The sequence below is a fragment of the Micropterus salmoides genome, unplaced genomic scaffold (assembly GCF_014851395.1).
Source record: "Micropterus salmoides isolate LMB-PRFRI ecotype aquatic unplaced genomic scaffold, ASM1485139v1 Ms_hic_scaffold_6, whole genome shotgun sequence".
Lineage (NCBI taxonomy): Eukaryota > Metazoa > Chordata > Actinopteri > Centrarchiformes > Centrarchidae > Micropterus > Micropterus salmoides.
The window spans coordinates 12,617,886-12,739,781 of record NW_024044348.1 but is presented as its reverse complement, the minus strand read 5'-3'; the positions used below and the strand labels follow the sequence as shown (position 1 = coordinate 12,739,781).

Genomic DNA, 121,896 nt, shown 5'->3' with positions numbered 1-121,896 from the left:
GTGCTGTGTAGAAAGTACTGTCAACACCAATCACAGACATATAGAGCATATCAAAATCGTTTTACAAAAATTGAAAAAGCAACCCTTTTTATAGCAGACTTTTTAAACATGTTATATATGTTTAAAAGCAACTCTAATAAAATTAGTAAAAGTCTAAAAGTATCATGGTTATAAAATAAGCCTGTTTGTGCCCTCAAAGGAGAACAAGTTTATTAATGGCTAATTAAATAGATATTTCATAACTACCTGAAATTCTTAAGTTGAAATTGAGCATGGTTGTCTGCTCCTTTGAAATCTTATCCATATGTCAACAAATGGACACACCACCGGTCCAGGGGTTGGTGTACCATTGTACAAAAGTGTGATATTGTAAAAGAATTTGAATGAACATGGGGTGATGGCGCAATGGATAAGACACATGCCTTTGGTGTGGTAGACCCGGCGATCTCTGACATGTTTAGCAATTGTAAGTCGCTTTGGATAAAAGCATCAGCTAAATGAATAAATGTAAATGTAATGTAACATCATCAGGGTTAAATAGCAAAGTCGTAAAATGCTCCTCTGTCGGGATGTCCTGATGAGATACTTGTAGGCTGGTTTTCATGACTGTTCCCTGTCCACACACCTCCAGGTTTTACCTCAGTCTTCTCTGTCATTCAGCCTGCACAATGTTCAGGCCGAAGAGCCAGGCTGCATCAATTCCACCAAAAGTGACCGCAAAAGGGCCGGAAATTCACGGATTGGCTTAAAAATAAATGCGTAATGTGTGCAGAAACAATATTTGTGTATTTAAAAAAGGGGACTTTTCAAGATATGCTGTATGGTGTTGGTGTGTGTTTTGTCAGCTCAGTAATGATGTGTATTTTATATACATTTTGCAGACCTCTCCTCCATCATTGCTTATAATTGTACCTGACACCTGGTACTTATTTTGAAAGTTTTGAACAGTATTTCCTTTTCCTTCTGGTTAGCTTGACGCTGCACGGATGCAACCCATGATCGCAGACTCAACACGCATCCTCACACCACTGACCCGAGCTTAGCTGTGTCCTGCATGTGTGTGCATGTGTGTGCGTGTGTGAGCGGGAGTGTGAGTGATCCCCAGAAACCAGCAGCAGGATGGAGGATCTCAAGGAGAATCTGGGAACTTTGGATTGACGCCCGGGGATAACGCGCGGTCGGCCTGAACCTCATCGGGTTTCTCGTGGATTTCTATATTTGGATGTTGTCTGTTTCCCCCTTTTCTCGTTTTCTTCTTGGCAGTGGGGATTTACACTTGGCTTACAACTCCTATTATTTCTGGCGTGCAAAATGCCATTCGCCAAAAGGATTGTGGAACCGCAGCTTCTGTGCAGGCACCAGATCCCCAACGATGAAGGTCTGCTTTTCGAGGACCTGTGTGCCATCAGTAACGTGGTTCTGTCCCGGACCTTGCGACAGCTGTCCGACCTGGCCCGGCACGCCTGCTCCTTATTTCAGGAGCTGGAAAACGACATCATTAGCACCAACAAGCGGGTCTGGGTCCTCCAGAACAAAATAGGCCACATACAGCAGACTGCCAGTGCCCTAGACCCTAAAAAGGAGGCAGTGCGTAAGTATACCACCACAAGTGTATATACCCCCTCTCAAAATGAAATCCTCTCTTGATTTGCACCTGGGCAATGTGCGATTTTATTCATTCATATCCTACATGTGTGTCTTCATGCTTAGAAGGGCGCCCACCTCTAAATTATTTTTACCCATCTGCTCGCATGCCCGCAGCCGCGCTTTCATCCCCCCATTGAAATGTGCCATACAATTGCATTTGCACATTTGACCATCCAGTAACGTCGAGATGTGTTTTCACAGCGCAGGATGTGTTGACTGCTCATTCATTTGGCGGTCCAGACTCGGATGAGTGTGCCCGTCGACGAGGGGAGAGGGTGGGTGGGGGGTGTCGGTGTGTGTGTGTGCTCACAGACATTCAGAGCGAAGCGGAGCGGAGGGGCGTGTGTTGCCGCTGCATTGGCCCAGCATCGCAGTCTCGTTACTGCGGCGGGTAGCGCACACCTGAAGCATGTTCAGGCGGTGTTTTCGGAGGCACAAAAAGGGCCGCCTCGTTCATTCGTGATGTGTATGTGTGAAGTTCAGGGTCGGGTAGACTATCTTAAAAGGATTTTGAGGTGTGTGTGTGTGTGTGTGTTGGGGTTTTCACTGGCGACTCCCCGTGCGCCAAACCCACCCTTTCCACATGCAGCGGTACCAACACAGCATCAATAATGAATCCAGTTGCAGGGTAAAAATGAACTAATCATGACTGGATATTCAAGTGTAGCTTTAGTTGCTGTGGACGGATCACATAAAAAAAGCCTGATTGGCATCAATGAGAGACCCTGCAAGTCGATGTAACAGCGCGTTCTGCACAGCAGCTACATATTATTTATGTCCTCTGCAGTCCCTTCAGTATAAGACTTGATTTTAGACGATCTGTGCAGTGGTATTAGTCCAGTTTTGTGCAGTGGGATTTATCACTGCTGTAGGTTATCATAATCTGGGACAATCAAAGAGTATTTTGGGGCCTAAAGCTACTATAGGCTCATGAACTCTCTCTTTAGATTAACCCCCCCCCCCACCACAGACACACACACACACATCCCAGCATATGTGTCAGGGAGGATGTCTTTATTGCATAAAACAGTCTTACTGTATTGCCCTGTTAGCTCTTGTTTGCAGTGGATCTGATTGAATGAGGGTCTGATGTCAAAAACTATACAAACTGTATTAGAAGTAAATTGTGTCAGAAAGATTGTTTTCATTTTGTCCAGCAGAAAGGGATGGGCATTTCTATTTCTATGTTGAAGTCATTGTACAGTACAACACTCCACACACAACAGCACACTCACGTCTCACTATTCTAAACTCCTTAAACCTGTCCACAACGCTAAACCCAGAAACCTGTCTGTCTGTTACACCTGTTGTGCTCAGAAAACCCTGAAATATTGATTTGTTGAGTGGATTGTGCTTCTATATACCTACAGCCAGTCAAGGCATACAAGATAAGCGTCATGTTGCATATGCTTTTCCAAATGTTTTGTGACTCTCAAATTTGAGAATGCCATAATGAGCTCTTGCAGTCAATTAAGAGTGGACTCTTTACTCTAGATCATGAGATAAATCTTCTTCTTTCCCAGATAGAAAATTAGAAAAAAATGAATTCTGTTAGATGCTCTCTTCTCTGAAATGCTGTAGTTTTTAAATGTTCAGGCCTCTATATATTATTCCAATCAAACAATCATCCTTTACACTTTTGGGCAAATGTTGACACGCCTGAAAGAAATGTGGTGAAATCTTTTGTTTTCAATCAAAAAGGTGGTCTTATCATGACACTCCACCACTTTAAAGCTTTGTCGACCTGCATTAAAACTCAGGCACTGTCAGAAATGTATCCACGTCTACAAACCTACCAATCAGAATACAGTTTAAAATTATGCAGAATACACAGGCAAGCTAGCTGCTGCTAAAAATTTAACTCCCATGCCGTCTTCTCCAAAGCTGAAAATTGCTTCACAATCTTCTCCTCTTTCTCTTTTGAGTTTTTTTGTATGCATAGCGCCAGTGCTACGTGGGAAAAGCTTGGAAAAGCCATAGACTGTCTAACAGAAGTGGACGTTTTCACTGTGACGTCATCCATTGGTTTGTGGACTGCCCTTTGGAAGCCTTGAGTTTGGCAGCTTGGCCATGTTGAAATTTTGCAACCAGGCACTGGACGTGACCATATTCGGATGAGACAATGACTAGAGCAAGCTTGATTTGTTGGGTGCATCTGTGATTCACGTTAACTGTGATTTTACCCAATTTGCTCATTTTGGCTAGCTAAAATCAGGCTTTAAACAAAAGTACTTAACGGAAAAAAATTAACAGCTAACTCCTAGTTAGTTTGTTTAACGGCGCTGGTTAAATTTACCCAGTGCAGTGAATCTGACTCACTCTAGCCTGATTGACAGGTTGCTGCTATCGACATGTCAATCACAAGGTAGTCCCGCTCAAAAGCATACTCTGCCTTTTTCATCTATTTTCCCCGAAATGGGAATGATTTACTAAATGATCATCATGCTGTATTTAAAAAGACTTGAAAATAATGATTGAGACCATAAGCTCATTAGGAAAGTGTTTACTGAGGTAATAAATCAGGTGAGAAATGGGGTCATTTTACCATTATTTCTAATGGAACCGAACTTCTTTTTGCAACCAGTGGAGTCGCCCCCTGCTGGCCATTAGAAAGAATGCAGGCTTAAGTTACTTCCGCATTGGCTTCACTTGTGAGAGCCAGATGTTGCCGTTTGGGCAAAGCAGATTGACTGTGCAATGACATGTCTCTGCTTGCATCCATTTTTTGTTCTATTTAGATCATAACAATACAATTCACCAAATATCGATAACACAATCTGACTTTCTAAATATTGATCACGTAGTCTGACACCATCCGCCTTTATAGACATGCTACTATTGTTTGGATGTGTTGTGTATTGTTTTATTTAAAGTGAATCTAGGCACTTCACATCTGGGATCTTTATTCATCCTCCATCTCAATTTTGATCATTAGATTAGATATTTCATTCATGCAAAATGATTGAGGAATTTGAGAATAAACTTTTGACGTTTGGCTGTATGGGACTTCCGCTTGGTTGAAGGGAGAGCTTGTGTCCTCTGCAGACCAATGCTCATACTTGGATGTCCACCAAAGTTTTGCTATTTTTATGCAGCTTTAAAAAGGCCTAATATTTTCTCACTTGCTCTCAAATGGCAGCAACAGCCCTTAGGAGCTGAATATCTCTGTATGTACACACAGACTGAGACTGAATGTCAGTGACAACATAGTTTCCTCACTTCATTGTAGACTGTATCAAGATTCAAGCAGTCAATATGGAGCTAACTTGGATTGATCCTGAACATGGCAGTGGGCAGTGTTCAGATGGTGTTGAGGCAGTCTGTGTCTGTCACATTCATGGAAAACAATGTGTCGTGTTAGACATGTACCAAGACTTCTTCAAACAGTCTTTTCTATTAGACATCTGTTAGCACTAGCATTGGTAGCAATACAATAGTAGCTCTCCATTGATACATTGTGTTAAATGTGGAAAAGGTCAACTTTAGTCAACTTTCAGCTTGTTTGATGATTTGTTTTAAAATATTTCTTGTATTTTGCCCTGTGATTCCATTATGTCTGTCTTAACTGAAACAAATGCTGATATACCCGGTTTTCATTTCTCAGAGCTCAGGGCACCATCTTTGGGTGTCCAAGGCCCAAATATATAAATTTATCTTAAAACCTAAAAGACAAGTGAGTATTTATATTGGGGGGCTGAAGTCAGAAAAAATCTGGCATTTTTGCTTTTAAAGCTGAATGCAATGACAATCAATTGCCTATCAAAATAGTTGCAGAATGACTAATAGTTTCAGCTCTAATTTCTTGTAGTACTGTGTATATCACAACTGACTAATGCTGGATAATTGATGCTGTCATGTAGGACTAAAAGTGAATGCTGATATGAATACTGCACAGCAAAAAACAAACAAACAAAAACTGAAGTAAATGTGTTTTGAGGTCTAGAAGCCTATGTTTTCCTATTTAATGTTTCAGAAAAAAGGCAATGCTTATATGTTATGATTCTCCCCACCTCGCACACAGTGAAATCTTGTAAGGATGTTTAAAATTATTATCTGGATCCTTGTGGTGAAATAATTGATAGTTTTTCTAATCAGCCACACCATAATAAGACATGTAAACAGACAGTTATAATACAACAAATACATAAAAATCTATTGTTGAATTAGTAGCCTAACCTAAGGAAAATGGGTTGTGCTGAGTAACCCAGAAGGAATTGGCAACACATTGTGGATTGTTTGCTTTTCATCTTGTAAGCAGTTACATAAATTTATAAAGTAAAAGCATCAGTCCATGTTCTGATTTTAAGAGCACTCTTCAAAAGGTGTCAACATTTTACCCCTTTAATATAAGCCCTGCTTCCTGTCTGTATACTAATCCACAGCGACTACAAAAAGTAGCTTATGGTCAAGCTTGGAGGCATGTTTAGGGGACAGAGGTTGCACTTTTCTACAGTCTGAGAAGAAGACTCGAGTTGTAGGGAAAATTTCACATCTTCAAAGCTTCACCAATCAATATGTTTTACATCAACAAGGAATCAAGTGAAGTGATGTGTAATGTGAGAGGGCGTCGCTTGCAGCTTACATGAACCCACAGGGAATTATCAGCTGGCAGCAGCATCAAAAAGCTCAGATAAACCACTTTGTAGAAAAGTTGTTAGGCACGAAGTAAATGTGTAACTTCTCCTAAAAGTGCCAATAAAACCAACAGCAAATGTGTTTTGTTAAGCCCCTTTTCCACTGCACAGTACCAGCTCGCCTCAACTCGACTCGACTCGCCTTTGTCTGTTTTTGCATTGTGGAAAAGTTGTACCTGTACCTGCTTCCAGATACTTTTTTTCGTATCACCTCCGTCAAGGTTCCAAGCGAGCTGAGGCGATACTAAAATGGGACGTGAAAACACGGCAGACTACTGATTGGTCAGAGAGAATCGTCACTGTTAACTGCATCATCATTGCACGCGCCTGACAGAGGCGAGAAATCTTGTCCTACTTCTTCTTCTTCTCTGGGTTTTATGGCGTTTCGCAACCAACTTGTTCAGGTGCATACCGTACAGTTGTGTGTCGTGTCGCTATGACGAACGGCTACATGCGGACTGGTTCCAGCCAAGTGGGAAGCTTCCGGTCTACAATACCGGGTACAGCACCGGGTGCGTCTCCATGAGACTGTCTGAAAGCGTCAGTTATGATGCATTGAGATGAGAACGTGTTGGGTCCCAATATGCTTCAGCAGCTTCATATTTTTTTCATTGAATGCTAAATTAATACAAGTGCAGAATGAGTAATCAAAATTGTAAAATGGTTTTCCAAATGGCAAACTTAAATACCATCAAGAATACCTACAAAACAATGTTTTTGTCATTGATGAGTGAGATACTGCCATAGTGGTGACATAGTGCAAAGCATATATATATATAAAAACATTTAAATATGGATTATGGGAATAGGAGATTTTGTTATTCTATGTTTCTCTAAAAATACACTAGAAAACACACCATTGATACTTCTCTTGTCTTCATTTGCCTATTTGCCATTGAAGTAATCCAAAAGTAACTAAAAGTAATCAGATCACATTACTTTTATTTTGTAGTACTTGGATTACGTTACTGATTACATTTTTAAACAAGTAATTAGTAATTGTACCAGATTACATTTTTAAAGTAACCCTCCCAACCCTGTTGGTATCATACAAGTAGCGCAGTTAAAGTTTCAAGAAGCCACTAAGGTGTGTCCAAACTGAACATGAAGCATCTTTGTGCTATTAACCCAAAATTTGACCAGTGGTGGTTTGTAATGTGTATTTGTCCCAAACAGCTAATAAACAGATTGTACACATATTAACCAGCCATTTCATAAGGACAAGACTTCTGAGATGCTGCAGTCATTGGACCCACTTGCTGTCGGTCAAGTCCGAAAATCTCCATGAAAATCCAAATGGCGGCTGGCTGGACTGGGTTTTCAACGCCAGTCAAAAAGCAATCTACTGTACATGCACTAAACATAGCATTTTTGCTATTAATAAGACAGTGGATGATGCCAATCTGTCACTCAGATCGAGACTAGGAAATAGAGACGTGTCTTTCTTAGGTCCCACCCATGAGATTTCAGCTCAACATTTTGGATTTGCAAACAAAACTTTTGGATGACATTTTTAATAAAACATTTCTGAGTGTGGATAGTTCTTCTATCAAACCTATTTTTTGATAGCATAATAAAGACACATTACATTTAGCTGACGCCAAAGCAACTTACAATTGCTATGTATGTCATCGCACGCCTCTGGAGCCAAGCAGTTAAATGTTTTGCTCAGGGATACATTGGTGGATGTATTTTGTATTTCATACATAAGGCTACTATTAATTACTTATGTATAAAACTCTGCTAACACGTTAAAGGTGACAGGTTTGGGATTAGGCGCAGAATCAGTAGCAACACACAGCATACACCAACTTTCCTGGCGCTGAACACACACTCACACACGTGGTTGAAGAGGTTTTAATGTGAAAATATTGGTCTGTAGTATTGTACTGCTCTGGCAACACTGGTTTCTTCCTGGCATGCCATTATAGCAAATTTGACTTTGAATTTGAATTTGAGAGAGTATGGCCTGCGGCAGCTGGGGACTGTTTTCGCTAGTCTGCATAGTAACAGGAGAGAGAGGGAGGCCTGCTTTAACCTTTCAGCTGAGTCAGTCTCTCTCTCTCTCTCTCTCTCTCTCTCTCTCTCTCTCTCTCTCTCTCTCTTATCATAGTCACTATTTTTTTGTAGTAGAAATTGCATTAAATATGTAGTACACATCTTAGGGTACTACATACTTTTGAAACAGTTTGTAATAGACAAAATGAAATGAGAGAAGGATAGGCAGACTGAGAGCTAACAGTAGAGTACAGTGTGTGAGCCTCAGTGGTCTGGAAATAAATGTGTTTTTTTCTGTCTCACTCGCAAACACACACAAAAACTCAGAAATGGAGACATATTTACCAACTTTATATTGTGCAACTGGTCAACAAGCTTAATCTTTTCAGTGTGTGTATCTGTGTGTGTATTGTGTGGTTGAGGGATCTGATTTCAATCACACAAGGCAGGTCAAGATGCCCAGGCACATCTTTTCTGTCTCACACATAACCACAGATACACCTCACATCAAGGGCATCAATTCAGATGTTTTCAGAATTCAATATGTGTGATGATTTACGGGCTTGTGTCTCTCACGGCATCTTCAATGTATCTTCCTCCTGTATTTACCTCCATCTTTGCATATCTGTGTCCATTCTCCTCCTCCTCCTCCTCTCCATCCATACCTCTTCCCTCACTGCCCTACTTTCCCCATCATCATCAGCATGGAGAGACTTCTGCCTCTTGACAGCATATTTAATGTTTAATGCACTTTGATTTCCACCCAGACACAAGCCAGAGAGGAGAGGAGAGGAGAGGAGAGGAGAGGAGAGGAGGATGAAAAAGTTTGATAAGAGAGTGGAGATAAGGGAGAGAGAATGAAAAAGATGGACAGCCATTAAGATGGACAGCCATGTTAACACAGGGCGTCTGATTTGAAAGGAGAGAAAAAAATTTAATTCTTGGTTTAAAATATCAAGAAAGATGGCAGTAGAAAATGCTAACAAGAACATTAAAGAGCAACACCCACTTTTAGTTTGAACATTGCCACCTCACCTATTCAAACAACACAGAGTCTATATCTGTAGACAGCAGTTCTGTGAGGCTAGTACCTTTAGCTAACTGCTAAAATCAGCATGCTAACATGTTGCTGTTTAACAGGTCATGTTTACCATATTCAGGGGCATTGCACAAAAATCTGGGCCCTGTACATAAGCATTCTTTTGGGCCCCTCCCCTGCATCCACAACTATTCGTTCTACTATCTTTGGTCGCTACAGGGACCTTTGATTCTTACCAATAGTGGGACTAAAACATTATGTTCACAAAGGATTATCCCCATGAGAGCATTATTATTCTGTACAACTTTCATGGCAATATGATCATTAGATTTTGAGATATTATTTGGCATTTATTATTTTTGCATTTTGTAGTTTGATGTAGTGGTCATGTGATGTACAGAGGTTTCACAATTAGAACCACAAGGACACATATATATTTAAAAGAAACCATTCAGTCATATGGGCAGTCAGCCAGTGTTACCGATATACACTATACGTCTTTGTTAGCGGCTTTAACTGAAATAAACAGCTCATCTTGTTTAATAGTTAATAAATGCATGGGAGGATCTTAAGTGAACATGGCTCATCCTTTGGTGAGAATGATGTCCTCATTTAAAGGAATTAAATTATAACACAGTTGTGTTGATCATTATTTGTGCACAAGGGTAAATGTTGAGACAAAGATCCCAGAATAACATTTCCATGTGAGGATGGTAGGTCAAAAACAGAGGGTGAAGGCAGTAGTGGAAAGGCTGATGGAAAGGGACAACTTAAATCAAATAATTATTATTTTTATATGTTCTATTATAAGAAGAATAGAGTTGAGGCAATCTCCCCTTTTATCTCCATATGTCTCTTTTTGTTGTGTTTATTTTTGTGTCTGAAAGAGTAAGAAAGAAAATAAGAGATACACAAAACAACTCCCACATAACTAAACCAAAGCATATGGTCAGCATATGTCCACTTATGTTACCACAGAAACATGTGGGCATGACATGTGGGGAGGTCACGAGAGAGGGATGTGATGACATTGCATGTGCAGGGATGTAAACTTAAACTGTCACACACTTTATCATTATGAGCACAAGACAACAGAGCACCCAACCGCAGCTCTGCTTGACTCACACAAACACACAGTTTATTTCATTCAGCTCCTCAGAGTCTCTTATGTCATGGAGAGTAAAAATCATCACTGCACATTTTCTGTTCTCATGGCCCAGTTACCTCTAGACTAATTTCGGTTTAAATGATTCCACTGCCTCATATATAGCAACACACACATATCCAACGAAGGTTAAAGTCAAGGGCAACTGGACTTGGTTGAAGATACTGGAAGACGTTTCATCCCTCATCCAATGGACTTCTTCAGTTCTGACTGACTGGTAGGGAAACTCTGCTATTTAACCTCAGTGGGGTCGTTTGCCAGGATCGTTGATACTGCTGGTTTGTTAGTGTTCCTGGTTGCTGTAACGACAGTCGTTACAGTTGTTAGGACTACCGGAGGCCAAGACTGAACGACCATCGTTGGTATCTTCACCTGATGCCAATGGGTTACGTTTGTTGAGTTTCCTGGGAAGTGATGAAAGGACCACATTGTAAGTGGGGGATAAGTGGTGGCGTAGACCCCCTCCTCTGTTCAATGACGGCTTCTCAACCCGGGTGTAGATGGCTTCCTTGACACCTCTTTCAAACCATCCATCTTCTCTGTCTAAAATGTGCACCTGGTGGTCATCAAACGTGTGTCTTCTGTCCTTCAGATGTAAGTAGACTGCAGAGTCTTGACCTGAGGAGTTGGCCATTCTGTGTTGAGCCATGTGTTTGTGTAGTGGTTGTTTAGTCTCCCCAATATACAGGTCTGTGCATTCCTCACTGCATTGGACCGCATACACTAGATTGCTTTTCTTGTGTTTGGGTGTGCGGTCTTTGGGGTGTACCAGTATCTGTCTTAGTGTGTTCTTGGGTTTAAAAAACACAGGGATGTTGTATTTGTTGAAAATCCTCCTGAGTGTCTCTGATACTCCAGACACGTATGGAATCACAATGTTGTTGCGTTTGACCTTCTTTTCTTCATCCCCTGTAGTAGTCCCCGGTGGCACAGCCATGCTTCTGTCTGTAGAATCCTCCGTTGTACTGGAAATACGTGGTGTTTAGACAGAGGTTGAGTAATTTACAGATCTTGTCAGGGCTGAGGCTAGTTCTGTTGTCCAGGGTGTTGTCTTGTGTTAGCCGTTTCATTACAGTTTCTACCGCTTCTATGATGGGGATGCACATGAACGAGTAGTCCTAACGACTGTAACGACTGTTGTTACACCAACCAGGAACACTAACGAACCAGCAGTATCGACGATCCTGGCAAACGACCCCACTGAAGTTAAATAGTTGAGTTACCCTACCAGTCAGTCAGAACTGAAGAAGTCCCTTGGATGAGGGATAAAACGTCTTCCAGTATCTTCAACCAAGTCCAGTTGCCCTTGACTTTAACCTTCGTTGGATAACTATGACCTGGATGACTGAGAATCTTCACAGACATACACACACATAGAAAGTAGACATGCTTTCAGATCAGCCTTCCCAGTACCAGCAGGTAAACACTCACATACCCCCTCACACAAACATAAACACACTTGCCCATGGTGATATATACCCCCCCACCACCACCACCACCACATACACACACACACACACACACACACACACACACACACACACAACCCACTGAATCATATTGAGCCTCTTCTTTCTCATGTTGTCATTTCAAATTCTGCTTTAAGTGCCCCTGTCTTTTGCAGCCTGCAATAAAACATGCATGCAGAACTTCTCGGTCTGTACATCACAGTGCTCGGCCGGCTGGACATGCACTGAGGAGTTGTGTGTACAGACTATAGGACAAGAAACACTTTCTACCGAGTTTTGGATCCCACAGAGAGACTGGACTCCTAATATAAAAAGTCAAAAATGCAAAAAATCACAATTAAATGTTTGTGATTTCTGCACATGAATTTGCTTTAACAAATATAACTACAACACTAACAGAATTATGTTCTTTGGTTTAGAAAAGGTAAAAGGATCAGATCACACAAATAACAAAAAATATAAAATTTACTGTCATGGTTTTGAAAAATCTGCCACTGAGACTATTGCAATGTCCCCAACACAATGGATGTGATTTTTTGCTTTTGCAGTGCTAAACAGACAGAGCGAGCTTCCCCTTTTTTCCAGTGTTTATGCTAAGCTAAGCTAATTGTCTCCTGGATATACAGTAGCTTCATATTTAACAGGCAGATACGAAAGTGGCATCGATCTTCTCATCTAATTCTCTGCAAAAAAAAAAGCATTTCCCAAAATGTCAAAATACTCCTTTAACTTTTGCTTTGGTGATAAATAGTAGATGCATGTTGCAAATTCAAACACTGTGAATGGTTTTGTGAAATAGAGCACTGGATATAGCATGCAGGGGCTTTCAGGGGAACTGCAAATATAATACTTGATTACATGATTAGTACAAGTAATAGCCAAATTGTACTCATAATCTTGAGATAATGATAACAAATGTAATTTGAAATGACAGAACCATGTGCTGGTTATAAACGACCTGTATATACTGTACAGCAGATACACTATAATACACAGTGACACCCTTGGTGCTTTATAAGTTTTTTTCTTGGTAAAACGTGACTCTGCAGCTCAGTGTGTTGCTCCTTTTTGTGTCAGTGTGTATCCAAATACCTCTGTGATGTGTGTGTGTGTGTCTGCATACATTTGTGTGTTAGCCTCCTGTGACATGCTAAACTGAACTGTCCTGAACTGCTGTCATCTATGTCTGGAGACCCCATCAGCATCACCATTCCCCCCAAAACCTTTGACAGATGGCAGGAGACCAGAATAATGCACATACTCAGCAATCTCTCTGGGTCAGTTTGTGTGTGTGTGTGTGTGTTTGTGAATGTGTGTGTCCATCAGTGTCTGCACACTGAGTAGATGATCTAGAGACTCCAGCATGTAGCATAAAGTTTAGTGCAGTAATTCCACAAGCACCAATGAGTAACGTTTTACCTTGTGTAGTACGTAACAATAGACTTCAATAGAAGCATAGAGGCTGTCGGAAGGATATAGATGCTGTTGGTTCTTCAGAAAATGTTACATTGACAGTCACTAATTGTTTGCAGCAAGAGACGGTGCAAAGGAAACAAAGTATTTCGTATGAAAACTATGTAAATAGGTATTTTATTGGCTAAAACCGTTGTTCCATGTTTGCAAATGAGTTAAACCCCTTGTGATGATAACAACTTCTAAGTTGGCAGATTTGAAGCATAGCTTTACGTGAACTGTAAACAAAGTTTACACAAGTCTCAAAATGAAAAGTAGTATTCAGTAGAGCTGAAACAATTAGTTGATTAGTCAAACAACAAGTTTTTTTTTTACCATTTAAACAACATCTTTGGGTTTTGGACTGTTAATTTGGATAATACATTGGCTCTATGAATTCCAGGTGACTGTCACACACGGAGAGATAGTGAAACACTGGACCGAGCATTTGACCGAGCTGTGAGGGGCTGGGAGTCTCAGCAATGGTGGTGTACAAACTATAAAATCATGGACATTGAATATTTTAGATAACTTATAATTCATAGGCACCTGAGCAATGGAGCAAGTGGAGCAAATGCATCCCCATTCATTTACGCATCCCTTACCCCATTCAATTAGGGGGAGCAAAGTCTATTTAAAAACACACAAAATCATACAGTCCTCTGAAATTGGATGATTATATTTCATCATGCTTAAATATAATATATTCTATTAAACTTGTTGTTGTCTTACTATTTTTAGCAAATTACATTTTTGGACCACCCTTTCAGTTGGTTTAGTCGAGCCCATTGCCACAGCATGTTTTGGCTGTCAATCACAGTCCACAAGGTGTCTGACTATTTCCAATGGTGAGAAACATGCAGTGTAGCCTAACTGCGATCATAGTCTGAAACTAGAACAAGATAGGCTAGAGTATGTTGAATGAACCTGCTTGCCCCACTGACCCAATCCAAACTTAAAATTAGTTAACTGTAGGATTGTATTGTTGCTGAAATGACGAATCAATTTGCAAGTAGATAGGATCCAGCTGTGAAGAAGGGATTTTTGCAAAGGAGCCAAACCAAAAAGAGTTTGCACTTTTAAGTGTAACGTGGCTAATAATGTTTTGTATTATCTTGATTTTATTATTTGGGATTATTTATCCAACTGTAAGACTCAGTAGGGCCTATACAAAATTATAAATTGTCATTTTTTAAGGTTTGGAGATTATTCTTAAAAAAAATAAATGACGGCGGGGTTATGATTTGTACGTTGTTTTTTAAATTAAAATGGAAGTCAGTAATGGCTAATCACTTTGATGTGACTATTAAAGACACAAAACATCTGTACAAGCGGTGACAGTTTGTTGCAGGTGTAGCTTAAAACCAAATTCCATACAGCAGAAAGATGATTGAACTGTGAATTTGTATAATTAACTTTAATTGAAATAATCATAATTCATTCTGCATATTTCTTTGAGTTATGTATTAAAAATACATCCTGTGTGAAGTAAGATTTATAACAGTAGTAGATATGATAGACACAATTTTTCTTTCATTCTCTTTCTCTCTATCCCTTACTCAGTGATTTCCTCTTAGCATCACAAGAAAGTCCCACGCAGAGGCTCTCACAGACAGTTGTTTTTGTACTTCGCAGGGGTGCTGTTGGCAAAGGGAAATCATGTAAAAACAGAGATTAAAAAAAGATGCAGAAGAGACTGAAGAAAATAAGAATAAGTGGAAATGGAGTTATTGATGAGTGAGCAAAAAACTGTTCATCTAAACGTAGGACACTAATTTTGCCGATATTCTAATGAGAGTTTTTAAACAAAGTCATTTCTAACTACTCTGTGAACTTAAACCTGATTATCTCTGGTTCTTTATGCCAGATGAATTACATTCAGTTATACTGGAACTTGTACCTACAGGTTTCGGAGATGTGGTTATTTCTCCCTTGGCTCAGCTGGACTGTTAATACTACCCTATAGCTGGAATGACCTGAGCTGTCAGTTGTTGTAGTCTGGTATTAGCAGATGACAAAAATAGGATGGGAAGCCAATTATATCAATATTGTAGTGAACATGTGCTTGAGCAGGTTACAGAATATGGACAGCAGATATTATGAGTATCAACTGGGGATTTAGAAGCAAAGCATGGAAAGTGGAAATTATTTTCAATGGAAGATCTTCTGGATGGACAAGTAAACTATCAGAATAAGATGGAAACAGATGGAGTCAGAATAAGCTTAGGAGAGGTTGTCTACTGCTTGTTTTAAGGACTGAGCTGCTCTTAAGGAGTTCCTTAGAAACAGATTGTCTTCGTAAGAACCTTAGCACAGGGCACAGAAGAGTCCTCCTAATTGGGCTACTAGTAACCCCTGCCTTGAATAACATGCTTACCACACTGTGCAGGCGTGTGTGTGAAAGAGAGAGCACATAGAATGGTACAGTTTTCAACAACATTAAAGTGTGTGAACATACATTTTGATTCAATAACATTTTAAACACACTTCTTCCCAAATTAGAAACAAATCATTAAAGAAATTTTCTATTGGTTGAATTCTGAGGCTGATACAGTGTATTAAGGCGAGGTAAATTAATCCAATTTCACAGCGGGCTGGTGAGAGGTGAGGACAGCCGAGCCAAGGCTGCACTAATTAGCCATATATCTGTCACTATGAATTGTATCAGTGAGCCTAGAAAAGCCAACCACTTTCTTCTGCATCACACACAAACACATGCATATATATGTACATATACACACATGCACACACACACACACACACACACACACACACTTATCCCAAATACAAACTATTTTCCTTTACAAACAAGGACTCCCTTTTTTAGGAACCTCACATACCAGGATGTCCACACCTGAGCCACACAAACGCTGCAGTGAGAAGTGACACTATAAGCAATATAGTGAGAGTATGTATTGTGTGTAGCCTATGCATGCGTGTTGTATGTACTGTGTCCTGCTTGATGAGTGCACTAATGTACCTCTGGATGACAGGCCAGAGATGTGTTAGCTAAACGCTGCAGGCAACCACAGCTGTTATAGAGGAGAGGAGAGGAGAGGAGAGGAGAGGAGAGGAAAAATTATTGACTGGATGAAAATGTTGAGCTTTACAGTAACAAGGTGAAGAGTCTACAGCCAGGCTAGCGGCTTTGTGAGGTTGTACATAGGCACAAGGATGCTTTGAGCTAAATGCTAACTTGCTTACAATGACAACGTTAACATGCTGATGTTTAGCAGGTGTTTACAGTGTTAGCATGCTAACTTTAGCTAAGTAGCACTGAATACAAAGTACAGCTGAGTTTGAACCACATTTAATGACAATTAATCGAATAGTTTCATTTTTGGACCACTCAAAACCCCAATGTCAACCTGGTGGTGGCACTAGAGGTAAAGTTGAGGGCTCAGCAAAATCAGTAGGATTCATCGACTGGGAACCATAAATGTGTGTACAAAATTAGGTGCCAAATTTCATTCAGTAAAAAGTGAAATGCAAGGGGAACACCAAAATCTTTAGGATTCATCCTCTGGACAATGTAAACATCTGTACCAAATATCATGACAATCCATCCAATAGTTGCTAAGGTATTTGAATCTGGACCAAAGTGGTGGACCAACCATCAGTCCAACTGCTGCCGCTGCTAAACAATTGTGGGAATTATATACAAGGTGAGAACAGCAGAAAAGAGTTGTTTATCCAAAATTATACAGTACTAATACTCCAGATACAACATGTGTAAAATAATTATAGTATTCCTGACAGATTCTGCTCCCATTCTATGATCAAGTAATTATCACCACACAGTTGAATAATTACAGTGGCAAGAAATTACAATTAACCGATTATGTGACTTACTGGGGACTTCCCAACACTATTATATGTGTGTGTGTGTGTGTGTGTGTGTGTGTGTGTGTGTGTGTGCGTGTGCGTGTGCGTGTGTATGTGTGTGTGCTTGTGCCTTAACCGGCAGATTACTCCACTGAGGCCAAGTCCCTGCAGATGACATGTGATAGCAGATTAATAGCCTAACATTAAAGTCACAATCCCTATTATTTCCCCTTGTATCAGTGCTTAATCAGTTAAAAACTAACAGCTGAGGACTTTTTCACCAATCTGAGCTCCTCTGTGTCACCTTGTGTTAATCACAGTAAATTGGCATATGATCCATTTTTATGTATGGCTGTTTTCCAGTCATGGGCATTTTGTAACTAAATATGATTTAAAACTGTTTCACAGTTTTATTATGACTCTTGCTCATTAGGAAATAGGGTCAAACACATCAGGCTTTGACATCGGAGATTGCTGTTTGCTTACTATTTCCTGACAACAGCTCATGTTTCTTTTAACCATCTTAACCAAGTTGTTTAGTACCTAAAATTACATAATCAAACACTGACCATAGCAGTATAAAATCAGAAAACATTTTTTTAGTGGTGACAATTTAGGAGGGTACTGTCAAATGGTGTAGTTGGCCAGCAGGGGGCATCAGATCCGAAAATGCTTATCTAATCGTGGAGGGCAGTTACAAAAAGTGTTGCCAGATGAGGCAGTTATCCTCCAGTTGGGATACTTTATATCTGATTGGGTGGGTCCTAATAAATTGAGCAACTTTTTGTGCCATTTGGGGCGGTTTCCCAAATAAAAGTTGTAAGCTATATTCCAAATTAACCGACACCTCCTCACTGCCAACTAGTATAGAGATTGACAGGGCACTGAGCTCAACCACTCGATACACAGTAACAAGCACTGATGACAAAACCAAATGTCATTTGTTATTTACAAATAGGCTGAAAATTTCTTCTTTAAATCATGTTCAGTTTCAAAGTCATAATTTTAAAACATGATTTTTACTGTTTAATGCAATGTTATCCAAAAGACTTGGGTGAGGTTTTCAAAAGTAATCATGGCTTTTGGTTCACCTAAACTACTGTATTAACAATTTTATACAAAATAGACTACTAATAAATCAGACCTGAACACTTTATTTTTCTTCTTGTACATGAATCCACTGAATATGTCAGGGAGGCTTTGAGGGGCCAAATTCCTTCCCAGCGCCAGACAAACACAGTCATGGCCATTATTGATAAGTGTTAGGGCTGGACAATTAATTGAAAAGTAATCGAAACCGAAATTCAGAGCCTCTAACCGACATAATTTTACCTAACCGCCTGCACTTCGATGTACTTTGATGAATGAGGAGAGTAAGCTAGCAAAGCGTGTGCTGCTGTGCTCACGCAGTGTGCGGGTGAAAGTCAGTAGTTCAGAATTGACATTAATAATTGAGTGAAATTTTAGTAGCAGCAGTGGCGATGCACCAAATACAGGGGAACCGTGTCTCCATAATGTGGACACCAACATTACCTTAACAATTAGCTAAAATTTAAATCATCATTTTTTAAAATCTGTTAATTAAAAAAATAAATAAACCCAGCACCAATAATTGAGCATATAGTATAAACCTTCTCAGTGAACTATGAGGGCAAAAAAACAACAACAAAAACAAAATAATCGTTCAATAATCATAATCGAGGTAAAATGTTCAATTAATCGTGATTTTGATTTTCGGTGAAATCGTCCAGCCCCAATAAGTATGTTGTCTAGATGCAGGTATAGTTGCGACAAAGCTGTGCATTTGTGTGTGTGTGTGTGTGTGTGTGTGTGTGTGCGCACGCGTGTGTGTGCAGCGGAGCCATATGGTTTGCAGTGGATCAGAAGCAGTGATCCTGAGAATTATACGGCCCCAGCTGAACCTCTGTGCAGCGCATTTACACCATCTGATGTTTATCGTTGCAGCGTGGTCACAGCCCCGATAGCACTGATCTCACACAATCACATCACTCATTATCACATATGGTAAACGGCTTACTCATGTTAATGTACTAAGCACACTGCTGAGGCTCTAAGAGAAACATAGCAGCATTTCAGTATCAAGAAAACAAAAATGATGTCCAGATGATTGATGTTCTGTTTATTTATTTACCGGTTTCATAGGTAAGTCTCTTTTTCTTTCTGCTGTCTCCTGTTTCACAAGGTGAGAATCGCTCACAGGAGGCCAGATGCTTTGTTCTCTGCACACAGATGTTCAAAAGATTTCATACACTAACAAATCTACACACATGTACGTACACAAAATCGCTCGTACGACACACTCAGACAAACACACAAATGCACAAATCCATGACCATCGCTTGGATGTCCCACAGAAACTGGCCCTCCTCTCATCTTCGGGATAAAAGGGGAAATAATGCATTATACATTTTCTCCTCTCTTCAACTGCTCATTATAGTACAGTCAGTGCCTCTGCCTAAAAACACATCATTTCTAATGAGACCAAGCTTGCTACATAACATCATTTTCATTCAAGTGTAACTTTGAAATTATTTTCTGGGTGTGTGCCACTGATGTTCAGTCACAATGACCAAATGGTTTATTGCAGTTGTTTGAGTGTATTTTTTTGTAATGTAATTACGCTCACATTACACATTACAGCTGAGTCTATAGGCTGTCAGGATCTCTTTCTCATTCCATGAAATGCAGTGATGAGGTGAATCCAGGTAAAAGCCATTAATCCTTACTGATGTATTTCAGTTAAGTCTATACCCATCACAGACAGATAAAGAGAAGTTGATGAATTAGGGGTCCGTGTGTGAAGTATAATTCATCTGCAATTGTTAACATTGTATGATGAAAAATGCCAGTTTAGGGGGTATTTCCTAATTTCATTGTCTTGCGCTAATGTGTTGACCAATGTGAGTCTCATGTCATGGCTGTTAAAGCGGGGGCAACGTTGGAGAAACTAGCAAAATAAAACAATCCCTCCCTTCAAGCCTCCATCCAAAGCCACTCCCCTGGCACATTTTCATTGACAATGAGTGCACGGGCAGAGTGGGTACAGGTCAGTAGGCAGACAGGCATGTAGGATAGCCAATCATATCATTCGGACAAAATAAAATTATTTGCTGTGTTTATTACAGCTACAGATACTGAATTTCTTTCATATTTTTGTGTCAGACCATCGGATTTATTGATTGCTGAGAATTTCAACAATTATAACAAAAAATGCTTATGAAACATATTACCTACAATAGCTTTAGGGAGGGGCAAAGAGAGTCTGACTATCATACATTAAAACTTAAACTTGTCTATTCCAGCTGTTGTTCAGAACTTGATCCTGATTGATGGTTTTGAAAAGTTATGACACAACCTGAAATCAACTTCTGACACTTGCAGACTGTCAGAACAACACTTCTTGTTAAATAATACTGGAACTTAAAGGGGCCATGTGTAGTTTTCAGTGGCCTCTAGCAGTGTGGTTACAGATTGAAACTACTACATTCCCAAGCATGTGCTCATGCACAAGCTCAAACTCATGAGTGAGCCAAAACTGACAACAGAGACAGCATCACACAAAATGCTGGATGTTCTGCATTTAGCCGACATGATACGGTATGTCGGTGTTAGTTAGCCTGCAAATAACTATTTGTATATCTTTCACCGGAGGCTCAGCAATGTCAGCAGAGCAAAATGTATTGGATGATAACAAAAAAAGTTAGTGAGCTATACTGAATGTTACAAATGAGACTGTTGTCACACTTTATAACAGACTGCAGTAAGTAACGTTACTGTAATGAATGGGTCTTCCACTGTGTTGGTGTCCTTTGCTCTTAAGTTGCATTATTGTATTTTATGTGGGTCACTTTAAGTTTCAGTGACTGAGACCAGTGGAGAATCTGTGTAGCTGTGTATCCCTGAGTATGGGTAAAACAACAATATCTCTAAATTGAATGCTATGAAGCACAACAGTGGCAGATCCGTGCTAATTTAGCTGGTTGCCCCTGCCTTGCATCACTATAGGCTAGTAAAAATAAATTGCTCCATATTTGCTTTGTACCGTAACATAATTTCTTGCAGGCTAAAATCTACACTTTGACATAATACTGTTGGTACACAGGAAAGTAACACGGATCGCTTTAAGCTGGATGAAGTAATGTGGCAAGCTATACAACTGTAGTATTTTGCAACAGATAACGTTTATCCGGCAAGCTAATGTTATCTAAAATGAGCCAACTCAAAACACAACATATGTCACATGCTTTGCAGTAATGTCAGTTAACCTGTCCAAAAAAATGAAAGACAACTTAGGGACGGTTTTTATATCCAAAACACAGTGGAAGTCTCTCTGTGTCTCAAGCCTTTCCGATGTCGTTTGACCTGATGGGCTTTTTGTTTCCTTTTTTTTTTCTCTTATGCTTGTGTTGGAGTCTATGTTTTGCAGGGAGCTGGTCGTTTTGGTGTTAGCAGACTCTATTTTATTAGCTGCTGTGTTGTCGCCGTGTGTAAGGTTCAGAATCAGTAGGCAAGCAGTTCAGGAACTTGCATGAACGTCATATCTCACAGGCGACCAAGAAAGCCCATGAATGGCTAATTTTTAGGTGAGGTTATAACCCCTTCACACACAGGCAATTAAAAAGTGATTTATTTAATTAAAAAACTACATATAGCCCCTTTAATTTTTCTGTACATGCAAAAGTTATCTGAAAACTACGGTATTTCTCCTGATTATGATTTGCTTTTATTTACTCTATGTGATCCCATAGTGGGCCTTCCTTAAAAGTAAAAGAAGCATTTCAGCTGTCCACACTAAACGTACGTTTGTACATTTTTGTAAATGCTGAGACCAATAAAGTTTTTGTCTCCATATGTTTGTATGGCTAGACTCCATGTGGTTGGAGTATATGTTCTTAAAGCCACGGTGATATGTAATCAGGGCCGTGGTTTCAAAGCCTTTTAACAGATTTAGACAGTAAATACCTTGCTTAACTCCACAGTAAACAGATAAATTGGATAGGACTGACACTGATCCCATTATGTTGAGTCCTTTTTAGAAGAAGCAGGATTGAGAGCAGGATTGCGTTCAGAGCTTGTTAATATAGCTGCATGAAAGCCTACTGTGGGAGGGTGAACTGTTGTTTCTTTTTCGTTACTTTCCAGTCACATAATTCAATATTTTATACTTTTATGTTTTAACTGAAACTAGTGGTCATTTCCTTTTGATAAAATTAATGTTTGTTGAGACTCAGGTCATAGAAGATGCAGAGGTGTATAGTATAACTGACTCTGGTCTGGAAGCTCAGCAGGACTGGACGGGGCAGTCACGTAATCAGCCATGAACACACACTGTAGGGCAAATATTTATAAATAACCTAAGACCATTTTATTTTCTTTATTTTCTTTTTTTAAGGTAAAGAATTCAAATGTCATTCTTAAGCACAAAGACCATTTAGTCAATACACCCTTTGTAGTGTATTTGTGTACAAACAATCACTAAGACACATCTTTCACAGCTATGTTTTTCTCTTTGAGTTCCGACAAATTAATTCCTGTTTATGCCTGTTAGCAAAGTAAACACTGCATATCTATGGAGCAGATAAAATAATTAATTCATAACCTGTAACATTACAATTTTGTCAACATTTGCACTTATGCTAGTCACTTTATGTGTCTTGGGCGAATCAGAGCTCTCTGATCTTAAAAACAGATACTGTAAATGTAAATGCATTCAAAAGCACATTGCAATCCAATGCCATTCCAAGAGAGATGTTAAAAAGGTGTAATTGCATCCATCTCTCCGAGACATACACGTAATCGTTACTCACACTGTAACTACATCAGTAAGCAGTCTTTGAAAGTCTCTGTCTAATTTTCTCTATACATCCATGATCTGTCTCCTCTGTTGGCAGATAAAGTTTCACTGGAATTACACTGAAATTGTCTCCAAGCAGATGAAGAGGGTTAGACATTCCATAGTAGTGTGTTTTGCAGTGAATACACATGATGAACAAATCACATATAATAATAAAATAATAATACATGCACATACATAATCAAAATGTAGGCAAGTAAGGAATATATTACTTCTGAACTCCTAAAGGCCATGCTGAACTCAGCTGCCTGATGCATTTTGATGCTTTAGATCTTATCACCTTAATTAAACCATCTGTCTTCAGTACATGGGAGCTACATTTGTACATACTGATTTCACATGATTATTATATTTTTTATTTTAAAATTACTTTTGGAGATTGAAAGTTTATTCTTGAACTTGGAAACAGTCGTTCACAAAACAACATCTCACCATAAGGTTCAGCCATACAACCGGGCAAACTCCATCTGCTGAAGAACATTGCGTGATACGACTGAAAGCACCAGAACTGCTACTAAATGGACCTCGTAGTAAGATTGTTGTGTCAACTACTATTGTCATGTCAATAAAAACTTTCAGTCTTAACTAAATAGTAGCATTGCACTCCTATAACACTAAAAACGATCAAAATTAATACAGCAGAACTCGATATCACTTACTTAACTCTACGAGCACAGCTCCCTCTGGAGCCACAAAAGGATTTAGGCTATAGAACATTTGGAGTTCCCCTTTAAAGCCAACACGGACAAGAAATCGTCTGAAAAATCTCCAATTCAATGATAAATGGGCAACTTCCTATTCTGAGGAAGATTCTATGGTATAATTAAAAGCTTTAGACTTTGTACTTGATGACTTTCAAAGCTATGTTATTACCACTCACAGCAGCCCGATTCATTATGACATACTGAATACTTTCACATACACACAAACACATTTTACTCTGCTGACATCTACTTGAACTCTGAGGGGATTAAATGCATGTGAAGTCCCCTGGTGGGGGTTTAGAATCTGTGTTTGTATGTTCACCTCCTTTGTAGCTGTCAGAATCGTTCAGTAGATGCGGGAGGTGATTATCCATGCGGCCATCCTCTGCCACCTCTTCCCAGACTGCTCACTTTGTTTTCATCTGAACTCAGAGGGGTTGTGTTATTATCAAAACAACAAAACTTTATTCACTAAGAATTGTCATGAATGCAACATTGATGGCACATTTATGACACATTCAAAAGGTGTTAGGTTGGTATGGTTTTCAGGCATGTGCTTTTTGTTCAGTGCACCAATCTATCCCTGTATTATACTTCTGTGGGCTACACGCACCTGCTTAAAAATACAGTTACATATCAGAGCTGCAGCAGTTCCTGTGAGCACGGCAAATGAAATTGCATTCACCTCTGTTGTATTGGGGTGGAATCAGAGTTCTCAGAGACAGAGTAGCTTGATACCGTTAAAGTCAAATAAAAAGAAAAGACAGAAAGAAAGCTGTAGGTATTTCTGCTGCTCTGCAGGTTTCCAAACATTTTAAGCAACATTTAAAGCAGCTAGCTATAAAAAAAACACTCTTATAATAACAATGTGAAAGACACTTGTGATGAACCTACAGAGAATTATACCCCAAATCTGCAGTTCCCCCCGGCTTTAAGGAGCTTTATAGTGAACGGTAGCTCATTGTTTAGCTGTCCAGCAACTTTACTGGTGTGATTCACTCTGTGGCCACAGTAGGCAGCTGTTTACAGCAAGAATGCCCTTAAAATCCCATTTATACTACCTGCTCAGCAGCAAACGACTGTCACATTTAATGACTAGTTGGTGAACATAGTGGAGCATTCAGCAGCTAAAGACCAAGATATTTCCCTCAGGAGTTGGTAAAGACCAAAAACAGAGCTAAAAGAAAGATAATATTGGACTATTGGACAAACACACCTTTAAATGAATGAACATCTTGAGTGCCCACATAAGTGGAATCCATAGGTGGAATCAGAGAACAACATTATAGTTTGAGCATGGAGATGAAAGAGGTGGTATTATGCTTTTTGGCTTTTCCCCTCTCCTTTATTGAGTTATATATCTTTTTTGTGCATGTAACAGGTTTGCAAAGTGAAAAAGCCCAAAGTCCAGCCCAAAGGGAGGTCCCATCTCCCACAGAAAGCACTTCTCTGAACCGCTTGAATACAGCTCGTTTGTAGTGCAGCCCTTCACTTCTTTTACTTGTGACGTCACAATGAAAACGCGTCATAAAGCTTACCAAGCGGCTAGCGGGGTCAGGCACGCCCTCAAACCAAGCTAGTCTGAGCGGAGGCCGTTTGGCTCAACTTGCCTTTGTTTGGTTTTCCATTGTAGAAATGTTGTACCTGTACCTGCTTCCAGGTGCTTTTTTTCATATCACCACACCTCCATCGAGGTTCCAAGCGAGTTGAAGGATACTAAAATGTAACGTGAAAACACGACCGACTGCTGATTGGTCAGAGAGAATATTCAATATTCACTGAATCATCATTGTGTGCACCAGACAGAGGCCAGCAACAGAAAGTTTTATATATTTCACAGCTTTTGTATGGAATTTCATCACTAAATCCACTTCTGAGAAGTTTTGAGGTGAGAACTCAGCTGTGTAGATTTTGAATATTGACAGAAGTGATGGCGGAACAAAAATGTGCTTGAATATTTTCGGAGTTGAGGAGCTCCGCAAGTGGCTGCGGTGGATGCCTGTGCCAACCCGCAGGAGGAGCGATGCAAGTCCGACTCTGTTTGGGCCTGGAAATTCACAATCACAACCTGTAAGTATGCTCTATTGGTTGTGAATTATATTTAAAATAGACACGACAATGTAACTTCACAGACTGTTCAAGTGCGGAGTTGTTGTAAACGTTGGCTAACACAGCTAAAGTTATAACTATAATGCTAATGTTACACCTGATGTGAAAGCTATTGAGCGACCATTCAAATTGTTTGGCCAATTTTTATGTAAATTGAGTTGAAATATGGTGATTTTTGTAGTGGTTTATGGTAAGATGTGGAACAATGATGTTGTGTGGCTGTGGACTTGTAACTTATACCATCTCCTAGGTTACTGTCGCAGTCTGAAGCGCTTTGATTTGGATCAAACTACCTTGTTTCTTACAACCCGCCGTTCTCCGCTTCTGATTGGCTAGTAGTCCTTACCTGGGAACTGCGCATGTGCAACTCCCAACAAAGATTTTGTACAAGTAAGATGCATCACTCTGTAGCTCAAGAGCGGAGCGTACAACACATAGGGTGAAAAGAGGAGCTGCAGCAATGTGCAGTATGAGAAAAATATGGTGTTTTTTGAAAATTAAACCATGTAAACCTTTTCTGGTACAACCCCTAAATAATATTTTGAACCTGAAAATGAGCATAATACCACCTCTTTAACTCTTGACCTTGGGAACACATATCTGTGTATATTCTGAATCCCAAAGGTGCTGTCTTCTAATTACTTGATTTGTCTGACCAAAAGATATTCAGTTTACTATTACAGAGACAAGACAAGTGAAAAAGCTGTGGTTGAAGTGCAGAAAGAAGTAGAAGGGGTAAAGGAATAAAGGAGAGATGATGGGAGCAAGAGATAAAGGGATGATGGCAGAAGAAGATGACAGAAGGAGATAGAGGGGAAGGAAACTGTAACCATTGTACAGTGTGTGTGTGTGTGACAGTGAGAGAAGGAGTATGTTATGGGTGTGAGGGGGCAGTGTGTAAGAGAAGCGCAATAAGGCCAGGGTTCTTCGAGGAGACTCACTCTCACTGTCACATCAATCAGACTACAGCATCACACACACTCACGCACCCAACACCCCTGCTCTTTCTGTACTCTTATTAGAGCCATTGTGGAAAATACAGCATGGAATTGAAGCAATAAGGCAGTTTTTATAGATAAGAATACATTAATTAATTAATTAATTAATTAATATCAATTAATAAATTGTTTTGGCCATGATACCACCCTTGTCTCTGTACAATAAATATAAAGCTACAGCCAGCACCCAGTTAGCTTATCTTAGCAAAAGGATTAGAAACAAGTGGAACAGCTATCTCTGTCCAAATGTAAAGAATCCAGCAGCACCTCTAGCGTACATTATTTCTTTGTTAAAAGCTTGTTTAAAGACTGCAAAAGCCACAGAAACACTCACGATTCACACAATTAAAATTCAAATCAGCAAATTGATTCGTAATGCACTGATTAAAAAAAACAAGATATAAAGTGTTGATTAGTGAGCTATTGAGGAGATTTTTGGTACCTTTGAGTGGAGCCAGACTAGCTGACTAGTTACCCTCTGTTTCCAGTCTTTATGCTAAGATAAGATATGTAGCCGCTGGCAGTAGCCTTATATTGATCAGACAAACATGAGAGTGGTGTCAACATTCTGGTCTCTCAGCAAGAGAACAAATAAGCATATTTCCCAAAATGTTGAACTACCCCTTTAAGACTATTTGGCCAATTTGGCCAACCTCGTTCCTCTTCTAACTAAAGCCCTTAAAGGCTAAATCGTCAGCTGTAGCTCGCAACTCTTCAAAATCAGAAATTCAGAAATAACACTACCAAATTTAAAGGTTTACACAGGTACACAGGCTTATGCAAATACTTCAGAGGTGCAAGTGTTATTTATAATGCAATGACAATATGGGCACAGAATATATTATGGTTGTTGTCTTTGTTCTGCATCAGCTCCTGGGAGGAGAATTAAAAAGGAGGCAGGGTAGAAGTAAAATAAAAGAGGCTGGAATTTTTTGTTAAAAGACAATATATCTTGTCTTTCAAACATGTGCACAAAATATATAAATAATCACAAGCTTAGCATACACATTCATTTTATAGTCAACACCACACACACACACACAGGGCTACAGGGTGTGCCCAGCATCAGCAAGAGCACTCTCTGTGCCTGCTCTCTTCCTCCTGGTGCCCTTATTGGTTCCTGCCCAATCCGGCCATCCAATCACATCAGGCAGAGGGAGCCTGTGCATAGACTTGCAAATAATCTGCGGTTTTACAGTAACACCCCACAACCACCACCATTATCCCAGTTTCTTTCTATGTTCTCATTCAGTTATCCTTCAAAAATGATGAATGTCATGTGGCGAATGTAAATTACCTGCCAAATTTCACATCTTAAAGCTACAAGTAACTTATATCCTTCCTGTAACCTTCCTTTTGTATACTATATATATACCCTACCATACATACAGCACATCCTGTATTATATGTTGACATTATTCCATTTTTCTTATTGTAGCTTTTCCAAATGCATCTGTAAAAACTGTTGTTGTTATCCTGAGCCTGTCATTTAGTAGAGTAGAGGCTTATAAAGCAGTAGTGAATTATTAAGCAGGGTGAATTATGGGGCTGAAGCGAAAACGAGAGACAGAGAGAGAGAAAGAGAGAGAGAGAGAGGTCTGGACAAAAATAGGTCAACCTAGCAGTGGCAACCCAGGGAAGTAGAAATGATTCTCTCTCTTAGGAGGAGCTTTGTGTGTGTGTGTGTGTGTGTGTGTGTGTGTGTGTGTGTGTGTGTGTAGCTCATGGTGTGATGATAATTCATATCCTACAACAAAGCAATTTAAGAGGAAAGGTTCCTCCTGTAAGCCATGAAACAGAGTAACATGTCAATACACAAATAGATCTTTAAAGTACTAGTACTTTATTTGAGGATTTCCTATTTTTACTACTTTATACTTTTACGCCCCTATATTTAATCTGGAAATATTCTACTTTTTACTCCTCCACATGCATACCATACAGCTATAGTTACTTTTCAAATGAAGATTTTACATTAAAAAACATGATAGGCTATGAAACAAAACACACTGTTAAAGGTTAAATCAGTTTTTCCCAATCTTTTTGGCTTGTGACTCCTTACAAAAAAGCAGTGTCTAGTTGTGGCTCCTTGTCACATTTCTGATATTTATGAATTGTTAGTTTCACCAAAGAAAGATTTCCCCTTTAAACTTCAGACTCAGATTGTTTCATTTAAATAACTGGTGAAGGCCCAAAGAGGTTCAATTATCCAATTTTTCACAAAAAAGCAAAGATTAGAGAAAAGCCCAAAAATGACAACAGATTTTCAGATTTATGTGGCTGAACACTCAATCTTCTCACAACCAAACACTGAAGTCCCTTAAACCTGCATTCTATCAAATGGCCAGCAGGGGGCAACTCTTCTGGTTGCAAAAAGAACTCCGGTTCCATTAGAAATAATGGTAAAATGACTCTACTTCTCAGCTGATTTATTACCTCAGTGCACACTTACATTATGAGTTTATGGTCTCAATCACTAGTTTCAAGTCTTCTTCAATACAACATGAGGTTCATTTAGTAAATTATGGTCCCATTTTGAGGAAAATAGACCATAAAGCAGAGTATGCTTTAGGGCAGGATTATCTGAGATTGACAAATCGTTACCATGGCCACCTGTCAATTAGGCTAGAGTGACTCGTAACCGCAGCACTATGTAAATTTAACCAGCGCCGTTGAAACTTAGTAGGAGTTGGCTGTTCACCAACCATTATCATCCCAGTTAAAATAACTGTTAACGTGAATTACAGATGCACCTAGCTAAGCAAGCTAGCTAGCTCCACACAAGGCTGTTAGCTCCACCGTCTTGTCCAAATATGGTCATGTGCGTGCTGGTTGCAAAAAATCAGCATGGCGGCATCCTAACAGCCAAACTTGAGTCTTCAAAACGGCAGTCCACAAACCAACGGGTGACGTCACAATGACTATGTCCACTTCTTATATACAGGGACACATTGATGGATGTGTCACAGTGTAGAATTGAACCCAGGTCTTTCACACCAAAGGAATGGGTCTTATCCACTGCACCATCAAATCTCCTTTTACTTTTGATATTCTAAGTATACCTGATACGTAGGACTTGTACTTCTAATGGAGTATTTTTAGATTGTTGTATTGGTATGTTTACTTACAGTGTAAGTGTCAAGTAGATTTTGCTAAACTAGAATTTGAAAGTATACACCTGAAAAAATCCCACCCCCTTCCTTTAGGCTTCCCTTTCCCTTTCCCCCTTCTCCAACACATTTTCATGCACAGTGAGCAATGAGTGCACAGAGGTAGGTAGGTAGGTATGTAGACAGGCCAGACCAAGACCAGACCAGCCAATCCTTTCATGTGGACCGTATGAAATTATTTGGCCGTGCTTACTACAGTCCTGCACATACAGATTTTTTTCATATTTGTGTCAGAGCATTGGATTTAGAGCGCGACCGATTTATCGTTTTGCAGATATTATTGGCCGATATAAGCTACTTGCAGATTTATCTGCTTTGGCGTTTATAACAACTGATATATGACTATTAAAAAAAGAAACAGAGAGTCGGATCGTTCCCTCATGTCATGATTGTTGCATAGTTTGCCCACCAGAGGGCGCTCTGCAGCTCCTCTGTTCAAAACACTGCAGCACCACAGAACAAAACATTGGCTAACCGCTGTCTACCAGTAGCTCCTGGTAGCTCTCACACTCAGTGTTCACGGTGAGTTGTTCCCTTGTCATGTCAATTACATGACTTAAATAATAATAAAAACAGTCTTCATCACTTCTCCTCTCCTGAAAACATTCATACCAGACTTGCTAACCCTCCCGTTTTTCACAGCACTCTCCCAGGTCACAGCAGGATGTTTAATGCTACAGTAGGTGAGTGGTGGAGGCTAACGTAGATTTATTTCTGAATCAGTGCAGCAATTCCAGTGAACGGTCCCCTCATTTCTCCCTAGTTCATTACTTCTAAATATTATTAAACATAAATTACAGCAGCTAACGCTGCCCGTTGCTAAATTAGCCACAAAGCCAATGCCATGTTTATAAGTGGAGGAGCGCTAACCTTAATGAGCGATTAAACTATAGTGTTTGACGTATTCTAATTATATTTGTGAGCTGCTGGTCTCTAGTTACAGTTGGCGTGTCAGAAATGATTAAACCAGAGCGGACTTGTGAACAAACGTGAGCTGTAGAAGGATCTAACACAGTTTCCTGCCTAACAAAGTTCTCTAATGTTACCTCTTCTTTTGAATGTGAAACGTTAGTGTGAAATCTCAAAGTTGCAGGTCCTTGTTGTAGACAGTCATTTATTAAACAGCAGCGTTTCCTGTGGGACACTGTATCATAGACAGCATGTTTTACAGCCAGGTGATGGTGCATTATGTCAGGGTATCTTGGTATGGTCTCAACATAACAAAATTTTAGGGATAATATTTATTTATGTCATGCGTTTCTTAAAATAAGAGGAAAAAACAATATTGGTCAATATATCGGCTATCGGATTTTAAAAAATCTCAAATATCGAAATTGGTATTGGACTTGCTGTCAGGATGTAAAGAGAATTTCAACAACTATAACAAAACATGCTTCTGAAATAAATTGCCTACCCCAGCTTTATGTAAAATATAAAAGATCTGAGTATTTCAATCACTGCCAACCCCACAAATATTTTTTATTCGGAAAAAATATAGGATTTGCTCTTGACAAAGAACATGTGATCTGAAGGTTTATACTGTCAATTAAAAACACAGAAGTTGACAGTTATCAGGTAAAATTGACTAAAAAACAGAAAGACCTTAAAAGTGAAATGATGAAGCCTACCATCAGCTCTCCTAAAGTATTTGTCAGATTTCTCCAGAAAGCTCCTATTTTGCTGCTAAATAATTGGACCGTGGGACTGAAAGTCTAGTTTGTCCTTTATTATCTCTTGTTCCTTTTTCATTTATTTAACTTTTTCTATGTTATGTATTTGGCTGCAATAACCTGAGTGGTATGGATGAAGGCAGCAGTGTTATGGGTGAGATGAGTAAATTTGGCATAAACTAATATTTTTAAAGGATTTGTACGTCATTAATTTAACTAGCTGATGAATAATATATCAACTGTCTCAAATCCTTCTCTAATTGTCCTGCACTTCTCATTGTTATCCCTCTTGGTTTAATATGAGTGAAGAAGAGTGACACTGCTGGGCAAAATCTACTTGTTTATTGTCAGTGCTATTCATTCAATTCCAACTGCTGAAACAGCATGAAATTCTCCTGGTTAAATCGTCAGTACAAACATCTGTGCTAAAAACAAATCTCTGGTTCAAAAATAATTTATGCAAAAGACTATGTTTGTAACTTTAGCAGATAATAAGTATGAGCGATAAAGAGAACTGCTAAGATATGTCAAATCACAGAGTTAAAAAATTCAGTTACCTGTTCTGCTAATGGCCGGATGTGTGTTGAGATTTACAAAACTTGTTGATATATTTAGAGGATCCGGAGGGACGTCAAGCAACGTCAGGTATTGCGAAACAGATAGGTCCACAAGATTTTAGCTTCAATGCTCACATTCAGCTACAAGTATGTGGCCATACTTGTACAGTAGCTGTATAGTGTTTAGTGTGTATTTTAGATTGAGAGAAAATATTACCAGAACTACTGCTACCTCGTTAGGTCCATAAGGTAAAAAAGCTCACCTGTATTCACTTTATCAGCGGGGCTGTAGCTACCACTTGATTTTTTAAGACCTAATTATATTTTTTTAGATTGAACTTGGCAGAAGATCATAATGTAGGAACAGAACATTCACATTAAGTATAACTGAACTGTTACATGAAAAATATGAAATTGTGTAATTTCTTTTTTAAATACTCAGTTTGGCCTTGGTTGGTAGAGAGTCAAGGATTTCTTGGTGGGGTTGCCCTGGATAAATTTGGACTCATGACCTCAGTATTGCAAACTATCCTAACAGTACATTTCTCCAATATAACATACATTCATTGGAATATTTTCAAATTCCAGTTAGAGTGCTCAGTTCAGGTCTCTGATTTATGGTCTATATATAATCAGCTGGCTCTTGTGAATGCTGTTCACATCAAAATCCTGCTTGTGTGCAGCACAGACAGAAGCGGTTCAACAAGAGTTCAGGGGAAAGCAGGAGTAGTGCTTTGGTTTCATAGACTGCAACATCTTCCCAACATCTTATGAGTTGTCTGTTCTGTGGGGAACAGATCCACCAGTTGTTACCAAACAGCTGAGAGTGTTACCACTGAGCAGTGCGCCACGCCACCCTGTGTGAGACCGAGTGTGTGTAGAGGGATGAATTCTGTGTTTGCATGAGTACACCTGTTAGTGTGTGTGTACATGCGGTAAAAATACACAATTACTTTCCTTATCTGTTTTCTGTGTGTGTGTGTGTGTGTGTGTGTGTGTGTGTGTGTGAAGGGGTGAAAAGGTTTGTGTGTGTATGTATGTCTGTAAAAGTGTGTGTGAGAGAGAGAGAGAGAGAGGAGAAGCATGACCTACATTTGGCAAAGCTCATCGTATGAGCATGAAACTGCCTAACATCACCCCAGAGCTCCTCAGCACAGAGCCACGCGATTGGCTGCTTCCAGCTCCAGCCTGACAACAGCACTGGCATCACCCAGGGGGAGGGGGAGGGGGAGAGAGAGGAGGACATGGGGAGGAGGCACATACATCCAAATCCAGAAGACGAAAGATGCAAAGAGAAAAGAGATAGAGAATGTAAGAGTGAGGTTAAAGCTCCAATTAGAGACAGTGATGCTTATGAAGGTGTATGTGTGTGTGTGTGTGCACCCGATTACATGTTTTACCTTGTCACAACCGTGTTCAACCGTTTGGGAACAAAAAGCTGGTCGCCACAAGATAAAACGTTACATTATAAGGTTAAGATTTGGCTTTAGCCATTTTAGCGGCACGGCTCAAGAAATGGCATTGCTGGTCGGACAGTCAGTCGATCGGTTGAGCCACCACTTTGGTCCAACCTGAAATATCTCAACAACTATTGGATGGATTGCCGTTCAATTTTGTACATTCATTACTCCCATCTTGTGTCATCATCATATCAAATCATTAATTTGTCCAATACTTTGGTTTGTGATTAAATACCTGCAAAGCTAATGGCATTCCCATCAGCCTCAGCTTTATTTTGTGTAATTGTGTTAATTAGCAAATGTTAGCAGCCAAACATGCTTAACTAAGATGGTGAACATTATAAGCCACATCCCTTCTAAACATCAGCATTTTAGCATTGACATTACGTGTAGCATGCTGATGTTAACATTAGCTCAACGCACTGCTGTGCCTATAAGTACAGCCTCACAGAGCAGCTAGCATGGCTGTACACTTTTAGTCTTGTTTGGTTAAGACAAGGGTGTGCTCCATTTACCTTGGAAGTTGGTGGTCGGAGCTGGGAATGACGTCACACCCTAGTTGATGGTGTTCCAGTTAACAAGTCGGAAAACCTCGCTTGTTCAGCCGTTGTCTACAACTAGCCAGGTTAGCCATTGTTACGCTGGTTGATAAAAAAAAGACACATTGTGTAGTATTTACTCATATTAAACACTGTAGCAACACGTCCACAGACAGCAGTTGGACAGTACTTTGTGTACGAAAATTTGAGACACGAGTACTCAGAAGTGCTAATAAACAGTAAAAACTACAGCTTTCACTAAGTGTTGATACTCAGAGCAGCCATCTTGGATCACAAAGTTGGGGTAGTGCGGTTCCCCCGACTTCCCAAATCAGAAATACGACTTAAGGGGGCGTTCCCTTTGAAATTTCTGACTTTGAACTCGGAAATTCCAACTTCCCATGACAAATGGAACGCCCCATTAGTTTAGGTTCATGTCCGGCTCAGGGTTCGGGGTAGGCATGTAGTGGTTATGGTGAATGTTAAGTTTCGCTGGAATGAATGTAAGTCAGTGGAATGTCCTCATAGATGCTGACTTTGGTGTCTTTGGTCATGTGAGCTGTCACAATAGAGTGGGGATTTGTAGCACCACTAGAGCTGACAAACACATACATACATAAACACACACACACACACACACACACACACACACACACACACACACACACACACACACATACAACCTCTTCTGCTTCTGTGTCATACTCTGTCTCTCTCTCTCTTTCCCTGAGATCCCCAGGCACAAGGCATTATGGGAATCACTCTGACATGGCTCTTCACAGCTTTAATCTTTAAGTTGTTTCCATAGAAACGACTACATTCATTCAGTTGAAAACTGTCTATAGAAAAATGTCCTCACCCAACATAAACCGCCGCCACAACCCAACAACAGAGGGAGATCTTAGTCACTGTAAGCTTATTGATCCATTAATTATAAATAATGAAGAGTCAGTATTGATGATGTCAAGCATGCAGGACCAAAATAACTGAATCCAGTTAATTTTTTTAATTCCTGGAGTGAGAATTATATACAATTCACTAGAAATTACATTATTGTGTCACTACAGCTATAAGTTCTTAAATGGTGGTTTCGTGTGTGAAAAGTAGATAATTCACAGTTTAAAAAAGGATAGTTCACCTGCATACAGGAGATAAGGCAGGTGACATTTGGTATGTGATGTGTTTAGTGAACTTGCAGCCAAGTGTGCGTTAAATCAGGTTGAAGTAGCAGCAGCAGACCCCCTCCTGTCCTCAGGTACAGCCCACTGGTGTGTCCTCAGTTGCCACAGAAGCCCTTTTCCTTCCCTTCTCTCCCTGTCTCTTTATCCCTGTCTGTCTGTCTCTGGCCGTCTTGCTCTCAGATGTGACATGTCTGCACACACTCACACACACACATATATATATATATATATATATATATATATATATATATATACATATACACAATATCATATACAAAAGAAACTGTAACATACTAATGTATAAATGTATGCTTTTAATTTGAAAGGCACGCAGATGTGCTGTACCTGTGAATAAACAAACAAACACACACACACCCATTTACACTATGACCAGCGGTAGGAGTCTTCCTCAACACACACACAGCAGGAGATCACCCCCTCCCTGCATATGTGCCGGTTTCCATGGAGACACACAGTTAAAAATAACATGGGCGATGGCTCGTCTCGTGCCATTCCACCAACATGACTGAAGCATTCACACGCGCACACACACACACACACACACACACACAGGCACAGAATGATGCTTGCTGAAGTCTGTTTGACAAGCACACACAGAGAACAATATGAAAACACACAGACACACACACACACACACACACACTGCCACCATCGTTGTTGGCATGATAGCGCCGTTTATTCCCACCCCCCTGCTGCTGCTCTATACAGAGATGATATCAGATGTTTTGATGACAATAACACGCCTACTGTAGTGCTGTTAACTACTATAGACGGCATACAAGTATATAGTTGTTCATTTTTTTAAAAGGCTCAGTAATTTCCTAAATCCACTTGGCACTGTAGTTTTTAGCAAACTGAGTAAATAGAGCATTTTGAGGGGACTACTTTCAGCTGCGGATTAATACATACTAGTATTTATGTCAGCAACATGGTGTATGTAGGATTGACTCTAAATAAACTGCCTGTGTTCATGGTAACGAAGGAACATGTGGGCTCATTGATGTGTTTTTAATAGTATTAATTTGGTAGTATTAAATTGGACAACAATGAAACTTGTTGCACAGAGGGGTAAGTTATCAGACTTTGGCTATAGAGACCACATTTGTTAGTAGGATCAATTATTTTGTCATGGAATTAAGTGACAAAAAAGGAAAAATATAGAATATCACCACACTAATGCTCTTTAACTGAAGCTCTGCTGGTTAAAGGGTTCTGTATCTGTGGTCTATATTATTCTACACGTTAGGAGATAATGTGCATTTGTTTCTTTCAACATGCCATATGCTTTTATTACCTTAGAATTATTCAATAGTATTCCGCTTCTGCTACCTCCTCAAATAAATTTAGGAAAATTGTGTGCGGTTGATCTATTCCCCACTCTGTGTCATGGAACTTATGTTACACAGGTATTACAGCATGAAGGTATTATGATGTTTTTAAGCAGGATGCAAACTACAGGGGAGCCAGGGGGAGCTTGTGGGGGGGGTCTAAAATATGTGGCATGTGTGCTATTCTTGTCATCACCATTGAAGCATCACGGTGCAATATCATAACCTTAAATCACTTTAACGCAAAGATCAGAAGCCTCAGCTGAGTGTGACACCTCCCCTGATAGTTTGCACAAAGGTTTTAAGGGGTCAGCGGCCATAAAAGAAGCTCTGATGCAGTAGTAGTGTCCCATTATCAAACATCAAAAAGAAGTCCCAGTGAGGACAGCATTAATAAAACCAGCTACTATACAGCGTCATTTATCTGATTTGTGATCAAGCAGTTGTGAAGGGAGCTAGAAACAGAGAGAACCAAAGGATTTGTTTGTTCTATTCTAGCCATCAGGGTTAGACCCTAGGTGACTCCTCTGGTACATCAGACATGCTGTGTGTGTGTGTGTGTGTGTGTGTGTGTGTGTAAATTCAGGCTTTTTCAGGAGTTTTCAAACTAGTAAACAAAAGATACAGGAATTACTATTGACCCAATGGATTAGAATACAAACATTGCCACTGTAGGTGAGTGCCACAACACTATTATTATCTCTATATTTCCTTCGCTGATTACTGCCTCTTTAGGAACAATACTGCAATATTAATGAGATGATGCAGAGACCTCATAAAGTCTGAGCAAGGAGAGGAGGCACTGCAACAAACTTTGATCTCCTCCTGCTGCTTTTCTCAGCAACCATGTGTCCACTGACAGAAACCTATTGTGGTGTGTTGTATGATTCTGACTTGTTCTGTGAATGCTTTTGTGACTTAAATATATAGGCTTTAAACTCCTCATTTCCAACAGCTGCAAAAAATTTCTTTATCCGAAATGAGGATCTAAGGAGATTCCATTGTGTATATCATTCCTATTATAGAGTCCTCTCAGACAAATCTGTGAATCTGGGCTATAAAAATAAATACAAAATATGTGTTAAAAACAGTGCATTGTAGTGTTATGGAAGGTTATGTGCCAGGCGTTTCTTGGTCAGACGGAGTAGATAGAGCCAGGCTACCTGTTTCCAGCCTTTGTTCTTAAGTTAAACTAGTAACTGTCCTGGCAGCATATTAACTATACAGATATGCCTTTTTTCCTAAAACGTCAAATTATTTCTTAAAAGTATGGCAGGAGGAGGCAATTAGCTTAGCTTACCATAAAGAGTGAAGGTAAGGCAGAAAGCTACTCCAAACTCCAAAGTTAAATAAATACAACATATTGATTAGTGAGATTTAAAAATGTGCTGGTACATGACATGAGAGTGATATTGTATCGTAGTCTCATCTAACCCTATTTCCCAAAATGTCAAATTATTCCTTTAGAAAATAGATGAGTGATCTACTACAATGCCAATCCAGCTATTAATTAATTTTTTATTTGTTGAATAGAATAGAATAGTAAGCTTAGTTAAGATGTTTACTACAGTATGCACACTTTGGTTGACTTGTCGAGGTCGAGGTAGTTGGCCGCCCACCCTGAGCCATGGTTCTGCTCGAGGTTTCTGCCTCTTAAAAGGAAGTTTTTCCTTGCCTCTGTCGCACTATATATATAAAAGTGAATTGAAATTGAACTTTTTTTTATTTCATGTGACTTTCAGTCCATGTATGCAGAACATTCTGCATTGTCTCTGACTCTGTGTAGTGTTCATGCTGTGCCACTAAGGGGCAGTATAGGAGCACTTTCAGTGGGGTCTGTTAATATTGGGTAACAGCAAGTGCAGAGCCAGGAAATCATCCCTTGAACATTTATCTTGCTGTTATGTTGTTGATATTTTGGTTATCTCATTGGGCTCACTGTGACCCAGTGGTTGCGATAATAAGATGTGTTAAAACATGAATGTTGTGCAGGCCAGAGGGGCAGAATAGAGGGATTGAGGCGGGAGGCTAAACAATAGTGCAGGTGTGCAGCTGGGGGAAGAGAGATGGGAAAATGGAATGGGGGTAGTATGATTTATTCATTTTGTGGGGAAGAAGAAAAGAGACAAATATAGATAAACAGAAGGGGAGATAAATAGAGGAATTTTATACATATTTATTTATCATCAGTGCTACTACCGTCATAGGTTATAAGCACCAAACCAAGAGAGACCAAATTGAAATCTACAAAATTAATGAGCATGTTCCCTACATAAAAAACAAGTCTGTAAAAGATGACACTGAAAGTGATTTGGCCTAAGCTCCTCAGGCAGGACAAGCCATAAGGGCATTATCCAAGAAGCTCAGGTTACGGTGCAGCTCACATACGGTTGAAAGGTCTGTGATCTGGCCCTGATGTTTCATTGATCAATCAATGCCATAACTGAAAAACAACTTAAGGCCTCCCAGCAGTCTTGTTTAGAGAAACTGCTGTAAACAACTGAGGCAAGCCACGAGTAACATCCGTACATTTAATATTCACGACCATGTTCTCCTCTGTTTGTGCTGATGTTGACCACTGCGGTGAAGCGTGTGCAGACACGTGGTGAGTTTGCATGTGTGTGCAGACATTTTCAGTGTGTCTGTGTTTGTCCCATGGTGCCACGGCGGGAGGCTGAAAGCTCCTCGAGCAGACTGCCAGCTCCGCCAGCTCTACTCTAAAGTCAGTGAACTGCCAGAGCTCCAGATTACAGCAGATTACCGGGTAGGGTGCACATACACTCTCTCTGTCTCTTTGTGTGTGTTTGTGTGTGTGTGTCACGCTGTTTATTTTACAACCACATGGGGATGTTGAGTTCTCACAATAAGTGCAGACAAAGACACTGAATGATATGGCTGAGAATAATTTGCTTTCAGATTTTCAAATTATGGCCTAAATGTCCAGTTTCTGCCTCATTGTTTTAATGTTTGTTGATTATTTATAAATACTATTCTTTATTCTTATTTATAAAAAATTTTATAAAAATTTATTTTTTTATGCCAACACAGAGTCAGGTGTTCTCACACACACACACACACACACTCTTTGGTGGCAGCAATAGAAGGATTGAACACGTGGTACATATTCCCAACATGTGGTGGATTAATACATTAATACTTTGTGGCTGCCCTCCCTCCATATTACAGCATCATAAAGAGATTACAGTCGGGGACAGGCCATGCCCAGGCAGGATCCTACCATCTGACACCAGCGGATGGGGGTGACTCAAAGAGACAACAGAGATGAGACAGAGAAGTGAGAGTTTGTGATGAAGCGTAGGTGCATCATTCCTCGTGGGTACGATGTAGCTCTTGGCGAGGACAAAGTGAAACGTCCACACATCATGTGGACAAAGAAGAAACATTTCTTTTCAGTGATGTGTTGGGTCAGCTAAAGGGAGGAGAGAGCAGGGACAGCAGGTGGGTGGGTGAGGAGGTGGAGGGGGAGGGTATGTGTCTGCAGATGTTGCTAGTCTGGATGTTGGACTTGCACAGGAATGTTTTAGAAAGGTCTGCAGGAGTAAATAAGTTGCCATTATTCGGAGACAGATGACAAGGAGTCGGCAGGAGGAGAAAAACAAAAAAGAGTAAAAGAAGAATAAAGAGTTGACAGCTGCTGGCCATGGCTTTGGCTTGTCTCGGTCTAGGCTGCGTCCCTGTGAGATCCAAAGGTACTGTCTTTAACATCAGTGTGTTCCTTAAAACCTGTTATTACCCATTTATTTCCTGTTTTCATTGATTATAATTTTTAAATACTTTTTTAACTAAGATAGGAATTTGACTATAGTGACACTGTTACGATGATATACCAGGAAAAACAGATTTTTATATTCTGTCTGTATTACATTGTGATAGATTTATTCAAAAGATGCTTTTTTTGCATTGTGCACACTACAGTGTTGTGGGCATGAGGTTGTTTCATGTATGTCAGGCTGAATTTAAAAAAAACTATAAAATGATGCACAAGTCATCTAGAATTTTTTCATTTGATGAAATGGTCCATCTATAAAAGAAAGTGCTGCATCTTGAGCATCTTCTTGAGCTGAAATGATTAGTCAATAAATTGTCAAGTTTATGGACAGAAAATGAATATACAAACATTTTGATAACCATTAACAGTTTCGTAATTTATGAATTGTTTCGTAAAAAAAAAAAAAAGTTATTTATTTCTCGATAATTTCATTGGCTACACTGTCTCATGAAAATATTTTCTGGTTTTCTTAGTCTTGTAATACTAAATGTAAAACAAATGTATTTGTTTTTGGACAGCTGGTTGGCCAAAAAAAGACATTTGAAGACGTCACCTTGTGTTTTTATTACTATTTTGTGCCAATGTATCGACCAAACAATTGATCGATTAATTGGGAAAATAAGTGGCATATTAATCAATCATGAAAATAATTGTTAGTTGCAGACCTATAACCATCATATAACTTCAATGAAGAGTTAAGAAGGTGATACAGAATATACAGTGCGAAAAAAGATTATACTGACAACCTCAAAAAGTGCAATGTTCACGCTTCATTCAAACTTCACAGAAACAAAATTCACTAAAACCGTCTTGGTTAGTCTTTAAAAAAAAATCACCTACTCTTGTTTGGTCCAAATAAACCCTTAATTCACAGAGTTAGATGTAAAAATATTCTGGCGCAACACACTGTCAATGTGTCTCTGGTACCTGACCTCCCACTGCTCCTCTCCCGCTTGATGCCCCTCCCGTCCCCACCAGAATTCATCGCGTCTTCCTGGAGTAAGAGTCCTGGTCAGAGCCGCTGTAAATAACCCCCGATAATGCTTTCCCTGTTGTCACACTAGCTAACTACAGTAAGCAGCAGTTATGAACTGAGATGTGATATGCTGCCCCTATGTTTATGAATTGGACTGGTAGAGAGTAGTCTCAATTCTAACACATTGTACCTTTAAAACTAGAAAAGGGTGAAAACTGTATGTTAAATGGTTAAACAGTGCAAGTAGATGTTAACTTAAAAATACATGACAAGCATTGATTATCATGTATTTTGTCAACAGTCGCATTCCAGTACGTATGTTCAGCTAATGGCGAGTTAATGTAAAACTGTTATCCCTGAAAATTAAAGTGTTTCTGCAAAAGTTGCAACATTTTGAACACTGTGGCTTAAACAAACTGCCAATATCAATATAAAAAATGTATATTACTACTGTTAATGAGATGCGTCGCATGACTGATGAGCCGTTGTAGGCTGCTAACAGTGAACAGTTTTTCCTCTGCAGAACTGGCCAGCTAGTGTGTCTTATATAACAGCTGTCTACTATGACAAGATTCTGCAGCTACTGCCATAGGGAGTGTGCTGCCTGACCCAGATACACCCTAATACATTCTCCACTAATGACTTACATTCACTCACATCTGGACCAGAGAGAGTGAGACAGAGAGAGGGATACAAAATCATATAGCTGTACCAGAAAGAGAAAAAGCAATATTAAAGCAGTAACATATGTGGAGTGTTAGTGCTGTCACTGCAAATGTCATAAATGATTGTGCATGGTTGTGATGTTTTTTATAGTTAGTTGGCAAGGCTCTTTTTTTACACTATACCATGTCCTCAGTACATACATACCTTAGCTGTTCACTGGCTTGCTGAGGTTTGCTACTGACCCTCATACCATTACATGGTGTAAGCACAAAATGATGAAATCTTCTAGTTATTGTTAGGATGTTTTTCTTTCTTATTTATTATAGTGTCTTTCTTATTTCTCTTCTTCTTCCCTAAAAGTTTGTAGATCTCAGAAACCATAACGCCCTTATCAGCCAGCCTTCAAGATATGTTTTTTAAACTCATCCACTTCTAAGTTAATGAAAATTAGACCCATTACCCAGATGAAGCTGAAGTGGCGCCATAAACAATTTTTACAATTTACAATTTAGCCAATAACTCACCAACTGTACATCACACATTTAAAACCGCTGCATTGACATTGACAGTTTTAAGTTGAGCTCTACTGACAACACACTACATACAATTTCACACATTTCAGCACATCTGTCTTTCCTGATATTGCCGTCCTTTGGCAGAATAATACTTTTGATGTGATATGTTCTGCCTTGGTTAAAGTTTATATGAAGCCCAACTGTTTCTAATAAGATATGCTTTGCTATGCTATAAAATGTTACCGCGGAATATAAACAGCTGACCACTATCACCTAACCAAATTTCAGCAGCTCATAAAGGCTGAATCGTAAATATTCTTGAAACTTTTTGTCTACAGTGAGTCCATCTGTCTATGGATTAATTAATCTATCCATCAAACTCTCAATTTTAAGTTAAGAGTGAGTGGAGAATGATAAATTATCGGGTATTATATTGTTTTTGTTTTCTATTTATAATACCTGTATTTGTTGTATTATATTTTACAAATTTAATATAGCAACTTGCTGCTGCCTATTTTGGCCAGGACCCTCTGAAAAGAAGATTTTTAATCTTAATAAGCCTTTCCTGGTTAAATAAAGGTTTAATTAAAAAAAGTTTTTTTCCATAGAAGCCTTTTTAGAGTATCCCCATGACCTCCTACTTCTTAGCTACTGTTCATGCCTCCGGTCCTCCTGCCAGTTGGGCATGCATTGAACACCTGCAATGGAGAGGGAGGGACATCCTTACCAGGTGCCAAAACCATGTCCACCAGAACCTCTTGGTGCAAAAAAGCACTGTCAGCACATTAGGTTGTTTTTCTGGCACTGATGGAAGTTTACGCCTTTAGACTTGGGCTGATGTGGGCTGAGAATCAGCTTCCATTAGCAACACAGCTAGTCTTCTTCCCAAGACTCTAGCAAAGGCTTTCCCTAATAGGCTACGTAAGGTGACATGACAGTTTCAACACACCTTCCTGCTCTTATAGTCGGGGCATGCTAGAAAAGAACCAGTTGGTACCGCATGCAGTCCAATAATGTCAGAAAGCTAAAGTGTTTGTAACTGTTCCAAATGTCCACACTCAAAGGCAGAGTGAAAAGCAGCAGTCATAGAGAGGAGTGAAACGTTAGAACAGTTTAAATATGGGTAAAAGTGCATACATTTTCAGATGGTCTCTCCTTGAAGACACTCATAGTGCGGCATTTTGGTTGTTTGTATGAAAAGTGACAGATATAGTTGTGTAAAGAATGAAAAAAGAGAGTTCAAATGCCACCCACTTTCTTACAGTGGGTATCAGTCTCAGATTGTCGGTTTCTGAAAACTACAGAACTACAGATTGTCCCAAATTCAACGTATGAAAGGTATGAGTGGAGGGGTTTCAAACGCTGAATACATCTCACCACAAGCCCCTGCCTTAAACTTTGATGATAATTCAACATATTGTAAATTCTAGCTAGTTGCTATATATAATACAATTCCTCCATTTCCTCCATCCATCCATCCATCATGTTTCTCACCATCTCTCATTTATCTTTTCTTCCTCTTTTTTTGATATATTTGAAGTATTTATCGGAACATTTTGTTTGATCCTCTGAAGACCGAAGTGTATGATTCCATGTCTATTCATCTATTGTTAATGGGAATCTAAAAAGTCGTGTTGATTAGTTCTTCTCTTTTGTTGGATCCAGCCCTTAATCAAACATTTTAAGCACAAAATGCAAATCAACAACTTAACCGCATACATTTGCATTGCTTCTGTTTAATGTGTAATAAGAATGTCTGGACCATGGGAATTGCTCCATTACTTTCTTATTGGAGTGCATTTCTTTAATAAACAGTGTTTTCTACCTTCTTTTTTATTGTACCCTCTCTCGTCTCCTCTCTTGGTGCCGTTGGCATGCAAGTCCCGATGATGACACTGCAAGTTGCTACAGCTGCACATTTCAGGATGAGGGGGAAAAAGAGATGCAGGAATACAGTAAGAAGGAGAGGAATGATGGGAGAGACAGAGTATGCATTAGATGAGTGTGTATGTGTGCTCAGCTATGTCTCGACTGGTCCTGGATGTTAGCGAAGGGTGACTCCCAGCATTAGCTTCATTACAATCAAATGCAGATGAGGAAGAAGAGGCACAGGACAGCAAGAGTGAGGCAGGAGTGGGACAATGCAGGCAGAGAAGAGAGGTGACAGATGTTAAAATACCAAAATTTAGATTTTGTTATATGCTACTGAACATTAATTTGGGTAGATTATTTGTATATCTGGTGGATTCTCTAAGATAAGTAACTTTTAAAACAGCACTGCTTTATTCATGAGTCTTTTTAGGGCTATGTGAGTCACTGCCAGAGGAAGGTTGGTGAGGTAGTAGGCTGAGTATTTTTCCATGTTTGTTTGGTGAAGTTGTTGCTGCAGCCTGGCAATGGACTATAAAATTACATCATCATCTTTACTGATGTTTTGTTAGCTATGCAGGTATTCTACCATATTTCTATACTATATAGGTATATGTTAAAGTCCCAAAATTTTGCTTTGCTTTATGCTGCTTCACTTGAATGATTGAGATTCACTGTGCAGAATGATGTATGTGAGTTTGACACTAGAAGCCTGTTTTCACATACATCTGCTGAAGGGGCAATATTTCTCTGTACTCACCTTAAATCTGACTTTACCTTTATCTACATACAAACATGATTTTGTGACATCCCAATTATTTTGGAGACAATCGATGTCATGTGGGAATATGAAACATCCAACACACACTCACCATTAAGAATGGACTTTTCAGTGAAGTATATGAGGAATTTTGTGACCTGTGGTTAAACAATATTTGCATATTTGTATATTCTGTCTGTCTGTCTGTCATATCTAACCAACTGAACTTTTTGTGGACAAAACATATAACACACATATTATTATTCAAAGAAGAAAGAAGTCTAGAGGGGATCTTTATGTAAAAAATCTTTTTTGTGGGAGTTTTTTGATGACATACAGAATAAAGCAGCAGTCTTAGCCCTACAATTTGATGATAATGACGAGAAGACACTTTCATAGCAGAGGCAAGTGAGCAAGAAAAAAAAACAGTATCAAAGAGGAAGAGAAGGAAGGGACGATGACAAGAAAGATCCGCCAAACAAGTGGGCTACCAGGCAATGAATCCACAGTAACAAATCTGCTAATTTAACTGTGTCACAACAACTAGGTCAGCACCTTCTACAGATTTTTAAAGAAACATGTTTTTTCCAGCCTGGTTCCAATAGTCTCCTTCTCTGTCCCTCTTTTTTTTACTCAACTGGTGATAATTACCACCTAGAACCAAGAATAAAACACAGTGTTCAAAGCATGGTTCTTGCAGATTTTGCACATCTGTCAGTTTAATGAGCAGACAAGCTCTATGCAACTAACACAAGGATCTCCCAGAATTTCCTTTAACATGCCATCATTTCACCTTTTAATTATAAACGCCATTATAGTCAAATTCATCTTAATTAGGTGTCCAAGCCCGAGAAGGGCATGGGAACCCAATGCAAGGCATCGCGGCTCCCAGGACCAGCAGGGAAGGGAACCCTATTGTAATTGTATTTCAGTTTGTCTTTAAATTTCTGTTGCTGTTTTTCCTCTACTACAATGCATACACTTACATCTGCCAAGAGAGTAGGCTATGTACAGCTTCAGAGTCTTTTGGTGGTATTCTATAAACATTATGTTGTATCATATGGTGTGATATGCAAAACAAGGAAATAACTTTATATGTGATAGTCTTTAGGGCTGAAAACTGTGTAATTGTTTATTTAGTGTAAATAACGCAACCTACTGTGCTTCTTTAGCCTTAAATTGGCCGAATTCTGCAGATGTGAGCTTGCTGATTTAATTGCAGGCCAATACAAGCCTTGATGAGCAATGAAAGGTTGCTTAGTTACTGATGTACATGTGGCTTTCAAGGGCACAGTTGCATTTTGAATTCTGAGTTAAAAGAGGGCAAATAGGATTCATAATAAAAGCTAAAAGGGCACTGAGAGCAGATAAGAGAGATGGATAATTAGTCCTCTCTTTCTCTCTCCTCGTCCCCTCTTAAATTAATCGTTTTCATCTTTGGAAATGAAAGTTTGAGATTCTCAGTTGGACATCATTCATGACGACAGGTTTGCTGTGTTTTCTAGTATTAATACATTGTGGTGGCAATAAACACAATATACAATGGTCTGCTGGTGTATGCAGAGTTGTAGTGGGGAGGTGTGTTTAGCTGCCATCTGCTGGCGTATTTTAATGTAAAATATGGAAAGGGAATGGACATGCCTTGCATCAAACTTCCTGAATATTTATTTTCTGTATTGTATTATTTTCCTTATTTTCCTTTGTTTTGCGTATTTTCATGTGTTGACTGGCTTTAGAGAGAGGCATGCCTATGGGTGGTAAAATGTAAAGCCTAACCTGGGTCTCAGAAAATACTCAGACATGCAGCCTACCTGGCAATAGGACCTATTCCAACACAGTATCCTACACTCATCATAGAGACTTAAAATGTTCTGTCTCTGTCCACTCTCATCTTAGCTGTGTCGAACCTGGATATAGAGAGCAAGCTGTCACTTCACTATCAGGCTCCATGGCACCAGCAACACAACGTGTTTCATCCTTGTACCCGACCACCATGTCTGGAGGAACTGCACAGAAATGCTCAGCTCAGTCTCAGAGCTCTGCACCGAGGTGAGTGCGGCTGATCTAGTCAGCACAGTTCCATTATGTTGCGTTCAAATCACATGGGAATTGAGTTTCCTTGTATGTTTTTTGGGTGTTACAGACGAACAACAGCGCCACCGCTCCACAAGTCGGGAGAGAAACAGGGTGACCATCTCGATCTCAGTGGCTCCCCCTATGCCCACCTTCCCCTCACCACACTCCATCCGCCGGCAACAGAGGAGTCGCCTGGCACGAGCGGTAGGGACGATGCACTGTGCACAAGTAAAAATCAACCAATCAAGGAGCGGTTATTCAGAAATGGTTAACTTTGAATGGCAGGAACTAAAACTATATTATGCGACTGTATTTCTTATCAAGTAGTTCACAGTGTCACCACTGAACAACTAGCCAGTTTGTCTTGTTCATGTCCAGTGAGGTATAGAGTAGTGCGGAAAGCATTAAAGACACATTCAGTAGAACATCAAAGAAACACATTTTCAGTTTTTCTTCTGCTTATTGACACCTTTTTATTAAATATGCGTTACAATAAACTGACACAATATCTCATTCTGATGTTGCCATGCAGCAAGAGAGAGCAGAGAGGGAGCGAGAGTTAGACTATCAACCCAGGAAGGTAAAACAGAAGTTTGTCTGTATTTATGTTCGTTAAATGTCTAACATGTAGATGCCTGCTGTAAGATTTGTGTTACATCCACCTGTGTGCACAGCAACTGATGTGTGTCTGGGAACTCATGTAATATTGCACTGCAGTACTACATTAGATTCCAGTATAAAAATCTCTTTCTCCTTTATAATGTGGTTGTATTGGTACCTGTTTACTATATATCAGTATACAATATAGGTTTGTTCTTTTTAGAACTTTACTAGCTTTATCTTCATTTCTTTCTTTATGAATATCTTGAAGGAGAGGACTGTGAGAGAAACAGAGATCCAGACCATACAGAGAAAAGTAAGAAATAATCTCTAATTTCTATGGTAAAAGACCAACAATTTTACATGTGTTGGCACACTCAACAACAATTGTTTGTATGTGTTTGTTTTCCTGCGGCCACAGGAAAGGTCTGGGAGAGAGGCAGATATTCAAACGATCCAAAGAAAGGTAAGAACGATGTTTGAGTGGCAAACTAGCAACTCTACCAGACTTCTACTGCCATTAGGATTAACTCAAGTTTTCCTTAATGTATCTATTGAAAGGCAGAGTAAATGAAGGCAAGATTTTAACAAAAGCACAACACACAAAAAAAAAATTTAATATGAGGTGACAAATAGGACCTGTCTGTCTCATTCATCCTTCACCTTTTGACTTTCCTTTAGTATTTTTATTTTAAATGATTTAATATTTTGGATTACTCATGTCATCTGTTCTTTTGTTTTTCTTTTGTTGTATTTTGTTTTCATAGTTTGAGTGCTTTTACTCACTTCACCCTATTGAAGGTTGCATCTTCATTCCATGGAGTAGAAAGGTATCAAGCATTTGTGTTGTTTTAACTTTCTATTTACCCTCTAGTGGTTCAATAGTTACTTCTTGATAGCCTCACATAGCACTAACTTTGGTTTGTTTTTGCCATTACATATACTGATATTAGAGAAATGGTAAAATAGTGGCTGCTTCTTACTACACACCAAATAATTCCTTTTGGTCTGTCCAAATAAGTAAATTATGTATTAAAACTGTTGGACTGTATCAGCACCTACTGTGTCTGCTGTCTGTTTCGTCCAGGCTACCTCAACAGCGGAAGGTGAAGGTGGAGAGGTCCTGGGAGTCCACAGAGCAAAGGCCTCCGCCCCCAATGCCCCCTCGATCCAGGATAAACAGACAAACTGGTCCAAGGAAAACCTCCCACCATCAGATCCGAAGACGACTGCCGATCCTCACGCCATCTCCTCCTGCATCATCCCCATCAATGTCACAGGTGAAATATAGAAGAAAAATAGGAAAATTAAGAACAAGCAAGGTTAGCCCTAGTGAGGATCAAACCAGGAACCTTCTTATTGTGAGGCAACGTTGCTAACAAGTGACGCAACAGCAACTGTTCCCAAATCAGGAATCAAACCCAGACTGCCTGCATGAAAACCAGGAAACCTAACCATATATATGGGAATAAGCAGCAAGATGATAAGATTATTAAAAAATAAACAGTGTAGCAAGCATTGTTAACCTATACTGCATTAAATAGTCTATATACTGCATATATATAGATATATATATGTATATATTACATTTAAGCTTTTGATATGGCTTACGGCTTCTGTGTTGTTATTGCAGGAGTTGGGTTTGACAGGGAAGCAAGTGTTCGTTGCTCTCTAGTCCATTCCCAGTCAGTTCTTCAGAGGAGAAGGAAGCTGAGGAGGAGGAAGACTATCACAGGAATACCCAAAAGAGTACAACACGACATGGGTATGTTATAGAGCACACCTGCTCATTGGTGGAAAATTTAGGGTTAATATACTGTATGGGAGGTTTGGCAAATTGCTGTAGGTTTGATTAATATTTTACCAATCAAATTGCTAAGATCCGGGGATGAGGTGACCTTGCTAAAACAGCCATGAGTCCATGAGGGAAAGCTACATGAGCAGCAACAATCATATGCGAATGAAAATACTAGGCAGTCCATTAAAATTGTTACCTAAACTGTACTAGCTACTTTTGAGCTACGTCCTGGTTCAACTTTGACCTATTTACCTGTATTTATGCATGCATGCAGTTCTATGTACATTCTTCCACCTTTGTTTTTCCATCCAAATAATATGATTTTAGTAAAATGGCTTAACTGTGGATTTGTTTACAATCTGATCTTGAATCAGGTAGGTCCCAATTCTTAGCAATAAGGCCAGTGCTTAAAATGTTACCATTACATATAGGACTAATGGCTAAAACTACAAAGATAACATTATGTAGTAAAAAGAAATAACAGAATTTTCCCTGTTGTTTTGTGGTTCCTGTTTGTGGAGACCATGTTTGGTTATCTTTTTCTTATATCTTCTGAACAAAAGGTTTGTACATGATATCTCAGACATTGAACATGCTTTGTCTCTTTGCATTCAGACTCAGATGAATCACCCGTAGCAAGAGAGCGCACAGTGATCATCCATGCCAACCCGCACCAACTCTCTCTCTGTCAGGAAGACCTCTCAATCAGCGGTCGCCTCCATCACACTCGTGACTCTGGCTGCCAGACAGATGATTTCCTTATAGCATGTAAGTTTCTGAGAATGGGTGGAAGTATGGAAGTATATTTGGTTCTTTATTGCACTTCCTTTTTAGTCTGTCAGGCTCCCATATCTGTGCTATGCACAAGGATGAGGAGTCATTCCTGCTATAAATGAAATTACAAAATGTTTTGCTGTGATGATTTGTAGGAGGATATTGTTCAGATCTACTCCTTCTCATAGCTGCCATTGCTAAGTTTGAACAGGACAACCATCTGAAGGCTGCCAATAATATCAAACCAGCATACTTTAATTTTCAAACTAGATCCATCAAACTGGAATTCCAATGATTTATTTATAAGAACTTGCTGTAGTCCATACGGCCGACATCCATGTGAATTAAGAAATGTCTCTGTTCCCCTTTCTCTTTTCTGTCTTTCCCTTTTCAGGTACAGCTGCTCCCTCCAGAAGGCGCATCAGAGCTCAACGTGGCCATCAGGGAATCCCTGCCTCCCTGTCCCATTCAACAGGCAACATTTCATCCCTGGGTGACCAGTCAGACTCCACATACACCAGTGCTGCAGCCCATGGTGGACGCTTAAGATCTCGTAGCCTACCGCGAGAGGGTGGACGTCTGATGGACAGTGATGAGGATGACGATGATAATTATGATGATGATGACGAAGACGAAGAGTTGTCACCATACGAAGCAGAGGACTTTATTCCACCTGGCCCTAGTCCAAGAATGAAGATGATGATGATGAAGGATGAAGAAGAGAGCACAGATGACCAGGCAGCTCCTGAGCCACTGCAACTTGGAACCCTTAAAAGGTTGCAGAGATCTGGGGAAAGAGACAGAGGGGGTGGAGGAGGAGGGAGCCCAGAGCATAGCTGGATGGAGAGGGGCCGTTCTCGCTTGCCCCGCAAGGCTGACATGGGCAGCTGTGAGATCTCATCGAGTTCAGATACTTTCAGCAGCCCTATTCACTCTGTGTCTACAACAGGAGTTCTAGGCAGCCATGTGGACCACAAAGAAGACCACCAGTCATCGAGCGGGAACTGGAGTGGTTCTAGCTCCACCTGCCCCTCTCAGACATCTGAAACCATCCCCCCACCCTCGTCTCCACCACTGACAGGCTCATCTCACTGCGACTCAGAGCTGTCACTCAACACTGTGCCCAATGCCATTGATGAGGGATTCTCCCTGGATCCCTCATACCACTCTGACCTCAGACCCCAGGGCCAGGGTCACAGGTCAAGCTCATTCACATCCTCAGCCACAGACCAGCTGGATGATGCAGGGGTCAGTACGGCCAGTGAGGGGGAGTGGACATACCCTCCAGACCAAGACCAGACTGATCCAGACCAAGACCCTGACCAGACCCAAAACCTGAGCCATAGCCATGGGTTAGCCCAGGAGTACGGCTCCAAACAAGGTCTGGAAGACCAAACCTGTTTCAGTGACAAGACCAGCAACACTGAAAAAGAGCCTGGCTCTCATTACCCATCTGATACAGAGGGTTTCTACTGTTCTTCTGTGCATTTTGGGGAGTGTAATCAGAGTTACAGAGGATACATGTATAACTATGCAGACCCAGGGCCAGACTGTGGCCAATCCAACACTGTGGCAGCACCACTATCCCATGGAGTTTATCCCCAACCCACAGCTGGCTTCAGAGCAGGCACTATGACCCTGGGGAGGACCTTTCGTCCGCTGAGGAAACCAAAAGTCAAACCTCCACCACCCAAACGGACCTCCTCGCTGAAGGAGACCAGTAGTAGTGTTGATGTTGGAACGGACACACAAGCAGATCAGGATCAACCAAAGACGGTTAGTGAACAAGAGCTTACCTTGTCTTCCACAGATATTAAGCTGGAACTGGAGCTAGAGCTTGGAGTTGCTCCAGAACCATTACAGACATCTTGTCTAGTGGCAGAGCCTTTGGGAACTTGGGGAATGGGACTGAGTGAAACTGTGGACATAGTAGAGCCCATGTCCTTCAGCTCTGCTGATACACACTCATTTAAGGATGAAGGTGCTGTGCAATCTGACTATGCAGACCTGTGGCTTCACAACACTGAGCTGAAGTCCAACAATGGTGAGTACACGTCCATGTCCAACTCAAGCACAGCCACAGGCACTACTGTCATGGAGTGTATCAAATCACCAGACAGCTCTTCCTCCTCTACAGAAACCCAAACCCAGGCCAATACCCAGGCTTCAGAGACCAGGGCCTCTAGTCCACCACTCCCACCTGGAGATTTCAAACTTGGGTCACCAGAGAAGCTGGCTGGCCTGGCCTCACCATCAAGTGGATATTCCAGCCAATCAGAGACTCCAACATCCACCTTGCCCTCATCTTCGGCAGCATTCTTCCCAGGACCTCTGTCTCCCTCAACTGGCAAGAGGAAGCCCAAAGTGCCCGAAAGGAAGTCTTCTCTCTCTTCCCTGCAGCACTTTCCCAGAGATGGAGCTTCCATTTCCTCTGGCTATAAGAGAGACCCTGACTTCCCACCTCCACCTTCTCAACTTGATCTCAATGTTCTTCATGGTGGTTATGTCAGACACACGCTATCTCACCGGACACACCACATGCACACACTCCACCACAGCAAACACAGAGTTGCAAACGTTTTAGCCATAGGACCAAAGTTGTTGGTCCCCGAGGCATCAAATACCAACCCACCGCCGAGTTCAAACTCTGCTCCAACAATTCCTAGCTCCCATCTGTTAGCGATAACTCCATCTGCTCTTCGTTCAGTGCAGCTCCATTCTATTACCCAATCTACAGATAATACTACCACTATAGACCAGGAAACAGCAAGTGTAGCAGAGACCGCTACAAGACCCAAATGTCCTCCTAGTGGTTCTACTCTGGCTCCACCACCTATAAACACTAGGCCTCTCCCTCCTCGCAGGCCACCTCCCAGACCTCCAGCACATGACCACATCTCCTCCCCTGAACATTTGCAACCACCTCCCCCTGGCCGCCACCCTGATGGGCCGCCATCCTATGAAAGCCTGCTACTCAGACAGGACCGCTATGGACCTGGAACCTTCTGGGCTATGACAGCCTTCAGAACCCGGATGGATCCATTATCAGAACTCTCCGATGACAGCTCACCCTTGCATCGGCCCGTGCCACGTGCTCCCCACCCTTCGCCTGTGGATTTACACACGCATATCCACTCGCACACAGAGTTCAGAGGGCTCACGCACTCAGCTCATGCACACTCTGAGTTTAGGGTTTTGGGAGAGCGCTCATTCTCCCAGGATGATGATGATGATGACGAGGAAGAGGAGGAAGAGGAGGAGCAGTTGAAAGAGCCACAGAGGGCTGCGTGTTCCAGAGGAGGCATGCGATCGGACCACCCTCCACCCCCAGCATATGAGTTTGCTGGGGGATCCCACTCAGACTCAGGGCCCTGGGTTAGTCCAGTCAAAGTGCCTGGTACCAAAATGGAGACATCGCATCCTTACCTAATCAGCGATGCAAGGAAAGGTAGACAAGAAGAGCAGGAAGAAGAGGAGGACGTGACATCAGGTGCTACCAGAAGTGCCCATCAGCAGCAGCTACAGGACAGCAAAGATGACTCCACCACTCCTGACACTGAGGATTACTTCAGTAAAGGTAAGCTCGTAAAATAAATTCAACTGGCAGAAGTAGACTCTTTTGTACAGAAAACAACACTGAAACATGCATTTATTTAGCTGGTTACTCATCTAGTAACCTTTAATTGTAAACAGAGAGCAAGATTTAAAGGATGGTTATTTCACCGATTGTATACTAAATGATCAGACAACCAGATGACATGTGATAGGGATGTTGTGTGCCGCAGATTCCACACCGAGTGATAATTCGCTCTCCCCTCTGACGGATGACACCAAAGTGGATGATGACATTATTCTCACATCACCCAACAAGACCCGTACAACTGAGGACCTGTTTGCCATGATACACAGGTGCTGTAATTTGCATTTATGGTTTGGCTATGTAGTATCTATGTACTGAACTTAATCTCTCTCGCGCTCTGTCGCATTCTCTCTTGCTCTGTCTTGTTTTCTTGTCGACGTTAATTAATTAATACATTAACGCGATATATATATATATATATATATATATATATATATATATATATATACTACTCAAAAAAATAAAGGGAACACTAAAATAACATATCCTAGATCTGAATGAATGAAATAATCTCATTAAATACTCCTTTCTTTAGATAGTTGAATGTGCTGACAACAAAATCACACAAAAATGATGAATGGAAATCAAATTTATCAACCCATGGAGGTCTGGATCTGGAGTCACACTCAAAATCAAAGTGGAAAACCACACTACAGGCCGATCCAACTTTGATGTAATGTCCTTAAAACAAGTCAAAATGAGGCTCAGTAGTGTGTGGCCTCCACGTGCCTGTATGACCTCCCTACAACGCCTGGGCATGCTCCTGATGAGGTGGTGGATGGTCTCCTGAGGGATCTCCTCCCAAACCTGGACTAAAGCATCCGCCAACTCCTGGACAGTCTGTGGTGCAACGTGGCGTTGGTGGATGGAGCGAGACATGATGTCCCAGATGTGCTCAATTGGATTCAGGTCTGGGGAACGGGCGGGCCAGTCCATAGCATCAATGCCTTCCTCTTGCAGGAACTGCTGACACACTCCAGCCACATGAGGTCTAGCATTGTCTTGCATTAGGAGGAACCCAGGGCCAACCGCACCAGCATATGGTCTCACAAGGGGTCTGAGGATCTCATCTCGGTACCTAATGGCAGTCAGGCTACCTCTGGCGAGCACATGGAGGGCTGTGCGGCCCCCCAAAGAAATGCCACCCCACACCATTACTGACCCACCGCCAAACCGGTCATGCTGGAGGATGTTGCAGGCAATGTTCTCCACGGCGTCTCCAGACTCTGTCACGTCTGTCACATGTGCTCAGTGTGAACCTGCTTTCATCTATGAAGAGCAAATTTGCCAATCTTGATGTTCTCTGGCAAATGTCAACCGTCCTGCACGGTGTTGGGCTGTAAGCACAACCCCCACCTGTGGATGTCGGGCCCTCATACCACCCTCATGGAGTCTGTTTCTGACCGTTTGAGCAGACACATGCACATTTGTGGCCTGCTGGAGGTCATTTTGCAGGGCTCTGGCAGTGCTCCTAAGTGGACAGTTTGATTTCACAGGAGTGTGATTGACTTGGAGTTACATTGTGTTGTTTAAGTGTTCCCTTTATTTTTTTGAGCAGTGTATATATATGTATATGTGTGTGTGTGTATGTGTCAAATTATTGTGATGATCCAGCCACTTTTTATTGAACGTGTGTTTATGTAATCTCTGCATCTATTCATCTACTGTCTAAATCTCAATTAAGACTATGTTTTGATTTCCTCATTCAGATCGAAGAGAAAGGTCCTGGGCCGTAAAGATTCAGGAGACATAAACGTGAAGTCTCGTCTCTGCCCTACAGCACCAGTAACCCCTGTCTCTGCCGTCATCATCCCACCAGCCCCTCCTCTCAACATCCCAGCCCCATTAGCCACCGTTGCTGGGTCACAACGAGCCCCTGTGCCAATCTACCGCAGCGCCAAGAAATCCAGTACGTCTAATGAGGAGTTTAAACTCCTGTTGCTAAAGAAAGGTAGCAGGTCTGATTCCAGCTACCGCATGTCAGCTACAGAGATTCTGAAGAGCCCTATCACCCCTAAAACTCCTGGGGAGTCCCTTCAGGAAGGGTCTATAAGACAGACTGAGGAACCATTCTCTACACTTCAAGAGACTCCCATTTCTGGTCTGGATCCAGTCCACATACCAGGCCTTTTTCCCAGGGCCAACTCTGAGAGTTTCACCCCCAAAACCCTGCCTATGTCAGCTGCATCTCGACAAGGACGTTCTCGGATCCCCCCTGTAGCCAACAGCAGTCGCTACAGTACACGTAGCCGTCTCTACACAGCCCCCATGCAAGCCATTTCCGAAGGTGAGACAGAGAACTCAGATGGGAGCCCCCATGATGACAGATCATCCTAAAACCATACGATGAGAGATGTCCTCTATTCTTAGCTGTGTCCTACATTTGAAATGGCCCCTTCAACTTTTCTAATTTTGGATAGGTGTGTCATCAAGGCCAATAGTGTAATTCTTCAGATCTTCTTCTTCACAAGATCTGACTGTTGCTAAACAGCACCCATTTTTGGGTCTACTATTATATTTGAGGGTGTCAAACAAAGTGTTGTGAGATGCTGAATCATAAAGGGATGATAAAGAAAACTTTGAGGATATACCTAAATACTGCATTATCAAAAGAATAGCTCCCTCACACAGTAGTTAAAGGAGCAACACATAAGACCTATTTTGAATGAACTGTCTTTTTTTAAATAAAAAAAAAAAAAACAGTCCCAAAAGTTTGGTTAATTATGATAAGAAAAGACATTTTGTGGACGTGTGTACGGACAACGTGCGTGTGCATGAACAAGCACATGCAATATCCACTAATACTTTGTACTTCTTGTGTTTTGAATGGTGTGGGTGCGTGTGTCTCGCTGAGGAACTGCTTTCTTATTAAAATTAAAAATTCTTATGAAATTTAACATTCTTTCAACTTCTGGTGCCCAAAGCATTGGCCAGACTTCCCACAGTCCATACTCAATATTCCTGCCAACAAGCAAGGGTTGTTTCATTGTGGAAGTTACTAACAACACAGCACCAACTTATCTATTATATTTCCATCTGCAGACCTGGCATAGAAAGTATATCACACAGAGCCAATCATATATTTCTTCATATTAATTATATACAAAAAGATAACATGATGCATGTATTTTTGTAAAACTGCGCCTCAGAACATGATGATAAAGTTTCACCATGTTGCATGACCCTATATGGAAACATCCCCTGGATCCTGGTTTCTGTCGACATTTTTGTGGTTCCTTTGTATTATAAGATTAGGTAATCTTTCACTGTGAAAGGTTTTAGTGACATTCGTACCACATTGCCAGTGATCTAAATTCATTTGTCTTGGATTTGAGTGTCTAACAAGAAGGAGCAAGGGCTTGCGCCTAGATGGGGCCCATCTGTCAAAAGATACAGGCTAATTTTGGACAATCGCACAGTGGCCTTTCTCTACTAGAGGTGGTTGTAAGCAGGGCATTTATAAGTCCCTGCACATACACATGGACCTGCACCATGTTCAACCAGAATTCAATCACATACTTATTTAAATCCAACCTTAAATTATAGTATGTTTAGACCGATTAAAGTTTTTCCAGCTGCTGGCCAGTCTTGCTGTGCTGACTTGAAGAGGAAAAGGTGCATTTCAAAGCAGTTTAAAAGATACCATTGAGTGCAGACGGTGAAAATGCTTTAGAGGGTCCTCAATCGGTTTGACTAGAGGTTAATTTGGAAAGTTTTCCAAGAACCAACCTCACTTTTGCACTTCATGATTCTTCAAGAATATTCCTTGAAAAGAAAATATATCTTATAATGAAATTGCATATGTATATTTGTACTGAATATAAAAAGTAATATCTATATAAAACATCAAGCAGAAATTTTATAGGGAATCAACCTGAGTGTAGCAAAGAAGAACAGGTCTCACTGACAACATTACATATGAATCTTGTACACAACAATGTACACTGTTCTCCTCTCCTTGTTGCCTCTCCTTCATTTGCACTGACCCAGTAGCATTAGACAGGTGAAAGCTCAACCCAGTGGCACGCCATTTTGTCTTACCCTCGAAACTTCATATCACAAAATCTGAAAGAGAGGAGACAAGAGGAGGAAAGGACTACATACCACCGATACTTAAAAGTCAGCAATGCATCTCTTGCATTGCTGCAGCCTTTTCTACCCGACACCGGGGTTAGAGTATGCTGTAAAATCTTTCTCATCCTTCCAATAGATGTTACGCATGTAGAGTACCCGGTGTGTTACAGAAGCAAACTATCATATATGGAAAGTTTGAACTCTCACCTGCCTACCACAGCAAATACAACACATATACATTCAGAGACCGTACTTCAATAGAAACCATTCACTGTATTCTGTGAATACCTCAGCAAGCATATTACTGTTTTATTGTAAATGCTATAGATAGATAGATAGATAGACAGACAGACAGACAGACAGACAGACAGACAGACAGATAGACAGATAGACAGATAGATAGATAGGTAGATAGGTAGATAGATAGATAGATAGATAGATAGATAGATAGATAGATAGATAGATAGATAGATAGCAAAACCACAACTGTTTGATACTCAGCGAATTTGAATTGCAGAACTGACACTGTGTAAGATGGAGAGAGTAAAAAGCTGTGAAATGATTATTAGAATTTTACATTCATCATACCCATGTTGCTGAAGCGCACTTGTTCCTGTTCATTGTTTTATTTGTTGTGTTTTCTATCGCATGCAATAAGTAAAGAAAAGGATATCACCACCATATCATTATTTTTATCTGAGGGATGTCTCTATACCACAAGAAAAGATTTTGTATTTTCTGTTCAAATGTCAAGTTCAATAGTGTGTTCTATAGATGTACAACTTGTCTGGCTAATTCTGTTCTGTATAGTCGTGATCACAAACAGGGGTTTATCTTGTACTGTATATCTACTCACTGGACAATCATACGTAAGAGACTGTAAAGAAAATGATACAGAATCTGTTGGGATGGAGAATCTGAACACTCTTGGTGCTGGGTCCTAGTCTTGCTGGAGCTGTGGAAGTTGGGAGTGAGATAAGTACTTTCCATGAGAAACTGCTGATTTAGTTTAAAGTGCATATCTGGACAAGCCACGTTACATAAAATGTACTAATAAAAATAGAAATGGAAAAAATATAGATCAGTTAATAGACATCAAAAACTAGTTTGATCTGATCAGAAAGTCACTGTCTTTACTTTTGACTCATATCAGAATTTTTTGATTCCCACAAAACATTATTAGGCTACTGGAAAATAAACAAATCTGTAGGGTTGATACAGTATTACATGAAACATGTAATTTGACTCTGTGAAACACCATTTAAAAGTTTTAAAACAAAAATACTCAAAGTATTTGAAAATTTGTTTTGTGTGGTTTTTCTGTACTATACCTGGCATTGAGGTGTTGTACCTCTTTTATTTTTAAAAGCAGTAGATATATGAATGACTGACACAATTTGATTAGGAAGACAAACTGTGAGGTTGTCATGCAGACTCTAGTTTAGCCCTCTCAAACCTCAGTCCTCAACTCAGTCCTGAATCTATAACCTTTATATTCTTTGTCCCAAGCTGTCTTGAAATGTCTGCACGCAATTTTGCCCTAAAGGGAAGTGTGACAACAAACAATGGATATTTTTTTCTCAAAAGTGTACAGTATGGAATAATACTAAACAGTCTTTGAAATATGTGACAGAGGACAGAAAAAATACAGACATTAAAGACACAGTGTAACTATCTAATTAAAAGAGGCTCCATGTTTAAAACTAGCTAGGACTTAACAGATTTGAATCACTTTTGTATTTTTGTATAAACCTGTAAATACGTTTTTAAAGAAAAAATGTTTCAAATTCTTTCTTTTGTAAAATAAATCAATAAAATAATAAAACAAAAAAGGTTTTTTTTTCAAAGTTTACATGATTATTTCCAAGCCTTTGTATATTTTGGAGCTGTGCAACACCTTCAGTCTTGTATTTATTGTTTTCTTTTTGGGGGGGGGCTACAACATTGTGAAAATTCCATTATTCTATATCTAATTCATTTTAACAGCTCATCAGCTGCTTAGTAACTGTGCATAGAAAAAAGCCAATAAATGTGACTGCATTGAAACGGAAGGCCTTTTGTGTGACACTTCATTTCCTCCCCATCTGAACCAAATGCACTGAGATGATCTGTCCACTAGATGGCAATGTTTTAATACTGTCTAGTTTCAGTCTCAACTACAGTATTTCTACTTGAACTGAAGCTAGTCAGATTATGGATCCAGCATTTAACACAATCCAAGTACAATCACAAGAAAAACACTGCATTCCGTAAAGTAAAATTAGGTTTTGTTTATAGTTACAACTTATAAACAAGCCAGTAGGCTGGACTTTAGTCTGCTCTAGAAAACTAGGGCTGTGAAGTTATGATGACAAGTGAGCTAAATACTTGACAATTCAGCAAACCCCACTAACCAAGGACGAAACGCTCCAGAAAAGCTAGTAGTAAGTGGAGTGAGTGATTATTATTACTACTATTATTACTGTTAACGTGAGACTTACTTTGGTAGGAGCCTAAAACGTGGAGATAACATGTCTTTGAAACTGTTCACCGCTCTCAGTTTAACATCAACTAATGACTTCCGTTCCTATAGCAACAACAGTCAGAATATTATCATAAAGAAGTCGAATTGTGAAACAATGTCATCCAAAGTATACGATACCAGCAGTGGAGGAAAGTAACTAAATACATTTTACTCAGGTACTGTAAGTACAAGTTTGGGGTAATTGTACTTTACATGTATTCTGCTACTTTAATACTTCTACTCCACTACATTTCAGAGGCAAATCTTGTACTGTTTACTACACTGCATTTAATTGATTACTAGGTACTTTGTAGATTCAGATTAATAATACTAATTATCAAATGTAATGTATTATTATAGCTTAACATAAGACTGTCTATCACCTGGGGAGAAATTCACAAGCTACCCACTCAGCAGTAAGTAATTAAAAGGAGTGTAAACTTTACCATCTGCAGCATTAAAACGGTTTACATATTAATGTATCAACATTCATAAAACAAATATAATAATGAAATGAGCTTTTACTGATGGTACTTTAAGTCAATTTTGGTGTATATACTTTTGTACTTTTTAGTTTTGAATGCATGACTTTTAGTTGTTTAATTACTTTGGCATTGCTACTTTTACTTAAAAGATCTGATTACTTCTCTGCCATTAGGCTCCATTTCATATCTAATTATGAAGAAACACCTCAGATTTATCATTGGTGAATGCTATTTTATCCATTTTTTCTAAGTTTAGCCTACACTTAATTTCATAGAGATGGGACCAGTACCATTTAAAGCAAAAAAGGTAAGATCTCACCTAAATATACTCATTCACAATGATTTAGGACACAAGTTATTATTAAATATATTTCTGTCTTTTTTATTTTAGAGTAAAGCGCTCTCTTTGGGCAGTCATTTCATTCTATGTAGATTGCCTACTTTTGAACCATTACTTGTTAAATTAATGCCAGATCCCCATGGCAGGAAACTGGCCCTGGTTTCCTTAAAGCAACACATACCATTTATTTACCATTGTTTATCAAAAAATAAGTGTAAGCATGTGGTGGGGTAATAGTGGTTTCAACAGGGCGCACAATGCTGTGATTATAGCTTGCTTCACAATCAGCAAACAACATATACCATTCCTCAAGAATCTGCAAGAGGAGTCATAATTAGCCTGTTTATCCTGAATGCTTCTGGTGAGGTATTTGAACTGGCTGATCTTTTGAACAATGATTCCTATTGGACTGTCACTTTCCTTAAGTAAGACATCCATGATCCTTTGACCCCCAACCCCCATACTCCAGGCACACACACACAACCCACCAAAACTAAAATGATCCTCTTCTCTGCTGTGGCTCTTGAATCTTTTTGGGTGCATTTATGTATTAATTTCTCTTACTCGTTATACCTTTCTTATCTATATTCTTTCTCTCCTTGTCCCCAAGTTGTTTTCAGTAATCAATTTGACTGACTTGGCCAGTGGTTCAAAACCTAGGGGCTGGGAACCGCAAGTGGTCACAAGACAAATCTGAGGGGTCACTAGATGATTAACAAAACAGAGGAGCAGAAAAGTGCTTTTATGTTGACCAAAATGCCATTTCTTCTATACTTTCCGTTTTCGTAGAAATTATTGAATGAAATGAAAAATATAAACTAATGAGGATGGGTTACAAGCAGACATTCCTTCATATTAAGCTGTCACAAGTCAAAAAGGTTGGGAACCATAGGACTAGGCAAATAAAAAAAAACTTGTAGTAGCTACCATGGTGGCATCGTGGTGGGGTCTCAAACACTAAAATGATGTAAACATGTCAATGTTTAATTGTGTGAATGCATATCAAACATATTTAACAAACATCTTTTGTTGAACTTGCTGTAAAAAGTCGTATATATACACACATGAAATGCTGCGGAGCGATAGATGACAAGGCATAAAAAATATACATAGTTGGTTATTGTGCAGTCCCTCTATGCTGTAGTAATGAACACAAAATGCTAATGATGTAAAACATCTTCTAAGAAACAACTACTATAACCTGAGTGTCACATTAAAGCAAGATGGTTTCAAGTATCAACTTGTTACCACTACAGGAGAGCAACAGTGTGAAATGCAGCTACAACAGATTTGGTTTGAAAATGGTTCTGAAATGTTCAGAAAATTAGTATTTCTGCCACCAAAAACAGATAAATACTTCGAGACATGTGAATAATTACTCAGACACAATATTTTCCTGTAGGAAGGTATTTGATGATGTACACTAAAACTATTTCAGGCAGAAAAAAAATTGATTACACTTACGCTTGATACAGATTGATATACTTTGTTACAGTACAAAATGATATCAAAAAACAACCTTTTGGCTTGACTTTATACAAAACATGTTTTCCATCATGTCCCCTCTCAGGAGCACTTTAAAGGTTCTGTACAGCAGTCAAACTAGACAGTTAATGGCCTTGTCTTTATTGTATTGTCAACACTTTACAGTATTCCAGTCATTGTTTGTGTATATCTTGTATGTGTGTGTGTGTGTGTGTGTGTGTGTGTGTGTGTGTGTGTTTGATAGTGTGACTCTCAAAGCATAGTAAAATCTTGCAGCATTATTAATGCTCAGGATGAAACCGTTCAGCTTGAATGTCTTCCAGCACATGAAACGGACACAAAATGAGAAATAACACTTCAGTAACTGATTTTCTACATCTACAGCCTGTGCTGCAGAAAATGGTGAAAGGTTATCTTACAAAATAAAATATCCACCATTTAAATAAAAGTGGCGCCCTGTCTGCCAAACTTATTTTTAGATCTTTGTCAAAAAATAGTGTTTGAGGACAGAAATCATGTATGTAATGATTGACTTCAGGGAAGAAAGAAAACTTATCCAACATTGTGGAGTGAAACCCTTTAACGCCACTTCTAACTAGGGCACTCCTGTTGTTCAGTATCTGTTACGAAAAATGCTCATGACTTCATACATTCACTGGCTTGCATAAACTTAATTTGACAGTCTGTAACAGACACAATCATTCAGAAACTTTATTGCATTGTCAGAAATGATGCAGTGAGATGATCACTGCCAGTACCTGAACTCTCCCAGTCTTAAGTGCAGAGCGTCCATCCTGAAATTCTGACAAGGGAAAAAATATTTTAACATATGGATCTCTGAAGAGATAAAGCTGCAAAACCTACAGCATTGTGTGTGCTTGCATGTGTGTGCGTGTGTGTGTGTGTAAAAGGCTAATTAAACGTCTGGTAACTTATGATCTCCAGTTGTTCATAATAAGGCAAAAACTCACTAACATGAACACATATGCCTATGTTCAGATATTTTACTAATTACACTTATGATGAATTCATGTACCGCGTATCTGTTTTAATGTGAAGGTAAACTGTGGTCTATAAATTAAAATAATGTATGTGTTCAGATCAGGGCCGTAGCCAGAATTTTAGAAATACTGAGGTCATTAATGCACACCGCAGCACCATCAAAAAAATTTGACCACAAACAAAAAAGAACATCTCCAATGTTTTTAACTACATGGATTTTTTCATATTTTGTTCATTCAGTTAACTGTATAATTAAATTCAGTCACTTTTATTCCCCAGCGTGATGATCTAAACGCTGTTTCTATTGTTTTACTTATGTCTTGGCCAAATAGTAGTCAATTTATAACAGCCTGATTCTAAAAATACTGGAATCAATTCATAAAACGACCATCATGTGTAAGTTGTCTTTGTAAACTCCCTACAGATTGCTAGAACCCCCAAATTCACACACAAAATCATACAGAGGACGTGACCTTAGTGTCCTCAGTGGTAGCTACGACCCTGGTTCAGGTGGATTTACACTGCACTACATCCCTGTAGAATAAATGTTTGTGTGTGTGTGTGTGTGTGTGTGTGTGTGTGTTTGATTGCCAGTGAGAAAACATAGTGGGCCTTCATCCTCTATTGTTTGGTCTGTTTCAGCTTCTCGATGTGATGACAGAGTTTGAGCGCCGGTCCCAGCTTCAGTCCCATGTACTTCATAATGACATCACTGCGCAGCAGCATCAGAGCTTTGCCATCAATCTCCTGTAGAGAGAGGAGCACGCTGTCAGCAGAGGGGCACATTACAAGCACTTCCTCTCAGATCAATTCGATTAAAATGACAAAAGTGACTTGAATGTGGAAATTCCAGTCTGATTTTCCTGGAGCATGGAGACTAAGGGAGAGTTTATTTTACCAGGCAACCGCACGATACAGCACAATGAGTGAAAACCAGTGTGGTAGGAAGCTTGTTGTCTGTTGACCTTTAAACGGGACAAAGAAGACAGAGTTCAATACTCACATGTTTCCTGAACAGCTCAACGTGCGGGCCAAGAGTTTGGGGATCAGCCTCTTGGACAAACCGTATAACATCATCAACTGACCAGGAAGAAGCATCATTCCCTGAACCCTCCTTGTCCTGTTTCACGTGGTCCGGGCCTGTTGTTGAGCTAGCTGCTGTAGAGTGTGGGGGTGAGAGAAAGAAAAGACAAATCAAACTAATACCTTTAATTAAATATTTTACCTCCTACTCATGACTTTATTGTCTGTAAGTGTTACAGTCAGATGTTAAAAAGGCCATGGCTCAAAAATGTCTGAAAGGTGTCAAATTTAGGACACGTTAAATAAATGGGAAGCAAAAAAAACATATTAATTAGGAAAAATTGACCATTTGCTAAAACCTCTTCCCTAAACAGCGAATGTCAAATCATACTTATGCGTATTACTAGGATTAACTAGCTTCACACTACAAGACAGTGACTATGCGGGGCTTAGTCAGTTGAAGGGCGATGGACTGTTTTGGGAAAAGACCACCATCCTCTTCTTGTCCACATCCAGGGTTTTGAGCAGAGGGAAAAAGTTGGGCATAAATGTCCCAACTATTAGATCATTTTGCCCCGGTTGAGTGTGTGTGTGTGTGCGTGTGTGTGCGTGTGTATGTGTGTGTGTGTGTGTGTGTGTATAAACCTACCCTCCACTCGTCTGTGTGCACACATTGGGCCAAGTTCGGTCGGGTTGGAGCTGACGCGACGTAGGGGTGGCGGTGTCTGTCCAGGGTAATATGGCCGCTCCTTCTTTGCTGTTCTGTAGTCTGATGCGTTGTGAAGGGAGCGGGTGCTGTTAGCGGGATCCTTTGTGGAATCGTCATTGGACAGGCCGTTCTCAGTGTGGGACAGTGGTTCTGTATCAAGAAAGGATGAGAGAGATACTGTTTGGAACATGTGAACACAAATAGAAAAAAGTAAAATGCTGCACTGCACTGGACTATACAAACAAAGATAAAGTGACATACCCCTTTAATGTTGCACAATTTCTAAACTTATCTTTTTAACTAAACGTTTACTCTTATCTAAATTTAGATCTAAATCTTCATCAAAATACATACAAATGTAAAGGCACCAGTAAATGAGTGGGTCTAACTTTCTGCCAAATTCTGTCTTTGATATGAAAATGTTGTGCTTTATCGGTTTTGGCTTTTCAGATACAAATTTATATTATATATTTTTTAATGAACTAAAATATGGCTTGAGCTTATTTATAATAAATTGCATTGCATTTACATTGCACTGTTAGAGGTTCTGACATTTTGAACAACGTCATTACCTACAATGATGGATTACTTACTACTGTAGTTGATGAAAACATTTACCTCAGTCGATTAAACATGAAGAATCGAAAAGACAGAATAGGATGTTAATACCGAACATTTAACTATTTGATTTTTCTGTATCTGGCCCACAAAAGTTTTGCTAGTAGAGGTGCTTTTTCTTCTTAAGTTTTAAAATAATTTAACCTATCACAACAAGACATTATCATTGCTGCTTACTCTTGCTACCTCAGCTCCCACCAGACTTTCCCCTGTTTATCAAAACAGTAAACCAAACTCCATAGTTCAACATTAAACTAGTTGGTGAGTATGGGACAGTAGTTTGTTTGGAATAAATGGAAGAATATGTAATTCAGTATTAGCAATGATGAGCCACCATGGCAGAACAAATTAAAACTAGGGTAGGACAGGACATTTATTTCAGAAGTATTTGTTATATTTGTTGAAATGCTCTTTAAATCCCAACACCAATCAATAAATCAAATGCTCTGACACCAAAATGTAGAGCCCTTCAAGACTGGAATAACCTTCCTCTTTCCTTGAGATCTATTACCACTTTTTGTTTATTCAAATCATCACAATTTTATTTTCTTGAAACTATATGTTCTTGTTATTAGGGGTACCAATAGTATTACATATAAGAATTGGTATAACCTATGTAGAATATACAGTAGTATGACTATAATTGTGACCTCCTTTATCATGATTTTCTTTGGACATTTATATGAAGATGTGACTTTATCCTGTATGTTACATTTGTCATAAAGTATATTGATAAATTTTGCATTAGTTCTTTACTGCACTCTGTTGATCATTTAGTCAATGTATTTTAATTTGTTTGCCATATTAATTGTGGAGGTAAGGGCAGGTGAGCGAGTTATTGTTTTGTATATATGTTTGTGTATTGTGTTTATGTTTATGTGTCTGTACTGTGTGGTTAACTTTTGTGTCTGTACATGCATGTATGTATGTTGCAGGACCCCCTCAAAATTGAGATGATACATCTCAAGGGGTTATCCTGAAATAAATTCAATTCAATTCAATTCAAAATGGAAAACAAAATCCAGGATCTGTTGCGGGACTGTAATGAGCACGGCCAATGAAATGATTGGCTAGTCTGCCTACCTGCCTGGCTACCTACCAACCTGTGCGCACACTCTAGCTGTCTCTTGCTAGTTCTCCAATGTTGCCTACCCTAGCTTTAAATGCCCTGCTTACAGAAACACAAACTTCAGCAACAGCAAATCCAGAGAAAATGTCTCATTCCTTCGTATAGTGTTTGAGCAACAAGTGATTACAGGAGACGTGCACAGCACACATAACCGCAGTAATGACTGTTTAGAAACAAAGATGTTGTTAACATAAAACAAAATCTTTAAAAAATATAGTATTTTGTTGTGGCAGTAGAAACGATTTACATTACATATATATTTAATTGAATTCTCTATCCTTTTTTAATAGTTCTGCTTCACTCCCTCCCGTTACAGTTACTCCATCCACACATTTGCCCACCTGACTTGGTCCTGTTGTAGAAGCGTGTGTTGTTGCTGTAGGAGCTGAACGGCTGCGAGCTGAACAGACTATCACTCTCCAGATGTTGGCACAGGTTCTCCAGGAACCGCAGTACAGAAGACGTACTGGAGACGGAGGGCAGCTTCACATAGCGGATACCATGCTCTGACCGCACTGGTGGGTTGAACACAAACAACTATTAGTCCGTATGCTATATGTAATCACACACACACAATATGCATTCACAGCTAAAGAAAAGCAGCAGATGGTTTAGGGTTAGCACCCACCCTTTATAAGCACAAACCCACATTTTCACCCCATCCCACACTGCACTACACCCTCCCACCCAAGCCAAGCCTGCACAAATCCACAAATTAACCCCCCCCCCCCTCCTCCTCCTTCAGGCTCACCAATAGTCTTCCCAATCTGGCCCCCCAAGGGAGACCCAATCCCAGCATCCCAAACCAGGTTAGACGCACATGTCATTTCTGATTACAGACACAGCGCTCACATCAGCTGCTGCCACAGGCACAGTTTTTTATTCTGCTTCTCTTCCTTCTCACACACACACACACACACACACACACACACACACACACACATGGGCCAGATTCAAGACCTATGAGCGTGTGCTTGCACCAATTTCACCTGGCTGATTGCCTATGCAGGCTTTAATGGCGTTACATTTTGGGAAATACACTTTTTCGCTTTCCTGCCAAGAGTTAGAAGAGAAGATTGACTCTCATGTCTAAACAACAAATTTGAAGCTACTGCCAGCAGTTTGTTAGCTTAGCTTAGCATAGAGACTGGAAACAGGGGAAACAGCTAGCCTGGCTCTTTCCAAAGGTAACAAAATCTGCCTACCAGCACCTCTAACGCTTCTGTAATGTGATGATTTGGTACTTTTATCTGTTTTTTATAATTTACTATTTGGGTTTTGCGCTGTTAGTTAACAAGCAATTTAATGAAGTTGCCTTGTCTGCTAACAGTTTCTTTCAGAGTGAACATCCTGTAGTGTTCACCAGATTTACCTCTGATGACTTCGCCTCCTGTGTGGGACTGGCTCTGTAGGAATGACAGCAGTACAGAGGGCTGGTACGTACAGTCCACACAGGCCTGAACAGCCTGCTGAAGTACCGCATTGACTGGAGCTGGCCCGAAGTGGTCTGGGAGCTGCTGTACTAGTTTTCGGTCAAGATGCGGGCCATAGTCACCGTGCTTGTTCACATAGACACACACTGGAATGATACAAAGAGAGACTGTCAGTCAAGCTAGAATTCACCACAACAGAGTTGCTGAAATCGAATACATTAGTACACATTCAGGCATCAGACTCAGTTGTATCTGTTATCCAATTTACCTGTGCAAACTACACTTGAGCCGTTGCTATGGTTGGTGTCTGCTAAAACGTGGCTGGAGTTCAGTCTGGTCTCAGGAGACGGACCTGTAACTGCTGGTGCCCCCAGGGATTGCACCACCCGAGGCTTCCTCTGGAGCAAAAACAAACAAACCCTCTCTCATCAACTCTCTGTACAAAGGCTGTTAGTTAATGATTTATTAAAGGTGTGTTTTAACACTTTCACTGCTACACATGTACTGCACTGCAGCACGTAAAACAGCTTCTAAAAGCAAAGCTGTTCTCCTCATTTATCGTGAATAAACATCGATAAATAGTGCTCCCTTCCTTGAACGGTTCACACCTTGTCTCCTCTTTATCAAAATTATTTTTGCCATAATACATAAACTATAAAATGTCAGGGTCACTGGACCGCAGGATAATAGATTACAACTCTTGTGACATCTCACCTTGTTCCTAGGCTTGGGCCCTCTCTTCTTGTGTGGTCTGGGGGCCAGTTGGGACTCAGAGCTAGTCCTGCCAGGGCTTTGTGATGCTCCATTTACTGCTGCTGCCGCCGCAGCCTCGGCCGCTGCCTTCAACAAAGCAATAGTCTGGGATTTGGGACGACGACCTCGGACACCTTTGCGCACAGGGAGGGGTGGCAAGGGGTTGGGTAGTCGGTATGAGGTCTGCATGGAGGAGGAGGAGTTGGAAGAGGAGCGACGTGTGGTGAGGGAGGCTGAGGTGGAAGAAACAGGAGCTAGGAGTGCACCAGGGAGGGTAACTGGAAAAAATGGGATTTGGAAGGGAGACAGACAGAAAGAATAGATAAAAAATATGTTGTATATCTTCCACATATTAGATTGTACTAAAGATCATTAGAGAGGATGATTATATGACATTCATCTGGACATTATACATATTTTAAAGTAAAACGATTCTAAATCTGCAGCACAAAAGATCATCTTGTAAGCACAAAAAACGTCTTAATTAGATTTGCCCTCTGTCCACACACAGAGGCTTTAAACAAAGACGTGCAGAGAATCAACTTTGTTGTAGGTCCTTGACATGAGGCATGGTCTACATAATTAGATTTGATGTCACATTTCAACGGACACTAATGATAGTATTCATAGTGTTTGGGAAGAAAAACAAAAGATGGGGGGATTTACATTTGGTTATTAAAGAGTTGTGACCAAGATGTATATTGACAGGAGAAAAAAATAATAGCAGGTATAGGATTAATAAGTAAGTAAGAATACAATAAAATATATTTCATTTGACATGAAATATAAGACTCAAACATAAACATTCAGCCTATAAAATGTATGACATGATAAACTATACTGAGCTATAATAAACATTAAATTAAGTCTGTATTATGAACGATTTTATGGCTAAAATAGCCTGTTGCCAAATCTTTAAGCATTGATTTATCCTTTAGTATACCAGATCTCTAATTGTTTCAATGACAGATACATGAAAGTTTTTTCCAACCACTATTTGTGTGATTTGTTAACAGATTGGACTCATTCAAAAACACCTTCTCAAAACATGACTTCGCCGCTGCTGCAATTTCTTATTACTAATCAGCTGACCTGCACAGATTGTGATACACTGGATGATACATTGACAGATGTAGTGTGAAAGTCTATCATCTTAAATTAAGTCTAATTATTAGTGTTGAAACACCATATTCTACTATTCATAAAAACGTAAACACCTATAACTAAATGTTTAAAAATAGGTGCTATGAAATAGAATATAAAATCTAGCAAACTACTTTAAGGCACTAAATGTATCACAGACACCCTCCAAATTCCAAAGAAATATTATTCCAAAATGTCAAACAGCTTAGGGGTTAAGACTGATAGAAAGTGACAATAATGTGAGAAAATAGCCATTGTCTAGCCAAAGCAATGGCACCACCACCCTCTTCTGTCTTCATTAGCCGTGAGCTTGACTCCCTGATATGATCTCATAATCATCATAGAGAATGTGTGAAGGAAAAAAACGCAAAAGTCAGAGAGAAAGAAAGAAAGGGAGGAAGAGAGAAAGATAACCATCTCCTGTTTCAATACAAATGTATTGCTTGGTGAGAGCAGGGGCTTGAGAGTGCATGTGGAAGCTCTCAAGGGGCCGTGGCTTTCATTAGTCTCCTTGACTGAGGCGATATGGAGAGACTATAGAAGGTTTACAGTATTCTCTGAGGGGCCAGCCGGGGCACCCTGAAAGCTGCTTAATTGAGAAATGAGTGAAAGTGGGCATAGAATAGAGCGGCGTTTTGTTTCAGGGGGGGCCAAAGCTCACTCGCTCACCAGGAGCACAAAGCGTACTCACAGAGGGACAGCGATACCAACCTGCACGCACAGTGGCACACTTATTCACACCGAGCTAGAAGCCGTAAGCCCTACAAAGGCAGATCAAAATTTGTTTGCAGGGTACCAGTCAGTATCAGCAGGTTTTAATTCACCATAGGAAATCTGAGTTGGGGGCCTTCTCTGATCTTTACCAATCATAAAAAAAGAAAACGTAATCCATTCACATTATGCGACAGCCACCAAAGCAGCATGTACCATTTCCACACTGGTGATTAATGTCATATTCTCCCGTATATTGGTTTATCACCACATTTGTTTAAAAAAGACTTATCACCTCTGCATATTTAACTACAACAACTCAAAGAAAATCTGCTTATAAATGCTTTCATTCCACACTATCTGACAGTATCATATATATTCTGTATCAGCTCGCTCAAGCTTGTCTTTGAAGCAATATGATGTTTACACTGAGTGAAATATTCAAACCCAAGGCTGTGCTTTTAATGGCTGCAATGTTTTATCAAATGGATGCATTCAAAATGTCTTGTGCATCCTTTCATAAACCTTTCCTGCAAAATACAGCCATGTACAGACATATTTTGGTATCTATGGAAAATTTCTGTACTTATATTTAAATATAAACCGCGTAGGGGCATGGCCTTCATAGAGTGTAGCCCTCAGCACACAGTTTCCCCTTTAGTAGACACAAGATGATTGTAAAATAAAAACCAGTGGGTTTGAACAATGTTTAGCTGTACAGACTTAATGACTGACCCACAATTGGGAGACTGCTTGTAAAAAGGGTTAAAGAACCAAACAAGTTGTGGTTTGCTGCAATTTTAGCTCCTTAACTACAAATCAAATATATTTTACATCTTTGCTGACCATTTTCGAATGATGCAACTAACTATCATCATCACTATTGCCTACTACTGCCTATCTGCCTATTAATTTCTTGATTAATTGTTGGGCCAATACAATTTTAGAAAAATGCACATAACAATTTCCTAGAGGCCAAAGTTACATTTTCAGCTTTCTTTTTTCCCCTAATCAACAGTCAAAAAAACACACAAGTATTCCATTTAAATGTATATGAAACAGAGAAAAGCAGAAAATCTTCACATTTAAGAAGCTAAAACCCGCAGATGTTTGGTATTTTTGCTAAATAAAAAATTATTATCATAATTGTTGCAAATTCATTTTCAATTGGCAAATCAATTAAGCAATGCATAGTGTCAACTCTATGCTATATATGCAGTTTTAGATTGTTGCATATAATTTTCTTCCTGTTCCTGACAGCCATTGGTTTCCATTTATTTCTGTACTGTATGATAATCAATAGTAACCAATGGCTACCCGGGATGGTAGAATGGGTGCATTCAAATTTCTAAAACACAGTAGCATGGTTTGCACAGTGGCTAGATGTGATCTAAAATGTGATTTGTAGTAAATTGGCAAAAATATGCAAAACCATTAAGGCAAACAAGTTTATAATTTTGTACAAAACTTAATTCAGATTAACTACTCAAATCTGAATAAGGTGTTCTTAGCATGCATGCAATGAAACAACAGAGACATATGGTACTGATCATATAATTCCAACTCGACCCGTTGACCTGTGTAAGCCACAGCCCGAGGAAACGTGTGCGAGTATGAGTGCACACATTAGAATGGGGTTGCTGAGAAGTGTGTCTGCTGTCTGGGGGGGAGGGGGAAGGGGCTCCACAGTGTTGCCTCTCATCTGATTACAACCCCCCCACCCTGACATGCCGAGCACCCTCACAGCAAACAGTCCGCACACACACACAAACCGGCTGTTATTTGGTGTGAATCTGAAGCAGTATGAAACTCATAAACTGCAGGTTATGTGACTGTGTGCAGATTGCAGAGAGGGGAAGTAACTTAAATAGCTGCGGGGTTCAAAGTATAAAGACAAACTATGTTTTCCTGCACAAAGTCTTCAGCATGGCACACCAGCTTTAAAAAAAACAATAGAAGAAAAAGAAAATAACTATTGTTACACTGTGACTTGTGTGGACGTTCACCTTTGAACTGATCATATAACTTCAAATATTTGATATCCACTAATCCTTCTGCAAACTAAGTCCTGATGCTTCACACACACAAAAAAACACATGATCAAAAACACATGGAGCTCCAAACTTAATTACAGCAAACAATACTGTTCAATCTGCACTTTGATTGTGTCTGACTAGAGTCGGCCTCTAGTCTCTTACAACGAATTTGAATGAATGCCAGTCAAGCCAAAAGTCTTCAAGTTAAACAAAGAAAACAGTGTGAACAGCAGCTTTAATAATTTACACCAGAGTAGGAGGCTGCTACACTTGTGAAACGACATGCAACTTTCATCTTAACAGCAGATTTAGCTTTCACTTCCCTTTTTTAGGTTTTAACAAGACAATGGCATGAAGGTACTATGGGTTTTTTAGTAAATGGTAATAGCTATTCAGGAACAGAATGAGCAAATCAAAGCAAAAATTATTTCACTTAGTCAATCAATAAGACACCACTGCTCCTTCCTAAATTGAGCTGATCATTGATTAATTTCAATGTGTGCAGTATTCATTGACGTTGATTCGTTACATTTTAGGGAAGTTTTAGTGGATATATATATATATCTCATATTACAAAAAAAGGAACACCTACTTCTACAGAAAATTTTGTCTCATGTACACAAACATGTTATTGCTACAACTCACAATATACTGCATCTGGTAGACTTAGTCATAAACGTCCTTTTTAATACAATCCCAAAACAAATAAAAAATACTAGTAATATAAACTGTGAGCCTTCCAAAAAGTTATTTTCTTTCATTTATGAAAAAGAACAAAAGAAACCACTTGGTAAACATATCAAACTCACCAGGAAATCCCCACCGAAGAAGCTGAACTTTCGTAGTAGCAGCAGTAGTAGTAACAGTGGAGGCAGTGGTAGTGATAGTAGTAGTAACGTCCGTAACAATTCTAGTCACTCATTACAGTTGCTTCCTGGTTCTCTCTTTGAAACAACTCTCTCTTTTAGCTGATTTGTTTCCCTCTCTCTTTTTTAGCTCTTCCTAACTTTCTCTAAAATACAGTCCTCATATGTACTTCATTGTCTATTTTCTGTCTCTCTATCAGCAGCTTTGTCAGTTGTCTCCATGTGTCTCTCCCCTCTCTTTTCTCTCAGCAGTAGTCCACAACAAAGCCCACGCTGCTGCTGCTGCTGCTGCTGCTGCTTGTTGAAGCCGCTGCAAAGCTTCCCTCCCAATGAATGAGTTCGGGGGGGGGTCTGTTTAGATTTGCATAGGGGTTGGGGAGGGGTAGAGTGAGGGAAGGAAGAGTGGGTGGGTGGTGGCGAGGGGGGGAGGGGGTGAGTTTAGCCCTTTATTCATGTTATCTGTAGGCCATATCGACAGTCTACATCAGTCACCTGCTTCTCAGTAAGTCGCTGGGGGAGGGGAGATGAGGGGGGAGAGGGGTTAACGGTGGGGCTGCAAGAGTGGATGGGGGATGGGGAGAGGGGTGGTAAAGGGTTAAACTGGATCAGAAGAGTCCTGATTGAAATTGGTGAAAAGGGGCAAACTCCTGGAGTTGGCGCACACATACGCAAGATTTCCCTCAACACACAGACACACACACACACACACACACACAGAAACAACCTCTCACAGCCCAGAAGGAGGTGCCCCCTCAGTGTAACCCTAGCCTATTCAGACATTCCCTGATGAAAGATGGCCAGGTCCAGCGTCAGGAAACAGTCACACAGTCGGATATCACCCCAGCTCCGGAACAATGTGGAGCAGAGCAGTCAGAGGAAGCCTTGTATGGGAAACGTCCCACTAGTCGGAGACATCTTAATCTGCTTCTGAACGAACAAACATTTGCGTTTCTTTATGAGATATGGCTTATTGATATATAATTATTTGACACTATTCAGGAATCTTTTCTAGTCAGGACACCCACTGGGAATTGTATTTGTTTAGTCTGTGAGGGCCAAATTACCCTGATGGGTGATGATTTCAAAATAAAAGAGCTAGAAAGTTACATCAAAAAGGATGCAACACATTTAGACACTTTTTTAAGAATGCAGTGATATATATAGATATTAGGATTAATAATACTAAAATCTAACTAAAATTGTGTCAAAATGCTTTACTAACAACCATGTCTCTGTCTACATTAATGAAGCACTTAGGAAGTGAAATACATGTCTACGGTAATTTTGCCCAAATACAGAATATAAGTGACAAAAGAAGGCAAAAAACTAGAAAAAAACAACTGCCATGTGCCTGTATCTGCTAAAATATGGACATGCGGTATTTTTCATGCATTATTCAGAAAGAACTATTCTGCATTCTGACCCACTTTAATACCAAGAAGCAAAGACAAAGACGTATCACACAAAATGTAAAAAAAATTTGCATGAAGATGAACGCTTACTGTACAAAAAGGAAAATAATTAGACACCCAATCTTGGCATCTTCTGTAGCTTCTTACAAAAATGTGTAGCAGGGTCGCAACAGGACAATTTTGATGTAAGCTAATTAGAAATTTTAAATGTAGTAGTAATTACAGAGTCTCTTCTCTTCTCTCACATGTACGGCTAATTATCACCTCATTAACACCTCAACCAAGCCCTACTTATTCACTTACTCGCAAGCAAACATAGCTGTCTGGTGATTTAAATGATCCTTTCTTCCTGCTTTTTTCCACTCCACACTGCACTCACACATACCATGGGTAAATCTGTGCTGAGTAGGTCTGCAGGCAGAGGGCTGATTTTACAAAGAAAGGCTTTGACTGTCCCTTAGATCTAACAAACGGTCAGACAAAGTTATCCCATAAATTCTGGGTATGTCAAAACTTTTTTCAAATTAAAAAACATGGCTGACTGAGTAACCATGTAAAACCGTTCAACTCTGTTCACTCCAGCAGAAGTTCTCCTCTGGAAGAGTTCAGTAGTTACAAGGACATTTTACTGAGAACATTCAGTGAAGAGCAAACAGACGTGTAACTACTGTCATCCATCAACAAAGTGGAGGAAAACCAAACACACACACACACACACACACTCCTCATTAATCACGAAGGTTGTTGGTCTGGGTTATTCAAAGCCACATGTTTCCTGACCAGTGGGCACTAACAACAGGGTGAATGGGGAGGAAATCGCTGGATGGGAGCTAATGTAACATAACAGCAAACATGATGATTGATATTTATTACACCTGCTAAAACCCCAATTTCAGAATCAACAGACAATCCAGAGCTATTTGTCAAAGTGATTTTGATGAATGACAAACATCTGAACATTTCCCAAACAAACAAAACAGCTAAACTTTAAACATTAAGCTTCAGCATTAGAACAAATCACATGGTGAAGTATGAGCATAATTACCATATAATTACATCCCGCGTGGTCAATGGAAAAAATTTGTAGTATATAAAAGCACACAAGGAAAGTTATCTGAAGGGGCCTCAGACAAGGTCTATAAATCTTTAGGTTAGAGAAGCACTTTTAAATATTCTCAAACCATTTGTTTTACAAACATATAAACAGCTGAAACCTGAATTTCTTGCCAAATGAGCATAGGAAGCTCCTGCAAATTAGTTAATATTTAAAAAAGAAAAAGTATTTGTGTCACAGACTACACAAATACTTTTAACATTAATAATATTAAGGGAAATGCTACATGGAAATAGGTAAACTAATAAGGTACTGCTTCACCATGTCTGTGCCATCGTAGCATGTGTTTAACAGTGTCCTCAATTGTAATTTTATGTGACTTTTATGTGACTATCTATCTCAAGTATCTACAGTATTGTTAGCTTTTGTAGTATTTTTATTTCCATTTCAATGTTGGCACAGCCTCCCTTAAACAAGAGGTTTCTAACCTCAACGGGGCTTACCTGGTTATATTAAGATTAATGAAAAAATACACACACACACACACACACACATATATATATGTTTCCAAACTTGGTCATAAAACTACAAAACCACCAGTAACAATTGCAGATGTTGCTGACATTTGTTTTCATTGCTGTTTTTTTGTTTCTTTGAAATAAAGACCAACTACATGGGTAATATACTGTAGGCTCTTATTTAAATACAATAATGAATAATGTGTAATTTACAATGTCAAAGTAGATATTTTTGCTCGAAGCATTCAATCAAAAATATATTTTTGATTTCAGAATTTCAAAACAGTCATTTAAATGTGAAAAAAGCAAAACATCACAGAATATTTGAAAATTCATTTGTTTTGCTTTCATTTGTTTGAATGACCTAAATGTAGATGTGAATTATTCTATAATTTGTTGATAACTGGTAAAGGATAGACAAGCATCTGAGGTTTCAAGCTGTTTTTCACTTATAACAATTACAGTTACAACCTGTTAAGTAGCTGTTTGTCCAAATAAAAAAGGTTGATTGTTAATGTCTATGATTAATAACAACTTTTGAAACAAGGCCTGTTAGAGCATGTTTTGTTTTGTTTTTAAGAAAGCAATGCTGGTTAATTTTTTAATGTTTTACCCTAAAATTCAGGCAATATCTTACACAAGACTGAAACAATTCTCAGTTAAATCAGATGACATTCACAGACATACACAGAGCACAAAACTTTTCAGAGGATAATAACCTGACATTTGTTGTTTCTGGGTATACATGACTAAATCTGTGTCTCTGTGGTAAAATCAGTGATTGTTGTTGTGCTCCAACTGCCAAGCTGCTTTGTCACATCTTTCAAAAGGGCAAAATGGAGCCAAAAACAGCCCAAACAATCAGTGTATGAATGGTGAATCAATGTAAAGCAGTGGATGATTAATATATGAGAAAAAAATCAGAAACTGGAATCTATTCAAGCAGGCTAGCTGAATCTTCAGGGAACTCTGCAGACTCAATGTGGAGGTCAGAACTATGGGTCACAAGCCCACCAACAAACACAGAGAACTCAACACAGAGCAGAGTTAAAACACACACACACACGCACACACACACACACAGAAGACACATAAATGAAATTCTGACTTTAACATTCACAAACTGACTTGGTTATTCCAAAGTTTTTCTACATTTCTACATTAAGAAACCTGTCTCATTGGATACTAGTGCCTTAATGGACAACAGAACACATTCAAATGTCTAAAAAGCTTACTGTATGTTGCTGCGTGCAGACTTTATAAATAGTTATGTAAATTGCTACTCTTACTGCATAATTATCTACATGATGTCATACAATGGTACGATCTGGTTAGAATAAAGCAACTGACACTTTACTAGCGGATCACACCACACATTATAAAATTATTTCATGAGACTATGTACTTATTTTACCCCTTAATTACTTAACTGTTACTGTACCCAAAAATAAATATATAAAGTCAACCAAAAATATTTTTTCTTCAGTAATTCACTCACTATTCTACTCATCATATTGCTGTTGTCTGTCTATATAAGGGTAACCTGTGTTTCACAGACATCAACTGCACATTCACACATTTTTAGGAAGCCCTGCCACTTGTTTTTAAAGTTTAATAGATATATGGCACTAGGAAATGTCCATATTTGGTCCCAAATATTGGAGGAAGAATTTAATTCAAATGGATCAGTAAAGGAGCTTTCAATGGTGAGTGGTGACTACTGTTTCCTCCATTATATTACATATAAACACATCCTGGTGGCTTAGTGAGCTGCAGGAGCAAAGAAAAAGAGTTGAGCTGCTGAAATACTCATGTACACTTTTAATAAGACTTGTCTTTGATGAATAACTTTGCTGATTAATTGATTAGAGAATCTACAGGTAACAACTGATTATTGATATTTTAAGCCATTTATGAAGCAAAACGGCCAACAGTGCTGGCTTCAGGTTCTAAAATGTGAGGATTTCCGCTTTGCTGCTCTGTTTCATATCATTGTGAATTGTATATCTCTGAAATAAGACTGTCTGTTTTCCAACATTTTAAAGATTAAATAGTCAATTTGTTAATTTAAAAAATGATTTATCAATGATAAAAAAGAACCATTAATGCTAGTTAAAATACATGTCCATGACTAGACTTTCACAAGGAACATTAACCTTTTTATTGTGCGTTTAAAGTACAACAAGCTAGATATTTATATATAGAGTTAATATTCTTCTACCAAACAATTCGGATTCAACAGACCATAATCATAATAATACAATAACACACATTTCTTCACATTTCGTCTTATTCGTTTTTTCACTCTAAGGGCCACTCTACTGCTATGCGGAGATGGCAGAGTTGCCACAACTCAGTTCACAGGCTGTAATGATGAAACAGATACATGAGAATACGTGCTCTGCTGCTCTCTAGTGGTGAAAAATGGATAATATTATTTAAAGATCTGAGATACAACACCTGTCCACCATTAAAACAAGAATGACCAAATAAATCAGCGCAATAAATTAGTTTATTTTAGTCTTAATGTCATACACAAGCATCTTATGTTAACCTTAAAGTTATCTGTGGCACTAAATAGCCATATTCTGAATCTCATGACATAAGTACTTTTCTAATCATCATGGTATGTTAAACATCTTTTTTTTTTTGCTAAATAGACAATTAATTAGACACAAAGGGCTAGTAATGTGTATAAAAATGAAATCTTTAGGCTTTAGGAATTATTGCTTGAAGAAAATTACTTTTTTCTTTATTAGGATGGTAAATGGTCTTTATGAGTATAGCACCGTTGTTGTCTTTCCGACCACTCAAAGCGCTTTTATACTACATCAAATTCACCCCATTCATACACTGAGGCAGAGGGTAAGGTGTCTCTGCCATCAGAAACAGATATACACATTCATACACATTCACACACTGATGGCACAGACGGGAGCAATTTGGGGGTTCAGTATCTTTGCCATCATCAGATGATCTACTTTGTAGTGGAAACCTGTGGTATTAATGCAAGTTCCCTCATCTACTTGAGACACAAAATTGCTTAAAACCAAGACAAGACAAGAAAAAAAGAATTAAAGCAGCACTTACAGAAGTTTCCAGGCGGCTGTAAGCTGTGTTTAGTCAGGCTACACCAGCCGACAGGGAAGATGTCCCTGGAGTCGAAGGGGCACCAATAGTCAAAAGCGCCTCGCCAGCCATCAAACATGACAAAAATCTCCTGACCTCTGACCTCTCCCACTGTGGCAGGACAAATCAGGTAGGGGTTCTTCCTGTCCACCGCCTCCAGCTTCATACCAGGCTGGAAGTAGTTTTTAACAGGGCTAGGTGGTTCCTAAACACACACACACATACGCGCACATAAAAATGCAAATTAATACTGTACATTCACAGTTACTCTGTTTTAAAGTCAAGCAAACAGCTATGCAAATCTGGTAAAGCAGGTAAATTATGTACCAAAATACACATTTCATGGTATGATTATCCGGACCGAAAAATGTTCTCATTATCAATATTACATCGGTAATTATGAAAAAATATTTGAACACGCTTACTAATGACTAAACATAATAATAAATGCTATGTATTTACTGGCATGCTGATGTATGAGAGTCCCCTTCCCCCTTGTGTCTGTGCTGATTACTGAAATAATGACAATAAAAAAAGTTATAATCACAGTATTAACATTTCCTATTGGTAAATCAAGAATTTTAGTCCATAGAGCCAATAATCAGCTTTTATTAGTTGGTTTCAAAATGTTTATAGTGTCCTTAATATTGACTGTGAAAGGATTAGGATGCCTTGTTCTCATGGCTTTATCTATCCCCATTTAAGGGCAACATTTAATGATGTATAACTCTTTTTCATGAAGCTAGGAGAAAACTAATACATTTTGTGCCATCACATCAGTCAGTTCAATTTTGACAACTTCAGAGTTTCATCAGCTTCAGAAATAAAATAAACTAATAACAGTATTAGCCCTCCGTAGCTTCTTCCAGGTGCCATTACCTTTTTAAAAGCAGAGGCAGGGGCCATCTCCGCCCCACTCAGCGTCCGTAGGAGGAACATGGGCCACGAGGAGGCATTCATCCTGAAACCTGAACACAACACAAGGTCGGATTTATAAAAATGGAGACGGGGGTAGGCATTATGATGAAATGCATATGTGACGATTTAAATTTGCCGACTGGCAGAGATTTTACAATACACTGAGGTACCTCATATTTCTGGGTATTTTAGGTTGTGTGTTAATACTGGATTTATATACTTTTTTTTGCAACAGTGTGATAAAATACTTTGATCTGTTTGGTATTTGTTGAGTGGTCTTCCTAAAAAGCTAGCTGGTCAACTTGATTTGGATTGTCGACCAAATCAGAGATGCAATTTTAGTGATTCAAAGCTCTGGAACCAGACAAGCTCTGCTCAGGCCTACATTGGGCCTCACCAAGCAGGAAATTAAACAATGTCTATGTACTATTTAAAAAGATTTTTTCATTTTTCACAGCAGGCATTTTGACTTGTCATAGTAGGAAAAGCACAAGGGTTACTAATAACATTAAAGATGATTCTGTTCTATTCAAGTAAGCCAGGACTGTGTGATACTGAGGTAGCATGAACAATACCAGAACCATAAAACTGAAGCAGCTAAATGGAATTCAGACATCATTCATTTTATTATTTACACTGGTGCAATTTTCTATTATAACATGTCAAAAAGGCCTTTGTCAGTGAAGCACAGTCTGTACTCACCGAGACAGTCATGAAAATTGGTCTACTGATAATTAGTGAAATAGGTAAAAAGAACTGTGTGAGAAGGTGTGGGTATTAGTGTGTAGGGGCTTTAAGGTTCAAATAATGGTAACATAAAGTTATATGCTTTATATTTTAATCAAGTGTGTATGCATCTGTTGTAGTGTGTATATTATTATCCTAAGTTATGAACAGAGCATTATTTTTTTTGCAGGGAGGCTTTTAATTTAAAAGGTACACGCTGCCTCTTTTAGTGTTACATTTCCCTAATTTTCATGGTTTCCTGAAGTGTATTTTTATGTTCAGTCTAAGTTTAGTGCTTGTCGTCTCTATACTTTTGCTTTACATTTTTATTTTTCTCATTGTGGACTTTTCCCTGGGAAGCACAGAGAGCTTCTACACAAGAGAGACCCTGTGAAAACTCTGTCGCTTTACAAGTACAGGGAGGTTTTTTGGTTGTTGTGTCTGATGCAGTACTTGTAATGAAGTACTGAATGACGGTCCAAGAAAATGTGGTCCTTATTCATTATGCAACATTCGGATGTTAGACCCACAACACATCTATCACAGAGTAAGATATTTGTTTGAGATATTGATCATTTTCCAAGTATTTAAATATTTCACAAACAAAGTCATGTCTTGTGAAAAAAACAAAAAAAACATCATACCAGTTTAAAGACACTCACCAAGCGGTGGCTGCAGCATGTCTCCGTTCCTCTCACAAGTTCCTATTGGTTGAATGTCTAACGAGTCCACCAGCCTCCAGAAGTCGTTGGTGTTGTCACTACCATCCAGGCGCAGGCGTAGGCGAGTACCCATCATGCCCATCACCGTTGCAATGCACACAGAGTTAGAGTTGCGAGGGTCCCGTGCCTCAAGTTTCATGCCTGCTTTAAAGTCATTGGAAGGGGGGACTCTGGACTGCAGAGGGACACACAGACAGACAGGGAGCCTCATTCATGGTCATGTACAGTGATGACACTTTGCACACTTTGCTTGCACCAATGGATTTAAAGCATCAGTTCATTTTATTTCACTTGGAAATAAATGTCTATGCTCATGTTCATCATAATGAAGAAATATGTTAATAAGTACAACTGTGGCTCACTGATTGTAGTTTTAGACGACAATGGCGCTCTGTGGCACAGAAGAATAAGATATATCAGGCTTTGGCTCCACAGACAACATTTGTTAGTTGGATCATATGTTGTTGGTTTTGGTCTTTGTTGACAATAAGAAAAATATGTAATATCATCAGACTTTAAACACCTCTAACTAAGCAACAATACATCAGAAAGAACATGTTTGTCCTGAGCCATGGCAGACTGTATTTAACAGTATTAAAAATATAAGGAAACATTTAAGGGAACTATATAAGGGAAATTAATGATGGGATATATATATATTATATATATATATGGAATAATGGGATGCTTCTTAATCATCAGCTACCTGTTTGAAGCAAGTAGGTGACGCTGCAGTGGAGGACGTTTCTCTCAGATAGTCTTCCCAACTGAACGGTTCTACAAAAACAACAGCAACAAAGTACTGACTGTTAAAGGAAAATAAAGTAGCTATAAAGTACAAGTAATAAAATGTACCACAAATAATTGACACTAACAGCGTGTTAATCCCTCAGTTGCTAAATCTGCACTGTTTAGGAAGCTTAGAAGAAATGTGCCAATAAATGTTTGTAAGAGATATGGTTGATCTTGGTTGAATTTTGATTAAGTGACCATGAAGAACTTGCTAAAAACGTGTAACATATTAGTGCAGAAGATGCTGAAAAAGGCAAATAGGTTAATGCAAGAACTGACACAGAAATGGCTGCATCAAAACTTTCATATTAAACCGGTAATGAAAGGATCAACAATAAAGAGGAACAAGCCAGAGATCAGAGCTGCCTACCATTAGATTTGTCGAGAGCAGAGCCTGCTGTGATGCTGCTTCGTCTCTCCTTCTCCTCTTTTTGATCTGAAATCAAAAGATGACTGAACTGCTCATCAGGATTTGGGAGCTACTGATACACAGAATGTAATTACTGAATGAAGGCATAAAACATGTGATTGTAATAGTTCTAGAGAATAGAATAGAGAAAAAATAAAAATTAAATAGCGTGGTAGGAGAGATTAATTCCTACCTTTGTGTGGTGTTCGGCCCATGATGACCAGTGCTACAGAGGAGGTGAAGTCAGACAGGATTTTACCTACACAGACACTGAAGAGGAAAGAGATACAGTCCAAAACATTTTAATCAGAATATTCAAAAATACCAGAATGCACAGAACTACTACTAAAACTACATCTTGGGATTATATTGAAATGACTTTGATACACATCCCAATCAAACTTAGGAGATTGTGAATTTACATGCTAAATTCATGTATCTATTTTTCAAAGATTGATTTTAAAATACTACTTTTGGTTTATAATGCACTTAATGGTTTAGGGCCAAAATAAATTTTTGATCTGTTGCTCCATTGTGAACCGTCCTGACCTCTCAGATCGTCTGCGACGGGTCTGCTTACTGTTCCCATGGTCATAAATATCACAGAGAAACGGCGTACAGTTTTTCTGCACCACATATCTGGAACAAACTCCCAGAATACATTTTTTTTTTATTTTTCTGTTTCCCACTGTCTTCAACTTAAATCAATTTAAATTTGAGACCATTTATTTATAGGATATATGTGTATATATATATATATTTATTGTTTGTGGCTGCACTGTAATTTGTATTCTATTGTTTAGTCTCTCTTATTATATTTTATCTTATCAAATCCTATTTAAATGTGTCTTTTTATCCTGTCTCTTTCTATATCCTTTTCTTAAGGCCTTTTACGTCTCATGTAAAGAACTCTGAAATGTCTTGAAAGGTGCTACACAAACACACGTGCCTTGACTTTTTTGTTATGTTGGTGGTAATATACTTTTAGTTTTAAAGGTTAAGTCTGGTGATATTCCTCTTATTGTCAAAAAATCCAATGAAAAGATGAAAACCACCAACAAGTATTATCTGTGTGGTAAAAGCCATAGCAAAAACATAATGAGCAACACATGTGTGACAATTTCCTTCATTACCATGAACACAGACACTGTAGTTTATTGAGGGTCAATCTATAAATGCTATAAATCATCAGCAGAGCACCAAATATGTTTAACCCATGGTGGAAAATAGTCCCCAACAAATGCACTATTTACTTTTATTTAAAAGTGAAACTTTATATCTGTAACACATTTTTATAGTCTTTTGGGCTTCAGACACAGTTCCGCAGACAGGTAACTAACATATTGTGGGTGTTTTTTTTCATGGGATTTGATAAGGAAAACAAGATAATAGAAATGACTATACTATAATGGAAATATCTTCCATCTAAATACTCTGTTTGGTGCAGTTTGTTTGCTTCAGATTTCATTCCGTAATTGTCACAGGTAATAGTTATTAATATTTTTTCTGCTCACATTACCATAATCCTGTGATATCTAATCTGTTACTCACATACTCATAAAGGATGATCCCAATAAAAACATCTAATCCTATTAATTGTTCATGGTAGAAAATTATCATACAGCAAAAACACTACTAACATGTGCATTCTGATGTAAGGAGGTTTAAAATTATTGGTAGGCCTATGTTTTTAGCTAGTTAGCTGCTTTGCTACTCTAACAACCTTTAATCCTAAAGCACCGTAAGTACTAAAATAAAATTGTTACCACACTGTTTATGCTGAAAATCTGGCCGAAACAATGAGGTTTACCAAAACTCTGAGCATAGTCCCTCTCCCTGCAAAGTCGGTGCATAGCTCAAAGGGAAGCAGAGAAATAATCCAAGGTACCGCCGAATCAAAAAAGTGATACTTTCCAAATTAAATCCAGAAATTCAAAGCTTAAAATATTTCCAGAAGCCAGAGAACGTCTCCTTTTGTTGTGTTTAAAACATTTTAGCATCTGCAATGTATTGCGGCTGTCCCTCCTCCCTCTGAAGACCCCTCTGTCTCTGCAGCGAATCCCATTGAGTCTGAAGGAGCCATAAAGATTCCAAGCTGCCATAAAAAGCCATTAAGAAGTGTGGATGTGGGACGTCTGCCGGCCGACATGAAAAGGATTCCAGCTCTGCTCCTCTCTCAGCTCCAGACAGGCTCAGTGTTTGCACTGGTCTGTCTGCCTCTCTCAAGAGGGTCAGACAAAAACCGTCCGTCAGACCAGGAAGCACTTAATTTTTACAGCCTCCATTTCCACTAAGGAAGCCACTTATCTGAGATTAGTGTAATGTTCACGAACCTGAACAGTGAGAAGCTCTGAAAATTGACAGAGAGAGGTTGTAACTATTCCTTGACAGGAGGAGCTGTCAATGTGTTAATGATAGAAGTTTTTCTCATGTGGAAAAAAAAATAACTATGTAAAACTTTAAACTTCATGAAACTTGAAAATAATGTAATGCATTTATTTCAACCTCAATATGAGGCATTTAACCTTTTCATATTTGATACTCACACAAATACTTACAATGTGCACGGTACCTATAAATTTCACCTAAAGTTGCATGTCCCAGAAGGTCAATTCAGTATGTTTCATTATTACTAGGGCTGTAATTAATTATTAATTTCATTACCAAATCAATTATCAATCTATTGTTTTTCCAATTAATTAATTAGGCAAGTCTAGATATCGTCAGAAATACGTGAAAAATTCCCCTCACAAGTTCCTACAGCAAAAGGTGAGAACTTAAAATTGCTGGTATTGTGACCAACAGTCCAAAATCCAAAAATATTCAATTTACAAATTAAATAAAACAGAGAAAAGCACCAAATTCTGACATTTGAGAAGCTGAAATTAGTATGATCAGTGCTTCTGCTTGATGGATAACTAAAGATTAAGAACTGATTTCAAGACTGATCACATTTGAACATTTCTTTTACATGCTTACAACATAAAAGTAATACAAGTAATGAAATGAATATGTTGTCATTTGTTATTACGCAGAATTAACACCCACAGGAGTTTTATATATTTTTGCACAACTAAAAGACATCTTTTTAAAAAGCAGAACAAAGTAGAAAAGGGCCTTAATTTCTCAGAGGTCACAAGATAATTTTTGCCCTACGTTTATGTTAAGGAGACAGATTACCCTGAGTTGACTTTGTCTCCAAAGTGCTTATTTTGTACAATCAAAAAGATCAAAATCCATATATTCAGTTTACTATTACATAACACAAAGAAAAGCAGCAAATATAGTGCTGCAACAATCAGCTGATTAACTCATATGGTTGGAGGGGTTTTAGTCTCTCCAATGTGGGGTTTTGCTGCTTTTCTTTGTTTTATAGGAGTATGAACTGAATATCTGTGGGTTTTAAATATGTCACTTTTGGCACTGAAAAAATGTGCTTTTGGAGTAATTGAGAAAGTAATTGGCAGATTAATCAATAATGAAAATAGTCTTAGTTGCAGCCCTAAGGAAATCCTCACAACCCAGAACCTGGAACTATAGGTAATCTTTGACATTTGCTTGAGAAATTACAAAAGATTTATGGATAAAGCAAATTCTCCCACCCCATTATTTCCTGCTCCATTTGATACTATATGACATGTGCTATTAATTTAAATCATAAAAGACTTTTTAAAAAGGTTGACAAAGTGAGTTTATGTGGGTTTATCCTGCAGCACATCCTTCTGTGAGATAACACTTTTTTTAATAACATTATATTATATTGGACAATAATGAGATTAACCTACAAATCCAGACAGAAAACGAGCACCCTTGCCTGGTGTTTCCTCTGTCGGGCAATGCACTTTGGAATCAGGAGAGGGGTGTGAGCCGCTGAAGGGCGTCACCTCCAGGGTGGTATTTTAGCATATGGTTTCATATCCAACAACTTTCATTTCAGAACATTTTTCATCCAAATTTGTGCCAACATTTAGCTTAAATTGCGTCACACATCTGTGGTAGCCTATTAGGTTGCACATGTGGTTGATAAATAAGATCATTTCTTTCTGTCATTTGCAGGATCGAGATTCGGGGGAGAAGTCCTGAATCAGCAGAAGATACAATTTAATCTGAAGAAAAGTCTGTGACGCATTTTCATTTGGTTTACGGTCACATTTCGTGGGCGGGACAGTGGTCATTATACAGGCTAAAGACTGCTAACGTTACGTTATAGCAACGAGCGTGATGCTACAAGGCTGTAGGACCACGCCAAACGCGGTCTTTAGTTGCAGTGTAATCCTCTGCAGGAAGCCAGAAAACAGAAGCAAAGGGATATCTGCAGAGTTCAATGTCGCTACTGTACGCAGCAAGCTGTCCGTCTGCACAGGATACAGTATAAACACCCGCTGCCATCTATCTATCGCTGCAGGGACGAACAGCAGGAAAGCCGACCGCTTTTGATCGCAGCCCCGAAAAACAAACGCGACAGAAACCCTTTATCGGCAGCACATGAGAGTAATAATGAGACATGAGCCGTACCAACCGTTTGAACAAGGTATTTTGATGGGAGATTCCTCACTTTCTATCAGATGCAAGCCGCCATATTCGCTGCAGCTCCGCGCATGTCCACCACGCAGTGCTGTAATTCATATTTTTCCACTGTAGGTTTAAAAAAAACAAAGACAGAGGTGAGGAATTGTCAATAAGTCGTTTTATTAAGACGGATATTGTTTTATGTTGGGTTTTGATAATAAACTGCATGTGGTGTGGAAACGAAAACATGAACATATAAAGTGTTGTGGTTTCCTGTTTTTCATGCAGGAGAAGGTGATGAGACTGCAGGTACTGGAAGGTCAGATTCATAACAGTAGCTGGTAATGAAGAAACATTTTTAAAAAACAGATCATTTCCAAAAGCCATTAGTTGATTAAAGCGTTGTAAGAATACCATGAACCATGCCTAATTAATGGAGATTATTGCTGGATTGACTGATTATTAATGTTATAACAAGTATCCAAATGCTTTTTATCCTTTTAAAAGTTATACCATAGTGTAAAAATACTCTACTAAAGTCCTGCATTTAAAATTAAACTGATGTAAGAGCACACAAGTATTATCAGCAAATTGTAGGCCTTCCCTGCTAAACAGAATGGTCCCTCTTGGACTGATTATATACGTTTTATATTAATTTATTAGATTATTCAAATAAACTATTAAGATAAATAAATAAAATAAAGCTAATTTCCCTGGTATTAGTAAAATTTGTCTTATTTTATGTTAAACTGCCTATGTTTTGTTTGTAACTTAATCTTAATCTGTAAAGTAACCTGTAGTATAGAAGGATAAAGAACGCAGTATTTCCCTCTGAAATAAAGTATAAGGTAGCATAATAGAAATACACAAGTACAAGTACCTCAGATTTGTCTCAAGTACAGCCATGGGACTCCCTGACAGTCAGTTAGAACTGGAAAAGCCTCTTGAATGAGAGGCGAAATACTTGAAATATCTTCTAGTGATTATTAATGATTGAAATATCTTCATGTATTTTCAATAAAGTCCAGTTGCCCTGAATCAACCCTCCTTGGAAACTATGACCTAAGAATTTTAGCAGACAGTACTAGAGTAACTGTACTTAACACAGCTGCTGATTATTACCTCAAAGATAACTAACTGGAATGTCCACCTACCTCCAAGTTTCAAGTCAAAAACTCCATATGTATATATATTTTTTTTCCAGTAGTGAAATTGTCACTGAAAAAATGTGAAATAAATTATTTCAACTTTTTTTAATTACCCAAATAAATTTCTCTCCAATAACAAAATGTGGCATCAAATAGGTGAGAAAGTTTTTCACTGGCAACAACTCTGACCAAATGTTCCACATTTTACAAGTACAGCTCTGCACTACGACTGTAGAGTTAAATATAAAATGTCACTCCATAGCTGACAATAATACCTCAGGCTACACTCTATCCCATCATATTTGCCCACTTGTGAAAACTTGGGTAGTGGTACACTTAGTACAGTATGTACTTGAATATGTTATGCTACTTTATACTTTTCTCTACTGCATTCCAGACAAAGTGACTACATTTATCTGACAGCTACTTTAGCCTATAAGATTTTGATAAACAATAAATTACAATTTTATAAATTATGATGCATTGTTGGATTTCAGTCTATTCAATAGTACATATTGATTTGTTCCATCTCAACCAGCTACAGCATTAAAAAGCTGCTTAAATGTTAATGTAATACAATCCAGCATATATTTAATAGCACTCTAAAAGGGTCAATCTACAAAATGAGAAGGCAACTTTTATTTTTCTTTATTTATTTCTGATAATTATGTACTTTAACCTTAACCCTATTGTAATGTAGTATTTTTGTACTAGACATGCCCCTCCACAACTGGCTCTTGGACAGGGGAACGAATGTATATTATGAATACATTAACCCAACATAAATTTAAACTCTAAACTAATATGATTATAATAATAGGAGTTTTTACAACTGTACAATAGCGTTGTTGCAGTGAGGAAAAGGAGCTAAAAAGATGGTGTGGAGGTCAAACACAGAACACATGGCCTTTGGAAGAAGGTGATTCGTGCAACAGCCTGTGGCTGCAGCATACCAAATATATACAAAACAACACCTTCTCATTATGAAACAGACCCAGTGTCTGTGAATCCAGTGAATTCACACTGATTTCGCCAATTAGTGCAGTCATGAGGGGAGGTGTAGGTGGGAGAGAGAGGAGACAAGCTGCAGGGAGATTTTTAATCAGTGACACAACATGGATTGACCAAAGGGGGGCAAGCAACAACACTGCAAACGCGGCAGTGTGAAATCTGTGTATAATTGGAGGATGATTAATCTCAGGTATAGGCCTATTTAAGATTTAACAAATAATGTGCTGGATTCAATGTAAATCCCAAACTTTTATTTTATTACAGCTCATATGGATGTAAAAACCACCGCTGGAACGCGCATACGTCCGTGTTTCTATTGGCTGTCAGCAGCGTCGCTCAGAGGAATGACGATTTTGCTGCTATAACCAGCTGATACTGAGGCTATGAACACGGAGCCACTGAAGAACTGTTGACGGTACATGGATACCCCGTCATCGGCGTTATGCCTGCGGATTCGGTCTCATCTCCATCCAGAGATTGAGTGAGTAGCATATTTTATCGTGTCACGACGCACAGGCCCTTGCGCTTGCCCCCCCCCGTCATTTCGCTACACATGATGTGTCTTCGTCTTCCCATATCATCATTTTCATGGAGATGATGCTCTGTGCTTCACACTTCACACAGGCGACACATCACATCACATCTGCAGGTAAAGGGGGTTCAATGGTGTAATGATGAACGGCCTGCGATGGTTTATTTTCTTATGTTCTTTGCGTGCGTGAAATTGTGTCTAATTATGGGCTTATGGGTAAACGCAATTTGTGGGTATTGTTGTGCAACACTGTCGTGAACATTGGTCCGTGAAGACCGTTATAATGTATGCACTGGTTGCTGTGTAGGCTGACAAACGCGTGGACAGCGATGGAATGGTGGTGCGCTCCGCAACGCAGCGACGATAAAGACGCAGTTTCGGTGCAGAGAGTATTAAGATACTATCCTATCCCTCTCTCTTTCCTCTTTCTCTCACCTCATATACACACACACATACTGTCGTACACGCCGACGCACGCACGAACCTACCTATTAAATTCACACTCCTAAACTCACTCACTCCTGTGGTTTTCTTTGCATGCAGACACCAACAGGCGTGTGTTGCAGGATTGATGTTTCAGTTTGTTCTTAATATTTTCAGGACTTTCTTAGTGAGATGTCCACCTTATTTCCATTTAGCTGCAAGGAGAAGCAGCAGCTTGTCAATAAACTGACTCTGTGCTGTACCCATTTTTTAGGAACATTTTCCTTGAGTAGGCTACAGGGACTAATGCACCCCAGGTTGCTCCAGTTGCAGGCTTTTAGAGTAGGCTATATTTGTCTATTGAGACAAGGTAAGGTAGCCTATGGCTCTAATCACACCCCAGTGGCAGCACCACATCCTTAAATGACTAGCCATGGATGGCCTTAAAGTCCACCTAATCACTTCTCATGAAAAGACTTGCATAGGAAAACGCCCACACAGGCACATGAGCCAAATCAACATAAAAGTGTTTGTGCACTGCTGAATAAATCAAGTGTTATACAAATGAAGTTGGACTGATACTGTGAGAATATTTGATGGTTCCAGTCCAACAGAATTCGCATCACAAAAGAGACATTTAATAACCATGGACAGTATTTGGATGTGTGACAGGAGGAGATCTAAGGAGCCTTTGGATATCATTTTTCTTCCTTAAACAAAACACTTTGTAAGTGTGTATAAATTTGGGGAGAAAGCAAAGTACGGGCTGAATATTAGTATTTAAGAATGTGAGAATGTTAAATTATCACACATTCCAGCCCATCATTTTGAATGTGGCAGCAACAGAGAGCTGTGGGTACAATACAAAGTGTAGTTGAGGTGCTAGATTAAAAGTCAGAGGATCACCAAAGTTATTACAGTTCATCGTTGTTGCCAGGCCAGCGGCTGTGTGAGGCTACTGTGCTTTGAACTAAATGCTAATGTCAGCAGGCTAACATGCTCACAATGACAGTGCCGATGCTAAGTATGTGTAGTGTTTACCATGTTCACCATCTTATTTTGGTGTGTTAGAATGCTAACATTTGCCAGTTAGCACCATAGACTGTATATAAAAGCACAAAACAAAGGACAGCTGATTGTGTTGGGAGTGTCAACATGTTTTGCATATATTTGGTCATAAATTAAAGTATTGGATCACCTAAGTTATTGACACAGCAATCCATCCAATATCCGTTGACACATCTCACTAAAAAAAAACAAAATAAGTCAGGGTAGAACTAAAGTCCCTAGGATTCATCTTCTTGGTAACATGATAGTTGCGCCAAATTGTATGGCAGTCCATCCAATTGTTGTTCAGATATTTAAAATTTCATGACAATGTATCTGATTGTTTAGATATATCAGGGAACTACAAAGTTAGACCTGTGCAAAGCAGGCAGGGCTTAATAGTGCTGCTAGCCATTATACTTTCACTCTAGACCTTTGCAGCATCCTTCATATTGAATGTGTGGCTGAGCGGACTAGATAGGAGTGTGTGGACGTCATCTGTGATTTAAATGTGTCCTCAAGGAAATGTCTTTCTGTACATCTATATGTCCTAATTAGACACCATCTGTGCCAGGAATATCACCAGCATGCTACTGCAAGGTCCTACCGCTGCAAGGATTGATTGGTGTTTGGACCTTGGAATGACCCATGTTGACAGCATATTTTAACACCTTCCTTTTTTATTTTGTTTCTGGTCTTCCAGGTACGACTGTGTGGAGATTTGGATAGACGCATGAGACGGACAACCTCAAGACATGGAATAAAGGGAGTTTGAGAGACAACTGAAACATCGTGAGTCAGATCCATAAATTAAAGAAACTGACATTTAAAAAACGTGAGGCTGGAAGAGATCTGTAGACTGAGGAAGAGACAAGCCGAAGTTGAAGAGGAGTGAAGATGGGGTGTGGTCAGGCCTCTGCTACCGTCAGCTGCCGGTCAAAGCAGGAGTCTCTTCACTAAAACCAGAGCACATCATTTTACCTGCTGGAGGACCCCCCACCCTCGGTGATGTGATGAATAAATTTGAAGTCCTTGGCATTGTAGGAGAAGGTGGGTGATTTTACACAGTAGATTTTACTGCATGTTTGTAGAACGTAAGCACTGTACATACTGTTGTTAACCTACAACTCTGAGCCTGGTGATCAGAGCTACTGAAGTCAGATCCACTGTATTTTTTAATGGGGATTTGGGTGTTTAATCAGCCTAAGATACAGTTTCCATTGTGAAGAGGGATAATAAAGGGGTTTGTGAGCCTGTAAGGTTGGAGAGGTTTCTCATAGAATAGTATGTAATCCTTTGAGACCATCCTCACAAGAAAAACGACAGCATTACTCATTTGTTTACCATGTATTCTCAAGTAGTTTTCAGTGCCTTTATTTACTTTAACTGCAGAGAGAGCCATGTCTTTATCTGAAACAGGCTTATATTAGACAGGTCTTTATTCCCATATTTCCCTGTTTTGTAAGTATATCTTATCAGATTTTTAGTAAGAAGTCCTCCCTGTTTCCTAGTCTGCTCCCATATTAAGTTGCTGTTGATATAAACTCAAAATACCCTCCATGTTTACCTGTTGTCCTGTGTCCATTTCAACAGCACTATTTTCATCAGTGCAACAACAAAATCATGTCATGCTGGCCTCCCTGTTGCTTTTCTCTCTCTCTTCTCTAACAGATTTATTCTGTAATAATTTCCAGTTGCTCCCATTTTGCCATTTTTTTTTAAGGAATGGGTAAGTTACCGTCAATGAAATTCAACACTTCCTGGTTTGGTGTTTCACATTAAAGCCTTCCAGCAGCTCAAAGGGCATGATTCATCCCCTTCCCTGTAGGCTTTTAATCTGCAGGAAGTGTCTAGTTTCATGGACTGTAACTAAACCACGCTTGGGAAAACAGCAGCGTAGAAGCAAATTGAATTAATTAGCGAATTAAAATAGTGTTAAAAAAAGAGAAATTTAGAGCAGTAGTGAGTTTGACATAAGATTGTAGTACATATGGGATTAGTGCCATATGGAAAATTTACCATGTGAGCTTCTAGAGTACAGGCAGTGGTGGAAAAAGTACTCAGGACTTTAAGTAAAAGTAGCAATACTACAGTGTAAAATTCTCTGTTACAAGTACGATGCTAATACTTTTGAAAGCACAGAAGTATCCCCATGGCCATTTCAATTATGACTTTTGTCTGTCCGGATCAAAGGCCAATATAGCTTGATGGTACAACACTGCAAAACCTCGTAGGGAGGAGGACAAGGAGGATGATTGGGCTGAAAAAGCAAGATAGCCCTGTACATTTTACATTTATGGCAAACAGCCGACCAAATATCTTTCCCTACCCATAACATAACCAAATATTTCTGTTTAAACCTAACCAAAAATTAATCAATAACAGTGGCACTTTAGAAAACATATGAATCAACTGTCTGGTGTTTTGGTTTTAGATAAACAGACATCAGATCAGAGAAGCACTCATATAGGTTGTTTTGGCGGTGGTGGTAAGTAAGAATTTACTCAAGTAGTGTATATGAGTACAATTTTGAGGTTCTTTACTCAAGTGTTTCTGTTTTCTGATACTTTATAATTATACCTCACTACAGTTCAGAGGGAAATATCATACTTTTTACTGAAATAAGTTTAATTGATAATTTAGGTTACTAGTTACTTTGTAGATTTAGATAAATAAAATGTAATACACAAATAAAATATGATGTTAATGTTACAAGTTAAGATAAGGACGGGATTCACAAGGTAGCAGTATATAAAGTAATTTAAATTAGCGCCGCACAACTATTACACAATACTGTCGACAGCTTGATGACGTAAAGGCTCTGCTATACTTGCTGCTGCGTCTTTCTCCCCCTTTCAGCTCTGGCAAACCAATCACTGCTGGTTGGCATAAAACACATCACATCGCTGCCACCGTGGTAATGTCTTCGCAGACAAAATGAGACAGTATTTTTTTAAATTGGTCCAGTATTGAGAGAGAGCTGTACCAATTTCAAAATGGGGCTGCTACATATCCTTGCGGGCAATTGTGGCCAGTCAAAGTATGGCCAGTAAATATAATAATCTGAACCTGTGGTTGCCACTGACTGAATATATATATATATATGAATAAATTAATAATGATGATAATAATAATAATTATGATGCATTACACTTATATATCAATTTATCATAGATACACAAAGTTTTTCAGGGGGAGGGAGAATCATCTCAACCACCACCAATGTGTAGTACCCACCTGGGCAATGCACAGCAGCCATTTGTGCCAGAAGGCTCACCACATATCATGTTGAGGTGGAGATGAAGGGAAACATAGAGCCAATTACACTGGGGGAATAATTAGATGGTCAGATGAAGGAAGCTAGGTCATAAGTGTCTGACAACATTATGGAAAGGATACCCATAGAGATAGACCTGTTAAAGAGTAAGATCCCGGTTGCTCTTGTCAAAGCCACCAGACCAAAAAATTTAATTTTACCTCACAGAACACGGGAGTTGCTGGTCTACTATCGCCTTGGTTGCTTAGTTAGTTTGTGTCATTCTGTGAATTTGGTGTTTTAAAAGGCTAAAAATGCCAATGTTGCATTACACAAAAAACTAACTAATTGATTCTGCGATAGTCCAGAGAGATAAAACTACGTTTGTCAAGGTAGTCTGGTAGTTTTGAAAAGAGCGATACAGCGACTGTGATTAAACACAAAGGATCTCACTCTTTAAAAGGTCTATAGTTATATATCTAAATCTATGGGGATAATTTCCATAATGTTGTCAGACACTTATAATATCAATCTGAGTCTGTCAGTGGTAAAAGCAGACTATATTTAGCCCTTTATTTATAACGGGTTATATTTAGTGGTCATACTTTGACGGGGCACAATGGCCCACAAGGATTACATTGCAGTCCTGTTTTGATTCTGCCGACTGCAGATCACTCGCTCAGTACTGGAACAATTTCAATATTGTCCCAAGTAGTCACATAGCCACAAAAACATGAGATAATGATTAACAAAATACCAATCTTAGCCTCTAAAAAAATCTGAGTACTTTTCCACTTCTGTATTTTGGTAGGCAATGACAAAAGACATAATTGTTCGTTTAGTCTGAAGGACTTTCTGGATCCTTCGGCAGTTCAGAAACCATATTTGGAGATACATGTTTTTACTAGATCACAATGACATGTTTGTTTTTTATTAGGCTTGTGCCAATCTTTTTTTAGACTCTGTATGTATCTTGTCTTTAGCCAAGGAAAAGGGATTCAATATTTCCTTACCAGAATTTTATTCCTCTCACAGTGAAACTTTTAACCTTGTAGAAAATATCTAAAAAACTGAGGTCATGAGCATAAGCCTTTATTGTGTGCATCAGTACATTTGTGTGCATGTGTGTGTGTGTGCGTGTGTGTGCGTGTGTGTGTTTTGTTGAAGAATAAAAATGCTGGTCAACTCTTGCTCCAGTGACAACATTAATGGCTGGCCAGAAAATGAAATAAATGAGGATAAAAATGTTTTTAAAGTTTAGCTGCAAGTGACCCTCAAGTATTCCACACACAGGTCCTTCACACATCAAACCATGCAGCAATTATTTCTTCCAGTCTACAGCGTCATTTGTTGCTCATTGCACTGGGTTGGACTGACATGCATCCCTGCATTCTTCACTGTAATGTGTGAAGACAGAGAAGCTGAGTGTTTATTGTACTGTTGATAATTCTCACTAGCTGTGATCAATGCTTGTCAGCATGCATTAATCAAAAAGTTAGATACGCAAACAACTGCAACTAAATGATGGACCATTGTTTTCCAAGAAATTATGTTTTTCCTATTTGTTTGGCATTGCAAATGAATGTTAATCCCATTGCAGTATGAGCAACTTGTTGCTGAATTCTTTCATTTTCTTTCATGTTAATTTTGACACATTTCAATTATTAAAACAAGCGTCCCGAGTGCCCAAGTGTGAGCTACTTACAGTACGACAAATCTATGTGCAATTTGTGAGTTTACATTATTTGTAAAATGTGGTGCTGCAACCATTTGTGATCTGCGTGTAAGCAGAGCTCACAAAATGCCTTTGTCTAAAAGAACCCTTTTTGCAACAGCAGAAACGTGTTTCTGTCCATATCCATAGATCAGTGGTTCTCAACCTTTTTTGGGCCAGCGCCCTGCTATCCAGGTCCCTTACTGCTCCCCATCAAAAAAGATGATGGCTGTTTGCCCTTTTGTTGATTATTATTCTTAATATTATTGTTGTTACTATTGTTATTTAAAAACATGAAAAAGCACACAATTGACTGGCAAATAGTAATTATATGTAATTAAAAAGTAATTGTCCTCCCAGAAACTGTGTGTGTGATCTCAGATACTGTTTTCTTGGAGGTGGAACTTAATAGCTTGGGGATCTGGGGGTCCACCCCCAGTAGATTTTGAGCCTTAAAGACTTAATTTCCTGTATTCTGGTGAAAATTTGTACTCCAATTTCTGCCTGTTTATTTCTATAAAGGGAAATACAAAATTCAGGTGGCAGGTGACAATTTAAAATATGTAAATATAATGGAATAAAATGCAGTACATTCTCAGGCATTCTTATTTGCTTTTAAAAAGTTTCTCATGTAGATCAACTTATTTCATATCATCCCTGCTGAGTCAATACACATAATTTTAGTCATCCCTCCTCTTTTGTGTCTTTTGTTTGTAGTAAACACTTTAAATGTGATTGTGGCACCTTTTCACCAAAACAAAACTAATCGACAACACCTGTGATCAGACAGAAATCTCGCCACAAATTCACACAACTTCAGCAGCTATGATAAACTGCACAGTCCCAAACAGCGAGAGGCTGCATTTTTATAGCCTATTAAAACTTTACAAGTCACGTTACCGCTTGGGCATGAACTGGCTGTGAAACACAGTGCGAGGTGGGTCCACTTCACAGCACTCGCTGGTGTCGCATCAGGTGCTGGACGCTGGACAAAGTTGCTTTCAGGGGAAGTCCGACAGCGGAACATCCCTCTTATAGATGTGTAACCACTGTGATAACAAGGCGTTCACAGTGTGTTCTTTAGATAAATTCCAGAGTTTACACAGTAACTTTGACTTCCCATTCCCATAAAGGCAGCACGGAGCTGCGCCACAAGCAGGTGACGGAAACACTGAAGAGAAGAAGACTTACGATACACAGCGTCTCTTTCAGTCACAGTGGAGTAAACTGGCAGGTTTTAATGTTGCAGACCACAGATTTTTGCAAGTAGTTGAAAGTTTAATGTCTTATTGTTGTGAATATTTTGTGTAAACTCGCCTTAAAACTTTCACCTCAACAAACGCCCCCGAAGAGTAGCTCAGCGCCCCCCTTTCCAAAATATTGCTTCCAGCGCCCTCCTTCATCTTCTGAACTCCCCCTGGGGGTCAGTACCACCCTGCTGAGAAAAACTTGCCATAGATAAAGAAAGGGTATCTTTAGCAGGTAGTCATGAAGACCATGTCCATTTAACAAACATAAAACAGTGATTCTGCCAGTTCTTACCAACCACAGCTAACACTAAGGCTTGTGGTAGGGGACTTGCACAAAAATAATTTGTTGTTTAAGTAATATGTGACTGATTTTTTTTTTTTTGTGTAAGGTGATTTCCTTTTGTAAATTAGTTACATGAGGGAGGAGCTATAGCTCAATCTGTTTGTTTGTTAATTTGTCCATCATGCAAAATATCTGTGGGGAATAATGCATTAGGGGAAAACTGTGAGTAATATTATGGAGACAGTTTTATTCATGTGGGATGATTTATTTGTTCTTGCCTCATTCCCTAGTTGAATTAAAAAAATTTAAACTGGAACAGGCACAACTGGGAGTAGACTCATAGTGTTTCATATTAGCGGCATTTATCCAACTTTATGCTGCATGTGTGATTTGAATGGCAACAAAAACAGTTTGGAAAGATATGGAAAATAATTAACCAATGCAAGTCTTGGCTGACCTGCCTAAAGAACAGATTTACAGCTGTAGACCTGACATCAATATGGATGATCCACTGAGAACATGGTGTGCTTATCAAAGACAGAAAGCTACAGGTATTGTGTGTGTGTGTGTGTGTGTGTGCGCGCGCACGCGTGTGTGGTAGTTGACAAAGGTAGAGGCATACGTGTGTTGAGTGTGTGGGAGAGTACGTATGCCTCCGCCTCACCTATTAACAGTTGTTTCTCTGGTGGTTCCCACGTACTGCACTTATTTTCTAAGAACATGTTTGTTCGAGGTTTAGGAGGCCAAAGCGTAATTAAGATGTTGAAACTTAACCACACGTCTCAGTCTCACTTTTCATTGATCTTTTGTGTCTTTCTCTCCATTTCTCTATCCAGGAGCATATGGAGTGGTGCTTAAGTGCAGGCATAAGGTAAGACAGCATTTGTCATTTCTGTAGGTGTATTTGTGTGAAAATGTTTAGGCTTGCATTGTTGTGATATGAAGTATTTGTATTGCACTGTATTCTGAGATGGTAAAATTAGACAATGATGAACAATCAAATGTAAAATTGTAGACAAAAAATTGTCATACCATTTTAATAATCGATTAATCGTTTGAGTGATTTTTCAAGCACAAATGCCAAATATGAGCCAATACCAGCTTCTCATATGTGAAAATATTTTGCCTGTTTTTGGACTGTTGGTCAGATAAAACAAGGAATTTAAAGGCATTTCTTTGTTCTTTCGGAAGTTGTCATTGGCGTTTTCCACTGCTTTTTGTTACATAAACCAAATGATAATCAAGAAAGTAATTGGCAGAATAATAGATAATGAATTAGTTTCAGCCCTAATTGAAACTGGGAATAGGATGCCTAGTATTTCTGTTTTATTGGACTTCTGCTTAATGTAAAACATAAGTACGAATAAGCTAAATAAATATCTCAATAATTTCAGAATAATCATATTAGATCACCTCTAGCCTTTCTTACTTTTACCAGTAGATTTTAATTGATAAATGTCATCAGCAATGGTAATTACTACACACAAGCTGGGATGTACATTTTTACCCTGATGTCACCAGTTGCTTATGGTGTGCAAACTCATAAACAAAACGTGGTACTACTTTTTTTCTGCACGTTTAAAAGCAGTATTCCGTATTTTTACAAAATGTAAACATCACTGGCAGTTTCTACAAGTTTAACGTTGCTTTGCTGCTTCAGCAGATGCTCAATAAATTCAATGTCGAATTGTTTGCAGTTATGGTGATACTTAATGCTGTGGAAAGAAGAAGAAAGACTTACATAACTTAACTTAACATAAATAACTTACATACATAACTTACTTATTTTAACCCAAGCCATAATCCTTTCCTTAACATAACCAAGTGGTTTTGGTGCCTAAACCTAGCAAAACTGCGCCAACTTAATAAGTCACCTGACGTAACGTGATTGACTTAACTTACATAACCATGATGATGAAGGTTTGGCACTCCTGTTGAGGGTACTCTCCAGCCGTCATATATGGTGCTTTGGGAGTGATTGGCAAAAAAACTATTCTGTCATTTAGTTCTGAGCTAAGGGTGGATATTGAATTGCAAGAGCAGATACTGCTGTCATTTAGTTCTGAGTAAGTGTTGGATATTTGCGTACGATGATAGGTTCATGGAGGCATTTTCCAGCCTGGCTTTTGATATAGTTTTTGGCATGTTGTCTATCTTGTGTGGAGTGGTGATGTTTTAGAGAGCGGGAACAATATGTTTAGAAATCTGTACAGTACATAAGTGAATGCAACAATCTCGGAGGCTAAAAACATATTTAAATCTATCAACATTGTTATGAATGAAACACCTAACAGATGAGACAGGAATGGGGTTAATAGCAGATTACTGCAACTATTATTATCACCTGCAAACAAGGCCTCATTAATAAAGTGATGTTATTTAACAGTTTAATCTGAACGAAAGAAGCATTTCATCAACAATCACCATAATTTATCATGGGATTGAGTACGACACATTTTACATGAAATTAATTGATATTGTGATTGATAAAATACAATAAATGCATTACAACATCAAAGGAAAAAATACCCATGTTTACTCCATGGTTTAGACATCCGTACCACCAACAATGTTGAACATTATTCAATATTGACAAAATAATTGCAGCACATACATATTAGTGATAGTGATAGAGGGTAGAAATCAAGGAGCCCTTTGCCTTCAACACAAATAATTCAGTTCGCCAGTGGTGAAAGGAATCCTAGATGTACATATTTTAGATAATCACAATGTATTGTAGATGAATAGATATTCCAGAACCATGCCAAAAATGTGCCATTTTATGCAGCTCTGTCTGAAAACAGAAAGAGAAGACTTATACAACAAAGACTTCTCAGTTTTCTTTATCCAACAATGTGTAAAAAAGCAAAGTTGGAAATTGTAATTAAAGATAATTTTAGGTGCCTTTTACTGGGAGGAAACCATGACAAGTCACAGAGCTACAAAAATAGCCGTGTCCACATTTACTACTGCCGAACAAAACTGTAAGTGAATAATTTATCTTGTAAATCTGCATAATAGCTATCATTGTCATTCCGTCAAGCCTGTGTCACTTTTCTTAAAATGCTAAATGCCATTTTAAGGTCTTTGGGTAACCCTGTTCTTATATACTCATTTTGTTTCACCAATTATACTTTGAAACCTTGTAACCTTTTTTGCTGTCTGCATTATGTGTCTCAGCACATTTTCCTTATGTGCTGCGTACAAGTTATAGGGTGGTCTGGGGTATGGTGCAGGACTTTAGGTTCTCCAGTGAATCCTGTGATATCAAAGGTTCAGGAAACTTTATGGTTTCAGTTAAATTGTAATAAATAGCGATGCGACAACACATGGAGCTCACAAGATGAGATGATACACAATGCACGATATTGGGTTCACGGGTACATGACGAGATGATATTTTAAGACTAGTTTTAATAAATCTTCAATGACGAAATATATGACTGGTAAAATATTCTTTTATTTGACAAAGTCACAAAATAAGCTAAGCAATGCAGCTACATTTTGCTATGCTAATTTCACCCTCACACTGCATCATGCTGATATTGTGAGACAGCGTTTCAACTTGACAACTTGACAAGAAATATCATGTTTTAATATCGTCAGACTCATAGTAATAAAGTAAACACATCTGGTTTTGTTTTTTAAGTTTAAAATAACACTTAAACCAATCTCACAAATAGCAAATTACACTGATATTTATTATTATATAACTTGTTTTTTGACTGATGTTCAGGTCCACAATCTTTTTAGGACAATTAAATTAAAATAGATTATGTGATTTCTTCTTTTTTTTAACTAACAAATGTAGTTCCAAGGAGCTTTTTTCAGCCCTGAATAGTGTTAGCACATATTAATTTCAAGCTGCATACAGCTCCAACAACCCCCAACAAGAAGGTTAGGCAGCCTGTATGTAGCCTGAGAGATGAGAGTGAGGGCAGAAAAAAGCACTCGCCATATCACTTGCTGCTGCTCCATTGCTTTGACCCCACACTAGTAATTAATGGCCTCTCAGCTTGTGTATCAGCATTTTTATCTACTCACATCTTCACTCATGCGGATTATGGTGGTGGCTGAACACTTGAGAGAACATTTTTTGGAGAGACTTCAGTAAGAAAATCAACCTGAAAAATGAGGGGGAAATGTCCACCCCATCTACGGTGAAAATTACACCCTCGGTTGCTAAGGGTGGATATTGAATTGCAAGAGCAGATACTGCAGGGAAAACAAGTCAAATACATTGTCAGTGAACATTTTGCTGACACATTCAATAACAAGATTTTGCAACTTTGCAGATGCATTAATTAAGAACATTTCTTACAAAACTTCTTTTCATTTGCAAATTTGTATATAAATGTAATGTGTAGGAGACAAGTTTGGTTTGGGCCCTGGAGTTCTGGCAGGGGTAAACAGTCTGTACTGCACTGTATTCTCTTATCAGCCAGTAATCAACAATGATTTGTCTCTTTATAAATTCTACAACTTGATCCACTTGTATCTCTTCGCTCATTTAAAGATTTTACCTATATACTTGTGGAAATACTGTGACTCTCCTAAACTGAATCAGACTGACATTACTCTGAAATGTTCTGTAGTAAAGATTTATCTGTGTGGACAAAGCAACATGTTTAGCTTTGACTGCATAGAATTACAATGTCATATATCGTTCCTTCTGTCAGCGCATTTATGAACATAATATATTTGTGAAAAACACCTAACTACACGGATGACTGACCAGTACGACTTTGTGTGTCTGAATTTAAAAAAAAGGTTGGTTGATTCATTAGTATTGTGAGGGCTTGCTTTTTGTCCTGTGGTCCCTTTTCCTGTACATGCCATTTGTGCATGTTTATTTCATTTGACAAAGAAGTTCTCTCAACGCTATGCCTCATGAAAATTTTAGATGAACCATAAATTATATACACTGAGTGAAATTATAAAAATGCAAATGCGTGCATTCTTGGACCATGAACAAAAGGACATGGTAAGCAGAATGTGATAGTGAGAGAGGAAGCTGCAACCCAACTGAGGCATATAAAAGCTAAACTTAAGGACAATCTGCATTATCAGACGTGTTGAAATTTGTTGTCACATTTCCATCATCTCATCTTCCAAATATGCCTGTCTGTAATGTGGGCAACACTTAAGTGTTTGTGCTCTGGTTAAGGTCTTTGTTCAAGTTAAATGCTACATTTGTGAGACAAATGTTTCTGTATCAACGCTAGTACACAAAGGAGCAAGTGTATATAAATAAATATTAAACTGACTTGGCTTGCTGACTGTTATTTGTATGCAAAAGCTAGCATAGGTTATTTTGGTGAGCGAGAGAGAGAGAGTGACAGCTGAGAGTTCAAGCAGGAGAGACAGAAGCCATTAGTTATTGATTATGACTTATATTCTGTGTCATGAAAGCACCACGAGATTTGTCATATTCGTCTGCTGCATGAAAAAACGTTAATAAATATGGCGAACATCTTTGCTGTATACCATAGAAAAGATACTGTGGCTGACACACAATATGTTTTCATGATTGCATAGCACAACCCTAACCCAATAACATTTTAGGTAATTACTTTTTCTTTAAAATTCAGCATTTTCTCTCAATCTCTAAATTTCCATTTCATACTAATTGAGATACCAGCTATCAAAGTGTGTTTATGTTAAACTGTGTGTCCTTTGACTTCACGGGTTACTAAGAAGTGAGATGTGACATGTGTCCCACTTACAGTGTGTAACAGTGTAGGGGATTAATTTTCACATTTAGAGCCAGAGAGTCAGACCAAGGCAATAAAAGCTTTTTAGCTTTGCTGCAAGAGAGCAGTTATTTTTACTTTTCTCTACTGGAAGCAGGGCAAAAGAGAAAAAGGTGGAAGAGGGAGAGAGAGAGAAGCAGTGTGTGTGTGTGTGTGTGTGTATGTGTGTGTGTGCGCGTGATGGAGAGGAAGAGGGAGGTATTGAATATGGAGACTATGCTGATGGTAAATGGGTCACCCTGTTAAGAATCAACAGCAGACCTGTGTATGGCTGAGGGAATCAAAGAGAATCTGAGCACTGGGCTAAAACCCAGCCAGGTGACTCAGAACAGACTCTAACTGTACTACAAAGAAATTAAATGCATTTTAAATATGTGCTCCTATATAACTGATGTATACGTTACAGTATGGTGTGTGTTTGATGGAACATTTAATTAGCAGAGCGAATGTGTGCTAGCGTTTGTGCAATGTTCTGGCACTTTATGGAAGTGTTGTATTAGCGTATGTGGGTGTGTGTATGGAGGCTTATGTGTTATCTTGAATTTGTGTTTTGAGAGCAACAATAGCACAACCTACACGCTAGCCAGTGTTTCCTGCTGCCTATACAGTATCTCTATGCTGTATTGTAGTGCTAAAGTCATATGTTAATTCATTAGCAGTAGCTGATCAACAGAAAATGGATCTGTGACTATTTGATGACAGGTTAATTGCTTAAGTCTTTTGTCAAGTAAAAACACTAAACATTGGCTGGTTACATTTACTCATTTGGCAGACGCTTTTATCCAAAGCAACTTACATTTGGGGAACAACATGCAAGCATCAATAAAGTAAGAGATCTACAAGTGACAATAGATAGTAGCAAGATATCCAACAAAGGTTAAAATGAAGGGCAACTGGACTTGGTTGAAGATACTGGAAGACGTTTCGTCCCTTATCCAAAGGACTTCTTCAGTTCTGACTGACTGGCAGGGAAACTCAGCTATTTAACCTCAGCGGGATCATTATCCCGGGTCATCGATACCGCTGGTTCGTTAGTGTTCCTTGTTGCTGTGACGACAGTCGTTACAGTCGTTAAGACTACCTGTGGCCAAGACTGAACGACCATCGTTGGTATCTTCACCTGAGGCCAATAGGTTACGTTTGTTGAGTTTCCTGGGAAGTGATGAAAGGACAGCATTGTAAGTGGGGGATAAGTGGTGGCGTAGACCCCCTCCCCTGTTCAATGACGGCTTCTCAACCCTGTAGATGGCTTCCTTGACACCTCTTTCAAACCATCCATCTTCTCTGTCTAAAATGTGCACCTGGTGGTCATCAAACGTGTGTCTTCTGTCCTTCAGATGTAAGTAGACTGCAGAGTCTTGACCTGAGGAGTTGGCCCTTCTGTGTTGAGCCATGCGTTTGTGTAGTGGTTGTTTAGTCTCCCCAATATACAGGTCTGTGCATTCCTCACTGCATTGGACCGCATACACTAGATTGCAAGAGTATGGTTACAGATTCTCACGGGTTTGTTTATTTTTTCTGTTTTAAATTTTTGCAAGCAGAATACTGTTGTGGTTTTTGACTACTAGTAAGCTATCTGAAGACACCTTCCGTTGGGCTCTAGTTACTTTTGATTTCACGACTATGAAAAAATTATTTATATTTATCAGTGTTGAAAATGATTATAGTTTTTTTTCGCTTTAAAATGAGGCTTTGTTTCAGATGCAGACTTTGACTGTTTTAGCTTGGCTACATCTCTGAAGAGCAAAACGTTCAGGCTTTACTCTTCTGTGTAATGTGACAATCAGGGCCTGCTCGTGTCGTCAGCAGAAAATGAGACTATTTTTAGTTGTGCTGGCTTAACAGTGGCTCAAAAGGTAAATCAGTGGAGGTCATGGACACTACACATGAGCACAAGCCTCATCAGCACATTACATAGTGCTGCCACCAAGCTTGAAATGTCACATGTGCTGTATGTGTGTTTCTATTTTGCCTGGTTTTTACTGCTTTTTTCCACAGTAAATCTCCCAATTTGCTATTCAGATACACACTTCCCTTCAATGGAAATTGTAACATTACTTTTAGGATTAAGTGTTGTTAGAGTTGTAAATCCATGTTGTTTATTTCAGTCATCTCTGAAGTGTAAATCTCTAAACAGACAGCTTTGGATTTAAAAACACGTTCAGTCAAACAATCAGCTTGTGTGAGCGAGAGCACTGCCAGTCGGCGTGCAGCTCCTCTCCTCGTCAGCTTATCTCGACACTGAGAGGTTGACTCTGTTGTCTGACCCTCCTTAAACAAAAGGACGATAGAGGAACATGAGCATAACAGAGGACAGAGGGAGACTAGCCTGTTTCTTGTTATTCCCTCACTGACTTTACCCACTCAAGCCTCAGGGTCCAACATAGGTCTGGACGATATGGCCAAAAATGTTACTACGATAAAAAGTTTCATCCATCCATCCATCCATCATCAACTGCTTATCCTGCGTACAAGGTCGCAGGGGGCTGGAGCCAATCCCAGCTTACATTGGGCCAAAGGCGGGGTACACCCTGGACAGGTCACCAGTCCATCGCAGGATAAAAAGTTTCATATCTTTCAATATCGATTATTATCACGATAAGTATCAAATCTTTATTTCTTTTGAGGCTTTTAAGGCTGATTTCTGCTACTGAGGAAAAGTTGAAGAAACCTGATGGTTAATTGTGGTTTAAACTCTTCTTCTTTATGGTCAACACTTGAAGCCAAACAGTGGATCACTTCACAAATCTGAGGTAGAACATTCAAAACAATTATGATAAAATGTTTTTCAACACACATGCATGAGTAAAATTAAGTAAAAGCTTTTTTTAAGTCCTTTTTCCTCAACAAAATAATCATCTTAATAAAAAATTAAGTCCTAATTGTGAATGATTCAAGTGAATAAAATCAAACATTTATTGAATATTTATTGAACATTTGTTATATTGTTATTGAAAAAAATTATATTGCGATAATTATTGTTATTGTTTTATTGTCCAGCCCTAGTCCAACATTAAGATTGTATAGGCCGGTTCCCCATTTAATCAAGGATGTGGAACAGAAATGTCATGGCAGCAAATATATAAATATTTTCAGAAATTTAGAAAAAAAACTACTTGCTGGAAAACAATACAATTTGTCCTTTTAGACGTATGTTTTTACATGGCACTCAGGTGTTTTTATGAAACAGCACATGTTTAGACAGCTTTAGTTCAAACTTGACACATGGAATTAAAGTGAGAAATAGCAGCTAGTAGCTGGTAACTTAAACTCAGACCAGAACTGTAAGTAAGTAATTATTGCAGGTGGTATAAAAGAAAGAGCAACACAGATTAGAAACACTGCGGGTCCACTCAAATATTGGAAGCATGGATAACAAGTTGTAATGCCAGTAAAGGCTCATGATGTTACATGCCTGCAGTGTATGTAGACAAAGCTTCACTCATCATGGAAAGAGACTGTGTGCACAGCACACAAGCAAGTGAACATTTTGTCCTCAAACTTTGACTTTGACAAGAGCCTAATAGTGATGGTTTGATGACTGGGGTCAGAGCATCTCCAAAACTTCAGCTGCTGTGGGGTGTTCCTGGTCTGCAGTGGTCAGTACCCATCAAAAGTGGTCCAAGGATGGAAAAGCGGTGAACAGGGCCATGTGCAGCCAAGGCTTATTGATGCACATGGGGAGAAAAGGCTGCCCCGTGTGATCCGGTCCAACAGACGAGCTACTGTGGAGCAAACTGCTGAAAATTTTCAAGCTTGTTCTGAAAGAAAAGACGTCAGAGTGATGATTTGGGCAATGTTCTCCTAGGAAACACTGAGTCCTGCCATCCATGTGGATACTGAAAACATACCACCTACCTAAGCATTGTTGCAGGCCATGTATACCCTTTCATGGAAACGGTGTTCCCTGATGGCAGTGGCCTCTTTCAGCAAGATAATGCACCTGCCATAAAACATTGCAAATCTCATTTTATAGACTGACATTTAATTATTTATTCCACTGAAAAATGGGTGATGAAAGCATGATGTCAATCTTTACCCAATATACCCAATAGTAGATATAAATACAGTAAAACCTGATAAAGAAAATTTGAAGACGTGATTATCCTGTGAGTGTCCCATTTCTTATGGTTTTTTGAAGAACAAAAGACCTGTGTTTAAGCCCTATGAAAAGCTACAACAAACGCACGTGTTTCCTAAAACTAAAAAAAGCTTTCCATAAATTTGCTGTATGATTACACTATATGATCACAAACAAAACCTACCCTTATATTGTTTTCCAGTAAAACTGTGCAACATATATGCAATGTCTAAACCTTTGCATTGCGGTTGCACTGCACGGACTTTGAAACAAAGTTATGGTAAATCTCTGAATCTGCAACCACACCAGCAAATTCAGCAAGGTCAATCAAGCAACCTACAAGAAGCTGAAGCTGCATATTAACTATGCCAAGGACGTGCTATTTTCCATGACTGCCCTGCATTGAAATAATTGAAATAAGAGGATCAGCATGGCTTTTGGGCACACATCAAAAAATTCATATTAAGAGTGGGCAGGAAATCTATTGAAATATCCTCACTTTTCTTTCCTTCTACAAATACATTCTATGTATTCTTTTTACTGTGATCTTAATGTTCTAGGTATATTTGTATCAGTCTGTCTATATATCTTGCTGAGGCATTTGTTTAACTCAATAAGTTGTTTTCTTTGGTCTTAACACAACTCACATCCTCATTTCTTCACAGGACACCAATGAGCTGGTGGCCATTAAGAAGTTCAAAGACAGCGAAGGTGAGTGAAGGAGTGAGGGAGGGAGTAAAGGAGGGAGCAACAGAGGAAGAGCCAAACAGCTGGATCATTTCTGTCTCCTTAATTTCCGCACAGAAAATGAGGAGGTCAAGGAGACGACTCTTCGGGAGCTAAAGATGCTTCGGACACTGAAGCAGGACAACATCGTCGAGCTGAAGGAGGCTTTTCGCAGGAGGGGGAAACTCTACCTTGTCTTTGAATATGTTGAGAGGGTCAGCTTAATGACTATCATTATTATTTCACTGTGTACACATTCATTTTTGCAATACATATCTGTATTTGGCTGTATCTGGACTCTTAAGTTTCAGGATGTTGAGACTGCTCAGTAAAGCATAAAAAAGCCTCACCATGGCAACAAATGAACTATGCTGTTGGTGAATAATGGTATTCCCCACTGTGCTGCCAGGGTATCCAGCCAAGTGTTGATTTCATGACAGGTTTTATTTTCATTCTGTACTCGAGTCATTTTAGCATGGTGTCCCCTGTCACTCCCCGGTCGGAGTTTTAAAAAAACCCAACAAAAATCCCCACTGTAAGAATTATTTAGGTAGGTAGGTAGGTTTATTGTCACATTGTATAACAAGTTATGGAGTGAAATTGTGTTGTGTAACTCCCTTCTGCTACATAGCAAACAATATACATTTATACAGAATAAATTATAAAAAAAATGGTAAACAGAAATAAACTATCAATGAAAACAAACTATAATCAATGGAGCAGTGCTGAGGATGAATTAGAGTTTGCATAGGCACTTCACCGATATCACTGATGCTTGGGAGGTGGTACCAATGATCTTCGGAGCAGTTTTAATCACCCGCTGCAGAGCCCTCCGGTCCTAGGCCATACACATCCCATGCCAGTTTTTGATGTTTCCAGTCAGGATGCTTTCTATTGCTCCTCTATAAAAGCTGACAAGAACTTGGCGTGGGAACTTGGCCTTCTTAAGCTTCCTCAAGAAATACAGGCGTTTCTGAGCTTTCTTCACCAGCGTGCAGATGTGAGATGACATGTCAGGTTCTCTGTGATGCTGATTCCCGCTACACAAGCATAATTTTCTACAGGTACATTTTTTTTGTTGTTTGCAGAACATGCTGGAGCTTTTAGAAGAGCTGCCCAACGGTGCACCACCTGATAAAGTCCGCAGCTACATCTACCAGCTCATCAAAGCCATCAACTGGTGTCACAAGAATGAGATAGTACACAGAGGTGAGGAGTTTATCTTTAGTTCCATATGTCTCTACCACAAAAAGTCGATGTCAGCTACTTGTGTTGAGTCTTCAAATCAAAGTTTTCTCATGTAAAACAGTGGAGAGGGGGAATCTGGCAATGATTCAAGAATTTTGTGACACTTTTGATGCTTGAAGTGATCTATAAAATGTCTCCCTTACCAACAAGAAATTGGCTATGTCACTAACTCTGATTATCCAGCCCATTCTCACTCCCCAACTCGTCACATATGGTCGCATGGTCAAGACGGCGTCAGTTTGTAGCGCACTTGGGATCCCTATAGCGTCATAGTTCAACACATTGGGGGTAGCCCTGTAGCGTCAGTTTTTGACAGTAAAGGTAGGTATATGATGTTTAACAGAAAATAATTAGTAAGGAGGTGGTTGGGGTGGATGGAGAGCCAGAACCCTGACTATGAACCAGGAAACCGGGATTCGTGTCCCATATGAAACAAAAAGTTACGTAAATTGCGTAAGTCACACAAGTGATGTAAGTTAACTTGCGTGTTAACTGACTTGTGTAGTTATTTTAACCCAAACCATGATCTTTTCCTAAATTTAACCAAGTAGTTTGTTGCCTAATTCTAACCAAGTACTTTTTGTGCCTAAACCTAACTAAATTGCAATGTTTCACGACTTTAATAACGTCCCGTTTCAAAATGACGATGTATCGAAACACTAGCGTTTTATTTGGAAAGTCTAACCGGACATTGCATATTTGTTGTTGCTAAGCGTTACTAACTTGAGTGTGGGGCCTTAAAGGTCTAAAAATGACACTTAAAGGGGTACCCAGGGCATTCAAAAGCGACGCCAAAGAGCCTTGGCTAACCGTCAATATGAGTCTGGAGTGCAACCGATTATCAGGAGTCTTAGAGGTTGATTACAATATTTTATTATCTTAGATTGAGCCATTTCAATCTACATACACTGCGGGTCCTCTTAAATGGACGTCGCCATGTTAGGTACCCCAAATGGTCAAAGAGCTCTACAGAGTGCATTTCATCACTACTTGAATACGTATGAAGAGGAAGAAGAACTAAAACAAGTAACGTAGTAGTACTACTAGTAGTAGTAGTTGTCGACTTATTTATTAGAAGTAAGAAAAGAAGATAAATTTGGCCAAATGGTGGAGCACATGTATTATTTAGCACAAGAGCCGACAGAACATGACAGCCACCATAGCTTCTCATGCTTGCTTGGAAAGAGAGGGGGTGGCGGTGCATTCAAGTTGTGTGGTATAATCAGTATCTTTTTTTTTTCTTCTTAAATCTTTATTGCAAAAAGAGAAATAAAAATGTACATGGGACATAGACTAGTATACAGAACTTTGATTCTTGCAAAATCACACACATATTTTGCAAACATGTAATTTGTAATATGGTTATAATTATTATTGTTATAATTAGTTTGCTGTGCAGTGATATAGATGTCTGTGTGTTTTTTATATGCTCTGATAATGCTAATCCATCTTTGTAGTAGCGTGTCCATGTTGATTCCACATCCCGATTTAAGAACACATGAACACACACTGAATACAGAAGAACGATTTAACAACTCGGGAAATGGGACAATCCGAGGAGCACATGAATGCACCGTGAGCCACTGATTGCAATTCGCAACCCTCACCACTAGATGCCACTAAAACCTTACACACTGAACCTTGAAGATATTTAAATTTCACTGCCTTCAGGTCAACAAATATATTTTCCCAACAAGAAAAATAATAATATTTACAGAAAACAGTAGAGTGAATAAAGAAAATGTGGAAAATCAAAACATTTAAAATGTTTTAGGATCCAAAACAGGTCTTCAAGAGTCAACAACTAAATTACTGTATTAGAATGTTGTAGGATATTGTGCTGTAACTGAAACATGTTGTTAGCAGCCTTTTGTCTGCGTCTCTCCTCCAGATATCAAGCCGGAAAACCTCCTCATCAGCTCTGAGGATGTTCTCAAACTCTGTGACTTTGGTGAGTCATTGTTCTTCTCCTGCTCTTCTTTACAGCAGCCATATTGTCACGAGAGATTTACATGTGCAGTAAAACCATACAGTCTCTGCACATTTGCCTTGTCAAATAAAGGCAACTCATTGTAAAATCAAGGAATGTGTTTAACAGACTGAATCAGCTTTTACTGGTGATTTATTAGACATCCCACTGTATGTGCATATTCGTCGTAATGCTGTCAAAATATCTGTGATTTTTGGAGTTACATCTGTGATTTCATTGTGTCCAGTTTGATTTCTTGGGCTCACGTCCCTGTGAAAAATCCTACCATTAATTTGTCACCTTGTAAGTTGTGTATCAGAAGGGATCAATTCTGTCATTGGGAAGCAGCCAACCAGCATTATAAAATGTACTCCGGGGGTTGTTATCACAATGAATCTGCCAAAGGTATATTTCAAGACAGTCAGGTTAATGTTAGGCACCTATTCCCTGTAAAATACTACTAATATGTATAGATACAGCATAGTTTTGTCATTTTACAGTTTCCCAGGTGTATATTCTACATTTGGATGAGTCTTTGCAAAATCACACGGTCAATCAGCTTTGCATAATTGGCTAATGCAACCCTACTGAGTCAGCTGGGGTGAGATTTATTTGTTATTCACTGTTGGAGCTGGCTTTCTTTTTATTGTGATTTTTCATGCTTAAAATTAACTCCCTGTACACCAGTTATCTAAAGCATGGTCTCAGCCCGCCTGCAGTGACAGAATTAGTTAGAGTGTGGTCACATGAGATGATGATCATGTTGTCACTGTAGCCGTCCAAATGATTTGGTTGTTGATTGTACTTTATCCTTAATTAGTTATTTATACCATTATTTGAAGGACTACAAATAGTCTGCATGTTATCACAGAGTGCTGGATGTTTAAAATACAGTATCAGGTGTATGTGATTTACTCATTTCCATGTTACTCTGGCTCAGGTTTTGCTCGTAACCTTTCTGAAGGAACAGATGCCAACTACACTGAGTATGTGGCTACAAGGTGGTACCGCTCGCCTGAGCTGCTGCTGGGGTGAGTCTGTGTGTGTGTGTGTGTGTGTGTGTGTAGGAGACTAAATGAGAAACAAGAAGAGAGAAAAATGGACCTCATTCTGTTGGCTGTTGCTAATAATTCACAGTATTATTTTTGTTTATCTCTTCAGAGTTTTTGTGTAACATTGTATCAGATAGAGACACACAGACCAATCATTTTCTCTGCCGATACCGTTGCCAATACCACAGTACTGATCCAATAACAGTGCTCTCATTTTCCCACTTTCAAAATCTGCCAAAGTCACTGCGAAGATCTTGTTAGAGTAATTTGACTGAATGAAAAGTAAATGATAGACTCTGTAAATAAAGCGACCCACCAGTGTGCCAGTCACAATAAACTGAGACCAAAGTTTCCAAAACTCCCAAATGTGTCAGGCTGAATATTCACAAAAATGCATCTAAAATTATACAGCACTTGTGGAACATTTTCATTTGATTGAAGGAGTGATAAATGGTGGTGCAGTGGTTAACACTATCACCTCATAGAAAGAGGTTTCTGGGAGTTCGACCCTGTCGGCCAGCCTTTCTGTGTCATCCTTGTGACTGACTGGCGAACTGTCCGGGGTGTACCCCACCTCTCACTCAATGTCAGCTGGGAGCGACACTCCAGGCCTGTATTGGTGCTAATACTGAAATGGTAAACAGATAGCTTGTGGTTTCCAGTGATCCATGCTGAAGAAGTTACTCCAATAAGAATATGCAAAAAAATGATTTCTCTGCTTTTTATTGTTTATTTAGCTTAATTATAGGATTTATCTTAAGCTCAAGAGGAACATTCAATCCTTCCATTTATCTAAAAAAAAAATCACCAAACTTGAAGTTATATAGGACAATTTGCTCTCTCTTAGCTTAAATCATTTGTTCTTTAAAACATCAGCAAAACATAGTAAAACCACAATTTATAGTGAATAGATAGTGAACCCAGAATGTGATGTAGTGTAAAAGCGCTTTTAGTGGTCGCAAAGACTAGAAAGGCGCTATACAAATACGGAGCATTTACGTTTAAAACTCCTAAAGATATTCAATTTGCAGTGATATATAAAGAAAAGTAGCATATCTTGTTATTGGATAAGCTGTAACCAGCTGCCAATATATAAATTTTTCTGTTGATTGACTACTTGATTAATAACTGAGAGTTTCATCTCTAATTGAAATACACTGGACTTATTTTTATTTATTAAATTTGTCTAAAATGGATCTTTTGTATTTGGCAGGTTGTTGATGAAGGTTCACAAGCACTGGAATAACCCTAATGTCCTGTTTAGTGTTCTGGAGGCCAACAGCTCAAAACATACTTAACATGGTTTTATCAGCTTGATACATCATGACTTTTTGTAATTTTAAGATTTATAGTTTACAGTGCGATATTGAATTGATGGCATATTTGAAAAGTCTGCTACTGAAAGTGACGCATTCCTTCTGTTAGGCCTGAAGCTGTGAAACATGGTTAAATAAAATGTATTTTCACATGTTCTGCATCTGGTAAAATACAAAACACTATAAACACTATAAAAATAAAGGAATAGATATGTGTTCATTCAACGGCCATAATAGCATAATTAACATGTGATATTTCCTTATTTGGTATTTTAACTTTGCATTATGATAATTTCCTTATTTTGTCACCCTCATGAAATGTATGTACTTCAAAACCTTGCACATATTGGGTTTTAGTTATAATTAATTAGTTGATTTTGACTATTAGTATTTTTATCACACATACTGCAGCGGGGTCTGTGGGACCACAGGCAATGTGGTTAAGTTAAGTCAATGTTAATTAAACAGAATGGTTAAATTAAGTATGGTTCTTTGAGATAAATTTCACCCATATGGTCAGTTTTATATTAAAGTATTTTTAAAAATTATATTTTATTTATTAAGATCAACATTATTTTTCTGTTTCTTTCTAATGTCCGTGTTCCCCTTTTTCACCCTCATTGTTTCTCAGATCACTGAGAAACAGGTGTTACTCTTTTTCCCCAAAAAGAGGCGATGGTTCACCTGCTACAATATATGTCAAGAACCGCCGTACACACCACATCCTGAGATCAAATTTCTGTTTTGCAGTTGTTTTTGATACATTTGCTGCATTGAATGTCCATTCTAGCTTGGAGACAGCTGAACGTCATCTAGCCTCACTGCTGTAGCCTGATTTAGTAAATGCCCTGGAACATTTATTGAGACAGCGTTTGAATGCCACCCACTCAAATACTCTCTCCCTCCAACACCACTGCTCCTCTGCTTCTCTGCTGCCAGATCTCTCGCCATTTCTCACCAGACTCCTCAGCTCTGTTCACTCAGAAATGACCATCTTCTTTGTGAGCATCTCCATGAGAAACACAGCATCCATTATTTTGTTTGACTTCACCACCACTAAAAATGTTATCACCATCATTGTCATAATCATCTGCTCTTCATTTGGTTACTTCATTTTCACCCCTATCATCCTGATTCTCATTTTCACCATCACTATCATCAGTGCTGCAATCTAACTGATAATTTCATCACAAGCTATCATTGACATTCTTCACATAAATAACATTTTGTCTCTTTCTCTCTCTCTATCCATCTCAGGGCTCCCTATGGAAAGGCGGTGGACATGTGGTCTGTGGGGTGTATCCTCGGCGAGCTGAGTGACGGACAGCCTTTGTTTCCAGGGGAAAGTGAGATAGATCAGGTTGGTGAGCCCCAAGTCGTGATGAAACGAGTACTCCAGTAGTCAATTAGCCGTTCGACAGAAAATTAATCAGCAATGATTTTACAGTGATAAACGATTAATCGTTTTGAGAAATTTGTCAAATAAGGACGGCAGATTTTTGTAGACGGTACAGTAGCTTCTCCACTGTGAGGATACAAAACTTTTCTTTATCTCAGTTTCTTAAAAGGACAAAATAAATGGTTCTTCTGACCTGATGAAGAGCCGATTTGGGTTTGAAGTTTTTTATGTAATAAAATGCACATTTTAAAGGGAGCAGGAACAGTGACGAAAATAACTCAAAATGTTTTGGGAACAACACCTGGACAAGAAAGATATCTTTCTATTGTATGGATGAGACAAAATAAGCAGTTGGAAGATGACATGGTGGGCTCTTGGATCTGGAAATAAGCATTTGTCCTTACTTTTTAACATATTATTGATTAAACAAGCTCAGTCAAATGTATCTATATACAGGCCAAACTCAAATTTGTACAATATCTACAACATAGAAAACCCTCTGTCTGTAGACCCTCAATCAACTAACCCACTAACTGAAATAAATTTATTGATTCATCCATTTGCACATTTAGTTAGTAGAGCCCAAGTTCCAGCCCAAGCCACCACGAGACTTTATGGATTCATGTATCCCATATTTTATACAAATTAATAACTCACCACTCTGAAACTCTTGCTCCAGTCCATGTTGCTAAGCTGGTAAGGGGATATACAGCTGAACCAAAGCCATGTTTACCGGCTTCTCAGGACCCACCCTACTCTGCTTCTGACTGGCTAGTAATCCTTAACTAGAAACTGCACATGTGGAACTCCCAACAAAGATCTTGTAGAGGTGAGATGTATCCCTCCATGGCTAAAATGAAGCATTCAACACAGAGGGTGAAAAGAGGAGCTGAAGCAATGTGCAGTATGACAAAAACAAAAAAAGGGTGTTTTTTGAAAATTAAACCATGTATACCTGTTCTGGTACAGCCCCTAAATAAAATTTTGAACCTGAAAATGAGCCTAATGTGACCTCTTTAACTCATTGTTTTGGTTTTTATGGTGGTGGGGTGGTGGTTTTTATTTTAGTTTACTCTCACCTGCAGCTGTTTTCAGCAACTAGCTCTTAAAAGTGATTGCATGCCACCAAACAACAGATATGCAATGTTAGCAGATAGCTGGTGAACATAGTGGAGCCTTTAGCATCTAAAGATACGGTTATATTTGTTACGGGGTGTGGTGTGTGGACAGAGAGGACCCAAATGCAGCACTCTGAGGGAAGGAGGTTTATTGAGGGAAAAAGGGTGAGAGGGACTGGAGTGGAGGGAGAGGAGGACGTCAGGGAAGCACAGGCACAGGGAACCAAGGAGACAGGGGGCCAGGGAGCCGGGGAACACAGGGGCCGAGGAAGCGAGGAGAGGCGGGGGAACAGGGAGGACGCCGTGAGGGAAGTCCGAGGAGGAGTGGGCCAGTGGATGAGCCCAGCCGAACGGAGGACGAGGGTGAGTGTACCTGGGAGGGAAACAGACAGAGAGACAAGGTTAGGGAAGACAGCGACAAGGCACAGGGTAAATGTGAAAAAACAAGAAACATGGAAGCCTGAACACAGAAGTGGCACCGGGTATGGAGCAACGACGATCAAGCGAGGATGGTGTGGAGAACTGGGGTTGAAATACAGGCAGTCATGAGGTGACTACTGGCAGGTGTGGCAGGCTGACTAGGTGGCTGATGGAATGCAGGTGCAGGTAGTTGGCGGGGCTCAGGAGCAGAGGGAGAGAGAGCACACAGGGGAGAAAACACAGGGAAGCAGGCAGAGAACAGAAAACCAAGGAAAAAAGCAGAAAACTGATAAAAAGGAGAAAAAAACAGGACACTCACCGTCAGCCGGGCTGCCACCACAACAATATTTCCTGTAGGAGTTGGTAGAGAGGAAAAGAAAGCTAAAAGGAGAGTTAATATTGGACTTTGGTGTTCATCAGGTCGACACAAACACTCCCAATTACTGCTAATGTAATCACTGCACTGTAATTTTCACTGTCCTGTTTGAACTATTATAGTTAAATTTCTTTTTATATTCCTTCGTTGCTTTTATGTTTTATGTAAAGCACTTTGAATTGCATTGTTGTTGAAATGTGCTATACAAGTAAATTTGCCTTGTCGTAATGTTCATGTCCATTACTGCTCAATGTATAAAAAAGCCACAAGTTGCTAACATGTTTATAAGGTGATAATATGTCATTGTTTTGTTTACAGCTTGTTTCTGCTGCCCCCTAGTGGACAGAAAATCAGTCAAAGCAAGTTTAAACAAATACAAACAATAGACAAGTTTGCATGCAAGGGGAAAATGCAGTCTCTTGAATGCAGTTAAAACATTTAAAATACACAAAAATCACAGTTAATTTGATTTTTTTAAGAGCGACTGCAGCAATATCCATAATTTAGAAAAAATATCCTAAAGGTCTATTCAGTAGCTGTTTGTCACATGATCTTCATCAGCAGATAGAGTTTGCCCAGTTGTCATGGAAATTTACTGTACATTTCCTATTTTGAGAACTTTAAGGATGTCTTCTCCACATTGGCTTAAAAGTTGAGATCAAAAGTTTGTTCTTGATTTTGGAAACAGCAGCTGACATAACAATCTCACTTAGAAATGTCTGCACTAAATGGACTTTGAGGTGAGACTGTTTTATCAACTGCTGTTTCCAAGGTCAAGTAAAAACTTTGTTGCTATTCGTTTAACATTTAAAGCCTTTTTAAAATGCTCATAAATGTTACAAAGAATGACCAAGGAGAGTTCTAGACATGGTGTTCAAATGCAGTCTACTGTCACTTATTAACTATGATGCTGCTTCATTTTTCTCTAGCTCTTCACCATTCAGAAGGTTTTGGGGCCGCTTCCTGCAGAGCAGATGAAACTCTTCTATAACAACCCTCGCTTTCATGGAATCAGGGTATAAAACAATTCTTTTCTATCCTTTCTGTGGTCACTTGTGTTCTTCTTCTTTGCTTCTTCTTTCTCCTTCTCCTCCCCCTCTGTTTTTTTTACCTCCTATCCTTCTCTCTTCAGCTCTTCTCTCTCTCTCTCTCTCTCTCTCTCTCTCGTGGCAGTGTTCCCAGCACCATGACTGAGTGGACTGCTATGACTCATGAGATAGGTGGTTGGTGTTCAGTTTAGCAGCAAGAGAAAATGTCCCAGAAGGCTGAACAAGACTTTGTGTGTTAATGTGTGTTTTTGTGTGTGTTTTTGTGTGTGTGTGTGTGTGTGTGTGTGTGTGTGCACGTGTGTGGGTGTGTGTGTTTGCTAGTTTGTTTAGTGTGATCCAGTGATATATTTCTGTGTGATTTGAACTGAGAGTTACTTTTTACTGGCATGAACATCTACTGTATATTGGAAATCGTAATAGTAATTTTCAATGCACAAAAAAAGTTCAGTTTGGATACCAATTTGATCCGGTGTGTGTATGTTCCAGTTTCCCTCAGTTAGTCATCCTCAGACTTTGGAGAGAAGATACCAAGGCATATTGAGTGGTTTGATGTTGGATCTGATGAAGGTAAAATACAAAGAAATACTCAAACTCTAAGCTCTGAACATGATGTGTTATACATGCTTAATCTATCCACTTATTCCTGTTAGTCTCTGTCAACAATTTATATTTGTATCAAGAAAAATTTAGATGCAAGCTTAAAATACGCCAATATGTCTTCCCATCAGAACCTGTTGCTGCTAAACCCTACTGAGCGTTTTCTGACAGAGCAGAGTTTGAACCATCCGGCCTTCCAGCCTCTGAGGCAGGCAGAGCGAGAGAGGCCTTCTCCTGCATCTCCCAACCCACCGCGCTCCTCCAAGAGGAAAACACACCATCATGGAGAGAACACAGTTCCTACAAGGTTAGACTACATTCCTTGATTTTTACTTTCTGTCACAGCTTCTGCCTGCAGTCATCTTACACTGACCATTTTGACCATTTTACATTGACCATCCCATGCAGGGTTGGCTGATATTATTTTATACTATTATTGGGTATTTTATTCCATTTTTGTATTATTTTAAATGTCAGATTTGATTTGCCTCGTTTCTCAGATTTGATTTTATCTTGATATAGTATTTCTATCCAGATTTTATTGTACTAAAAATTACTTTTAGGTGGCACTTGATTGATTTAAAAATAAGAGAGTTGCTCTAATGGCTGCAACAAAAGTAGAATAGAGAATAGAGAGAGTTTCCAAACAAAAAGATTTTAAGGACTTTGAGATCAAGCCTAATATAATGCCAGTGTATTAACCAACACTCCCTTATCTGCCCCACCAGGAGTCACACTAAGAGCACGAGCCGTCGCTCCAACAGCAAAGAATGTTCCAGCCTCCCCCGCCATGGCGATCTCCATCACCTCAGCAACAAGGGTTTCCTTAATGGTAACAAACCTCCCCCGTCCAGTTTAAGTCCTACGCTCCACCCAAAGGCCCAGTACATGTCCCAGACCCTTAATCGTTCTGCCTCATCCAACAAAGACCTGGCGAATAACAACCTGCCACACCTCCTCAGTCCCAAAGAAGCCAAAGGCAAGACGGAGTTTGATTTCAGCTTGGGACCCTCCCCAAAGCTGCCGGACCACGGGGCAAAGTACGGCCACGGCAAACCCAGCTCCTCTCGCTCTCAGCAGCAGCAGCAGCAGCAGCAGCAACAGCAGCAACAGCAACAGCAGCAGCAGCAGCAGCAGCAGCAAGCCAACCGTCATACCTTTCTGGAAGGCAAGACCAACACACTACAGTCTGGAGCAGAAAAACAACATGTCCGACATGCCCACAATATGGCCGACTCTGCCCATGGATCCATGTCCTCCTCTTCTAAGAGTTCAGCCTCTTATCTCAGCCTGTCCAAGAGCCACAGCGCGCTGAGTGATGCCAA

The 121,896-nt window shown here is 39.2% G+C and overlaps 3 protein-coding genes across 9 annotated transcripts in view; 2 read left to right on the top strand and 1 right to left on the bottom strand.

Moving 5' to 3' along the window:
- Nucleotides 1-1,001: 1,001 nt before the first annotated feature.
- On the top strand, nt 1,002-60,413 carry nhsb (Nance-Horan syndrome b (congenital cataracts and dental anomalies)). 3 transcript variants are annotated; one of them, XM_038702251.1, is made up of 13 exons: nt 1,002-1,591; nt 47,314-47,466; nt 47,561-47,697; nt 48,026-48,073; nt 48,365-48,409; nt 48,515-48,559; nt 48,861-48,923; nt 49,181-49,373; nt 49,727-49,858; nt 50,507-50,659; nt 51,060-54,242; nt 54,451-54,574; nt 56,015-60,413. In XM_038702251.1, exons 1-13 carry the CDS (start codon nt 1,312-1,314, stop codon nt 56,640-56,642), a joined length of 5,184 nt encoding a protein of 1,727 aa, XP_038558179.1. In that variant the 5' UTR covers nt 1,002-1,311; the 3' UTR covers nt 56,643-60,413. The 3 variants fall into 3 exon arrangements, with proteins under 3 accessions (XP_038558179.1, XP_038558180.1, XP_038558181.1); XM_038702252.1 differs by lacking the exon at nt 48,861-48,923; XM_038702253.1 differs by lacking the exons at nt 48,026-48,073; nt 48,861-48,923.
- Nucleotides 60,414-62,670: 2,257 nt separating this feature from the next.
- Nucleotides 62,671-88,954, bottom strand: scml2 (Scm polycomb group protein like 2). Of its 2 annotated transcripts, none has more exons than XM_038701663.1 (14): nt 88,815-88,954; nt 84,489-84,565; nt 84,257-84,322; nt 83,801-83,871; nt 83,035-83,269; nt 81,608-81,696; nt 80,690-80,933; nt 69,821-70,137; nt 69,375-69,504; nt 69,046-69,252; nt 68,015-68,188; nt 65,867-66,076; nt 65,198-65,349; nt 62,671-64,941 (listed from the first exon to the last, which is right to left on the bottom strand). In XM_038701663.1, exons 2-14 carry the CDS (start codon nt 84,508-84,510, stop codon nt 64,816-64,818), a joined length of 2,043 nt encoding a protein of 680 aa, XP_038557591.1. In that variant the 5' UTR covers nt 84,511-84,565; nt 88,815-88,954; the 3' UTR covers nt 62,671-64,815. The 2 variants fall into 2 exon arrangements, with proteins under 2 accessions (XP_038557591.1, XP_038557590.1); XM_038701662.1 differs by having other exon boundaries at nt 65,198-65,352; nt 88,815-88,952.
- Nucleotides 88,955-91,077: 2,123 nt separating this feature from the next.
- cdkl5 (cyclin-dependent kinase-like 5) overlaps nt 91,078-121,896 on the top strand; it is a 47,050-nt gene continuing 16,231 nt past the window's right edge. For 3 of the 4 annotated variants that reach the window (XM_038701522.1, XM_038701521.1, XM_038701519.1), the window contains exons 1-14: nt 91,078-91,153; nt 91,228-91,444; nt 93,669-94,015; nt 100,305-100,339; nt 109,967-110,012; nt 110,106-110,242; nt 111,116-111,236; nt 113,167-113,226; nt 114,185-114,275; nt 116,870-116,972; nt 119,855-119,941; nt 120,461-120,541; nt 120,703-120,878; nt 121,300-121,896. The exon at nt 121,300-121,896 is cut by the window's right edge and continues 278 nt beyond it. In XM_038701522.1, the coding sequence (XP_038557450.1) occupies nt 93,979-94,015; nt 100,305-100,339; nt 109,967-110,012; nt 110,106-110,242; nt 111,116-111,236; nt 113,167-113,226; nt 114,185-114,275; nt 116,870-116,972; nt 119,855-119,941; nt 120,461-120,541; nt 120,703-120,878; nt 121,300-121,896 (1,571 nt within the window). In that variant the 5' untranslated portion in view covers nt 91,078-91,153; nt 91,228-91,444; nt 93,669-93,978. Of the gene's footprint in view, nt 91,154-91,227; nt 91,445-91,802; nt 91,876-93,668; nt 94,016-100,304; nt 100,340-109,966; nt 110,013-110,105; nt 110,243-111,115; nt 111,237-113,166; nt 113,227-114,184; nt 114,276-116,869; nt 116,973-119,854; nt 119,942-120,460; nt 120,542-120,702; nt 120,879-121,299 lie in introns of all 4 variants that reach the window. The other variant, XM_038701520.1, reaches the window with a different exon arrangement.

Coding starts and splice junctions, on each gene's coding strand:
- nhsb (XM_038702251.1), top strand. CDS start 1,312: ATGCCATTCGCCAAAAGGATTGTGGAACCGCAGCTTCTGTGCAGGCAC. Junction 47,467..47,560: donor TCTCAGAGCTCTGCACCGAG/GTGAGTGCGGCT, acceptor TGGGTGTTACAG/ACGAACAACAGCGCCACCGC. Junction 48,924..49,180: donor TCATTCCATGGAGTAGAAAG/GTATCAAGCATT, acceptor TGTTTCGTCCAG/GCTACCTCAACAGCGGAAGG.
- scml2 (XM_038701662.1), bottom strand. CDS start 84,510: ATGGGCCGAACACCACACAAAG. Junction 83,872..84,256: donor TGCTCTCGACAAATCTAATG/GTAGGCAGCTCT, acceptor TTGTTTTTGTAG/AACCGTTCAGTTGGGAAGAC. Junction 65,353..65,866: donor TGCACACAGACGAGTGGAGG/GTAGGTTTATAC, acceptor CACACTCTACAG/CAGCTAGCTCAACAACAGGC.